Here is a 135772-nt window from a genome sequence, read left to right as displayed (position 1 = left end):
AGGCAATGAAACATCTTAATCCATTTTTTAGCCTACATTTATATGGTAGACATGCCTTAGGTATAAAATTATTATAATAAGGAATACAATTATGAACATAAGTTATGAACAAAGTTTAAATGTTTTCAGGACTACATCCTGGAGGGCTGAATGTCTCTCTCAAGGAGTTTCCTGCTTGTCCTTCATAATAAAAAACAAGAGTATGAAGTGGATGAACATAATAGCACTCAACGGGTATGTCCTATTTGTAGTTTAACTTGTTTATTGAATTCAAACAATAAGGACAATGGGGGATATTTATCAAAGTTGTCTATTTCCCACATCAATATAGACCAACCTACAGAGTGTTAGACCGGTCTATTGTGCGCTAAATTTATCAAAAGTTTATAAAGGTTCTTGATAAATTCTGCGCACGGACTTCGGGATCTATGCTTTAGACTGTATTTAAACCTGATTCAGTATGGTCTGACATTTTAGTGTACTTTCGGCTAATGTGACGTTTAGACTGCTCTAAAAATCCTCTAAAGCAAAAGTAAAAAAAAAAAAGTCACACATATTTAGACTGCGACTTTCTGTACAACAAATTTAGACAGGAAGAGGTCTAAATCATTTGATAAATCTCCCCAAATGTATTTTACCCGATGCAGGGAGGGAGCTGGCCTAAGCTGGTGAGTGCTATTATGTTCTACTTCTACATACTCTTGGTCTTGATCATATACTCCACTATCTACGTATGAATGAGCTCCACACTTTTATGCACACCCGGATCTCATTACCTGCTGAGATTGAACCTCTACCATGCAGTGCCTATCCATTCCTTCTATACAAATTGTATTTAAGATGAAAAAACTTTGCTTAATCTAAAGCCAAAATAGGCCCTAAAAGGAGTATTCTTGGCCTGCTAGACCTAAGCACCCCTCTGGTTTCTTTCGATCCACATAGCTGTTGCTCCAGAGTCTCTGGAGTAAGTGCTCGTGTGACATGAGTATGTTTTAAAGGGGTACTCCGGTGGAAAACTTTTTTTTTTTTTTTTAAATCAACTGGTGCCAGAAAGTTAGACAGATTTGTAAATTACTTCTATTAAAAAATCTTGAATTTCCTCTGTAGTATTCAGCAGCTAATAAGCACTGGAAGGATTAAGATTTTTTTATAGAAGGAATTTACAAATCTGTTTAACTTTCTGGCACCAGTTGATTTAAAAAAAAAAGAAAAAGATATCCCTTTAAGCGATATCACTCTTACAATGTTGAACTAGTCATTCAATGCAAGTCACATCACCCCAGCTCTAACTCCCTACTTTATAAATGCATCAACTTAACCTACAAACAGGGGTGTCACTGGCACTGGGCATCTCTGAGGCATGGGCGCCATGGTGGCTTAGTGGTTTGTGCTGTTGCTTTGCTGTTGGAGTTCGTTCCCTCAATCAACAAGTCCTTAATTGTAAGTGTGAGGTCACTTTTTTCCCTCCCACGCATCAGCCACTCCACCCACTGAAACACACCTGTGATTCTTTCCATGCAATAGACCAGTGTTTTCTGACTAGGGTGCCTCAAGCTGTTGCAAAACTACAAATCTTGCAGAATGATCTCCCAGCCACCCAGTGGTCGCTCCAACTATTGAAGCAAAGATAGGCTCCCTCTTAACACCTGACTAGTGATGTAATGTCTCGGGTCGCACTGCAACCTGGGAAAACCTGAGATTACAGTCATTTTGTACTCTGTTAAGCATTCGGGCAAAAAACACAGAAATATTGCAAGATCACCATGAAACACAGGTGCAGACACTATATTATGAACAACACTAACTTTAAATTCCCTGTACCATAGTCAAATAAAAAGAAAATTCCAGAAATACCCCTTTAAGTAGGGTGACTAAGCGGGCACCAAAGAAAAGTGAACAACTCTTGTCAGAGATGACGTCTCCTGGATCTAAATGTATTGAAATCACTTGTATAAGGTTTACAGTAAGTTTATACCCTGCAGAGCTCCAGTATGTGACCTCTATGGGCATTGTATAGAGATATTATTAATTATATTTCTCTCTCTCTCTTTCTCTCTCTCTCTCTCTCTCTATATATATATATATATGTATATATATATATATATATATATATATATATATTGTGAGACAGTGACAGGCAGAGTTATTGAGGGAATGTATATTTCTCCTAGGATGCTCTCCTATGCTGCTTTAGGCAGCTTGTGGACAGATACGTGTCACCGAAATGCCTGGGTTTCGGTGAAGGAAAACCGAAGTTATGTGTGTCAGTGATACTACGTTACTGGCACATTCTAGTTGTAGTATAGCGGATCCAACCCGCTTAATCCGGGTCGGTTTTTCCTGGAGTGACCAAGTGCCGGGTGGGAGGTCACTCCCACATACCAGGTGAGGCTGATTGCAGGCTCTATAAACCTGGGTCTGCAGGCCTGTGTGCGGCTGCTGGAATGCTAAGAACCATCATGTAAGTGGCCGTGTTCTACTGTTTTGTTTCACGTTCGGGGGGCACCTAGTGTGTCTCTAGTATAGTTAGGGTCGTACCTTGTTTAGTCAGAGCTCAGTCGAGCAGGTATTTATTTTGTATGTTTGGCCTGATGTTAAGGCGTATTATTGTGTTGACACTTAAAATAAACCCAGGCACAGACTGAACTTGGACTTTACCTACAGTGTTCCTGTCTCTACTTGTGAAGCCCAGGCTGCCAAGCGACATTTGATGCTGTCCCTCTTACATATGGTGTCGGATGCGGGCAAAGAGATTCTTAAAGAGACATACACGTTTAATGGACATTTGCAGCAAATGTTGCTAAGGACAACGGCCGCTTGAAAAAAGTGTTGAAAATCTATGTCCTGGATAAAAGCTGCAGCTGCGCAGCAATCAGAGACAGCCAGGATGGATGAACTTTTGAAACAGCTTATCCAAGCTAACAGTAACCTCCAGCTGATGACAGCAAACCAGCAGAAGGTACATGAGGAGGCCATGCGGGCCCAGGCGGAAACCAATGCCCTACTGATAGAGGCTAACCAGCTTGCATTAAGGGAGCAGCAGCACATTAACAAGCAACTCCAAGAGCAAGTCCTGGCTGTGGCGCAAAATGTGCAGAGGCCTCCAAGCTCGCTTCCCACCACTCGTGCTGCTGTACAGTCGTCCATGCAGAAAATTACGCTCACCGATGATGTTGAGGCTTATCTCATGGTCTTCGAAAGAGTGGCAGAGCGAGAGAAATTACCCGTGGCACAGTGGGCTGAGGTAGTGGCACCTTTCCTGACCGGTGAACCACAGAAAGCCTATTTTGACCTCGGCGAGCAAGATGCCCAGGACTACGCAAAATTAAAGGGTGAGATCCTGGCTCGTTTGGGGGTGAACACCAATGTCCGGGCCCGACGTGTGCATAATTGGACCTTCTTTGATCACCTACCAGCACGCTCCCAGATGTACGACCTAGTCCACCTGGTTAAAAAATGGCTACAGCCAGAGGAGTCTACGCCAGCACAGATAGTGGAAAAGGTGGTTTTGGACAAGTTTGTCCGCTCTTTGCCCCCGGAGATCCAGCGCTGGGTTGGACAAGGCGACCCCAAAGATGCCGAGCACCTTGTAAACCTCGTTGAGAGATATAAAGCAACCGAGGATTTACTCCAGACCACACCTCCTGGACGGTCCAACTCCGGGAACAGCAAATCGTCCGGAACCTCCGGTAAGACTGTTCCATGCATAAGGGGGTAGAAAAATGTCCCAAAGGGAGGTGGTTCACGTGGGGAGGGTACAGAGGAGAAAATGGGAACTAAGTGGACAGTACAGACCAGGCCAGAGTCACAAGGGGATCGGGGCCACATAATATGTTGGCGGTGTCGTGGACCTGGGCATATTGCAGCAAACTGTCCCCTTACCGTCGAGCCAATGGAGTGTGACTCAGCAAGGCGGAAGTCTTTGTTCGCACGGCCGGTTTGCTCGGCAGGGACTGTATTAGAAACTGAACAACAAATGTTTCATATCAAAATGAATGACCATCCTGTAGAGGCTCTACTGGACTCTGGGAGCTTGGTCACACTGGTGCATGCAAGCCTGGTAGACCCTACATCATTCACCGGACATGTTATAGGGGTTCTGTGCATCCATGGGGACACCAAGGCATACCTCACTGCCCTAGTAAATCTAGAGACTCCATGTGGACTCGCCTCTCATGAGGTGTGTGTTGTGAGGTCCCTAATGCACACAGTAATTCTGGAAAGAGATTTTCCCCTGTTTTGGGACTTGTGGCAAACCAAGGCTTCATGTACTATGAAAAATAATAATGTAGGTAATGCACGCCCTGTTGTTGATCCAGAACCTTTTGACCCCGATGCTATGGTTCAGACAGTAGGGGTAACTCAGGAAAATAGTGATAATTTTCCCCTAGCAGTTCTTGCAGGTGAAACTGAGGAACAGGAAGAGGTGGCTGCTATGCCTGAACTGGGGGTCTCACGGGATAATTTTGGGACTGCCCAGCTCAGAGATCCTACCTTAGTGAAAGCTAGGGAAAATGTTAAGGTTGTGAATGGAGAACCTCAATATCCCGGGGCTGATACAGTGTGTCCTCACATGGCAGTAAACCAGGAGTTATTGTATCAGGTTGACAAGGTCCGTGGGGAGATAATGGAACAGCTAGTAGTGCCACAGTCTTTTCGTAGAATGGTCTTAGACCTTTCCCAAAACCATGTGTTAGGAGGTCACTTAGGGACCGAAAAGACAAAGGAGCGCATCCTTCAAAGGTTTTTCTGGCCAGGTGTACATGTTGATGTAAAGCGGTATTGTGAGTCCTGCCCCAAGTGTCAGCTAACAGCTCCTATGCCCCATTACAGAAGTCCCCTGATACCATTGCCCATCATAGAGGTACCGTTTGAGAGGATCGCAATGGACCTCGTTGGCCCAATAGTGAAGTCTGCCAGGGGCCATCAGTATATATTGGTGGTGGTAGACTATGCCACGCGTTACCCTGAGGCCATACCTTTACGAAACACCTCCTCCAAGCTTATTGCCAAGAGCTGTTCCATATGTTTTCCCGTACTGGCATACCAAAAGAGATCCTTACTGATCAAGGGACCCCCTTTATGTCCAAGGTCACAAGGGAGTTATGTAAGTTGCTTAACATCAAACATTTATGTACATCAGTATATCACCCCCAAAACTGACGGTCTTGTGGAGAGATTTAATAAGACGCTAAAGAGTATGTTAAAAAAGGTGGTTGGGAAGGATGGGAAGGACTGGGACTGTCTTTTGCCTTATTTAATGTTTTCCATCCGCGAAGTTCCCCAGGCATCCACAGGTTTTTCTCCTTTTGAGCTAGTTTATGGTAGACGTCCACGGGGTCTCCTTGACATTGCCAAAGAAACCTGGGAGCAAGAGTCCACACCCCATAGGAGTGTGATCGAACACAGTTCTCAGATGCAAGATAGGATTTCTGCAGTAATGCCCATAGTCAGGGAGCACCTACAGCAAGCCCAGGAAGCTCAAAGCAGAGTGTATAATAGGTCAGCTAAAATAAGAAGCTTCAATCCAGGTGATCGGGTATTAGTTTTGGTACCTACTGTTGAAAGTAAATTCCTGGCCAAGTGGCAAGGGCCTTATGAAATCATTGAAAAGGTGGGAAATGTGAATTACAAGGTGTACCAACCAGATAAACGTAAGCCGGAACAGTTGTACCAAGTTAACTTAATTAAGCCGTGGAAGGACAGGGAGACCCTGACTGCAGTGGGCATACCCCATAGTAAGGCCCCAGATGTGTATGAGTCCCTGTCAAAGTCGCAGAAACAGGAGACCCTGGAGTTCATACAGAGAAATAATGATGTGTTCTCTGAATTGCCAGGGCGTACCAACGTCATAAAGCATGACATTTTGACTGAGCCAGGGGTAAAGGTCAATTTGAAACCTTACCGGGTCCCAGAAGCTCGTAGACTAGCTATATCAGAGGAAGTTAAGAAAATGTTGGACCTCGGACTGATTGAAGAGTCAAAGAGTGAATGGTCAAGTCCTATTGTGCTCATCCCAAAACCGGATGGCTCATTACGCTTCTGTAATGATTTCCGGAAGCTGAATGAGGCATCAAAGTTTGACGCATACCCAATGCTGAGGGTAGACAAACTAATTGAGAGACTCGGTCATGCCAGATATTTCTCTACCCTCGACCTGACTAAAGGCTACTGGCAGGTTCCCCTAACCGATAGGGCCAAAGAAAAGACAGCTTTTGCTATGCCAGATGGACTGTTCCAATATGTCTGCCTACCATTTGGTTTGCATGGGGCTCCTGCCACCTTTCAAAGGTTGATGGATATTATCCTCAAGCCCCATCGTCACTATGCATCAGCGTACCTAGATGACATCATTATCTTTAGTGAGGACTGGGATAGCCATCTAGCGAAGGTACAGGCTGTACTTAATTCTCTTAGAGAAGCAGGGCTGACAGTCAACCCTAGAAAATGTGCTTTAGGTCTGGAAGAACCCCGGTACCTGGGGTATATAAGAGGTAGGGGCATCATAAAGCCTCAGGTCAATAAAGTTGAGGCTATACAGGGCTGGCCACAACCCACGACAAAAAGACAGGTGAGGGCCTTTATAGGTATTGTGGGTTATTATCGTCGCTTCATCCCAAACTTTGCAAGTATAGCAGCACTTCTTACAGATTTGACAAAGAACAGTAAGTCTGTCATGGTCTCCTGGAATCCAGAGGCAGAAAGAGCATTCCAGGTGTTAAAATTAACCCTTTGTAAAGAGCCAGTCCTGATCACCCCTAACTTTAAAAAAGAGTTTATTGTACAGACAGATGCATCTGACGTGGGACTAGGTGCAGTACTTACCCAGGAGGTAGGTGGAGAAGAGCATCCAGTCACGTACTTAAGTAGGAAGCTTACACCTGCAGAGAGGAAATATAGTGTTGTTGAGCGGGAGTGTTTGGCCATCAAATGGGCCCTTGAGTCCCTCAAGTACTATTTACTGGGTCGTCACTTTAAGTTAATCACAGACCACTCTCCGCTAACTTGGATGTCTCAAGCCAAAGAAAGGAATGCCAAGGTCACGAGGTGGTTTTAGCTTTTCAGTGGAACACAGGGCAGGAAAACTACAGGGCAATGTCGATGCACTTTCAAGAGTTCACTGTTTGATGGCTAAAAATGTCCGATCCCACAGGCTCGAACAGAGGGGGAGGGTATGTGAGACAGTGACAGGCAGAGTTATTGAGGGAATGTATATTTCTCCTAGGATGCTCTCCTATGCTGCTTTAGGCAGCTTGTGGACAGATACGTGTCACCGAAATGCCTGGGTTTCGGTGAAGGAAAACCGAAGTTATGTGTGTCAGTGATACTATGTTACTGGCACATTCTAGTTGTAGTATAGCGGATCCAACCCGGGTCGATTTTTCCTGGAGTGACAAAGTGCCGGGTGGGAGGTCACTCCCACAAACCAGGTGAGGCTGATTGCAGGCTCTATAAACCTGGGTCTGCAGGCCTGTGTGCGGCTGCTGGAATGCTAAGAACCATCATGTAAGTGGCCATGTTCTACTGTTTTATTTCACGTTCGGGGGGCACCTAGTGTGTCTCTAGTATAGTTAGGGTTGTACCTTGTTTAGTCAGAGCTCAGTCGAGCAGGTATTTATTTTGTATGTTTGGCCTGATGTTAAGGCGTATTATTGTGTTGACACTTAAAATAAACCCAGGCACAGCCTGAACTTGGACTTTACCTACAGTGTTCCTGTCTCTACTTGTGAAGCCCAGGCTGCCAAGCGACATTTGATGCTGTCCCTCTTACAATATATGTATATAGCTATATATACAGTTTTTTACAGGTATGTGGATATTGTGTGGAGGAATTATTTGGCCCTTAAATAGTGCTATTATTTCATAAGTGCCTGACTATTTCCTTAAAGGGGTACTTTGGCCCTAATACATCTTATCCCCTATCCAAAGGATAGCGGATAAGAGGTATGATCGCCGGGGTCCCACCACTGGGGACCCCGCAATCTGTCATTCTGCACCCACCTTTTGTGAGCTCTCCGCAGCGCTGGAGGCTCCGAGTGTGAAGCATGACGACCACGGGGCTGGAGTATCGAGAGGTCACGACTCCGCCCCCATGTGACTCACACCCCGCCCCCTCAATGCAAGTCTATGGGAGGTGGCGTGACTCGGAGCGCTGCTAAGAGCTCACAAAGGTGGGTGCAGAATGATAAATTGCGGGGGTCCCCAGCAGCGGGAACCCCACGATCATACATCTTATCCCTTATTCTTTGGAGAGGAGATAAGAAGTATTAGGGCCGGAGTATCCCTAAAGGTCTTTGCTTTCATGCTGGCAATTATACAATCTTTCTATGCTTGCTGTGTAGGAATCAGGGGTGGGAATGGAAACTTCAGGTTCCCTACAATGCCGTGAAAAAGCATGCCACAGAAAATGACTTCTATAAGTCAGGTTAGGACATGCTGTGGTTTTAACTATGTAAAACTACAGCTCCCAGACCTAAGTAATGGTCAGGCTATGTTCACACGGGCAACAATGTCTGCATGGAAAATTCTACTGACAGCGGAGTGCTGGCAGAACATTTCGGCACTAGAACTGCTCAGAAATGCACCATCTCATAGATTATAGAGTGCACTTCCATGCAGACTCCACAGTAAAAATAGACATGTCTATTCTTCCTTCGAACACTGGAATTTGAATTTCCATGCCAGAAACACCTGGCACGGAAATTCTGTCATTTTAACAGTGCAGCAGAATCCCATTGAAATCAATGGTGGTAAATATGAGAGTAAAAATTTTCCAGGTTTTCGGCGCAATCCACCAAGGATGGGTCAGAGTTTCTTCAAAGGAATTTTATTTGCCAAAGAAACAATGCATTTCAGAGCTTTGGAGCTCCTTCATCAGGTAAACATGGCAGTATGACAGAACTGAGTGCACCACCCCGCTGAATAATATTTATCTGATCAATATCTTAGCTCTGAATTAGTAATAGAGGGTCGCTCATCTGCATTTACCGGTAGTAATCAGGTGGTGGGTGTTAAGGATTATTTAGTGTGGAAATCGATACAAAGAAAGTACCGCACTCACCGGTAAGTCCATGCAGGTTTTCTTTATTCCGTATAAAATTGAAGATGGGTGAACATGGCCATACCAGGCAGCTGGCTAAGATGCTGGAGGCATTCACAGGTGGGATCCTATGAAAAACCACCAAAACAACCCCCAAGGGTTGTCAGATTATAAATTACAAAAATACACTACCGCTGCGTAGGACTTTTTTTTAGAGCAAAATAACTGTAATGGTATTAACAAGTATCACTATAATGACATTAAGAGTGATCCCCCGAAAAAGTTATTTAACCATATGTGCAAAAAAGGATCATGCGAACGGCTCTACGTAATTATATTAGATAGCTCGGAGCGCTTCCCTTTTATATGACCGCTGCGACAGAATATTACATACGAGAGGCGATGTGATAGATCCTCACTACTTCCGAAAAATTTAACACCCAGGGTAGATGGTACATTACTATACATCCTTCTGTAGCAATCTCTTCTATAAAGACAACCCCGGAGTGGACAGAATGGGAGTGTAGGGGTACATGACAGGGGACATGTCTGGAGCGAGAGGGGTTAACAAGGGGTCAGTAAGAGGCCAGGAGGTCAGTCAAGGGGAGGAGTCTGGGGGGAAAGTTTTATATAGGGGGTAAGGGGAGTTAGGTTACCTGGGACCATAAACACTTTGGGCTTTGGATGCGGTTGATGGCCGCACCGAGGTGGAGTGGGCAGTCCTTTCCGGATGGTGCCATCAGGCGGGGGCAGGAAAGGGTTGCTGTTGGCAATTCAATAAGGGTTAGTGCCGTTTAGGGGACCGATGCCGTTTTAAGCACGAATGCTCCGGGTGCGGTGGTTCCCACCGTTTGTCCCGCTGCTTTAAAAAGGGGAAGGGCCGTGGATCAGAGATTGCCCACAAAGGGGGCAACGCCAGTGAAGGTGGCAAGGATGGTGCAATTCTTAGACCGGTATTCAAATAGGGGGTAGGCGGCGTTGCTGCGGGAGGGTTTTGAGTACGGTTTTAGGATCCTATGTTCTAATGTTGGCCCTGTGGGCAAGGTGCAGAATTTGAGGTCGGCGTTGCACAATCCAGATGTTGTGCGGGAGAAATTGCTGAAGGAGGTGGAACTGGGTCGTATTTCAGCTCATTCATCACCTCTCCCATCCGGCTGGGGGGTCGGTGAACGATGGGATTGACCCAGCCCTTTGTGCTATGTCGTATACAACCTTCGATGCGGCCTTGTTGTGGTTGCGCCTATATGGGCGAGGGGCCATGTTGGCAAAGACTGATATAGAGGATGCTTTCCGGCTCCTGCAGGTGCAACTGTATTGTTTTGTATTTTTGGGGTGTTGTTTGGCGGGGGAGTTTTTTGTTGATCGATGTTTGCCAATGGGGTGCTCTGTTTCTTGTGCGTTGTTTGAGTGTTTTAGCACCTTTTTGGAGTGGATGGTGTGCTCGGAGTCCCAGGTGGATGCAAGTACTGCATTACCTGGATGACTTCCTGTTCATTGGTCCTCGGGGGTCGGCAGTGTGTCTGGTGTTAGTGCAGCTGATGGAGAGAATAGCAGCCTGCTTTGGGGTGCCTCTGGCGCCCACCAAGACGGAGGGGCCTGCCACACAGTTGAAGTTTTTGGGCATCGATACGGAGGCAATGGAGTGTTGGCTTCCTGAGGTCAAGCTGCGGTAATTGCGGGAGGCAGTGGCTGCGGCGGCTAGGGCACAGAAGATACAACTTCGAGATCTGCAATCGTTGCTGGTGCGGCTTAACTTTGCCCGTCGGATCATGGTTTTTTGTCGTAGGCTGGCGAGGCATTATGTGCGGTTGACGGCTGAGCTTAGGGCCGATTTGGCAATGTGGTTGGAGTTTTTGGACACATATAATGGGAGATTGGTCATCATTGGAAGGCAGGTGTCCAACTGGGATTTGGAGTTGTTCCCGGACGCGTCAGGTAGTCGTGGTTTCGGTGCTTATCTGCAAGGGCAGTGGTGTGTGGGTTCGTGGCCAGAGTCCTGGAGGTCCTCCGGTTTTGTGAGGAATCTGGCACTCTTGGAATTCTTTCCCATTTTTGTGTCGGTGGAAATTTGGGGGGAGAGGCTGCGAGATCGTAAGGTGTGTTTCCGCTGTGACAACAAGGGGGTGGTGCAGGCGATTAACGCGCAAACGACGAATTCCCCGCCAGTGGTGCGTTTATTGCGGCAGTTGGTGTTGTGGGGTTTGTGCCAGTTCATTGCTGTGCATATTCCGGGGGTTTGGAATGAAATCGCTGACTCCCTTTCTCGTTTTCAGTGGGAACGGTTTCGGATGCTAGCGCCTAAGGCGGATGTCTGCGGGATCCCCTGACCGGAGGAACTGTGGAGAGAGGCCTTTGTGCTTGTCAAGCAGTCTGTCTTTGAAAGTACTTGGGCTGGCTGCGCTCGCTGCTGGAAGGAGGATTGGGAGGCTGCTGTCTTGTTTTTTGTTGGTAGATTGTTTGGAGATGGGGTGTCTGCATTGACGGTTGGCGGCATTGGCCTTTTGGTTCAAGGTTCAGAGGTTGCCCGACACCACAAAGTCTTTCCTGGTGAGGAGGCCGGACAGGGGATTTTGGAGGGGTTTGGTGGTGCGGGATTCCCAGAGGCCAGTCTCTTTTTCATTATTGGAGGAGCTGTGTAGAGTGTTGGGGACAGTGTGTGTTTCTAGTTTTGAGGCAGTGCTATTTCGCCTTGCCTTTTCCTTCATCTTTTTTTGGTGTCTGAGTTGGTGTCGCCTAGCAAGGTTTCAGTGGGCGGCTTGTTCGTTTCTAATGTGCATGAGGAGGGAGGGGGTCTGGAGTGTGTGGTACGCCGTTCTAAGATGAATCAGCTGGGCTGGGGGTTTGTGGTATGGTTGTTGCCGTGGGGTGGGGGGGAGGTCCTGTGTGTGTCCGGTGAGTTGTTTTCGGGCTTATATGTTGCTCCACCCTGTGGAGGACGGATCGTTGCTGGTGCATGTGCAAGGGGAGTTTATATCCAGGTTCCAGTTTATTTGGGTTTTTAGGAACGTTTTGAGGGTCTTGGGGAGGGCCCCTGGGGAATTTAGTTCCCATTCATTTAGGATAGGAGCGGCCACGGAAGCGTCTAGGTGGGGGTTGGCTTCTGATGTGATTTGCCGCCTAGGGCGTGGGGAATATGATCGGTTTAGGCTTTATGTACATCCTCACTTGTTGTGATTGTCTGTGAAAAGGGGGGTGGCTCGTGCCCTGGCTGTGATGTTGGTTTTTGTTTTTGTTTTACAGGTGTAGCTCCGTGCCTCGTGTTGATCCTGGGACATTCCTATGTTAGGAGGGGTGCTATGTGGGCTCTAGTGCTCCCAAATGGGAGGCAGTTGGGATTCTCATAGGATGTGGCTCAGGTACGATGGTTGGGAAAAGGGGGGCTGTTTTGGTGTTGCCATTTCTCCAGTCATACATTGCTCTGGATCGGGCTCCAGATGTGTTGGTGTTACATGTTGGGGGCAATGATCTCGGGAGCTGCACTGCTAGGTCCCTCATGAGGGAAGTGAAGCTGGACCTTCTCCGGATTTTGACTTCTTTCCCGGGGATTTTGATCATTTGGCCTTTTACCTCAGAAAGGTAAATTTTGCGCAAAATGCCTCTATATAGGGGTACCAAATATGATGAAGCAAGCTGCAAAGCCTCCAAGGTCCTCTAAGACCCTATAAAGCAGTATTCTTTACCTTATTGCTCAGCAGCTGTAACAAAACAAAGGTTTTCAGGGCATGATTGGAGTTGTAGTTTTGCAACAGATGGAGACCTGTGGGTTAGAGGATACCGCTTAATAAGGTGTATATATTGGCTTAATGGGTAGGTCCAGTATAGGCATCTTGTTTCAAAAGCAAAAAAAGTGGTGATAAACAAGGGACTAGAGGGTGCTGAAAAGGGGACTAGGGTAAGTATTGCATTTTTACACCAGCCCAAGGAAAATATAAAAAAAATTAACTATATAATATTGAAATATGCTGTTAATGTTGCTGCTGTAAAATGAATACAGGCTCCAGCCTTCTACCCTTAAAGGAGAACTGTCAGCTTTCTCAGCTGGCACTAACCAGCGGTACTGGCTGGTAGTGTGGGGACACTGATCAGTTTGATGCTTGCCGTGCCCGGATCTGCCCTTCGGGCGTAATCTTGTTTTCGGTATATGCTAATGAGGTGCTAACTGGCACTGGTCGGGCTAACTGGCACTCTGACATCAGTGCCGCCTGCCGCAGTGCCGCAGTGCCGCCCAGCTCATTAATATTCCTCCCTTCGCCTGTCCCTCTTCTTCCCGCTCTGTAATGAAGAGAGAGGGGAGGAATATTGATGAGCTGGGCAGGGCTGCGGCCAGCGGCACTGACGTCAGTGTGCCAGTAAGCCTGGCCGGTGCCAGTTAGCACCTCATTGGCATATACTGAAAATAGAAGATTACGGCCGGGCACAGTAAGCATCAAACTGATCAGCATCCCCCGCACTACCAGCCCGTACCACTGGTTAGTGTGGGGGGAGAAAGCTGACAGTTTTCTTTTAAACCTGGCTAGTTCAGTAGATTATTGGCTAGGTGGCAACTCTACTCCCAACCTTCCTTAAAGGTGCCCATACACTTTCAACTGACTTGAGCTGAACATTTGTTCAGCTGACAGCAATGGTTTACCTGCTCTCAAGGGAAAGAGAGGAGTAAGCCGCAGGGAGACTCCTCAGAGGGTAGTTTATCTGTATAAAGGGTTGTGCAATTTAAATCCAATATGCCCAATCATCTGACAGTGGAGATTTAGGAGGCCTCCAAACTCCATTGAACGTTTGGCTAATGTTTGGCTAATGTAAATGTAATGTAGTGTGAGAGAGATACTTAAATGACCTTGCTTAGTTATTATTTACCGGTACTTAGATGCTATGGAACTAAAATTCAATGAATGGTATAGTTCCCTGGAAATTTTGAAAACAATCTTCTTCTTTCCTATTTATTATGATTATTCTAGGAACTTTTATCTGACTTTTGCTGTAGAATTTGACTTGTGTAGGAGTTCTCTAAATTAACAATAATTTATGAGGTATTTCCGTAATCTAAAATGTTGTTGAGATGCCAGAATCTTGTTCCTATTTTGTTTCTTTGCTGTTCACAATAAGAGAAGGCTTTGTGGCCTAGGCTCAGCTAGCAGGTACTGTTCAAATCAGAGCAGTGGTAACCCTTCGAAAATGACACATTTCACACATTGGTAAAAGACATGTTTTTTTTATTTTTTTATTTATTTTTTAATAATTCCTGAATTAATATACTGTATTTTGATTGCAAGGTAGGAACAGATAGTCTGGCACTGCAGCTTCACACACCTGCGGATTTCCTAATGACCTGTCACAATGTAGCAGCATCCAGGTACATATAGAAACAGTGGTGGTGCACAGCTTGCGCAAGAGCAAGTGCAATGTCAAATCCAAACAAGAGAAAGTAACTCAAGCGCACTCACCACTTATGTTGCTTCTTCAATATTCTTTATTTCATGTCGCTTGGACAGGGTGCAGGGGGGGGGAGGTTGCGGAAGAGGTCCAACATGGCTATGGACCCGTCTCGCGCTACAAGTGCTTCATAAGGCCCTTCACTGACGTCATAGGTAGAAAGGTGTGCTTAAAAAAGGACCCCACCGGAAGGGTATCCCAGGTAACAGGTAAACATACATTCCTTTAAACATAGAAAACTGTTAAAAATGTCAACTTCTCAGGAAGTAAATGCATTACTTGCACAATAAGCACTCTACCTCCTGCAAGAATCATGGCATGCTATTCAAGGTATTATTGGGCCGCAATACAAAAGCAATAAATTATAGCAAAAGCCCGCCCATCTCATTCCGGTCATTAAGACCACATATCTAAATGCAACAGGCCCGCTAAGTTTTGATGACCGGAATGAGATGGGCGGGCTTTTGCTATAATTTATTGCTTTTGTATTGCGGCCCAATAATACCTTGAATAGCATGCCATGATTCTTGCAGGAGGTAGAGTGCTTATTGTACAAGTAAAGCATTTACTTCCTGAGAAGTTGACATTTTTAACAGTTTTCTATGTTTAAAGGAATGTATGTTTACCTGTTACCTGGGATACCCTTCCGGTGGGGTCCTTTTTAAGCACACCTTTCTACCTATGACGGCAGTGAAGGGCCTTATGAAGCGTTTGTAGCGCGAGACGGGTCCGTAGCCCTGTTGGACCTCTTCCGCAACCTCCCCCCCTGCACCTTGTCCAAGCGACATGAAATAAAGAATATTGAAGAAGCAACATAAGTGGTGAGTGCGCTTGAGTTACTTTCTCTTGTTTGGATACTGTATTCTGAAATGGTTTAGTAGGGGCTTTTTCTTAAAAATATGATGCACTCAAATGTCACAATAATTTCCCTTTGCTTTGTTAACAGGAATAAAAATAAATAAATTTCCTAGTACAATAGCTAACACGTTGCTTTCCCTAGCACATCGCTTCCCCTCAAGTTATAATATTAATGTGTTCCAGGACAAACAGGACCAGACTGGGACAGGAATTCAGTCCACGTATGGGAGAGTAGTATGTGGGCCCCGTGAATGTGAAATGTGTGTGTGCGCTTGTGAATGGTGGCTGAGAAGGTGTATATTACATTTATAAAATGCATGGTTTCCATCCAATGGCCACAGATTATATTACAGGTATGGAAAGGATAAAAACAGCTTGCAACACTAGCAGCATCTGCTTTCTATACTGCAAACCAGAAGGTAAAGAGATTACAATATGTGTCTCTCATGTTGCTCACAGGGGATCGCCATACTTGTTACCTCCCCAGCATGGGGAAATAGTGAAATATTGAGTAAAGGGGAAAAAATAAGGCCAGATGTGCCACCTTTGCTGAAATGTCACTTGTTTTGCTTGTCATTGGACTTTTGTGATCAGCATCACCCGTATTATCACCCAGTTCCAGCAGGTTAGTATGGGTCACCCAGTTTTCAATTTCTCTATAACTCCTGGTTTGACTTTTTAACTTTGTTTATTAACTCTGACCACCATCTGATTCTAGTACTGTGTCTGACTGCTCTCCTGGCTGAGACCACACGCTTTGTCCTAACTTCAAATCAGCTTGCTCCAATCTTCCAATCCATTTTCTATAGACTACTTCTGGGACTCCAACCCGTTGACCTCCCTGCAGTCCAAATCTCCTTTCAGGAATCAAGAGTGAAGAACAGGGGTCATTTAGCTTCTACACCCTTGTTTAGTCAGTGCCAGTCACATGATGTACATAGGGTCCATTTATCTGGTAGTTGACAGCTCTCCTTACCCAACAGTGTACATTGTTTTAGAAAATAATTTAACCCCTTAAGGATCGTTTTTTTTTTTCCGTTTTTGCATTTTCGTTTTTTGCTCCTTGCCCTTTAAAAAATCATAACTCTTTCAATTTTGCACCTAAAAATCCATATGATGGCTTATTTTTTGCGCCACCAATTCTACTTTGTAATGACGTCAGTCATTTTGCCCAAAAATCGACGGTGAAAGGGAAAAAAAATCATTGTGCGACAAAATTGAAAAAAACCCGCCATTTTGTAACTTTTGGGGGCTTCCGTTTCTACGTAGTACATTTTTCGGTAAAATTGACACCTTATCTTTATTCTGTAGGTCCATACAATTAAAATGATACCCTACTTATATAGGTTTGATTTTGTCTTACTTCTGGAAAAAATCTTAACTACATGCAGGAAAATTAATACGTTTAAAATTGTCATCTTCTGACCCCTATAACTTTTTTATTTTTCCGTGTATGGGGCGGTATGAGGGCTCATTTTTTTAACGGTACCATTTTTGCATTGATAGGACTTATTGATCGCTTTTTATTCATTTTTAAATTATATAAAAAGTTAACCAAAAATGCACTATTTTGGACTTTGGAATTTTTTTGCGTGCACGCCATTGACCGAGAGGTTTAATTAATGATATATTTTTATAATTCGGACATTTCCGCACGCGGTGATACCATATATGTTTATTTTTATTTACACTGTGTTTTTTTTTTATTGGAAAAGGGGGGTGATTCAAACTTTTAATAGGGAAGGGGTTAAATGATCTTTATTCACTTTTTTTTGCAGTGTTCTAGCTCCCATAGGGACCTATAACACTGCACACACTGATCTTCATCATTGATCACTGATTTCTCATAGGAAACCAGTGATCGACGATTCTGCCGCATGACTGCTCATGCCTGGATCTCAGGCACTGAGCAGTCATTCGGCGATCGGACAGCGAGGAGGCAGGTAAGGGCCCTCCCGCTGTCCTGTAAGCTGTTCGGGATGCCGCGGCTATCCCGAACAGCCCACTGAGTTAACCAGCAGCTTTCACTTTCGGTTTTAGGGTTAATAGGCACGGCGCCGCAATCGGCACTGCGCGCTATTAGCGGCGGGTCCCGGCTTCACTATGACGCCGGGCCCGCCGTGATATGATGCGGGGTTACCGTGTAACCCCGCGTTATATCAGGGGAGCAGGACCAAGGACGTACCAGTACGTCCTTGGTCCTTAAGGGGTTAAATATACCTCTTTAGCACCATGTAGTGCTAGAAGTAGGGTCCCAACCTATGTTGTATACTGTACCCACCACTGCAATAATGAAAAACATAATCAAAATAAATGAGTATGTTTAACAATAAAACTTTAGTTAAAACTAAAAGTTTTTTTCAAGACACATTCCTTTTAAAGGGAACGTGTCATCAGAAATTTACCCATTGTTCAAATTAAGTTTTGTTAAGATTTGATCAAATATTTTTAAATATTTTTAATATTTTAGTGTATATATTTTGACTGGCATCTTCAGCCTGGAAGGGCAGTACTTGTGTACCATGGTTGCCAGCGTCTGGAGTTCCATTCATGTGTGTCATGATTTACCTTGGAATTCTGTGACCGTCTATCAGGGTGTTGCTTCGCTAGTACCTATAGCATCTTTAATACTAGGATATATCATTCTGGTCGGTGACCAATATATGAAATCTTGGCTACATTCTACCAGGATATGGTTACGGTACATTTACTCAGGACATACTTTTTAGGGCACCATTGGCTATAATTTAGCATTTACATGAGCCGATCTGGGTGAAGTGCTTTGCATCATAAAACATCTTATCAAGTTCCTGAACTTAATCTATGTCTGAATTGCATAAATTGGATATGATGAGTAACATTGTGTATGATGCAGATAGTGTGGTCATACATAGCACAATATAGTACCATCTGTTATCTAATGCAACCATTTGTTATTTAATGTAACCGATTGTCTGCCTTTACCATTATGGTCAACGACTTAACGTGGGTCACGGACTAATTCTGACCGTATCTTTCCACCCTGACTGATTTTTTCCTCAATTGGGTTGACAGTTACTAATCCACTAACTATTATCTACTGTACTTGTATATCTGAATTATCTATTTTATATAGGAAATATTGGGGGATATTTATCAAAGTTGTCTATGTCCCGCATCAATATAGACCAAACTACAGAGGGTTAGTCTGGTCTATTGTGCACCTAATTTATCAAAAGGCGCACGGCTCTTGATAAATTGTGTGCACTGACTGCCAGATCTATACTTTAGACTGTATTTAAACCTGCTCCAACATGGTCTGACATTTCGGCGCACTTTCAGCCGATGCGACTTGTCGCTGAAAAGTTGCTTTTGATAAATTCAGCACCAATGCATTTTTCCATCTAAAATAGACTAGAATGCATCATGTTCTAAAAATCCTCTAGAGCACAAGTCGCAGAAAAGTTGCACATATTTAGACTGCGACTTTCTGTGCGACAAATTTAGATGGGAAAACCCAGTTTAAATCCTTTGATAAATCTCCCCCATTGAGTACTATACATTTAGTATTGCTTCTTAAAGTATCTTTATCATGTGACACCCCATGGTTTACTTTGTGGTGTCTTGTCTAATCCCTGATGAACCCTCCATATTAAAGGGCGAAACCAGGTGGTAAGAGAAGTTTTCCATTTTAACATTCCCTTTACCCATCCACACTGTCACGATTCGGCTGGCTGGAGGTGGATCCTCTGTGCCAGAGAGGGATTGGCGTGGACCGTGTTGGTGGACCGGTTCTAAGTTGCTACTGGTATTCACCAGAGCCCGCCGCAAAGCGGGATGGTCTTGCAGCGGCGGTAGCAACCAGGTCGTATCCACCAGCAACGGCTCAACCTCTCTGACTGCTGAAGATAGGCGCGGTACAAGGGAGTAGACAAGAGCAAGGTCGGACGTAGCAGAAGGTCAGGGCAGGCAGCAAGGATCGTAGTCAGGGGCAACGGCAGGAGGTCTGGAACACAGGCTAGGAACACACAAGGAAACGCTTTCACTGGCACAATGGCAACAAGATCCGGCGAGGGAGTGCAGGGGAAGTGAGGTATAAGTAGGGAGTGCACAGGTGAGAATACTGATTAGGCCTGCTGCGCCAATCAGTGGCGCAGCGGCCCTTTAAATGGCAGAGACCCGGCGCGCGCGCGCCCTAAGGAGCGGGGCCGCGCGCGCCAGGACAACACAGACGGGGAACGGGTCAGGTACGGGAGCCGAGATGCGCATCGCGAGCGGGCGCGCCCCGCATCGCGAATCACATCCCGGCTGGGAGTAATATCGCAGCGCACTCGGTCAGCAGGTCTGACCGGGGCGCTGCGAATGAGAGAACGCTGCGAGCGCTCCGGGGAGGAGCGGGGACCCGGAGCGCTCGGCGTAACACACACTTAGTAATAGGAAGGGCTGGCCCACTTATAGGTAGGGTCACTTATAGGTATTCACCTGTACCCCTTTCCCCTTCTTCCCATGGTAGTGTCTGTTTTTATATGATTTTGTCCAAACATTTGCATCTGGATTTGTACTATCTATTTTTATGTGATATTAAAGTAAAAGTTAAGTTTTACTACATCTTCTACCTCATTGGTGTATGTTTCTCATGTTAGGATTGATGAAATACTTTGTAAGATTTTTCTAGTCACATTTTTTATAATTTTCCATTTTACTGTCTATATTTAAAAATAAAACAGAAATCTTGCAGTCTCCATTCTGGCCACTAGGCCTTCAACTAAGCTGACACTTCCTGTTATGTAAAGATAATTTCCCAGCAGTGTCCCCCTTATCATCACAGACAGGATTACAGAGAAAAAAAAACAGAGGTACACACAACAGCTGTTGCTCACAGATGAGCTCCCCTGACCCCTAGAATGACCTCACCTCTGCAAAGGTCACTGAGAATGCCCAGACACCTTTCCCATTCATATCAATTAGACAGCTAGAGCCTGTTGTTGCCTATGCCCATGTGGTTTACCTGTAAATAATATTTCTAAATGTGTTAAAAACAGCTCAGACAATATGGCTTCCCCCATATTAATGTACAGAATCTAAAATAAAAAATGACAAATCAGAGACAGATTAGGAAAAAGAACAAGTTTCAGTATCTCGCTCAATTCAGTAAAAATAAATAAACAAATCAAGGTGGTTATACATTCCCTGTAAATTAATTTGAATTCATCCAGATAGGCGATCAATATCAGATGATAGACTATCTAGATGAAGCCATTGGCTGTCCAGACATTCTGTGAATTGTAGTTTTGCAACAGCTGGAGGCACACTGTTTTGAAAACACTAAAATGCAATGTTTCTAGGGGAAAATATCTTTGAAATACAACAACTAGTTTATGCATTTATCTCTCTATACAACATATTTCAGATTCATCATGGAGAGGAACAGTATCTTCCTGTAGACCTCCATGGGTGTCATACTCCTGCACCATGCAGCTTGTATGCACATGTAAGCACAGGCCGAAAACAGCAGAGCACTGTCCTGTGTCGCAATCTGCTTAGCTTTGTTTTGTATCTCCCTTAGAAATACCAGCTGAGTCACCTCCTAACACTCTGCCAACTGTAGTTACATAACAAATCACCCGCCAGTGACTGTGCTGCGGAGGAATCAGGCGTCTAACAATAAGCTAACATATCCAAGTTAAAGTTAAAATTAAACAAGCTCAAGACATATGATGACAGATTTCAGAGATGAGGAAGCTCCACAGTGACTGGCACTGACTGAAAAAACTGGTTATGTTAAAAAATATATTTTTTTAGTTTTTTTTTTTACAGGCTAGAGCACACAAAATTAATGTAGTTTACTAAGTTACTGCTTACAACTGGCTTTCGGCCCTAGTCCATGTTGCCCAGTAATTCTTATGGACCCAAAAACACATTTCGGGAGATTTACTATTACTATTGAAAATGCACCAGAATTTAAGCAAAAAACTGTCTTACATGTTGTGCACCAACTTTATTTTGTGCTTTATATGCTTTTTCAAAATGTTCTGTGTGGTTTCTATAAAGGAGAGTTGCCTTTGAAACAATAAAGCATCACTTTTGTTCTGTGATATAACAGGTATGCTTTAATAGATCTGGCACATTCTTAGACTGCATAGTCTAATTTTGCACTCTCTAAGAATAAGGCAGTTTAAGTAAGTCTGTACCATAATGTACAAAGAACGTCCTGTTCTCCTATTCTCCTGCACCAACAATAACACAGCCACTTTATCTGGGTATATATTTTAAAATGGCACCATCTCTGCCAGACCAGTGTCACCCTCATTTTTAGACAAGTCTCCTTCATCCATATGCTCTCCTTCTCCTAAGCAGGGCCAGCGTTAGGGCATGGCAAACCGTCCTCCAGAGGGCCCCCTGCTGTTGTTATAGTGTTTGTAGCTGGGGGAAGCAGTGTAGCCCTGCAGCCAGCAGCATCCAGGATTGAGCCTCGCTGCAGAGTTCATTTACATAGTGCCGGCGGTGAGAGGCTCCTTTAACATCCTCCCTCCTCCTTCCCCGTCTCCTCCTGATGCTGTTGCACAGTTTAGCTGCCTGTCGGCCGATTATGAGGAAAGTAGTCTGCAGGTCCCTAGATGCATGAATATCTAGCAGCTCCTGAAGTATTTAATGCACCCAGCCTTCAATAAAAGTAAGTAGATGTAAAGTGTAGATGTACATGTGTGATGTAAACAGTTCATCTGTTACATGTATTTGTGTGTAGTGTGCTGTATGTGTGTGTGTAATGCAAGTATGTATATACACATGTATGATATGTACATACATGTATGTATGTGTTGTATATGTAGATTTTTTAACCTCTTAAGGACGCAGGGCGTACCTGTACGCCCTGAGTCCACTCCCGTTCTATAATGCGGGGCCACAGCGCGCCGGCCTGACCCTTGACTGATCGCGGTGCCGCGTGCTATTAACCCTTTAGACGTGGCGTTCAAAGTTGATCGCCGCATCTAAAGTGAAAGTGAAGTAATGCCGGTTAGCTCAGGGGCTGTTTGAGACCGCCGCAATGAAATTGTGGCATCCTGAACAGCTGGAGCACACCAGGAGGATCCCTACCTGCCTCCTGTGTGTCCGATCGCCGAATGACTGCTCAGTGCATGAGATCCAGGCATGAGCAGTCAAGCGGCAGAATCATCGATCAATGGTTTCCTATGGGATAACAATGATCAATGTAAAAGATCAGTGTGTGCAGTGTTATAGCCCCCTATGGGAGCTATAACATTGCAAAAAAAAAAGTGAAAAAAAGTTAATATGATCATTCCCTAACAAAAGTTATAATCACCCCCCCCCCCCCCCTTCCCATAAAAAAAAACCCCAGTGTAAATAAAAATAAACATATGTGATATTGCTGTGTGCGGAAATGTCCGTATTATAAAAATATAATGTTAATAAACTGCACGTTCAATGGCATACATGCCAAAAATTCCAAAGTCAAAATGGCGTATTTTGCTAAGAGCTTAATGTAGCAGTTTCTTGACCTCTGAGATAGAAACATGCATTGGAAATAGAATCCCTGTACATAGGGCATGTTGCTAGAAAACATCCTCTAATCATGTGCTACTTGTATCTATTTCTCATTTTGGGTATACTTAGAGGTAAAGTTATTTCTCATGACAGCAGGTTGTCCCATGATCAGTGTACCCATCCAAAAGAATGCCAAGCATGTGAAAAACAATAGAATTGTGGTGAGATGACACCACAAACATTTGTGACTCAAAAACATCTTAACTTCTCATTTTTTTTAAGCTCAAGCTGGACAAGGTTACAAAAGGAACTGTTATAATTGTTAGCGGTTATTAGGAGTTCTTATATGTAGCAATAGAAGCGTTTTTTTTTATAGAATAGTCCTATGGATTGTTAAGAAGCAGTTATATGAAGCAACATTTATAAAAAAATAATAAAATTATGTTATTAAGGTTCCTGTATGTGTCTTGTCTGTTGTGTTTTGCAATAGTGCAAGCATATTGCTTTTCATCTTCAGTTTTGTGAGCCAACCTGACCTATTTCCTTCAGGAGATGTTTGGCTCATCACTAACCACTAACCAAAGACATGGACAAAGTAACAAAATACACATGCATTGTATATATGCCTAAATAACTAAAATCAAAAGAGAACTCCAGCAAAAGTTTACTTATCCCCTATGCAGCCTGGAATCGCCGATCCGGCGCGGCGAAGGCAGGTGAGCGTTCTAGCTGATCGGGACATCGCAATTTCACTGCGATGGTCCCGATAAGCCTGACTGAGCTGCCGAGAAGCTTTTACTTTAATTTTAGATGCGGCGATCAACTTTGAGCGCTGCGTCTAAAGGGTTAATAGCGCTCGGCACATTGATCGGTGCCTCACTGACAGACGCTGGCTCTGTCAGTGAGGAGCATGTGTAATCTACCGGTGTCGTCTACTGATGCTGTACTCAGTTCTTTTCAGCACTCCCATAGAAAGTAATGAAATGTGTGCTGTCTGTGTGCCGGATCCTGTCCCGGTAATCGCGGGGGGTCCCAATAGTCAGATTCCCCGCCATCAGCTACTTATCCCTTATCCTGTGGAGAAGCTCTCCTTTAATGTGGAATAGCATCATTACATGAGCCAGAATTTTGTGACACAACTAAAAAGTTATAAGAGTGAAATATTAGTTTTAGTTTAGATGTGGTAGACTAGTGTCGTGCAGATATAATGGTGGCCTCAAGCAATAGACATAATGTTATGGATAGTTGTGACCTAGGAAAAAAATTACCAATCAGAAGACTGAGAACATCCATGACAAAATCAGAATTTCACTTCATTGATGAAAAATATTCTGAAACATTTTGCTACATTCTAAAAAACCTGGAAAAAAACAAGAATATTAGGAGGCAAGTGTATGTATCTCTGGATCGAAAAATGGCAGCCAGTAGTGTGGATACAGAAGAAATAACTTTATTATTGTAAAGAATTAATAGGTACAGATATATATATATATATATATATATATATATATATATATATATATATATATATAATATTATGGTACAGATAATGAACATACAATAAGTGGACTTATTTCAATCCATTTTATTATATAAATGTAGTTATTAGTTACTTGCAAGTTTCAGAGAGGTTTATACAAGAAAATGGTAACAGATTCTAAACATACAAAAATCTTTATATTCTAGTGATCTGCTTAAAAAAATTGTCAAACTGTTTTTACATATACAAGAAGATTTAGTCAAATTTCACTTTTAAAAAAAGACTCTGAAGTGAGATCAAGAAAATATAATGTTAAAAAGAGAAGTGTAGAAGAATGTTTGTGTATTGTAGGAAACTTTCAGGAGAAAAGTTGTGTGTATTGCAGAAGATACACGACGCAGAACAATGTTAAAGTGAGTCTTATGAAAAGTTCTATGTATGAGCATGTATAACAGAACAAACAATGGACAATGAAACTACAGTATATTGTAAGGAAATACACATTGTAAATCATTGGCTAAAGCCGGCAAATACATATAAGAAAGATGTCAGCTGAGCCGTTCTCATGATCCAACCGGCCAGGTTCCCCACAGATCAGCTAGATATCGTCTATCGTGTGGATAGGTGATACCCTTGAATTTCATATTATATCTTGATAGAAATCAGAGCTAATTTTTTCTAATAGAGAGCACCAAATCCTCTGCATACACAATATAGAAATTCACCACCAGGAGAGCTTAGTAGCCTATACTTTTCTACTAGATTATTAAACTGTATACTGTAAACTTCTAAACTCTACCTATTGGTGCCAGGATTGAATTATATAATTACATATTTATGTAGTGGATAGTAGAACATTTATTTTTAAAGTTATTAGAAATAACTATCAATAACCAACAGATTAAATATTATTCATTTTACATGAATTCATATTATAAATTTATATTATCATCTTTACATTAGGATGTAGGAGATTGCATTGCATCTAAATGAGCTAAATAAAACTGTCATAAAAACTCCTATAATACATTATACATTATACCCCATTTGTTGCAGATGCATATGGAACTACTGGAGCAAGTCCCACTCTGTTGTAACCCCGATCAAACACAGCATAAAACTGGCCAATGAAGACATCTCCCAGAATCCAGAGCGGTCCTGAAGGGGGAGCAATGTCCATTCCTTGGAAGCCACTACTACAGTAGTCTTCTCCATTCTAGGGAACAAGCAGAGATTGCATATAAATGATCTGTAGTGAAACTACCCATCCACACCCCCTATCTAGATGTATGCATGAAGCGTTTTAGTGCCAATGGTCCAGCTACTATGCATATGTTTTCATCCCAAAATTATTTCATACGACACAAATGTGTATGGTTCTGTAAGTTTATCTGCAAAGGTATTAGTGTGCATTGCACCACATTGATTGCATTACAAAAAGTGTAAAGGGTTAAAATCTGTAGTTTTTTTTTGTATCAGATGAAAAGTGCCCTGGTCATGTTATCCTCCTAGCCAATGGTTGTGGAGGAAATCCCTTGTCCAGCCTCCTTTTCCTTGGATTTTTAAAGTAAGTTTAAGTAAAGTGTTAAAAGCTGTTTCACAGAATCCTACTGTCGAGAGGTCTGATTTTTGCACTTTGCACTATTGGAACAGTGGGGTTACAGGGAAACATAAGGTTAGCTACACCACCCTGCCATGTGACTTAACAGTTGAAGAACTAATACTCCCAGCTAGTCTGCAGTATAAAGCTCATACAACCCCATTGGTCACCACATACAAATAAAACCAATCATTAGTTAAGTACTAAAGTGCTCTTATTGAAGCTCACGTTACAAAAAACATCTTAGTAGAGTTGTGTTTCTAAAAACTTTCTGGTATGCTTAGAAAATTCTGCACAGGATGTGATCAGGGAAAAAACAACTATTCAACATTAGTAGTTCTGCGCAGATCACACTGAGAAGGAAATGTATGATGGTTATTGTGTTACACCCTACCCCATGTGCCAAGTATACACTGTTATACTAAGAAAGAACAGAATACAGTGCTATCAGGTATACCTGAACCCCTTGCCACAAATGGCCGTTCATTAACGTCCATTTGTGTCTCCCGAGGTAGGCAACCAGGACCCACGTCTAATGATGGACATCGCCGATCGGGCTCATGTCAGGCATTAACCCTTTAGATGCGGCGATCAAACTTGATTGCCGCATCTAAAACGAAAGTAAAAACTTCTGGTTAGCTCCGTCACTGCTGCTTCTTCAAGCCTGCTCATAGCCAGACGAAGTGATGAAGCAGCGGTGATGTCAGCGTGCTCCTATGCACCAAGCCTGACGCCTGAATAAGGAGGATAACGGAAGAACGGAGTCATGGATCAAGGATAGATTAAGAATCATTTTCATCACTGTCACCCACACAATCAGCCTGTACCAACAGGTTAGTGGGGGTGACACTAATGACAGATTCTCTTTAATGTATGATTGAATCAAACTTGTGAATTAATGTCTAGAATGTATATTATGTTGTGCTCTTTAATAATATAGATCTTGAATGAATGTATGTATAAATGTAAAATATGCCTAATAATAATATATGGAATATGTCAAATGACAAATGGTCAAAAAAAGATATAGCTTTCAGGTGACTATAATCAAAGTGCATCCTTAATTATTATGGATCAAAGAATAAGACTAGCTAAGAATAAGGGGGCATTTACTAAGATGTGTGTGATTTAGTTCATTTTTTCTTTCTTTTTTTTTCCGTGTTTTTCTTTAACTTTTTTCTTTAGTTAAATGATTGCAGGACATTTGATAAATTTTGTGGAGGATACACATTTTCTGAAATTTCACTCTTCACATACGCCAAAAAGCTACGCTAGGTCTGGGCTGGAGTAGAATTGCGACTTTTTGGTGGGTTTTGCGACTCTTTTGCGGAAGTCGCAGTTCATAATTTCATTACGTCTGCACAAGACTAACCATTAAAAAAAAAAGTGTAAATCGAAAAGGCGCAAAAAACAGCCTTAGGTGCAGCGATGCGCCTAAATAGAGACAAATCTATACACAGAAACAGCTCTAAAGACAATGATAAGTGCCCCCAAAGATTCTTTATCTATAATAAACAATGATGTGCTTTTAATGTTGTCACCTTTTGTCATTTGACATATTCCATGTGTTATTATTTGTATTAGGCATATTCTATACTTATATCTATTTATATACGGTTATTCATTCAAGATATCAATTATTACAGAGCACAACATAGTATACATTCTAGACATCAGAACTTACAAGATTGCAAGTCTGATTCTATCATTTTTGAATATTCCAGACAAACCTTTAACCCCTTGAGGAAGCCGGGTTTTTTCCATTTTTGCATTTTTTCCTCATCACCTTTTAAAAATCATAACACTTTCAATTTTTCACCTAAAATTCCATATTATGGCTTCTTTTTTGTGCCACAAATTCTACTTTGCAGTGACATTAGTAATTTTAACGAAATATCCACGGTGAAACGGAAATAAAATTCATTGTGCGACAAAATTGAAGAAAAAATGCCATTCTGTAACTTTTGGGGGCTTCCGTTTTTACACAGTGGATTTTTCGGTAAAAATGACATCTTATCTTTATTCTGTAGATCCATACGATTAAAATGATAAATTATGTATATATGTTTGATTTTGTATTACTTAAAAAAAATCATAACTACATCAGTAATCTGAAGTTTTTATCGGTACCATTTTTATATTGATTGGACTTTTTGATCACTTTTTATTCATTTTTTCATGATATAAAAGTGACCAAAAATACGCTATTTTGGAAGTTTTTTGGACTTTTTCTGCTCCATTGACTGTGCGGTTTTATTAACGACATATTTTTATACTTTGGACATTTCCGCACGTGGCGATACCACATATGTTTATTTTTATTTACACAGGTTTTTTTTTTTATGAAATTTTTTTTACACTTTTTTTTTTGCAGTATTATTTTTTTTTGCCGCATCTAGGGGGCCCCTGGTGGCTATTTCACTGCACAAACCGATCTCATACACAGATCATTACCGTGCATTGACACAGCAAAGATCAGTGTAATCAGCGGTCGATTGCTCAAGCCTGGAATCGCCGATCGGACGCGACGAAGGCAGGTGAGGGGACCTCCACTTGCGTTCTAGCTGATCGGGACATCGCAATTTCATTGCGATGGGCCCGATAAGCCTGACTGAGCTGCCGAGAAGCTTTTACTTTAATTTTAGATGCGGCGATCAACTTTGAATGCCGCGTCTAATGGGTTAATAGCGCTCGGCACAATGATCGGTGCCGCACGCTATTAGCCCAGGGTCCCGGCTGTCATTAGCCACCAGGACCGACCAGGTATGTCCCCATGTTTGACCCCATGTGTGACCCCATGTTTTATTATACCGGGACCGGGTGCAGGGCGTACAGGTGCGTCCTTAAGAGGTTAAAAGGTTTCCTGGCACTATAGACATTGACGGCATCTTGATATATCATATTTTTCCTAATAATACCAAGAATAGAAGTGTGAAGTTCCAGTGAAAAGGCCACTGTTCATGTGTGGTCAATCCTTACAGGGTCATTCAAATATCAGCCTATATCTATTACACTTGTCATGTGCAAACTTTCCGCCTACTTAACAAATATGAAGATTATTATTCATCTTGTGATTGACTTAATGGCTCCACATGACAGTGAGGATGTACCTCATTTTTCGGACTTCTGCTTTGGCAGCAGGAACTTTGCCAGATCTTATTTATAAATTAAATTTAACAAGCAAAGAGCCGTTATCATTCCAGATTATTGTGTAATCCATCCACACACAGTAACATATTTAGACAGTGTATACCATGCTGTATATAATCCTGTATAGTGGTTGTTAACACAATAGAACTAAAACATTATTTTTTTGCCTAAATACAGAGTTAGTAAATGATTCATTTTTGTTATCAAGAACAGAAAACAAGCCATTTCTGCAAACATCTACAGTGAGATTTGTCTCCATCTAGCTGTAGTCTTTGGTAATGCAGTTATAAAGCTAAAAGTCAGCATTTAAAGGGGTATTCCAGGAAAAAACTTTTTTTTTATATATCAACTGGTTCCAGAAAGTTAAACAGATTTGTAAATTACTTCTATTAAAAAATCTTAATCCTTTCAGTACTAATGAGCTTCTGAAGTTAAGGTTGTTCTTTTCTGTCTAAGTGCTCTCTGATGACACCTGTCTCGGGAAATGCCCAGTTTAGAAGCAAATTCCCATAGCAAACCTCTTCTAAACTGGGCGGTTCCCGAGACACGTGTCATCAGAGATTACTTAGACAGAAAAGAACAACCTAAACTTCAGAAGCTCATAAGTACTGAAAGGATTAAGATTTTTTAATAGAAGTAATTTACAAATCTGTTTAACTTTCTGGAGCCAGTTGATATATAGAAAAAAGTTTTTTCCTGGATAACCCCTTTAAATTCTTACTAAGTCCCCATTAAGCCTGAAGCATCTTAACAGGCCACAGGGAATCCTAGTGCTGCCATACAGACTCTGTTGTGTGCATAAAGCATAACTCCATTGTACTCATTCTCAACAAGTAGCACAGAAGTTATACATGGCTCCTGCGTGTGGCTCACTAGTTGTTGACTGCTGCAGATGGTACAGTGTGCTAGATTTCATAGCATTATGTAGCAAGGTTATAACTAAATTACTAGTTCATCTTTCTCACACTACATCCAGCAGGACAGAAAAAGAAAGCCATTGTATTATTATATTGAAAAAGTCATCTACCCTCTCTACCTTTCTGCCGACTCTTTCTTAAATTTCTTGGTATTATTTCATCATTATTTGGAAAGGGCTACATAGTGATTTTGGCCATGACAGGAGTCACACTACTTAAAATTGCCATGTCACTCTGCTTAGAGTGTGTTGCATGGGTTAAGGTAACTGTATGGGGTCCAGTTAGGACCCACAAGTTGGCACAACAGAAATACAACAGATTGGAAAAATCTATCTCAGATGGATGGTCATAGTCTTATCTCTGTTTAGCTGTTGGGATTTGTTATTTTTAGTTGAAAATGTTTAAATAACTTGTAAAGTCCTTTGTTAGTTCTTTTCTCCATAACTATTACTTAATATTTATACAACAGCAAAGGAAAATTGCTCAGCTCACGATCCACTTCGTAGCATATTATGGAGAATCTGGCTGGGTAGGAGCACCTGGAGCTCGGATGAATCCGGGCCGCTTCCCATAGATGAGAACCATGAGGACAAGAGGGATCCAGCTCACAGGAATGAAGAGGGTAACTAAAACGTAGCTTTTACTGGCTCATGTAAAAAACATCAAAAACAACCACAAAAAGGGAAAGGGACACACCTCTAACCATAAAAACAGTACGTCGATGTGTTTCGAGCTACTAAGAGCTCTCCAGTAGCTCAAAACACATCGGCGTACTGTTTTTATGGTTAAGGGTTTGTCTTTCCCCCCCCCTTTTTCCATTTTTGTGGTTGTTTTTGATGTTTTTAACATGAGCCAGTAAAAGCTACGTTTTAATTACCCTCTTCATTCCTGTGAGCTGCATCCCTCTTGTCCTCATGGTTACTTAATATTGTCTACATTGCCTTTTCAAAGTTTATGCAACTTTTTGCGCTCATAAACTAACTAGAATACATACGAAGGAATCCTAACATATCATCGCATACATGGAGCCCTGTTTCATAATGACCCATGCACATTTGTGCCTATTTTATAACCCGGACATATTGTTATATCCAGACAGTAAACATAGTTTCATAGTTTGTAAGGCTGAAAAAAGACGCCCATCCAGCTCAGCTTATTGCCCTATAGTGTTGATCCATAGAAAGACAAAAAATGAAGTAGAAGCCAATTTCCTTATTTTAAGAAGAAAATGTTGTTCTGATTCCAAATCTGTCAATCATAATAGATATCTGGATCAACAATTTAGGATCTACTGACTAGAATTTATAAAAAGATTTCTTCCCAGAAATGTATCTATGATTTTATTTGCCCTGGCAGCAGCTGCCTGACACCAGTTGCTACAGTTAAAGGGGGACTCCTTTGGGTAAGGGATAACATGTCTATGGGTGGAGTATTGTCACGATTCGGCAGGCTGGAGGTGGATCCTCTGTGCCAGAGAGGGATTGGCGTGGACCGTGCTAGTGGACCGGTCCTAAGCTGCTACTGGTTTTCACCAGAGCCCGCCGCAAAGCGGGATGGTCTTGCAGCGGCGGTAGCAACCAGGTCGTATCCACTAGCAACGGCTCAACCTCTCTGACTGCTGAAGATAGGCGCGGTACAAGGGAGTAGACAAGAGCAAGGTCGGACGTAGCAGAAGGTCGGGGCAGGCAGCAAGAATCGTAGTCAATATGGCAATAGCAGGAGGTCAAGTACACAGTATGGACAAACACAGTAAACGCTTTCTCTAGGCACTAAGGCAACAAGATCCGGCAGGGGAGTGCAGGGGCAGTGATCAGATATAGTCTGGGAGCAGGTGGAAGCCAATTAAGCTAATTGGGCCAGGCACCAATCATTGGTGCACTGGCCCTTTAAATCTCAGAGAGCTGGCGCGCGCGCACCCTAGAGAGCGGAGCCGCGCGCGCCAGCACATGACAGCAGGGGACCGGGACGGGTAAGTGACCTGGGATGCGATTCGCGAGCGGGCGCGTCCCGCTGTGCGAATCGCATCCCCGACGGCCATGACAGTGCAGCGCTCCCGGTCAGCGGGACCGACCGGGGCGCTGCAGAGAGAGAGGCGCCGTGAGCGCTCCGGGGAGGAGCGGGGACCCGGAGCGCTAGGCGTAACAAGTATCCCTTTAAATTTACTGTCAACAAACACTCCTAAGTCCTTTTCCCTGTCAACAGCAATAAAGGTTTCTATGACAGTAAGGCGGGATCTTGGAAAATATGAAAAAGAAATACAAAATTTTGTAAGTTCATTATACAAACAATAACCATATTTATTTAAATTCTTATCTTATTGTCCAAACTTCTTCATGGGTTTTAGAGATATTTTGTATAAACCTGGCCACAAACAGAACAAAACACAACGCTACAACCTTCCTTTTTTATTGGAGGGGTTGGACCTCTGCTGTACCACTAACACCATCAACACAGCTAAAAACAAAATAGAGAAATCTATTTATTGCTTAAAGGAGAACTCCATACTCCAGTGGCATTTTTTAATCCCTTTTGCCTGGGCTGCTGCAATAAAAATAATAATTAACTTTAACTTAACTTACTTTTCGCCATTCCCCTAGTGCCACTGATATTGTTGACCTATCCTCTGGCCCAGGTCCTCTTCCGGTTTTGGTGCCTGACACGAGACAGCAGGAAGGAGGCTGGGCCTGAGACTGTTACATGACTTACCGCTCATCCTATCACTGGCCGAGGAGGGACATCGCTGCGGCAGGCACTTAACTGAGCTGTAGTGTTATGTGGCGGGCACCAAAAGCAGGAAGAGGACCAGGCTAGAGGACAGGTCGACAATATCAGTGGCACCGAGAAGCGGCGAATAGTAAGTTAATGCTTATTTTGGCAGCCCAGCTATGAGGGATAAAAAAAATCACTTGAGTTCTCCCCTTTAAATACAGAGCCCTAAAAGGACTCCTGTAACTGCCCCTGGTTCAAATCTAATTAATATTTTGGAATATACCTTGCCCACTATGAAGAAGCACATAGTTTCAGCTGAAGTAATATACACATTTCAAACCATTACTGAGGAGGAGGTCCTCGATCACCTGCCCAGGCTGCTTTATGCCAGCAGCCTACAAGCATTACTGCTACCGGTGAATTCCGCCTGGTGGCAAAAGGTTCAGTAGAGTGCATCCAGCCAGCAACTGGCACTGGAGCAGTAAGAACGTAATAATAAAAAAAATAATAATTTGTGGTTAGCTAAGGCTACAGAGGGGCATTAATACTGGCTATAGGAGGAAACATTACTGGCTACAGGGGGACATTAATACTGGCTACAGGGGGGCATATTTCTGGCTTCAGAGGAGCACATTACTGGCTTCAAGGGGGACATTATTGGCTACAGAAGGACATAGAGTATTACTTTCTGCAGGGGGAATATAACTGGCTAGAGGTGGGAATCTTTCTAGCTAGAGGAGGCATTATTACTCAATACTGGAGAGCATTGTCATTTTCTTAAACAGGGAATATTACTGGCTGGAGAGAGCATTATTACTGAATGCAAGGTGTATTAGTGGCTTTAGGGGGCATATTACTGGGGAAGGGGCATTTTTCATGGCTACAGTAGCACTAATTCTGGCTAAAGGCAGCATTATTAAAGGGGTAGTCCAGTGGTGAAAAACTTATCCCCTATCCTAAGGATAGGGGATACGTTTGAGATCGCGGGGGGTCCGACCGCTGGGGCCCCCTGCGATCTCTCTGTACGGGGCCCCGGCTCTCCGCCGAGATAGCGGGTGTCGACCCCCGCACGAGGCGGCGGCTGACACGCCCCCTCAATACATCTCTATGGCAGAGCCGGAGATTGCCGAAGGCAGCGCTTCGGCTCTGCCATAGAGTTGTATTGAGGGGGCGTGTCGGCCGCCGCCTCGTGCGGAGGTCAACACGCCCCCTTCCCGCGGGCTGTCGGGGCTCCGTACAGGAGATCGCAGGGGGCCCCAGCGGTCGGACCCCCCGCGATCTGCAACTTATCCCCTATCCTTAGGATAGGGGATAAGTTGCTCACCACTGAATCACCACTGGACTACTCCTTTAATGGCTACTTCCTTGGGAGTAATTAGTTGAAATATTTTACCTCTATTACTAGGCATTATTTCCACTCACTATAATAGCTTTCTTTTGCATTCAATAGTCATGGCAAACTTTAAATCCAGACGGCAAGCAGTTTTGGGTGTGCTATCCAAAGATGATTGGAGGATACTTCCTTGAGGTCCCCACCCAGGTATTTCTTCACTATCCCGAATATAGAACACAGCTGGATGCAGATATCCCTGGCGGGGGGTTGTCCCAAATCCAACTTGCGTCATCGGCGCTTCACTGGGGTGTAGAAATAGTTCTCACAGACAGTTTACTATGAAAACTTTTTATTCAACAAAGTGTAGATTATACAAAGGCAATATCAGTTACACAGATAGCTGGGTGCTCAGGACAATGTGTTCCGAGAGGGGATTCCTCTCTTCGTCAGGTCCACTATCTTGTTGTGAAGTGAATGTCCCCTCCCCTCCACAGCCCAGCCAAGCGCTCAGTTGCTTAGCTTATAACAATGTTCAACAAACTTAGCCATAGACCACAATGGCCCATTAATACATATAGCCGTAAAATTTGTATTGATATAGGTACAACTGAGTGAAAATACAGTAAACCCCCCTAGGGGTCACAGGGGCTGATGTCACGGACCAGCCCCCAGAGACCTCACGAAAATTAAAGTTCCCTCCACTGTATAAATACATTCACTTCACAACACGATAGCGGGCCTGATGTAGAGAAGTATCCCCTCTCGAAATGCATTGTCCTGGGCACCCAGCTATCTGTGTAACTGATATTGCCTTTGTATAATCTATAAGGTGAATAAAAAAGTGAATAAAAAGTGAATAAAATGGTGAATAAAAAGTTTTCACAGTAAACTGTCTGCAAGAACTACTTCTACACCCCGGTAAAGCGCCGATACCGCAAGTCGGATTTGGGACCACCCCCTCCAGGGATTCCCCCAACCTGCATCCAGCTGCTTTCCTGACCGCTGCCAGTGGTACTGACGATCAGCGGCTCCCGGACCGTGCTGCAACCCACACAAAGCGATTCCCAGTGTTGTGCCTGCAAATTGCACAAATGGTTAAAGGAGTAGTCCAGTGGTGACCCAGTGGTGAACAACTTATCCCCTATCCTAAGGATAGGGGATAAGTTTGAGATCGCGGGGGGTCCGACCGCTGGGGCCCCCTGCGATCTCCTGTACGGAGCCCCGACAGCTCGCGGGAAGGGGGCGTGTCGACCTCCGCACGAGGCGGCGGCCGACACGCCCCCTCAATACAACTCTATGGCAGAGCCGAAGCGCTGCCTTCGGTAATCTCCGGCTCTGCCATAGAGAGGTATTGAGGGGGCGTGTCGGCCACCGCTTCGTGCGGAGGTCGACACCCGCTATCTGGCCGGAGAGCATGGCCCCCGTAAGAGAGATCGCAGGGGGCCCCAGCGGTCGGACCCCCCGCGATCTCAAACTTATCCCCTATCCCTAGGATAGGGGATAAGTTTTTCACCACTGGACTACCCCTTTAAGGTGAGCGGAATTTCTGCTAATCTTTTACACGTACCTACTTTGTAAAAAGTTAAACTGGAGCGCTGTTTCTGTCTTTTTTTCTCTACATCCCCCTTTCCAATTTGCACGGACTCTCGGAGGAGAGCACCGTACCCGCCCGCAATGGACCCAAAGAAGAGGGCTGCTAAGAATAGTGCCGACAAGCTACCATGGAGTATTTCACATCGCGACTTACCGATCGGGAGAAACTAATATCGGAACTAACCGGCACCACACATCAGACATAAGAGAACTCAGACACTGATGTAATTCCAAGACTAACTCTTGACACTGACTGTATGATTAATTTGTTCCAAAAACTTGAAAACCAGTTACTAGATGGTAACTTATTGATTGATTTTTTAAATATGTACCTTACTGAAAATGTTGCGCCTATAGGTTTGCGACTCATCAAGTCTACATTTAAAAAAAAAAACAAGGGAATGGGAGGAGCTCTTAACCAATTGTTCCAATCTCATGATACAACACATCAGTAAAAAAAAAGAACAGCCATACGTGATAATTTAAACCATGAAATACACATGGACAATCATGGAACTAAATTACTAAATTTCACATCCTGACTACCAGAAGCTTAGTAAAGGTAACAAAAATGCAAAATGAAACCATATAAAAAAAGCTTCAAAATTTAAACGTGACAGGAAAGACCTCATAGATGGCACATATAGAACATGGAATAAGAACAAACCTATATATACAAAAGAACCAACCATCAACACCATCACCAATACCCCCACATAAAACCAAAATAACCCACCACCTCTCATAAAAAACTATCACTCTCCATCTTACAAAATGAATCCCTAAAAAACCTGTACCTACATCAAGACCACCAATTCTCGACTCCATATACCAAGCCCAAACCACATTCCGAAGAGATTTCCCACCAACACTAGAAACCAGTACCCCCCATAACACCACCTCTCCCCCAGAACTCTGACTACTACCACCCACCACACTACTGCCCCGACAAATATATCTACTACGCCCGTCCAAAAAAAGCCGATTCAAACCTCAACCACCAAACAATCGCAGGTATACCACTCATCCTCAACACTCACCACCAGACAAGCAAAAATCAAAGACAACATGCAAACCATTGAAGTTCTCAAAAAACACATTCATAAATCCCCTGCTAGAAACCACAACTCTCACTCCCCCACACTACCACAATTAACAACATATCTATCTACGACGACACCACCCCCTCCAATGAACATTTGAAGCTCTGATCACACTAACCCCCTTGAAAAGCCCCACCATCAACTCAGTCAAAACCCATATCCCTATCACTATTGATAACTCCAAAATGGAAACCGCTATTTTGTGCCCTTCCTAAAACCCTGCAACACAATTCACACCAACCCACAAACACCAGAGCCTTTTTTTTTTTTTTTTAGAGAAAAGCCAGAAACCAACCACAAAGAAGAAAATAGAACAGTTATTTTCTACCAATCACACCCATGAAGAGAAAAAATACAGAAGAGGGAAAAGAGGAGGAAAACAAAAGGAAGGAAGAAAGAAAGAAGAACAGAACATCTGACACCAAGCAACAAAAACAGAAAAGACACCGGATGAAGATAAAGAAACACTGGTCAAAATATTCAACTTATCCACCCACCAATTCAACCCATACAAAATCTCACTCCTAAGGAAAGGACTCTTATTTTGCCCTACTAATAAACCAGATGACTTCAATTTATTCCTCGACTTACACCATTTGATCAGAAAACTCACACTACAAAGAGACATTTCCTTCTACCCAGCTAAACAACAACCGCCAACCCAACATATCAGATAACCAAACTACAATAAGGCAAACACCCTCAGATAAAAAACAAATCATCTTTCTACCCCACCCACAGCCAAGGCCACCTTATCAGAACATTCCACGACCTAGTAGCGCATGACCTAAAACACATACCTGCAACCACCAGAAACCAAGGAAATTGATTACTAACAAAATCGGAGAAGCAAGCCCTCAAAGAACTTGAAGATAACAGTGAAATAGTCATCAGACCAGACGATAAAGGGGAGGGCTTATCATACAAAACTACAAAGATTACCACAATGAAACTCTGAAAATCTACTACAGAAAACTCAATCGATCGCCAAAACTGCAAGAAACAATGAAAAAGATAACTGGACCTCGCACTTACTGAACACATCATCAATAAAAATGAAAATAAGTTTTTATATATAGAAAATTTGGCAACACTTGCCCAAAATCCACAAAAAACAAGAAACATACATTTACAAGACTTGGACTCATATCATAACATTGGCTCTGTACTTCAGTAGTACCTTTCTTTCATAACAATCTAGGATATAGTATGTGTAATCCTTAGCTTCATATAGTGAAATAATTCCTCAAACAGTTGTGTTATCTGTTTGCTCCCAAACACAAGAACTTAGTTGTTTGTTTTAATTTTATGTTATATTTATTGCTACATACTGTACTTAGGCCACATTCAGCATAGAAAGCACCTGTGTATCTATTTTTTCTTTTTTAGGTTGGACAATAATAAAGAATATACTCCTAATTTATTTGTTATCTAAAAGGGGATTTTCCAATTGTTTATAGACAGTGTTTTTTAAGAAGTGTCTTCTGTTTTGCTGATATACCGTAAGTTATACTATAGCCCAACGTATCAAATGTCTGAGGGGAGGAACTGTTTGGTTTCCCATAAGAACCAGCTCAGCTTTCATATCTTAACGCATTCTGATAAAATGAAAGCTGAACTGTGATTGGTTACTATGGGAAAACCCAGACATTGATAAATCTGGGCCATGTCTGTATAGGTCATCTCATATATTTCTTTAAAAGAGTAGGGTCACATGTAGTGTAGATGCAGCGTGTTTGGCTGTGTATTTGATGCTGCATATTTTAGTGCTAGCAAAGTCTGTGGGTGTTTATGATTACTTCCATAGACTTTGCTAGCACAGAAATACGCAACCTTAAATATGTAGTGTTTGTGTGACCCTAACAATAAAGTGTTTTGTTAATTACAAAAAGGAGGAGATGTCTCAATTAGCCCAGATTACAGTGTACAGCCATTTTTCATACTCTAGGGAGAACTCTACAGTTAATATATAGCTTGTATAGGTGGATGGTTACTTACATATATGGATATATGACAATAAACTGCACTGCTGTTATATATACACGTGGCACATCTTCCTCCTATCTATAGTCTAGTTTTATGCTGTATACATTTTAGACAGTATTAACTGAAATTTCTCCATCAAAAGTGTATGTTAAGTATCAAGTTAGGTATTTACCTAACAACCCAACCTTTTACTTGTGAATTTTATCTGCATATCGATAAAATCCATGTTTATCTGGGTTAGGCAAACTGCAAATGTTTGCTTGTAGTCAAGGATTACAATTTCAGTAAAACACTTTAAGTGCTAGGCATTGGCCTGTGTATAGTGCTAAACAGAGACACTTATTGGCACTCTGTGCGCCATTGCATGATGCAACATATGACCCAAATTATAAATTAATAGCATCTAAACAAACACGGCAAGTTTTTTCTTCTATGAAATCCCTCAGAAATAAGTTCTACATGGTTCCATTTAGGCTCTGTATGATGTCAAAGAGCAACCTTGAGGTTGTACATAATCCTATTTAGCAACAGTACCCCTGTCCCTGGCTGTCTGTTTGGTGGAATCCTCTGCACTCAGCTACTGCTAGCCTAGTTGTGGTCCATTGACTGGGGCACATACCGTGCTGGAGCCTGAGGAGGTAGGTGTCTACACAATGTAATGCTTCTGTTAGTTTTCTTGGACTTTTTCATTGAAGGACTGTCCTCAGGATAAGCTATCAATATCTGATTGGTGGGAATCTAACACCTGGCACCCTCACAGAAAAACTCTGTGCCAAAGCAGCAGTGCCTGCATACACAGTAAAGGAAGGATCCTGCTCCATACATTGTGTAGTGATTGTGCTGGGTTACTGCAGCTCAGCTACCGTTCACTTCACTCCACCAATCAGATATAGCATACTAAAATTGTATCCATCATAGACAATTCTTTGTTAAATGGGCACTGTCAGAATCAAAAACATTTTCTATGTTGTACATCTTGGCAAAACATTAACCTTTGTAATATACATCATCATACATTTTATAGAAATTATGTCTTAAAAAAAAATAAAAAAAATAACTAGGGGTCCCCATACCAACCAGAACATAATCCTGTGCAGCTGCAGCATTATCTTTGTCCAAGATGAAGCACAGACAGGGACAAAGTCCAGAAAGTGTGGGTGGGGCTACCACTTCTCTGTGCTCATTCCTGTCTTATTAGTATGCAGTATGAACACAGAGAGAAGGGGGTTACAGAGCAGCCTGCAGTACTTAGATGAAGAGACCCAGCACTGCACAGCAGACTCAGAGAGGAAGTAAATGCATGGTAAGTGAGGGCAGGCTCACTGCTTGCCTGGGATCCACCTCTTCCTGAGCAGTTGATTAATAAACACAGGAAGGGCGTGAGCCCAGAGGAGTGCTAGTCCCACCCTAATTTCCAGGACTTTGTCCCTGTCTGTGCTACAGCTGTGACAAGATGATGCTGCAGCCAGACAGGATATTGTTCTGCATGGTATGGGGACCCCTAGTGGCGTTTTTGTAAGCCATGATTTCTATAAAAAGGAGATAACTTATTTTTACATTTTTGTTTTTTTCATGAAGTATATTAGAAAGGTTAAACTCCTTTACTTCTATTTAAAATATCAATCCTTCCAGTACTTATCAGCTGTTGTATACTACAGAGGGAGTTGTGTAGTTCTATTAGTAATTTTTTCTTGTACTCTGGACAGTTCCTGATACGGACAGAGGTGTCAGCAGAGAGCATGTGGTCAGACTGAAAAGAACCTCTCAACTAACTCTGTAGTATTCAGCAGCTGATAAGGACCGGAAGGATTAAGATTTTTTTATAGAAATAATTTACAAATCTGTTTAACTTTTCTGGCACCAGATGAATTTAAAAAAATGTGTTTTCCAACGGTGTACCCCTTTAATCTTTGCCCAAGATGTACAGTACAACATAAAAAAGTTTTTGATTGTGACAGGGCCCATGTAAAGACATATTATCAAGCTGCTCATACAGAGTCTTACACTTATAAATAGAATGTAGTCCCACATGATAGAATGAATTCCTTAGTCATTGTATACATGCTTTCCTAAATAATTTATACTTTTAAAAAAATTAAAAAATAGTAACATTATCTAAAGTTTTTATTTATATTTAGAAGGGCTGTCAGCGACATAGGTGGTATGGACACATAATATTTCTGTTCAGATTTTATACTATTACTGACGTTTTAATAGGACTTTATCTGAGTGAACGTGGAAGGATAAAATATGCTGTGTCATGCCCATTACATAATGTAGGAATACAGGCCAGGTATAAATGCTACTTTAATAGTGTTTGTTAAGCAGCACACCTGGTTACATTGTCAGGGTACACAGAGACAGAATCAAGCGGATAAGACATATCACATCAATTCTTCTAGTGTTTAAAGCACTGCATTTGTATGGATTAAATAGGTGAACATGGACATGTTTGTTTTTCATTAGAATAGGCAGTAAATCATTAGGCGTTGATTCCTTTATTTTGCCTATGCTTTGTGATACTGTACACATGCTCAAATCTGCATGGTAGCCGTTTTTGTTCAGCAACAATCGGTCACAATCAGTTAGCAGCTTCATACAAATGTATAAAACACAATAAAAATGTAAAGCAAGTTATCTCAAATAGTTTTTGGCACAAATTGGACCATATTTGTTCCTCCAATATCTTTAGAAGTAAGTAGCTATGTATTATGTTTGTATCATTGCAATATTTTTACGTTTCACTCATGTTTTGTTTAATCCATGTATTTCGTCTAAAACCATTATTGTTTGGTTCTTGAATCCAGCCACTATTCTGCCTGACTCCCCTATAATCAACCACCAGGTATGGTGTTTTTGTGTTCATTTACACCACATTTTTAAGAGCAAGGCCATACAGATGCTCCTGATGCTTGTCAATGCAATGAGATAAAATCATTCTACACCTTCGCATTGAATACACTGTGATCTATCTGTAGCTGTACCTGTTTCCTAATTTATATTAAGAAAGATAAAGTCAAACGCCCAATAAACTGATTTTGATGAACTTACCGGAAGTGTATACTGTTGAGGTGATAGGTCGAAGTTAACACCATTGATTACAAAAGTTACAGTGGGCATGGTGCTCAGGCTACTGCAACTCACACCATACTGAAACAGAAAAAAATCGAAAGATATAGGTTACTAACTTTCTTGGGCATCAAACTATTTTTTAAGGGCGAACAGAGAAGAAAAGAGACTGCGATGGAAACGGCGCATTTCCAAGTGGCCCTAGTACCACTGATTCAAGTAAATGTGCGGACTATCCGCCCATATTTTCCAGAAGACATTTTGCACATTTTCGGTGTGAACATGGCCTTATGCTGCCCAAACCGCAGTGTGAAGAAGGTGCAGTAAATGTGGTCCCACAACAGTATGACTTCCAAACATTTTTAGAAAAATCATTGTTTAAAAAAGCTGCCTTGACTCAGGTAACTAGTCATTGGAGCAGTTCCCTGTGGCTGCTCTCAGGCCTATCCACCCTTAGTGAGGCATCTCTCTTTATCTGTGTATAGGGAGGGACGTATCACTTAGGGCCGGCGGGAAGAGGTCACCAGCAGGGACAGCCTCTTGTGACTACTTAGCTGGGTTCTGGGGGCTTTTCTAAACTATGAGTTAACTGAAATGCACAAGTCTTTCCGAAGAAATCATAGTGTTCTGGGACCTAGCTTCATGCACTTGTTTGATGCTGCCCATGGAAGCATAAAATAAGCAAGGCTGGGTTCACATATATCAGTCGTCCGGCACAGTTTCCCTCCGGCGTGCACCAGAGGGAAACTGATGCTAGAACTGATCCCATTCATTTGAATGGGACAGTTCACAATCATCCAGCGTCTTAATTTTGACGCCGGATGGTTGGACATGCCGGAAAGCACCGGACAGGGGAACGCAGCTTGCTGCGTTCCCTTGTCCATTGCCCAGAAACAATGGACACCGCATGCCATACAACTGATGACGAGTTGTCATCAGTTGTGGCATCAGTTGCGTCGAGATTTAGGCTGAGTTCACCTATGCCGGATGCCAGACATATGTGAACCCAGCCTAACAGGTTCCCTATAAGTTTCTAAAGTATTGTTTTAAATCCACAATATTTCTGTAAGTAAAGATATAATTTTTGGCTCTTACTTCTCCATCTGTTTCAGTAGCTCCAATGTACTGTTGCAACTGCTGAATATCAGCTGTTGGTCCTGTGAGCATAGAAGTCCCAGTATCTACAATGGCCTGGCATCCTTCACTGCAAAATGCCACTTCTCCGTCTACCAGAATGCTGAACACAAAACAATTGATGAAGTCAGTTCAGCTTCTTACCATAATAATAGTAATAAAGTGCACTGCATGTAATATTGGAAGTATATTACCACTAAACAACTAAATATATCTATTCAAATGTTTAAGGACCTTATTTATTTCACTTGAAAGAGCAAGACCTTCAAAGACTTACCTATCAACTTGGATTTGCCAGTATCCCTGTACAGTAACTGGTGCCCAGTTCAGCTGACCTGAGAAACGTAATGCATCATAGCCTCCAAGAACAAGTTCTCCACCTTCTGAAGAGTTAGGGTCCCTAAGAAATTAGATTTATAGACATTGGCCACAGAAAATATTCACAGCTTGTACATTTATATATTCAAGGGTTGTACGGTAAGACAAAGGTGTCTTCATGCTACCACCTATCACTGTCAGCCTGGAGTCCATGTTATTTAGGCCACTTGGTGTGGACTAGATATAAATGTTATAAGCTGTTACCTAAAAATTGTAAATGCATTGATGTCAAGAGTAGAGCTATGCAGTTTATACTGATATATATAAATATATATATATATATATATATATATATATATATTAGCCAGGATGTTCTCTCACCAGAGCTGCTAATGTTACCTGCTCATGTAGACACCAAACACAGGCTCTTCCACTAAATTCTGTGCAATCATATTATCAAACACCGGTGTGCAGCCATCCACAGCAAGGTTAGGGTATGCCAACCCCAATATTCCATCAAAATTTGCATCTTGGAAAGTGCTCCCAGGCTCAGACACACTTTCTGCAAAAATCTGATTCTGTACAATTATACCCTGAACCTGAGAGATAGAAGATGTAGATTAGAAATGGATGCACCAGGAAAATGGCCCTAAAGGCTATATACAGGCAGTATATCCAACCAGGGAAAAAAAACAACTATCAAACCACAAGCGATTTCATTTATTTACATATTTCATCCAAATCAGCATGTTGTTGTAGGAGCAAAGACAGATAACTTTGTAATGATGCCTGTTTAAATGGAAAAAAAAAAAGTATAATTATTTTCTAGTACGAGTATTATGGCTGATACTGTAGCCCGTTGCTATTTTATAAATTAGGGTTGAGCTGCAATACCCATAGACCAAAGATGGAGAAACTTTTTTGGCCAAGGGCCATTTGGATATTTATCATTTGTGGGCTATCCAGAATAATACTTTATCATGTTGTACAATTCTAAATGAGACAGTCCCACTAGATATTACCAGCGTACCTAAGTTGTGTGGTTTGCCCCAGAATGCAGCCTGGTCTCGTGCTAAGCAATGCATTACAGTGAATGTACGAGATCTCATGCTGTCTAGTGGGATCTCAATGTTATAATAACAAAGGCTGCCATAGACATAGGTGGCACTAATTTCTACAGAACAAGCTGACCATTTTTCTAATACTGGGTAGCCCTTATAAATGCCAAGAAAAGTTATGGAAGAGCTCAAAACTCTAGTTTTCTGTTGCAAAGTGTCTTATTTCACTTTTCAGCTGACATTATTTTATTTCAATGTCACATCTAGAGGTTATAAATACTTACAGTAACTTGATCAATTCCTAATAAGCCTGTTAAATTGCCTGTTCCATATTGGATGAAGAAAGGTTGACCATCTGTCTTATAGGTAGAAGACTTTGTGGGCTGGAACCTAGAGTGTGAAACTGTGGAAGTCGAAATGCTTACAGTTATAACTTGTTTTCATAACCAATGAATACACAATATTACATTACCTCCGGTCATTAAAAGAACTCTTTATGGTTCAACCGCATTATCTAATCTTATTTCCACACAGATATTTAGACTGGAGCTTACAGTGGGTTATCCCTGAATCTGCAAGTCTAGAAGCAGGACTTGAGACCATCCCTTGAGGTATGTGAGCTGTATGACATGTAGCTGACACAGCTCGCAAAATGAGGCCATTGGCTTCTCATGTTTTTCCAGCCCCATACCTCCCTGACGGAATAAGATGACAAGCTGTGCCACCTTCCAAAGTCTCTGTTGGTGACGTCACATGTAGCTGAAATGGCTGAGCTAGGCCCCAGGCAATCTTTTAAGGCAGACAAACTGTTTTGGAGGATGGGAATTGATGTGGTGTCTCAGACACCACATCACGTCAGGTTTAGTATGCGCAGAATGCTTGGTATCCAGGTGCACTCATATTGTAGATAATGTACATGCAAGCATTTTAAAATGCACACTTGTTAATCCGGTATAATGTTTGCAGTGTTTTCTGTAAGAAGCTCATGTGCTTTTGAGCATTTATGAAATGTTTAGTAAAATGCTTATACATTGTGCTTAATGCATAAAGCAGGTGTTCATGACATGTGTGCAGGGTACAGTGGTGTCTACTCACAGGGGACAGTTATCTAGGGGGTTCTACCTACAGTACCTACAGGAGACAACTATCTAGGGGGTTTACCTACAGTACCTACAGGGGACAACTATCTAGGGAGTTTACCTACAGGGTACAACTATCTGGGGGGGGGGTGGGATACCTATAGGAAACAACTATCTAGTGGGCTCTACCTAGAGGGGAAAACTGTCTGGGTGGGTATAGCTTCAAAGGGAAACTGCCTCCAGGGGGTCTACCTACAAGGAGCATCTACCTACATGAGGCAACTTCCTCCATGTGGTAACTATTTACGGGGAACAGCTATTTACCAGGGAAATTGACTATAGGGGCAGTTATCGACAGGGAAGACATACCTTCTTGGGGTATCTATGTAATGGACCTGTCTATCTACTGTAACAACCTAACTACCTAATGGGAGGGTCCTACCTCATGACCTCTGACATACTTATCTACCTACTCTACTGTGTGAGACACCAAGGGGGGAGGGGGAGATTACTGCTGTATGGGGCGCTATAGGGGCTGGAAAAGTATGGAGCCTAAAATACTTGTCCAGAAGGTTCTGCAGAATTGAGTTGTGGATGGAAAAAAATTGTCATAATGGTCTGGGCTGGATAGAGAAGAAAAAGATAAGTGAATGATCCTGATCAGAGAAGATATCACCTGTGAGTCACCAGATGTAACTGCACTATAATCACTTATATCATCTGTAGTGGTAATGATAGCAGTTGTTGTCACTTTATCCCCTGAGTAAAGGTGGTCTTCCAAAACTGTGACAGGCTGACAACAATATTGCTGTCAAAGAGGCAATTTAAAATAATACCCTATTCACAAAATAGTGGATAGTACATTCATCTAAAAACAATGAATGGAGTGTTGGCAATGAATGTGCGGTGTGTTATAAACAGCAGTGGAAGAACATTAAATATGTGAAGAAGGAGGCAGGGTGTGCTTGGGTATGGCTATAAATGTGGATAGGGGTGTATGAAATCTCACACTTTTTTCCCCACACACAAGCTTTTAGATGCCTCAGTATGTAGCAAACAGTGCTTCAGAATACAGCTTGTAATGGAAGAAGCCATGATCAGGGTTGCCAACATGAATTTTTCAAAGGATTATTTTTTAAAGGACAAATTGGAAAACCATAATAAATCATAAAAATGATCAGGTACACGTGTCTATAACTCAATATACTCATATAAAATCAATACTAGCATTTACTCTAAGCTGTGAAATATTGATTATTACAATTTATAGTTACAGACACAGAAAAAAAAAGTTCCCTATTTTTCTGGTATGCAAGTTTTGGATTTCTGATGTCTAACTCTATTCATGTGGCTGACTGCTCCTTATAATGTAATTCTGTGGTGGCTGTGCCGGGTAACTTTCCCAAATGTAGTATTCTTATATTTTAGGTACATAGGTAGTCATATATAATGTTAGGTTGACATCGCTATCATAGGATAATATTTATTCTTACGGCATGCTTGGCTTGTGCAGTATACAGATGGAACCCACAAGTTGGATGAGCCGGTATCAAAGATCACATTAAACACCTGAGGTGGTGATCCAATAGAGATCTGTCCAAAGTATTCCACCTGGAAAAAATACATTTACACTTTACATACTGTATATCTTGGGTTAAATTGAATAAAAATATCTTCAAAAATATATAGTTATCTCCTTCTACTACAGTGCAATATTAAAATTGCTCTACCTAGAAAGAGTAGCCATGACTAATATCTAGATACAATACAATGACGCCTTTAGTATTGCATGTAATTGTCACAATATACAGGTAAAGCACATACTGCACAAACAGCAACTGCATTTTCTGATCCATATACTAAGAGAAAGATCTAGAATACCTACATCAAAATAATTTAAAAGGGGCTCATTGGCAGTCTCAGGGGATGTACATGACTCCAGTAATTCAAGTCCCTGCCTTGTCCATACTTTAGAGAGACGTCCTTTTTCCTTGAGGGTTTTTTTCAATGACTTTTGTCTCTTCAGAGGTATTCTTTAATTGAGGATATATTTTTGTTAAAACATTTAAAAATTTTACATATAGTAATCACATTTATTATACAGTAGAGATAGCTGAAAAAGTGACAAAATTACACAAAAAAATGTATAATCTAATAACTAGTGCGCAACTAAAACATTCCAAGCCTCTATACACCAAACGCAGCAACAACCCAAATGACAGGACCATTCTTCTTAAAATGTATTTATTTTTACAAACATCTTCAACATTGTAGTAAATCAGAGTAATTGAAATCTTTACAGTCATTTCCAAAATGTAAACTATAAGAAAGGGACCCACCTGTTCTTAAAATTTGTGGGATTATCAGTTGCTGGACACACGTAAAATATTCAGTATGAAAGCTAATTCACATATAAACAGTATAAAACATCTTTATAGTTAAACCTCTGAGGCGACCACCCAAAATAACAAAAGGCTGTCTTCTGGGGGAGTGCATTCTTGTTTTCTGGATATCTGTAAAACCCTCACTTAACATCTGTAAAGGATAACTTACCGTATCACCCCTTGGACAACAGCCACGCACAGGAGAATTACAAGCAGCTTCTTCATCTTCTGCATATGCCACAGCTCAAACTACCTAAAGCTAGCACAAATCCCAATTTATATATTTTTCTAGAACCAAGCCCATACACTGTAGATAGCGTTGTTTGCTATGTAAAGTAAACAAATGACTGATTTCCGCAGTTCTCACAGAGTTAACAAGGTTAAAAGCATGTGCGGGAGTCAATCACACCACTCCCGGTGACATTGATATTTTTTCTTAACTGGACACCCTGGACATGATGGGAAGAGTACGTTTTTTTTTACAATTGTGCGGCAAGCACGGGGTTTGTTCTAATGGTTTGTAAAATTAAATAAGTTAAAACATTTGTAAAAAAAAATGTGTTATTTAATGTTTTCATAAAGGGGTTTGAACACCATAGACATGTATCCTCTATCTACATCTGATCATGAGAAGTCCGAACATTGGGGAAACCCCATGAGTAGAGATCTATTGGGACTGGCACATTCCACAATGTTAGTCGTCACAGTTCACAAATGATCACCCAGCAGATTGCAAATATTAAACACAGTGGGGGCAAATTTACTATTGCAAATACATCAACATTCTAGCGTCATTTGCTCCTTTACCTGTCTTACATGACTTGTGCCACATTTTTTTTTATCCTAGGGCCCTATTACATGGGGTGAATATTGGTTAAACAGGCCAATATCGTCCTGTGTAATTGGGCTAGTGATCAGTCATCAAAACAACAAAGCCTTGTTTATTGGGATTATGTGGCTAATAGCAGATTAAACCAAAAGGCTGCACATCCTAGTGATCTTTTGTACAGTCCTGGTTGCTCTATTACCAAGCTATTTACTAGGCTCAGTACACGAGTGGTGATCTATTCTGATTGGTGTTCATTTACTCAGGGGCTTGGGCCATGTAATTTCCAGAAATTTTGAAGCCATGGGAAAAAAAACAGTTTTTCCTGTTTTGTTTGGGAAAGAAATTAGATTTTTGGAAATAGTGAATAGTCTTACAAATTACAAATAATGTCAGTGCTGGATGTTCGTCTCATCATTTCACTAAGAGGAAGTTAAGAACAATGAACTTGTCAGTCAGAATCAGAAAATCGGCAAACATCTGTGATGGGGGAGAACATTATCCATGATGGGGGAGAACATTATCTCTGATGCGGGAGAACAATATCCTTGATAGAGTAGAACATTATCTGTGATGCGGGAGAACATTATCCATGATGGGGGAGAACATTATCTATGATGGGGGAGAACATTATCTCTGATGCGGGAGAACAATATCCTTGATAGGGTAGAACATTATCTGTGATGCAGAAGAACATTATCCGTGATAGGGGAGAACATTATCTGTGATAGAGGAGAACATTATCTATGATGGGGAGAACATAATCTGCGATGGAGGAGAACATTATCTATGATGGTGGAGAACATAATCTGTGATAGGGGAGAACATTATCTGTGATAGAGGAGAACATGGGATATGAGCCCCCCCCCCCCCACTTCCCTACAATACCTAAAGAGGTACTTCGGTGAAAAACTTTTTTTTTTTTAAATCAACTGGTGCCAGAAAGTTAAACAGATTTGTAAATTACTTCTATTAAAAAAATCGTAATCATTCCTGTACTTATTAGCTGTTGAATACTACAGCGGAAATTCTTTTCTTTTTGAAACACAGAACTGTCTGCTGACATCATGAGCACAGTGCTCTCTGCTGACATCTCTGTCCATGTTATGAACTGTCCAGAACAGCATATGTTTGCTATGGGGATTTCCTTTTACCCTGGACAGTTCCTAAAAATGGACAGAGATGTCAGCAGAGAGCACTGTGCTCATGATGTCACCAGACAGCTCTGTGTTTCAAACGGAAAAGAATTTCCACTGTAGTATTCAGCAGCTAATAAGTACAGGAAGGATTAAGATTTTTTAATAGAAGTCATTTACAAATCTGTTTAACTTTCTGGCACCAGTTGATTTAAAAAAAAAAAAAAAGTTTTTCACCTGAGTACCCCTTTAACTAAATAATAAATAAAGACAGAAGCGAATATTGGTACAAAAGGCCACGGATGTTTAATTGAGGGAATAAATTAATAATAAATTATTAAATAAAGAATAAATAAATTAACCATCAATAAAATCAATAAATATTAAAACTTCATGACTAAAATCTCACCATATCTCCACTGAACAAATTAACACCTGTGCACCCAGAGCAATCTGGGTGACACCCACTCATACACTTATCTGTCCACCTAAAAGTTGACCTCTCAAATGACCATGACGGGATAAGAAATGGTGGGGGCAGCTGTTTCTTCATAGCAGGTCACCGTGGACTGGTCCAGCACCTCCAGATGACCTGGTCTTTTATCACCTCTTCTTTTTCCCGCCAGTTCCATGGCAACCAATTAGCTTCTGGATCCACCCTGCCCAGCAACAGCCGGCCCTGTAACAACATCTCAACACCAACATAAGTACAGCCCTTTTTTAATCTTTAACTTCTTTATACTTCTATTTTACCTCATCACCTGCTTAAGAAGGGGGGGGGGGCTCATCCCATGTGGCCCCTCCGTTACCCTCCTGGACCCTTATACATTGTAAAAGAATATATTGCTTACGAGAAAATGTAAAAAATGGCTTTGGAAAAAAACATGTGTGTTCTCTTTTTTTCAGGCCTTCCCATCTCTACTGCTGACAAGACTGGGAAGAAGAGTCTAAGGAACCAATTTTTCATTTTTAACTTCCGCACAGAGGTATAGACTTTCTTTCCTAGTCAGACTTCCAAATTGAGGTAGCACCGATTATGTAGAAGCATAGTCAGAAATAAAGACAATTAATCACCAGGCAACCAGGCGACAGGGCAGAGGATGAGATGAGAATGTAGTCTGGAATGGAGAAGGATGCCAGAACCAGGAATAGAACAAAAATTACCAGTTCTACATCCAAATGGAAAGGCAGGAGCGTTGTGGCCTTAAAGGGGTACTCCGGTGGAAAATAATCTTGTTAAAATAAACTGATGCCAGAAAGTTAAGCAGATATGTAAATTATTTCTCTTTAAAAATTAATCTTTCCAGTACTTATCAGCTGCTGTATGCTGCAGAGGAAGTTGTATAGTTCTTTTCTCTCTGACTACAGTGCTCTCTGCTGACACCTCTGTCCATGTCAGGAACTGTCCAGAGCAGGATAGGTTTGCTATGGGGATTTCTTCCTACTCTAGATTGTTTCTGACATGTACAGAGGTGTCAGCAGAGAGCATTGTGGTGAGACAGAAAAGAACTATACAACTTTCTCTTCAGCATATGGAAGCTGGAAGTACTGGAAGGATTAAGATTTTTATAAAGAAGTAATTTACAAATCTGTTTAACTTTCTGGTACCAGTGTTTTCCTCGGAGTACCCCTTTAAACTCTTGGAGACACAGGTATGCCCTGGTCCCGCACCCCTTCTATGATGCAGGGTCACGGGCTGACCCCTAGTCATAGCGGGGTGATCCCAGCGGCTATCAACGGCCGGGACCCGTGTCTAATGCTGGACATTTCCGATCGCTGTGATGCCCGGCATTAACCCCTTAGATGTGGTAATCAAAGTTGATCGCCGAGTCTAAAGTGAAAGTAAACCATTCCTGGCAGCTCAGTTGGGCTGTTCGGGACTGCCGCGGTGAAATTGCGGCAACCTGAACAGCTGGGAGGACAAAGGAAGGATCCCTACCTTGCCTGGAGCAGCAGAGCGCCGATAACACTGATCAATGCTACTTTTTGTGCGGAAATGATTGATGTCATTACAAAGTAAAATTGGTGGTGCAAAATAAAAACAAGCCCTCAAATGGGTCTGTAGGTGGAAAATTGAAGGTGCTATGATTTCTAGAAGGTGAGGAGGAAAAAATGAAAGTGCAAAAATGAGAAAACCCATCGTCCTTAAGGTGTTAAGGACTGGGCCAATTTTCATTTTTGTGTTTTCATTTTTTCTTCCTCTCCTTTTAAAATCCATAACGCTTTTATTTTTTCACCTAAAGGCCCATATGAGGGCCTGTTTTTTGATCGATCATTCATATTTTATAATGACATCTTTAATTTTACCATAAAATGTACCGTGAAACCAAAAATGTTTTATTCGCTGGTGGATATTTATAAGAAAACTGCAATTTTGCTAATTTTGAGGGGTTTGGATTTTACGCAGTGTAGTTTATTGTAAAAATGCATCATTATTTATATTCTGTAGGTCAACATGATTAAAACCATACCCAATATATATTGTTTTTGTATTATTGTACTATTTTTATAAAATCCAAACTTTTTTTTAACAAAATGAATATGCATAAAATTGTCTAATTATTACTTAAATTTGTTTCCATATACAGGGATGTGTGAGGGCTTATATTTTTGTGCTGTAATCTGTAGTTTTTATTTGTACAATTTTGTTGTGATATAATTTTTTTTCTGGTATTATTTTTCTGGTATATTATTTTTCTGGTAATCTGAATTTTTGAAACATTATATTTAAATAGATTGGACATTTACGCATGCCGAATTTGTAATTTTTTGCGTAAAAAAAAAAAAGTAAAATGGAAAAATAAGCGGGATTTGATTTTTGTTAGAATATATGTTTATGGTTAACATAAAAATCTGATTTAAATAATAGGTAATATTCTGATAACACATTTCCTTTTAAACAGACTGTGTGAACTGGATGTAGTTTCCAAGTATGATACATGCCCTGGCAACACAATGCCAATGAGACCCATTGCCAGATCCAGCAGGGCTATGACAGAGTAAGGGGACAACACTGGAGCAGGGAGTAAGGTGTCCAGCTTGCTAGCAACGAAAAGAGGCCACCAGCAGTGAACCAGCCATTGAATCCCGGTGTTGTGATAACAATGAGCTTGGCTTTGTTGGTAACTTCACATCTTGTTTCTGACAGACCATTTAGTACAGGCTGGAACCAAGTTAGAAAAGAACCTTTATCCAATTTAAATTCACTGATGTTGAAACACTGACACCTTTCCAGAAGTGTCACACAGATTGTTCATCCAATGATTGACCTCAGAGGGCAGTGATTGGCTGATGCGTCATATGAACAACGTCAAGGGACGGAGCCTTGATGTCGCAATGCTCCGGCCCCGTGATCGACAATAATCAGACCCAGAGCGAACACGCTCCGGGGACTGATTATAACAGGGTGCGGCATGCAAGATCACGGGGGTCCCCAGCGGTGGGACCCCCGTGATCAGGCATCTTATCCCCTATCCTTTGGATAGGGGATAAGATGTCTAAGCGCCGGAGTAACCCTTAAACAAATCTAACGACTTTCATACCATCTATTAGATTTTTAGAGTCAAATACATTATTCAACTACAATTTGCCCTTTCAATAGCAGTAGAGACTTGATGGCTCAGGACCAGAGGGTTCACTGGTGTAGCTAGAATGTCCTTCAAAATAGATTACATGACTCTCAACTATCATGAAGATTTTATAGTACTAGCCTTCTATTGGACAGAGGGACCTTTTAGAGAAACATACATGGAAAGTTATCTGTTACAAAGGGAGCATTATTATCATTACTCATAACCCAAATGACTTATTACCCACAGGAATGGTTCACGATTCATAATGATCAGGAAAAAGAATAAATATTAAAGCTTTTCATTTGACTATTTTATTAACTTTTTACTATATAATTTTTATAAACTATTTACTATATACTTTTTTTTTTTTTTTTTTTTATCAAAAGAAGAAGATAGTTATTATATTCTACGTACAATATCATTACCAACATAGCTCTAAAATGTGAAATTGTTTTGGCTGTAGTACAGAGCCAGCTATCCAGGGCCGGCCTTAGGTGTTCAGGCGCCCTGTGCGAGCTAACCTTGTGGTGCAACCCCCCCCCCCCCCCCCCCCTTGCATAAACATACACATAGAGGAAAAAAAATCTTTGTGACAAATTTTTTTTTTAATATTTAATCAGTACCCTGCCCCCTTAATCAGTCCCATGTCCCCCTTCACCAGTCACCTGCCCCCTTAATCAGATGCAGTATAGTTCCCCACATTAGGTGCAGTATAGTTCCCCCACATTAAGTGCCGTATAGTTCCCCACATTAGGTGCAGTATAGTTGCCCCACATTAGGTGCAGTATAGTTCCCCCACATTAGGTGCAGTATAGTTCCCCCACATTAGGTGCAGTATAGTTCCCCACATTAGGTGCAGTATAGTTCCCCACATTAGGTGCAGTATAGCTCTCCACATTAGTTGCAGTATAGTTCCCCCACATTAGGTGCAGTATAGTTCCCCAACATTAGGTGCAGTATAGTTCCCCACATTAGGTGCAGTATAGTTCCCCCCCCCATTAGGTACAGTATAGTTCCCCCACATTAGGTGCAGTATAGTTCCCCCACATTAGGTGCAGTATAGTTCCCCACATTAGGTGCAGTATAGTTCCCCACATTAGGTGCAGTATAGTTCCCCCACATTAGGTGCAGTATAGTTCCCCACATTAGGTGCAGTATAGTTCCCCACATTAGGTGCAGTATAGCTCTCCACATTAGTTGCAGTATAGTTCCCCCACATTAGGTGCAGTATAGTTCCCCAACATTAGGTGCAGTATAGTTCCCCACATTAGGTGCAGTATAGTTCCCCCCCATTAGGTGCAGTATAGTTCCCCCACATTAGGTGCAGTATAGTTCCCCCACATTAGGTGCAGTATAGTTCCCCACATTAGGTGCAGTATAGTTCCCCACATTAGGTGCAGTATAGTTCCCCCACATTAGGTGCAGTATAGTTCCCCACATTAGGCGCAGTATAGTTCCCCCACATTAGGTGCAGTATAGTTCCCCCACATTAGGTGCCATATAGTTCCCCACATTAGGTGCAGTATAGTTCCCCCACATTAGGTGCAGTATAGTTCCCCACATTAGGTGCAGTATAGTTCCCCACATTAGGTGCAGTATAGTTCCCCATATTAGGTGCAGTATAGTTCCCCACATTAGGTGCAGTATAGTTCCCCACATTAGGTAGTAGCAGGTTCCCCACATTAGGTAGAAGCAGGCTCCCCACATTAGGTAGAAGCAGGTTCCCCACATTAGTTAGAAGCAGGTTCCCCACATTAGGTAGTCGCAGGTTCCCCACATTAGGTAGTAGCAGGTTCCCCACATTAGGTAGAAGCAGGTTCCCCACATTAGGTAGAAGCAGGTTCCCCACATTAGGTAGAAGCAGATTCCCCACATTAGGTAGTAGCAGGTTCCCCACATTAGGTAGAAGCAGGTTCCCCACATTAGGTAGAAGCAGGTTCCCCACATTAGGTAGAAGCAGATTCCCCACATTAGGTAGTAGCAGGTTCCCCACATTAGTTAGAAGCTTGAACAGCTTACATTGACGTGGTCTGAAATGGCAGGAGGTGCTCAATCCCAAGTGCAGTTGTGCATCTATGCTGGGGTGGAGCTCCTTCACTTGTGGCCCTTTTCTATGGGTGATCCCCAGCATAATGGGGGGTATTTATCAAAGGATTTATGTTTTTTTTTTAACAAAACTTTGGCGCAATACTTTGGCGCAGTGTCTTTTTGCACCAAAGTTTGGTGCATCTTCTCCACTGTCATTTTTACAACTTTCTCAAAATCACACGGTCCTGTGTGTGATTTTAACTTTAGACAGTAATTCATCATTTGCGCCAATCGATCTTTGGCGCAATTTTGGCACAAATCCCATTTTTTGGGCACAAATCCCCGCCAAGAAATTTTGCACATGGAAAACACACTTACCAATGTCAGAAAATGTAAAGGCGTCAAAATACATTAAATACATTTTTTTGTGCCTGCAGCGACGCCTCCAGGGCTGCTCAATACTATCTTGCGACATAGTTGTCTCTGAGGGACCTTCACCCTCCATTGAGCCAGCATTGGACATGGCCGCACAGGTTCAGGAAAGGTAAGCACTAAAGCAGTGGTCTCCAACCTGCGGACCTCCAGATGTTGCAAAACTACTACTCCCAGCATGCCCGGACAGCCAAAACTACCCAAGTTGAAAATAAAATCCATTTCACATGGTGGCTATAAACCCCACAAAAGAAAATAACTCATGTCGCTTGCTGATATACTGCAGGAGGGACTCCGAAATGGCTGCTCTACAGGGTAAAATACGCGTCCTCTGTGGTGGTAACTTCTGGGTAAAAGGCGCTGGGAACAGCTGATTTCAACACTTGAGCCAAAATTACTAACAACTTGCACCAAATGATAAATTTGGTGCATGTCCACGAAAACCAAAGTGAAAAAAAAAAGGGTAAAAAGAAACTGTCAACAGGCAAAATTGATAAATACCCCCCCAATGTGAATACAATGGAGGATGCCTGCAGACGGCCACAAGTACCACAATATAGGTTCACTACTCTGGTAGATGTAAACAATGGCATTAGCTAACCCTCAAAACTGTGGTACCTATATTGTGGTACTTGTGACCGTCTGCAGGCATCCTCCATTGTATGCACATTATGCTGGGGATCACAGACCACAAGTTCAGGACCTCCACCCCAGCTTAGGAGCACAACTGCACTTGGGGTTGAACACCTCTTACCATTTCAGACCACGTCAATGTATTTGTTTAATCCACTATCTTCACATTTCAATCATACAGAGCCATCAGTTCTGATGAGGATTGGGTTGCAGGGCAGATGTAGGGTTACCTTTTGTCACCTATCAGGAGAATATAAATGTGCCTGTTCCAAAAGATTTATTCAATGGAGTTGTTACATTAACTATTCAGAGTGGTGACAAGGTGATTTTGGTGATGTCACTGCTATTTTTTAGCCCCTGCTAATCCCCTACATGGTGGACAGCTGTTGATAAATCCCTACATTTCAGGGGACAGGACCAGAGTTGGGCTGTTTGCCAGTGGTATACACACAGGACTTCCCTTCCCTTGCTACTCACAGCACAGCACATACTTCTCTCTCCTACACCGTGACATAGAGCTGGTGAAAGTGCACTGAATTGAACAGGCTGGAACTGTGCTGGGGGGTGATTAACACAGTACAGTAATATAGATGGCATGGGAGAGGAAAATGGGGTACTGATACCTTAGTTTTACAAGGTCCTATGTATGTCGAAATTAAATAAACAGCAGCAGCACAGCAAGAAGAAGGTTACACAAAGCACAGACCTGCTGCAGAGAAGCCTATGGGAGGGGGAGATTATACTGCAGCAATGTGGACATACAGCAAATGCAGCAAGGTGGACATACAGTGCAGTAATATAGATGGCATGGGAGAGGAAAATGGGGTACTGATACCTTAGTTTTACAAGGTCCTATGTATGTCGAAATTAAACAAACAGCAGCAGCACAGCAAGGAGAAGGTTACACAAAGCACAGACCTGCTGCAGAGAAGCCTATGGGAGGGGGAGATTACACTGCAGCAATGTGGACATACAGCAGTAGGTACACTGCTATTAACGTGAGGGACAGTTGCCCTAAGCTTTATGGGTGATAAGAGATGAGAGGAAAGCCTTGCTTCATCTTTCAGGAACAGTGTGGATTATGTTCAGGACTGGCTCAGTTTACATGCACAAAGTCAAAGATAACTATGTCTCTTTTTCCCTGCACATAGTACATGCTAAGCTCTGCTACCACTTGCTGTAACTACAGACAGATTTCCCTTAAAAACAGGCAATGGCCACCAGATTACAGGGTGGAGAGAGACAAGTGAGTAAAATAAGCATAAAATTTAGAGCTGTTTTTGGTGGGTAAGGAGACATTTTGGTAAATTTAGTGATGTATAAATACTTAAAGGGGTATTCCAGGCTAAAAAAAAATGTTTTATATATCAACTGGCTCCAGAAAGTTAAACAGATTTGTAAATTACTTCTATTAAAAAATCTTAATCCTTCCAATAGTTATTAGCTTCTGAAGTTTTCTGTCTAACTGCTCAATGATGATGTCACATCCCAGGAGCTGTGCATGATGGGAAAATATCCCCATAGGAGCTGCACAGCTCCTGGGACGTGAGTCATCAGAGAGCAGTTAGACAGAAAACAACAACTCAACTTCAGAAGCTAATAACTATTGGAAGGATTAAGATTTTTTAATAGAAGTAATTTACAAATCTTTTTAACTTTCCGGAGCCAGTTGATATATAAAAAAGTTTTGGCCTGGATAACCCTTTTAGGAATCACATAGGTTATCACAAGGAGAGTAATGAGTTGGACTGCAATGATCAGAGGAGTAGCTATAGTGAATACAGATGAAGAGTAGAAGCAGCACCCAAGCCTCACATCTATGTAATATATTGATGGCTGTCATTGATTTTGCACTGGGGTACCAAGTTATGCCTCCATTACTAAACTAACTTTGATAAATCTCAATTTATAGAAAAAACTATGTTAAGTGACTCAACAGAAAACTAGGTAAGAAAGGAAGTACCCAGACATCGATAAGTGAATGACTAGCTCAATGTATAGTATAGAACAGTGTTAGTCATTGTAAACCACAAAATCCGTTGAGTACAAAATAAATAAGCATACACTGGTACATAACTGATAGGGAAATGAATGAAATGGTATATATATATGACATATTTCCTGTTTCCTGGGTGATCCACACCCTCCTGTAATGCCTCAAGTTACTCTATCAATGTGGTACATAAAAATTGGTGCTCTCTGCCATCCTATTTAAAAAAAAAATTAAAACTAGGTAGCAAAAGTATACCAGTTAATCCTTTACTGTGTGTTTATAACTCAAAGGGTTTGGTGGCCTTATTAAGTGTTGTACTTGTAAATGATCCATATTCAAGATACAGGTGTAGGACAAAACAACTAGAACACAATTTTTACATAGCAAAGTTAAAGGGGTACTCAGGTACAAACAATTTTTTTCTAATAAACTAGTGTCAGAAAGTTAAAAATATTTTTAAATGACTTCTATATAAAAATCTTAAACCTTACAGTACTTATCAGCTGCTGTATGCTCAACAGGAAGTTGTATAGTTCTTTTCTGTCTGACCACAGTGCTCTCTGCTGCCACATCTGTCCATGTCAGGAATTGTCCATAGTGGGAGAGGTTCGCTAGGCGATTTTCTCCTTCTCTGGACAGTTCTTGACACGGACAGAGGTGTCAGCAAAGAGCACTGTGGTCAGGCAGAGAAGAACTATACAACTTCCTGTGGAGCATACAGCAGCTGATAAGTACTGGAAGGATTAAGATTTTTAAATCGAAGTAATGTACAAATCTGGATAACCTTTTGGCAACAGTTGATTTAAAAAAAAAATTTCCACTGGTGCACCCCTTTAACCCCTTAAGGACTCAGCCCATTTTGGCCTTAAGGACTCAGACAATTACATTTTTACGCTTTCATTTTTTCCTCCTCGCCTTCTAAAAATCATAACTCTTTTATATTTTCATCCACAGACTAGTATGAGGGCTTGTTTTTTGCGCGACCAGTTGTCCTTTGTAATGACATCACTCATTATATCATAAAATGTATGGCGCAACCAAAAAACACTATTTTTGTGGGGAAATTAAAAAGAAAAACGCAATTTTGCTAATTTTGGAAGGTTTCGTTTTCACGCCGTACAATTTACGGTAAAAATGATGCGTGTTCTTTATTCTGAGGGTCAATACGATTAAAATGATACCCATTATTACATACTTTTATATTATTGTTGTGCTTAAAAAAAATCACAAACTTTTTAACCAAATTAGTACGTTTATAATCCCTTTATTTTGATAACCTATAACTTTTTTATTTTTCCGTATAAGTGGCGGTGTGAGGGCTCATTTTTTGCGCCATGATCTGTACTTTTTTGTGATACCACATTTGCATATAAAAACCTTTTAATACATTTTTTATAATTTTTTAAAATAAAATGTATTAAAAAAGTATCAATTTTGGACTTTTTTTTTTTTTTACGTTCACGCCGTTCACCGTACGGAATCATTAACATTTTATTTTAATAGTTCGGACATTTACGCACGCGGCAATACCAAATATGTCTATAAAATTTATTTTTTACGCTTTTTGGGGGTAAAATAGGAAAAAACGGACGTTTTACTTTTTTATTGGGGGAGGGGATTTTTCACTTTTTTTTAACTTTAACTTTTACATTTTTTTTACACTTGAATATTCCCCATAGGGGACTATTCATAGCAATACCATGATTGCTAATACTGATCTGTTCCACGCTACGCCACTGACTACAGTGTTATCTCAGGAAGTGTCCCAATGCTTCAGTTTTCTGCTGTTTATTTGTTAGGATTGCTACCAAAGATTGTTCCAACCATTGCTCTTCTGCATCTGAAGAAGAAAGGAATTTATTTGTCTTCAACCCTGTTTTTGGCACCTCTGTCTGCACCACAACATCTGGGCATCCCAACTTTCTCACATTTCCTGACATTTACATTTGGGAGTGACTTGTGGGAACCAAGACCATCACCAATAGTGTGCCCCCTCAGGCAACTTGATCAGCCAATTGAACATGGGATAGTCCCACCTGACCTAGATCGGCTGTTGCACTACAATGCTCAGCTAACCCATAGGTTTCGTTCTCTTAAAGGGCTATTCCAGGAAAAAACTTTTTTCTTCATATCAACTGGCTCCAGAAAGTTAAACAAATTCGTAAATTATCAAAAAAAAATTGGGTATTGTGCAGCTCAAAATTTTTATTAGTCGAAGCTAAATGGAAGAGTACTTACACATAAAGAAGTACAAACAGTGAATAACTATAAAAAAGGGAAGATACCATAAGTCTCTAGACTAAAACCATAAAATGGTACATGATGAATATCATGTACCATTTGATGGTATTAGTCTAGAGGCTTATGGTATCTTCCCTTTTTTATAGAAATTTGTAAATTACTTCTATTGAAAAATCTTAATCCTTTCAATAATTATCAGCTGTTGAAGTTGAGTTGTTGTTTTCTGTCTAGCAACAGTGCTCTCTGCTGACATCTCTGCTTGTCTCCGGAACTGCACAGAGTAGAAGAGGTTTGCTATGGGGATTTGCTTCTAAACTGGGCGGTTCCCGAGACACATGTCATCAGAGAGCACTTAGACAAAAAAGAACAACTCAACTTCAGAAGCTCATAAGTACTGAAAGGATGAAGATTTTTCAATAGAAGTAATTTACAAATCTGTTTAACTTTCCAGAGCCAGTTGATATGTAAAAAAAAGTTTTTTCCTGGATAACCCCTTGAAGTGGCATTGCCCCTTCATCTGTATTCCCACCCTACACTTGTTTTCAGAAAGGGTAATAGTTTGTAGGTTCATTTAACCATTTAAAACACTGATCCTTTAGTTATCAAAAACAAATATTGAAAAGACAAGAGAAATTGAGTAACAACCAGGATCTGTAACCTTACTGAGCACACACTGAGGTAAGGCTGTGTCAACTAGAGCAGAAATGTTTATTATAACATAACTCTCAGTGCAAGAGTAAACACATTAAATACTTTGTAATATCAACTATGTTCAATAGTTAAATAAGATGTTTTAAAATAGGCCCCTAATACAATAAAGACTTTAACATCAATAGTATTACTGCTCAGTAGATTAGTAAAAGATTTCTTAAAGGAGTATAACAGGTTTAGAACTATTTTCATTTTGTATAGCTTTTCATTATACAAGTAATAACCTTTATTCAATGAAGCCATAATGGTCCTTTAACCCCTTTAAGGAATTTCCTATTTGCTTTTTAGTTTTTTCCTTTTTGCATTCTAATAGCCCTAATGCTTTCAATTTTCCACCTATTTCCACCTATGAGGCTTGATTTTTGCACCACCAATTGTACTTTGTACTGACATCACTCATGTTACCACACAATCCATGGCTGAACAAAATAGTAAATATATGTAAGAGGCAAAAATGAAAAAGAAATGCCATTTTTGGTGTTTCCGCTTCCACATAGTGCACATTTTGGTAAAAATGACGCAATGTCTTTATTCTGTAGGACCATGCAATTACAATGATACCCAATTTATATAGATTTGTTTTTATTTTACTTTTTTGTAAAAATATTAGTAAAAGTGTCCTCTTCTGACCCCTAGAACACTTTATTTTCCATATTTGGCTTCACAAGGGGTCATCTTTTGTACAGTGATCTTTAGTTTTTATCGGCACTATTTTTGTTTTCATGGGACTGATTGCTTTTTTATTATTTTTTTTCTGCTATATGACCAAAAGTCTGCAATTCTGGTCTTTTTTCCATTTACGCCATTGACCATGTCGTTTTATTAACATTAACATTCTAACAGATCAAACACACAGGCCATTCCCACTTATGTTCATTTTTATTAAATTTTTTTATGGAAAAATATAGAAAGGGGGGCATTAAAGGTTTATTAGGGGAGGGGCTTATTTAACAATTAACATTTTTTTTTAATGTTTTCACAATTTTTTTATTCCCTATAGTGGACTATTACATGCAATCTTTTAATTGCCTACAGTGAACAATGCTGTGCCATAGCACAGCATTGATCAGTGTTATTGGCGCTCCACTTGTACAGGCTGCTGAGGCTGCCTGCACATTTGAAGCGCCAATCGAATGAGATGTAAGTGACCTCTGCCCCACCTCTAAACTGTTTGGGACACTGAGATTTTGCCACCATGGTCCTGATCAGCTACCCTGAGCTACTGGCAATGTAATTGTGGCACTTTGAGATGCTGTGATCAAGTTTGGGTCAATATAGGACATCATCCTGATCAATGAAGTACGGCTGCCATCCATTGGAAACGCACATAGCTCATGTGAACACTTCATAAACTGGGAGTGGGTCTTGTGTCCTCTGGGGGTTTAATAGGTTAACAAAACGCAAGCACATCCTAAAAGAAAACTGATTGGGTTTAACATGTTAGGACATATTAATTAATGTGCACAGATAGGTATGTAAGCATTTATTTTCTTTGCAGCAATGGTCTGGATTTTCTATAGAGCTTTAACATAGTCCTTACTTGTATCAGCCCATCATCACTGTAAGAGTCACCGCAGTCAACTGGAACTCAGGAGGTAGTAGATCCGCAATACCACGGTGGTCTGGTCTGGAGCAGGAGATGTAGTGGATCCGCTGGACCTGTGTGGCAGATGATGTGGGCCAAGCCATGGAGCGGAGTCTAAAGGTGCCTCTGGTTTTAACCAGAGCCTGCCGCAAAGAGGGATGGACTTGGTGCGGCAGGCGGCACCCAGATCGCTACCCCTGGCATGACTCGACCACACAGGTGGCTGAGGTTAAGCATGGCACAGAAGGAAATAGACTGGACGTAGTCAGGCAAGCAAGAGGTCCGAAAAGAGTTAGCAGCAGCCATGACCACCCTCTCTCATGCCCTTTATTTCACTTTGCTGCCAGAAAGTTATACAAATTTTTAAGTTACTTCTATTTAGAAATCTTAATCCTTTTAGTACTTAGAAAAATAGAATGTGTCGGCAGATAAGAACCATTTGGCCCATCTAGTCTGCCCAATAATCTGAACACTATGAATAGTCCCTGGTCCTATCTTATATGAACGATAGCCTTATGCTTATCCCATGCAGGCTTAAACTCCTTCACTGTATTTGTAGCTACCACTTCTGCAGGAAGGCTATTCCATGCATCCACTATTCTCTCAGTAAAATAGTACTTATCAGCTGCTGTATACTACAGAGGAAGTTGTATAGTTCTTTTCAGTCTGACCACAGTGCTCTCTACTGACACCTCTGTCCTTGTCAGGAACTGTTTAGAGCATGAGCAAATCCCCATAGCAAACCTCTTTTGCTCTGGACAGTTCCTAACACGGACAGAGATGGCAGCAGAGAGCACTGTGGTCAGACTGGAAAGAACCACACAACTTCTCCTGGAGCATAAAGCTGCTGATAAGTATTGGAAGGCTTAAGATTTAGAAATAATTCTCCGTAGTACCCCTTTTACTAGTTGTAGTGTGTGAATAATATTTAGGGGCCAAAGAATACTTACACACGGCAAGCTCACTTCAGCATTGATCTGCACATAAACAAAATGTCACATTTGTTTAACAAACACAAATTTGTGCAAAAGACATTCGGAAACCCCTGATAAATTCCCCCCATATATTTTTTCCCCCCATATATTTTTCAGGTAAATAACTTGTACTATATATCCATACAACTCTATAACACCTTACTTTATCACATGGGCATTAAAACTAACCCCCATCCCTTAAACAATTCCCTTCAATTGCACCAAGGGTTCACATGACTGTCCAAAAAAGGCTTTTACCAACGTGAAACATGTTCCAACTGTAAAATACCCAGTATATAAGGAGAACTAACAACTGTAAACCAGGACTTCTGAACATATTTATAACACCAAGAAAGGGAACCATACACATCTTTAAATTTCACAGAACATCATAAACATTACCCATCAGGCAAACCTGAGGGCAATCACCAATCTATAAGCAAAAATTTCATTATTTAATGTATGATGAATAGTTTCCATCTTCAGTCTTTCTGTGTTTCCCTTCTGGTATGAATACCAGAAGAATATTTCATAATATTTTATTCTTTCCTTTATACTTTATTCATGTATCCTTTTAATTAGCCTATTGTTGTCTATACAATGTTCCTGTCTTTTATATTAGCCCCTAGTCTATAACATTTTACTTTTATTCCCATCATATTATATTTTCATTCCAGTTGGATACCGGTATTATAAGATCACTCCGTCCTATTTCCCACCTCTTGAAAAACCTATTTAACCCCTTCATGACCCAGCCCATTTTCACCTTCAGGACCTGTGCCTTTTTTTGAAAATTTGACCACTGTCACTTTAAACATTAATAACTCTGGAATGCTTTTACTTATCATTCTGATTCCGAGATTGTTTTTTCGTGACATATTCTACTTTATGTTATTGGTAAAATTTCACTGATATCTGCATCCTTTCTTGGTAAAAAATCTAAAAATTTCATGAAAATTTAGAAAATTTAGCATTTTTCTAACTTTGAAAGTCTCTGCTTGAAAGGAAAATGGATATTCCAAATAAATTACATATTGATTCACATATACAATATGTCTACTTTATGTTTGCATAAAAAAATTGACAAGTTTTTGGAAGACACCAGAGGGCTTCAAAGTTCCGCAGTAATTTTCCAATTTTTCTCATGATTTTCAAAATCATACTTTTTCAGGGCCCAGTTCAGGTTGGAAGTGGATTTTAAAGGGTCTTCATATTAGAAATACCCCATAAATGACCCCATTATAAAAACTGCACCCCCCAAAGTATTCAAAATGACATTCAGTAAGTGTTTTAACCCTTTAGGTATTTCACAGGAATAGCAGCAAAGTGAAGGAGAAAATTCTAAATCTTCATTTTTTACACTCACATGTTCTTGTAGACCCAATTTTTGAATTTTTACAAGGAGTAAAAGGAGAGAAATCACCCTAAAATTTGTAACCCGATTTCTCTCGAGTAAGGAAATACCTCATATGCGTATGTAAATTGTTCGGCGGGCGCAGTAGAGGGCTCAGAAGGGAAGGAGCGACAATGGGATTTTGGAGAGTGAGTTTTTCTGAAAGGGTTTTTGGGGGGCATGTCCCATTTAGGAAGCCCCTATGGTGCCAGAACAGTGGACCCCCCCCACATGTGACCCCACTTTGGAAACTACACCCCTCATGGAATTTAATAAGGGGTGCAGTGAGCATTTACACCCCACTGGCGTTTGACAGATATTTGAAACAGTGGACTGTGCAAATGAAAAATTTTATTTTTCATTTTCACAGACCACTGTTCCAAAAATCTGTCATACGCCAGCGGGGTGTAAATTCTCACTGCACCCCTTATTACATTCCGTGAGGGGTGTAGTTTCCAAAATGGGGTCACATATGGATATTTATTGTTTTGCCTTTGTCAGAACTGCTGTAACAATCAGCCACCCCTGTGCAAATCGCCTCAAATGTACATGGTGCACTCTCCCTTCTGGACCTTGTTGTGCGCCCCCAGAGCACTTTGCGCCCACAAATGGGGTATCTCCGTACTCAGGAGAAATTGCATTACAAATTTAGAGGGTCTTTTTTCCCTTTTACCTCTTGTGAAAATGAAAAGTATAGGGCAACACCAGCATGTCAGTGTAAAAAATGTATTTTTTTACACTAACATGCTGGTGTAGACCCCAACTTCACCTTTTCATAAGGGGTTAAAGAAGAAAAAGCCCCCCAAAATTTGTAAGACAATTTCTCCCGAGTATGGCGATACCCCATATGTGTCTCAAAACTGTTGCCCTGAAATACGACAGGGCTCCAAAGTGAGAGAGCGCCATGCGCATTTGAGGCCTAAATTAGCTCGGGCATATGCAAGAGCCGTCCCTCAGCACTGCGATACTACAACTACTCCCATCATGGGACAGATCCTGTGCCATGATGGTAGTAGTTGTAGTACTGCAGTGCTGAGGGCTGGCTCCTGCATCCTCCAGCTTCTGACACTTTCTAAGTGTCCTTGCTAGTATTCTTACGTTTTTTGCAAACAAAGCGCAATTGCGCAAGAAAAAAACGCCCACAATTTTTTTTGTGCAATTGATACATACCAGTCCACTGGATAAACCAGTGCACCAAACAGGTGACAACTTTGGAAAAGCATCCCCCCCCCAAAAAAAAAACGCAGCACAAATGCAAAAAAAGTGCAATTGCACATAATTTGTACACATGAAAACTGATGTAAAGGCAATGATACATGTCCCCCAATGACGCTAAGCACACAGCAAAGACAACACAAGAGTGGCTTAGGGACACCTCTGTGAAGGTCCTTAAAGGGGTTCTCCGGTGCTTAGACATCTTATCCCCTATCCAAAGGATAAGGGATAAGATGCCTGATCGCGGGAGTCCGGCCGCTGGGGACACCCGTGATCTTGCACGCGACACCCCGTTTGTAATCAGTCCCCGGAGCGTGTTTGCTCCGGGACTGATTACCAGCGACTACATGGTGTGCGGCGTGTGACGTCCCGCCCCCGTGTGATGTCACGCTCCGCCCCTCAATGCAAGCCTATGGGAGGGGGCGTGACAGATATCACAAGCCGCCCGCACTGTAGTCGCCGGTAATCAGTCCTGGAGCGAACACGCTCCGGGGACTGATTACAAATAGGGTGCCGCGTGCAAGATCACGGGGGTCCCCAGCGTCGGGACTCCCACGATCAGGCATCTTATCCCCTATCCTTTGGATAGGGGATAAGATGTCTAAGCACCGGAGTACCCCTTTAAGTGATCCCACCAGAGCCCTGGCTTGAGTTCAATCGAACATCTCTGGGGGGACCTGAAAATGGCCGTCCACTGACTGTCCCTATCACACCTGATAGAGCTTGAGAAAATGTACAGAGAAGAAAATCCCCAAACCTTGTGGCATCATACTGAAGAACACTGGAGGTTGCCAAGAGTGCGTCAACTACCGTCCTTTTTTTTTTTTTTTTTTTTTTTTTGAGGGGGGGGGGGGGGGGGAGTAGCAATAAGGCTCCCTACCTTTGTCAATACAAGCATGCATACACTTTCCATTTTAAACTTTCCATTCTACAAGGTGAACACTAGATGTCATCATAAAAGTCAAATTCCCAAATACTTTGAATTCCACACTGTCTGCAGCCTGTTGCTTATGTGGATGAATTTGCTTATTTTTATTAATTATAATCAGTAATTAGCTTCGGGTTACACTCTTATTACTGATGAGAATTAGTGTAGCTACTATTTCCTCCTCGCTAGTTCACAGTGAAGCTTATGGTTGAAACTGACTACAAAGATGCAAAGATAGGGAAAAGTGCACTTCAAGCACAAACATAGGAAACACAGAACCCTAAACTGTTTCCAATATGCTACTAAAGAGTGGTTTTAAGACAACATAACATAGAAACATAAAAACACTTTCATTTTTTATTAAAAATATTTTAAAAAGTTTATCATACAAAATGAAGCACAAATATACAAATATAACTCCTGAGTGGTTATGTGGCCAGTTTGAAAAAAAAAACAAAAACAAAAAAACTATGAAAATAGAGGTGCAGATCATGGGGATAGAAACTAATAAGTTCAGGATACCAAGAACAATGAGGGTGATTTATCAAAACATTTGTAGAGGAAGAGTGGTGCAGTTGCCCATGGAAACCAAGCAGATTGCTTCTTTCACTTTTAAAGAGGACTGTAAAAATGTCTGATTGGTTGCCATGGGCAACTGCACCTCTTCATATGCACAGGTTTTGATAAATCTCCCCCTGAGACTATCAACCTTCAGTAGTCAACAAAGATAATTAGCACAAAACTACAGAGATATTAGTCATTTGGATACCCACCAGCTAAATGCAATATAATATATAAACATTTTAATTTATTACATAATACAATATAGAGTAAAAAATACTAGTAAATATCATATAACATAAATACAATTCAAAGAACCCTTGCAGAACCAGATATGCAGTGTGAACAGCCTGAAAGCATGAAACAAAATAGAGATACAGGTTTTGATAAATCTCCCTCTATGGTTGCACTAACATGGGACAAACCTGCTGTGGTTTTTCCATCTGAATTTTGCAGGTAGAAAATTTGCAGCATGTACCAGTACCAGCAAAGTGGATGACATTGAAATGGATCTCATCCAGATGCTGCAGAATATTTTTTTACTGGTGGGTGTCAGCTGCCACCTGTTACCCAAGCAAGTAATATTCCAGTTACCTTCAGTATTAGGTCATTGTAGACTAAAAACATAATGGAAAAGTAGAATAGTGAGCACAGCTAGGGAGTTGACTGAAGACACCATGTGATATAGCAGCAGAATATTGAGTGCAGCTTTGGAGGTGACCAGAAGATACTATGTGATGTAACAGCAGAATAGTAAGTACAGCTTTGGAAGTGATAGAGGATAAGACGTGATGTAACAGCAAAATAGTGACTACAGCTTTGGAAAGAAAGTGGGGATATCAGCTGGAAAATTAACAGAGGTTTGAAAGAGAGAGAACAGTGCGCTTCTCCACAGCATGCTCCAGCCCCACCCTTGAAGACACGCTGATGCTGAAGAGAGGTGAAGGCCCGTTGTGAGAGACGATGTGCTGTACAGGAGGTAAGAAACATGACACCGAACAGAAGATTGAAGTCGATCCCCCCCACAATCAGACAGTTATATCCTATGCTTTGGATAGGGAATAGGAGAGTTAGGACGGGGCCGTCTCAAAGAATAACGTTATGGGCCTGTAGACTATGAAAAGGGGAAAAATATTCTCCTTTAGGAGGAGCACCGCTTCCGGTGTATGGAGATTCAAAAAAGGCCTAGTCTACAGGCCTCTCAACAGCCAAGCCAGAAAACCCTGCTCTGTACTGAAGAGAGGCAATCACCCTGAAACAGATGCCTCTTCTTCCCTTATGGGGAGAATTCTGGCTTGGCATAAAATCCCAATCAGTTTCTGAGACTCCATAACGGGAGCTAGGGATTTTTAGGGAATGCTACCTGTGAAGGAGGTGTGATGAGCTGCTTTGCTCATTCCTTTTCCCAGAAAGCCCATGGAGTGCTAATGGCCTTTTTTGAATCTCAAGCTTATCCCCTTTTCATATATAATATTTTACACACACATATATATATATATATATATATATATATATATATATATATATTTGTGATCTCAAACTACTCCTTGCACGATGATACCCTCTGGTGGAATGAAGTTCACTCCGAGTTTACCAGATCTCAATGTGGCCAACTATGTATGGAAAGCACTGGAAAAAGTACTGGAAAAGGTGCACGCACAAACAGCAAATGGCATCGCCTCTGTTTGAGACACATCTGCGGCCTACAAAGAGAGGAGAATTGACTTCCACACCCATGCAGCATGCAGTGCAGGCGCAGATGACATCACTCATCTGCGCTTGCGCTGTGGAGGAAGGAAGACACGGGCCCCTGTTGTGCTCTAGAGGAGAAGATTTTTCCATAGGACATCATGCGAGCATCATTTTTTTTCAACCTGAGAATGGGGTGGGGGGGGGGGCAGGAACTCTGCTGCCTACACCTGCTGTTGGAGGGGGGGTGATAGGGGTAAAATCTCTGCTGCCTACACCTACTGGGGGGAGTGGGAAAAACTCTGCTGCCTAGGCCTACTTTGGGAGGACCCTGCTGCCTAAACCTACTGTGGGGGGATCCTGCTGCCTACACCTACTGTGGGGGAATCCTGCTGCCTGCACCAACTGTGGGGGGGACCCTGCTGCCTACACCCACTGTTGGGGGACCCTGCTGCCTACACCTACTGTGGGGGAACTCTGCTGCCTACACCTACTGTCGGGGGACCCTGCTGCCTACACCTACTGTGGGGGAACTCTGCTGCCTACACCTACTGTGGGGGAACTCTGCGGCCTACACCTACTGTAGAGAAACTCTGCTGCCTACACCTACTGCCGTGGAACTTTGCTCCCTACACCTACTGTGGGGGAACGCTGCTGCCTACACCTACTGTGGAGGAACTCTGCTGCCTATGCCTACAGGGGGAACTCTGCTGCCTATGCCTACTGTGGGGGGGGGAAACTCTGCAGCCTACACCTACTGTGGGGGAAATCTGCTGCCTACATCTAATGGGGGGACTCTGCTGCCTACACCTACTGTGGGGGAACTCTGCTGCCTACACCTGCTGTGAGGGAACTCTGCTGCCTACACCCACTGTGGGGGAACTCTGCTGCATAAATTTACTGTGGGGGAACTCTGCTGCCTACACCTAATGTGAAGGACTATCTACTATGTTCCTGCCTAGCTAATATGGGGACAAACTACCAAACTAATAGGAGGGCTACCTATATATGGGGTTTTCATACAGGGGGCAGCTATCTGGGGGATTTACCTACAGGGGGCATGAATTCCTACCTGGAAGACATTAACTACCTGGGGGCATGATCTACTTGGAGCCACTACCTCCTGGGGACATTACCCACCTGTAACTTCCATAAGCAACACCTTATTTTCTGTATGCTAACACAAAATAATCTGATAGTGCTCCTCCCGAGACTAGACTCTGGATCCGCCACTGGGGGGAGGGGGGTGTTGGCTATCTACTTGACTAACTACCTGGCTACCTAACTTTATACCTGGATGCCTAACTTCTTACCTACATAGCTGGTTATCTAACTACCTACGTACCTGGCTGCCTAACTACCTACCTACATATCTTGCCACCTACCTACATAGTTGTCTACCTAACTATGTACATACCTGGCCTTCATACATGACTGCCTAATTACCTAGGTAGCAACCTAACTACCTGGCTAGTCACCTACCTACATATCTGGTTTCCTGATCTACCTACCTATTTACCTGTGTGCAAGTGAATGTGATGTTTCAATAGCATCACGCCATCTTTCTCAAGCATGCTTGAGAAAGATGGCGTGATGCTATCGAAACATTGTATTCACTTGCACATGGGCAAAATAAAGGCACTGTTTGCTTGCATCTTGGTGTGCTGCTGGACCCTTTCTGTGGCTGTGGATCTATCGTCTAGTCTGCGAGTGGGACTGGCTTATGGTCTGCTTGTACCTGACTACTTACAATACTGCTTTATAATCAAGGTCGTGCTGCTTCAATTATGTTTTGATACTTACCTAGCTACCTACCTGCCCTTTTACTGTGCAGGACACCAAGAAGGGCATTATTACAGTTTGTGGGCCTGTAGATAAGAAGATTGTGTAGAGGAGGGGACGGCACTGGAAAAATGCAGAATCTAACATGTTTGTCTTGCAGATGTGAAGAGATCGACATGGCGGTCTGATCCGGACGGAGAAGAAAAAGAAAGAGGATGCCGCTGATCAGAAAATATGTAATTGTGAGTCCCTTGATGTAACTGTAATCATTTCTATGGTGTACAGATCCTGTGTACAGCTGATATTTATACTGCCATATGGTCCTGTATATAATCATTTATATTGTATACATATCCTGTATAGTGTACTAGTCTGTGTATAGTGTTTTTATTCAGTACAATATGGCGGTATTATCCAGTTATTGGGTGGTGGTATATATTGTATACTGGTATATGTATATGGTCATGGAAATTTATTTTACCTACCTTAAAGTGTTTCTTATATATAAAATTTAGTTTATTTTGTGTGTAGGAGTGCAGGAGGGATTTGGGTGGAATAGGGGCAGAAGTGTGACCAGCGGCGGAGCATCGCAGGGGGCCTTTGCTTTTTCTGGTCCGGGGCCCCTGAGTGTTGTCAGTCAACCCCTGATTGAGGCTGTACTTCGCAATGTACAGGGCATACAGAACTTATTATGGCAAGATACCACAGAGGCACCAGAGCTGTAATTCTGCCATAACAGCTACTACAGGGACCAGGGCTTAGAGAGACAGGGCTTTACAGGCCACCCTGGTTATTTTGTGAAGTAGAAAGTCATTGGCTCCCTGCCCTACTGTGTATTATCATAGGCCACAGGCTTGTTTATGCCGGCAGCCTATGAAGTAATGAAGTTACATTGAGGATGTCAGAGGTGTTATGTGGGTGGCATGGTGCAATTAAACCATGGCACTCTCAGCTTAGACCTTTGATGTCCTACAAAGGGCAAAAGTAATGGGGCAAATGGGGCAAAATGGGGCAAAATTACTGAGTGGGGGATGGGGGGGGGGTGAAGCAAAATTTCTAAATAGAACAGTATTACTGAATTAAGGGTAGAAGGGAAACTATTACTGGTTAGGTGCTTAAAAGGTGGCATTAGTATTGGGGGTGCAGAGGGTGGGGGACACCAAAAACATCAGGATATGTTCTCCCTATTCGATCACTGTCATTCTTCTCTTGGGATGTTTGCCCTTTGCTTTGCCTCATCTTTGAGAGAAGCAGAACCCTGTTTGTGGTATTACAGTAGTAATGTAATTTCCTTTACTTCTGATAGCATCTTATGGCTTACGTTCCATCTGAAAATATCTCTCATACAAGCAGAAATAAGTAAAAGGAAACCAGATGGATTAACAAACATATTATGTTGAGCTGAAGTGTCGCAAGGAGGAGGTAGTCACTGGAACGCGCAGTAAAACGTCTGGGTGAGTTGTACAATTATCATCAGTGAAAGGCTTATAGTTTAGATACATTCACAGAATATTTATACTAAATATTATTCAAAAGGACAATTCATCATAATAACAGATGTCTTGTGTCTATTGGCTGTTTCTGTTTATATTTGATTCAAAATTAGGAATGTTGTATTTAATTGTGAAATTCATCTTTAAAACACAGCACTGAGGATAATAGATGAGCGAGCGTCTGTGAGAGAGTCCTGAATTGCTTTCAGATAGGCAGAAATCTTTTGAAAGTTGCATGTAGTGCTAAACTTCCCCTTAAATCTGGCAAAACAGAGAGTCTAAAACATATCCCGAAATCGCTGGCAATGTCCTGACATACTCCATAACAGGGAGGAGACGAACAGTAGGGGTTTGCAGTTAGTAGGAGACTGCAGCAGTTTCGCACGTATCAGCGCTTCCTTGGGTAAGTACTGAATAAAAAAAAGATTTTACCATGGATAGTGACTGCCAATATTTCATTTCTTTTGGAACACTGCCATATTGAGAATCTACATCTAGCAGAACACCACTGTATGGGATGAATTATATTTCATTGCTCTATAGTAAAAAAAAAGGTATATACCTGAGTTGAGCCGCTGAGTTGTTGCAGGTGTGGCTGTGCCGGACACTTGTCCCTCCTATGGTGGATATCCCTAAATCACTCAACACGCAAGGGACAAAGTATGTAAACTGACCAAATAATTTAAATCTAAGAACTGAACCATAGATAAATAAATAAATATAGAAAACAATACTGCAGCACTCAAGCGAAAAGTGAAAAATGGTGAAGTTTATTCCATCCAACAAGATGCAACTTTTTCGGTCGCCCAGTGTGGCCATTTTCACACATGGAAATGCTTGAAAATGGCCGCACTGGGCGACCGAAACGTTGCATCTTGTTTGATGGAAAAAACTTCACCATTTTTCACTTTTCATTTGGAGTGCTGCAGTATTGTCTTCTATACAGCTCCTAGTGCCTGTGACCTGCTCGTAGGACTGCCTGCACCCGCTCACCTCTTCATTGGGAGTGCTGCTCAACATTGCTTGGATATCTCAATAGGTAAATAGATAGATATTTTACTCTCTTCACAAAATACATGTGTTGTCTTTTCATTTATAAACAAATGAATTACAGAAAGGACCTTCAGATATTTATTTAACCTGTTAAGGATGCAGGGCATACCTGTACACCCTGGTCCCGTTGTCGCGGTTTGAAGCATGTTCACGAACTGAGCACGCTTCATACCCGGTGGGTCCCGACTGCTATCAGCAGCCAGGACCCGCCTGACATCACTGAATGGACCAATGCCTGGCATTAACCTTTTAGATGCTGTGATCAAAGTTGATTGCGACATCTGTAATGTAAAAAAAAAATATAAAGATCCCAGTGAAATCGCATGTTATAGCCCTCTATGGGAGTTTAAAAAAAAGTTAAAAGTGTAAAAACTTAATAAAAGTTTGAATCACCCCCACATTTCCCATTTTTTAAAATAAAATTATGTAATCAAAAATAGATAATAATGTTTATAATCATAAACATATGTGCTGCCGCTGTGTGCATAAATATCCAAACTATGAAAATGTAAGGTTAGTTAAACCGCACGGTCAATGGCATACACATAAAAAAAAAGACTTGCGTCCGTAATATGAACCAAAAAATTTGCATGTTACAAGCTTGGTTTAAACCAGCCTTAGGTTTACACATTAGAAAATGGACTAACTTATTTTATACGTGCAGTTTCATCTGTAGTCATGTTTTTATGATTTTGAGCGTAAATATTCGTAGCATAAAATGCATTGGAAACCTTCTGATCAGCCTTATATTGATTTCCCAAAAGCAGTATTTATTTATACAACTAAGATCCATATTTATACAAACTGATGCCATTAATGCAACCAAAATTAATGAAAACTGAAATATTTTATGCTGAAAAGAGAGGTTTCCTTTTTTTTTTTTTTTTATGTTCAGGCAAATTAATACAGATGAAAATATAAAGCATACAAGTTGGCTATGAGGAAAAGCTTAGACAGAAGGGAAGTAGATAGGAATAATCTGATGAGAATATTATAATTTGGGGTTCACAGACAAGAGAAAGGGGGATGTTTGTTTAAAAAGGTCTGTTCCTCATTCGCATTGTCAAACCTTGTGCTCTTGGTAATCCCTGACTTACTAGGGGAGAGCAACCTATATTAGAAATAAATAGTGTAAATATAGGGTTCTGATTGGTATTGGGTACAAAATATACAAAGCAGGAGAAAAGTAAGGAAACACTATACATGGCACATAGGTGTTTCAAGTCCAAAAAATTACATTTGTTATATTAAAAAATAGCATTTACAAATATACACAAAGAAAATCCTTTAAAAATTCAACTCACTCTATTTCAAAACCAGAGAGCGACATGAACTTTTCTTGACAGCACTAGTCCTGTATATATAAATGGTAACCCCACTTGAATTCTAGGTAGGGTACATTACACAGGTCGTATAGTGGTGAGAAATATCAAAACTGATACAGAATGCAAGGATGAGCGCCAAGCTGGAACTCCACTCATTACCTTGCCTCAAGGCGATAAAACCAATTTAGAAAATTAAATTGGTATTCCAGGGAAAAAAAAGTTTTTTTTATATATATCAATTGTCTCCAGAAAGTTAAACAGATTTGTAAATTATTTCTATTAAAAAATATTAATCCTTCCAATAATTATCAGCTGCTGAAGTTGAGTTGTTTTTTTTCTGTCTGGCAATAGTGCTCTCTGCTGACATCTCTGCTTGTCTCGGGAACTGCACAGAGTAGAAGAGGTTTGCTATGGGGATTTGCTTCTACTGTGGACAGTTCCCGAGTCATGTGTCATCAGAGAGCACTTACACAGAAAAGAACAACTCAACTTCAGCAGCTCATAAGTACTGAAAGGATTAAGATTTTTTAATAGAAGTAATTTACAAATCTGTTTAACTTTCTGGAGTCAGTTGACTCTCCGTGCTAATCTAGCATTGGTGTGAACTGGTCTTCCACTGACTCATTCTCACTGCGGAATTTCTGCAGCGGAAAATTCAGCTTCAGAAATTCACAAGCCGAAGGAATCAACATATAATTATTTTTTCTGCAATATTATGTGCTGACTGTATTACCATCATTAGGGACCGTGCAGGTCTACACAGTCCTAGCAGCAAATGATTTTGGCGCCCACCGCTCAGTCCAAATCGGAATATATTTAGGCAGAGATTCTGCAGTGTGACCATACCATAATAGTTATTTTGTATTTTGCAAGTGAGTAATTAAAAACATTGATATACTCTGGTTACAGGTTCTGGCTCATTGTATAATATTATTAATACAAATTGTAAACCACTTGTAAATCAAATTTATGAAAAAATCACAAATTCGGATTTTCTAGAAATATCTAATAATCTGAATATCTGATAATTGAGCTTAAAAGTTCTGTTAATTTACAGGAACTAAGTTAGTTAATATATGTGTATTATATTATATATTTAATTTCTAAAATATAATTTGTATAAAGTATAACTTGATATGTTAAATGTAGAAATTTTTTTACTTCGGGGTTTCTTAGTTTTGATCATTTGGAGACTGGACTGTTCTAAAAAATGTGTAGTAAATACGGGCAGATGTATTTATAAGATGCAATGAGCATGTGACTGAGGTTTTTTATCTATGTACATTTTACAGTAAAATAGTAAAAAAAAATAAATGAAAAGTCCAAATGTCTTTTCATGTTAAAACAAAATTGAGAATTAGTAAAAAATATTTAAATATTTGCGATACATTTTCACCAAAACCTAAAAATGATTCATAAAGTGGCCCACCAAAATTTGAATAAATGTAACTTTTAGTTGTACCATGTACCACATAAAAATTATAGAAAAATTACTAAGGACTTTATGACCTTTTTATGCACCTTTTTAAACCTTGTGAAATAAGTGTTATGAATTTTATCTGCCGCTGCTGAATACTACAGAGGAAATTATTTTCTTTTCGGAACACAGTGCTCTCTGCTGACATCACGAGCACAGTGCTCTCTGCTGACATCTCTGTCCATTTTAGGAACTGTCCATAGCAGCATATGTTTGCTATGGGGATTTTCTCCTACTCTGGACAGTTCTTAAAATGGACAGAGATGTCAGCAGAGAGCACTGTGCTCGTGATGTCAGCAGAGAGCACTGTGTTCCAAAAAGAAAATAATTTCCTCTGTAGTATTTAGCAGCTAATAAGTACTGGAAGGATTAAAACATTTTAATAGAAGTAATTTACAAATCTGTTTAACTTTCTGGCACCAGTTGATTTAAATAAAAAAAAGTTTTCCACCGGAGTACCCCTTTAAGAAGCCTATGGGAAATGCTAGAAACCACCACAATTTTTAGAGTATACAGCATTTTGAAAAGAGTACCAAAGGTACAGAAAACTAATACAAACAAATACATATTTAAAAAAAAAAAAAGAAAAAAACACTGCAAACATTTTTGTCCCGAAAAATACTATTTGCAAAAAAATTATTTTAAACCCAGTTTTAGAATTTTTACAAGGGGTAAAAGGAGAAAAAGCCCCCAAAATGTGTAGCCCAATTTCTCTCGAGTAAGGAAATACCTCATATGTGAATGTAAAGTGCTCTGTGGGTGCCCTAGAGAGCTCAGAAGGGAAGGACAATGGAATTTTGGAGAATGAGTTTTTCTGAAATAGTCTTTGGGGGGCATGTCACATTTAGGTAGCCCCTATGTTGCCAGAAAAGCAAAAAAAAAAAACAAAAAAAAAACATGGCTTACTGTTTTGGAAACTACACCACTCAATGAACATAACAAGGGGTACAGTGAGCCTTAACACCCCACAGGTGTTTGACAACTTTTCGTTAAAATTGGATGTGAAAATGCATTTTTTTTCACTAAAATGCTGTTTTTTCCCCAAATTTTTACAAGGGGTAATAGGAGAAAATGCTACCCAAAATTTGTAACCCCATCTCTTCTGAGTATGGAAATACCCTATGTGTGGACGTCAAGTGCTCTGCTGGCGCACCACAATGCTCAGAAGAGCAGGAGTCACATTTGGCTTTTGGAAAGCAAATTTTGCTGAAATCGTTTTTGGGGGGAATGTCACATTTAGGAAGCCCCTATGGTGCCAGAACAGCAAATAAAAAAAAGCCCTACATGGCATACTATTTTGGAAACTGCACCCCAGAATTCAATAAGGGGTGCAGTGAGCATTTACACCCCACTGGCGTTTGACATATCTTTGGAACAGTGGGCTGTGCAAATGAAAAATAAAAATTTTCATTTGTTTCAAAAATCTGTCAGACACCTGTGGGGTGTAAATGCTCACTGTACCCCTTAATACATTACGTGAGGGGTATAGTTTCCAAAATAGAGTCACATGTGGGGGGTCCATTGTTCTGGCACTATGGGGGCTTTGTAAATACACATGGCCTGTAAATTCTCTCTCCAAAAGCCCAATAGAGCTCCTTCTCTTCTGAGCATTGTAGTTCACCCGCAGAGCACATTACATCCACATTTGGGGCATTTCCCTACTCAGAAGAAATGGGGCCACACATCTTGGGGGGGGTCTTTTTTCCTATTTTTCACTTGTGAAAATGAAAAATGTAAGGTAACACCAGCATTTTAGTGAAAATTTTATTTATTTTGTTCACATGAATTTAACGAAAATTTGTCAAACACCTTTGTGGGGTGTTAAGGCTCACTATACCCCTTTTTACGTTCCATGAGGGATGTAGTTTCCAAAATGGGGTCACATGTGGGTATTTATTGTTTTTCGTTTATGTCAGAACCGCTGTAAAATCAGCCACCCCGGTGCAAATCACCTATTTAGACCTCAAATGTACATGGTGCGCTCTCACTCCTGAGCCCTGTTGTGCGCCATAGAGCACTTTGCATCCACATATGGGGTATTTCCTTACTCATGAGACCTTGCATTACAAATTTTTTTTCCTTTCACGGTTTCTTTTTTTCCTTTCACCGTTTCTGAAAATTAAAAGTATGGGGCAACACCATCATGTTAGTGTAAAAAAAAAAAAATTGTTTTACAGTAACATGCTGCTGTAGACCCCAACTTTACCTTTTCATAAGGGGTAAAAGGAGAAAAAGCCCCCCAAAATTTGTAACGCAAAGTTTGTAACGCAATACCCCCTAAACTGATGCCTTGAAATACGACAGGGCTCCAAAGTGAGAGAGCGCCATGCGCATTTGAAGCCTAATTTGGGGATTTGCTTGCACCACTAAAATACGGCAGTGTTTCCCAAACCGGGTGTCTCCAGCTGTTGCAAAACTCCCAGCATGCCTTGACAGTCAGTGGCTGTCTGGCAATACTGTGAGTTGTTGTTTTTCAGCAGGAGGAAACAGTGACGTACAAGACGTGTAAGGGGTATGTGTATATGTAGTGTTTTACTTTTTTACTTTTTATTTTTGTGTAGTGTAGTGTTTTTTTGGGTTCATTCACACGGGCGGGGGTTTACAGGGAGTTTCTTGCTGGGAGTTTGAGCTGCGGCAGAACATTTTCCACATCTCAAACTTGCAGCAGAAAACTCGCTGTAAACCCCCGTCCGTGTGAATGTACCCTGTACATTCACATGGGGTGGGGCAAACCTCCAGCTGTTGCAAAACTATTACTCCCAGTATGCCCTTTGGCTGTCCGTGCATGCTGGGAGTTGTAGTTATCCAACAGCTGGAGGCACATTGGTTGCAAAACACTGAGAGTTTGTTACCTAAGTGTTTAGCAACCAGTGTGCCTCCAGCTGTTGCAAAACTACCACTCTCAGCATGCACTTACACCAAAAGGGCATGCTGGGACTTGTAGTTATGCAACAGCTTGAGGCACACTACTGCAACTCCCAGCATGCTCTTTGGTAGTTTGTGCATGCTGAGGGTTGTAGTTATGCAATTGCTGGAGGCACACTTTTTCATAGAACTACAACCCCCAGCATGCACAAACTACCAAAGGGCATGCTTGGAGTTGTAGTAGTGCCTTCTGCTGTTGCATAACAACAACTCCCAGCATGCCCAGCATGGCCAGCCTTACCTCCTGCCGCTGCCTCCGCTCCGGGGGCCCCGATCCCGCCACCGATGCCGGGGATCAGGGGCCCCCACTCCAGGTACTCACTCCCATCTCCAGAATAGGGGCAGAGCGAGCGGGTGCCGTTAGGGACATCCCCACAGCAGGAGTCCTGATTAGTTGGCAGTCACCGGCCGACGAACCAGGATTGTTATAGGGTGATAGGTGCCGTGTCGGACAGCACCCATCACCCTTTTTTTCCTGGTCACCGGGGACCCGATTGACCCGGAATCGCCTCAAATCACCGATCTGAATTGATCGGTAATTTGCGGCAATCGCCGACATGGGGGATCTCAGGACCCCCCAGGGGTTTGCACGGGGTGCCTGCTGAATGATTTCAGCAGGCATCCCGGTCCGGTCCCTGCCCTGCGAGCGTCGGGGACCGGAATTCCCATGGGCGTACAGGTACCCGTGCTCCTTAAATGGGCACTATCAGATATAAAAACATTTGATATGTTGTAAAGCATGCAAAACCAATAAGTTTTGCAATTGCTTTCATAAAGAAAAAAAATCAGTATTTCATACTGAAAAAGCCAGTCAAAAAACTGCCTCCCTGCCTCCTGGGATACCTACCAGCCTGGTCATCACCTACGTCATGGACCCACTTCATAATTGACAGGTCTGCAGATCTAAAGCTGCTGTGATCGGCCCCCTCACTGTCTGTGTTTACTTCACAGTCTCCTCGTGTGAGGAGAAGGGGGAGGGGTGGGAGTATACTGCAGCCTGTGAGCAGAAGATAAAAGAAGCTGGTGACTGAAGATGGGGACTGAATTGAGGATTTTTTGTTTCAAAACTAAGTGTCCCTGCATGTATATATGTGTGTTGATATATACGTATTTGTGTAAATCTGTGTTGTCTAGGTAATGTGCATGTCTATGAATAAATGAAGTCAATGTGTGTGTGTGTGTGTGTGTGTGTGTGGATCTAATACAGGGGGACTACATTCATATGCCTCCAGCTGTTCCTAAACTACAAATCCCAGCATGCATGCACAGACAAATTATGTGTGGGCATGCTGGGAGTTGTAGTTTTGCAACAATAGGAGGAACACAGCCTGCAGCAACATAGCTGTAAATCTTAGTTTTACCAATCATATGCCTCCAGCTGTTTCGAAACTATAACTCAAAGGATGTGTGGGCATGCTGGGAGCTGTAATTTTGCAACAGCTGTAAGCACATAGTGTGTGTGTACAGCATAAAACCAGAAAGGAATGTGTTACAGATGCTCACTCCCCAGAACAGTGGAGAGAAGAGTGAGGGAGGAGGAGGGGGGGGGAGTGGTTTTTACGCTTAAAAAAAAAATGTAAATAAGAAGAGAGGGGAATTTTATTTTTTTATTGGGGGACTGGCTTATTCACTTTTATTAAAACTTTTTAAAATATGTTATTCACTACTATTTTTACTACAACCTCCACTATGCAGTGCAACAATGCACTATAACTCCCAGTATGCAAAGGGACAAAGCACTACAACTCCCAGTATGTAGAGATACAATGCATTACAAGCCTTTTTGTCTTCTTTGCTGGAGGTTATGAGCTTGTAATGCATTGTATCTCTACCTACTGGTGGTTGTAGTGCTGTGTGTCCCTTTCCATATTAGATTTACATACTTGGGGTTGTAGTGCATTATCCCTTTGCATGTTAGAATCTATAGTACAGACTCCAATATGCAAAGTGGCAAAGTACTACAACCCCCAGTATGTAAAGGTACAAAGTACTACAATTGTTGTAGTGCTTTGTACCTTTGTATACTGGAGGTCACACACAAATGAAACACAGTTACCAGGACAGACAGTAACTGCAGCTGATGAAGACTCCTCACTTCATTCACATAGTCATCCATGGTAATCCTGTTGATGGGGTCATGTGACTAGCAGATGTGGTAACCCACAGGTGTATGGTGGGACCACGGGTGTAGCAGTGTGAGTGGTAGGATCAGATGGTTTTAACCCCGGGGCAAGATGTTGTTAACCCCTAGTGTTCATGACGCCAGTTTGGTTTTAGGGTTCCGGAACACCACACGCCTGGTTCCTCCGCTATCCCAGTTGCTAGTAGGGAAATGAGAGTCCACAACCAGTTATGATCAAACAGAGGCTTTACTGAGTATAAGACAGATGGAATTATCTTCACAGCTAAGGCCAGATTTCCCAGAGAGGTGGCCAGGACCCAGGAGGACCTTGCAGCTTGCTGGACCAATATACTAGTAATTAACTTGACTCTAGATTGGACTTGACTTGACTATATGCAGGACTTGACTAGTTTCAGTGACAGCAGACATAAACTTGAGACTTACTGGAATGACTGTAGCTTTTGGGGTCTTCCAGTTGCTTGCACTGAGATCTCTGGTGGTTGCTGTGCTCAGTAAGGTAGCATAAGAGTTAAGAGAGTGAACTGTAATGGCCGCCCCTTTATATAATGGGGGGGCTGGACTAAAGCCCATTGGTCAAGCTGCAGGTCATAGGTTAAGCTGGTGCTTTCTGGGAGAATATGTGACAACAAATTATGTGACTGCATGACATAACATGTGACAGACTTACACGGGTCCTTTGTATTACCTATACATAAGGATACTGTCTAGACATTAAATTGATATACACAACATTCTGGAAACAACAGGGGGAGACCTTGCAGGGGAGCCGCCAGGTAACTGAGGGTCTCAACCTGACAGGACCCAAGGGTAGTACAGGACCATGTCCTGTACTGGGACATTACACAGACATGCGTGGCCTGTCCATTTGCTACCCTGGCAGCCCCTGCGCTATACCCTGCTGGTGAGTGAGCCGTCTTTGTGGGACCCCCTCCCACAAAGACGGAGGAGGGGCGGTGTTGCACTGCTGCTACTTAGGCAGAGCAGTGTGGAGTGTGAGCGCACTCCGGCAGGTGGGGGTGGGGGTATGGGGAGGGGATGTTTGGGTAGATAGATGATGCGCTGTCGGGACTTTGGCAGCGCAATAGAGTGGGCGGAAACTTCATGGAGAGAAGGGAAGTAGCGCAGCGGGAATCATGACGTACAGGCGCGTTCTTGTGCGCTAAATCCCCTGTGTCATTTAGGCCACGCCCCCCAAAATTTTCGGCACTAAAAAGGCATCAGCCAAAAATGCAGAAAGGAGCATTTTCGGGTGATAATTTTTGGTGGACAAAATTCTGGTGAATCCCTAGAATATATCACATTTACAAGAAAAAAAACCTGATGTTAACTGCCCTCTGTCATCTGTATTAAAATAGAGTGACCATGTGAATACTACCATGTAAATTTTCCCCAGGAAAATGTTGGCTGTTCTTTACATATGGCAGGGCTTTATTTGTACTAGGCCTGTACTGCACACAGTGAACAAACAATTAACCTGCTTACCTAGATGGGGATTTCTATTACATATTTGGCCATGTCTGCTGTAATGAGCAATCACATTTTAAATGGGTTCTCCACTGCCTTAACCTACAGTTAGTTAGTACTGTGGCTATATGTTATTATGGCTTTTTTTTCCGGTTGCTCACGGTACTGTATGTGGTGTTTTTCTTACCTTGGTTCCAGACCCACAAGCTGGTTTCTTCATTTGCTTCCTGCCGAAGGCTGTCTGGGCATGCTGGGAGTTGTAGTTTTGCAACAGCTGGAGGCACCCTGGTTGGGAAACACTGCAATAGCAAACCTTCGGGAGCTGCCCAGCGCTCAGGGACTCCCCTCTGGCAAGGTTAGGGTTAACAATCCCCCAGCGCGTCAGGCCCGAGGCTGACATCACAATGGCACATGCGCAGATGACCCTCCTGAGCGAGGACGAACTGCGCATGCGCCCATCACGGGATCCGATTCGCCGAAAGCAGCCCAATCCGTATTTAACTTAGAAGAAGCTGAAAGTAAGGAGATGCGCGCTGATGACACCAGAGGATTCAGTCGCGTGGGAGGCGGGCACGTACGGAGCGAGGGTCAGGCCGGCCTCCCACACACTACCCTCCACGGTGACGTGCCGATGGCAAGATGGCGGCGGAAGAAGAAAAAAAAAATTGGTCTAGGCAAGGCAGGAAGCAAATGAAGAAACCAGCTTCAGGGTCTGGAAAAAAGGTAAGTAAAACACCACATACAGTACCGTGAGCAACCGGAAAAAAAGCTATAATAACATATAGCCACAGTACTAACTAACTGCCACAAGTAGGTTAAGGCAGTGGAGAACCCCTTTAATCTAAATGTAAGTCTAAATGCATGCTAGACCCTTTTTCTCCAGAGTAATAAGCCAAATCGGGTTAAATAGGGTTATTAATAGTAATGAAATACCACTAATTCTGTACATAAAAAAAATAAAATTCTATATTGTGTTATCTCATTAAATAATACAATACTCTAAGCTCCCTAAAATAAATATTTCAATCACTGGGCCTCCTGAAATAAATAATAATAAAATAGTTCTTTGTGAAAAAAATAATACAATGTACTGTATTTTTTATCTCAAAAATACTAAACACAATGCTCCTCCTGCTCCTCCTGAACTCAAAAATACACTGCTCAAAAAAATAAAGGGAACACTAAGATAACACATCCTAGATCTGAATGAATGAACTAATCGTATGAAATACTTTCGTCTTTACATAGTTGAATCCCGACCTCCTATCTAGATCTCATATCCCGACCCGTAAAATGTGTACCAGGTATTGAAATATCTCCAGCCGTACGGAAGTTATGTGGGAACATACATTTCCCATTGATTTGTATGGGACTTTAAACAAAAACCCCGATCCTCAAAAATGGGGGTAGTTAAGGGATAAATTAACTATCCTATATTTTAAGTGGACATATAAGTAACATGTGACCAAGTATTATTGAAATATCTCCAGCGGTTTGGAAGTTATGCATTAACATATATTTCCCATTGTATGGGACTTTAAACATAAACCCTGCCCCTGGCAAATGGGGGTGAGTAAGGGTTAAATCACCTATCCTATGTTTGTTGTTGACATATAAGTAAGATGTGTGCCAAGTTTCATGTTAATATCTTTAGCCGTTTGGCCGTGATCCTGGAACATACATACAAGCGCTGCGGAATCTGTAGGCGCTATATAAATAAATTATTATTATTATTATTATTATACACACGTTGAGTTATATATATATATATATATATAGACTAGCTGAGTACCCAGAGTTGCCATGTTTTTCCTTCCTAATCCTTTTTGGGGAGGAAAATAAACAAAGGAGGAAGCTTTTGACTTCATATGCAGTCCTCATATATGGTTGTCATATAATGACCTCCTATCCCGACCTCCTATCTCGACTTCCTGTCCCGACCTCCTTTACCGTCCTCCTATCCCGACCTCCTATCCCGACCTCCTATCCCGACCTCCTGTCCCGTCCTGCTATCCCGTCCTCGACCTCCTATCCCGTCCTTCTATCTCGACCTCCTTTCCCGACCTCCTATCCTGTCCTCCAATCTCGAGCTCCTATCCCGACCTCCTATCCTGACCTCCTATCCCGACCTCCTATCCCGACCTCCTATCTCGACCTCCTATCTCGACCTCCTATCCCGTCCTCCTATCCCGTCCTCCTATCCCGACCTCCTTACCCGTCCTCATATCTAGACCTCCTATCTTGACCTCCTATCCCGTCCTCCTATCTCGGCCTCCTATCCCAACTTCCTATCCAGACCTCCTATCCCGTCCTCATATCCCGTCCTCCTATCTTGTCCTCCTATCCCGACCTCCTATCCTGACATCCTATCCCGACCTCCAATCTCGATCTCCTATCCCGTCCTCCTATCCCGACCTCCTATCCCGACCCGTAATATGTGTACCAGGTATTGAAATATCTCCAGCCGTACGGAAGTTATGTGGGAACATACATTTCCCATTGATTTGCATGGGACTTTAAACAAAAACCCCGACCCTCAAAAATTGGGGTAGTTAAAGGTTAAATTAACTATCCTATATTTTAAGTGGACATATAAGTAACATGTGACCGAGTATTATTGAAATATCTCCAGCCGTTTGGAAGTTATGCATTAACATACATTTCCCATTGACTTGTATGGGACCTTAAACATAAACCTCGCCCCTGGCAAATGGAGGTGAGTAAGGGTTAAATCACCTATCCTATGTTTGTTGTTGACATATAAGTAACATGTGTGCCAAGTTTCATGTTAATATCTTTAGCCGTTTGGACGTGATGCTGGAACATACATACATACAAACACACACGTTGAGTTTTCTATATATAGACTAGCTGAGTACCCAGCATTGCCCTTCCTAATCCTTTTTGGGGAGGAAAATAAACAAAGGAGGAAGCTTTTGACTTCATATGCAGTCCTCATATATTGTTGTCATATCCCGACCCCACATCCCGACCTCCTATCCCGACCTCCTATCTTGACCTCCTGTCCCGACCTCCTATACCGTCCTCCTATCCCGTCGTCCTATCCCGACCTCCTATCCCGACCTCCTATCCCGTCCTGCTATCCCATCCTCGAGCTCCTATCCCGTCCTCCTATCTCGACTTCCTATCCCGACCTCCTATCCCGTCCTCCAATCTCGAGCTCCTATGCCGACCTCCTATCCTGACCTCCTATCCCGTCCTCCTATCTTGACCTCCTATCTCAACCTCCTATCCCATCCTCCTATCCCGACCTCCTATCCCGACCTCCTTTCCCGTCCTCCTATCCCGACCTCCTTTCCCGTCCTCATATCTCGACCTCCTATCTTGACCTCCTATCCCGTCCTCCTATCTCGACCTCCTATCCCGTCCTCATATCCCGTCCTCCTATCTTGTCCTCCTATTCCGACCTCCTATCCTGACATCCTATCCTGACCTCCAATCTCGACCTCCTATCCCGTCCTCCTATCCCGACCTCCTATCCTGACCTCCTTTCCCGTCCTCATATCTCGACCTCCTATCTTGACCTCCTATCCCGTCCTCCTATCTCGACCTCCTATCCCAACCTCCTATCCAGACCTCCTATCCCATCCTCGTATCCCATCCTCCAATCCCGACCTCCTATCCCGACATCCGATCCCGACCTCCTACCCCGACCTCATATCTCGTCCTCATATCCCGTCCTCCTATCCCGACCTCCCATCCTGTCCTCATATCCTGACTCGTAATATGTGTACCAGGTAATTAAATAGCTCCAGCCTAACGGAAATAAGATGGGAACATACATTTCCCATTGATTTGCATGGGACTTTAAAAAAAAAACCCTGACCCTCACAAAAGGGGGTAGTTAAGGGTTAAATTAACTTTCCTATATTTTTAATTGGACATATAAGTAACATGTGACCAAGTATTATCAAAATATCTCCAGCCGTTTGGAAGTTATGCAGTAACATATATTTCCCATTGACTTGCATGGGACTTTAAACATAAGCCCCGCCCCTGGCAAATGGGGGGTGAGTAAGGGTTAAATGTCCTATCCTATGTTTGTTGTTGACACATAAGTAACATGTGTGCCAAGATTCATTTTAATATCTTTAGCTGTTTGAGAGTTTTTGTGGTACATACATACTTATATACATATATACACACATACATACATACATACATACGTATATACATACATACATACACACACATACATATATACATACTTACATACATACATATATACATACATACATACATATATACATACATACATACACACATACATATATACATATATACATACATACATACATATATACACACATACATACATACATATATACATACATACATAAATACATATATACATACATACATACATATATACATACATACATACACACACACATACATACATATATACATACATATATACATACATACACACATATATACATACATACATACATAAATACATACATACATACATATATACATACATACATACATACATACACACACACATACATACATATATACATACATACATACACACATATATACATACATACACATATATATACATACATACATACATATATACATACATACATACATACATACATAAACTCACTCGTTGAGTTTTATATATATAGAGATTGGACATGGGTCACTTTATACTGTAGTAAATTTAAAACGTTTTTACTTATCATAGCCATTGTGAGATTGTTTGCTTGCCATATATTGCATTTCAGGACAGTGGGAAAATTCAGGCACAAAATTTCTTTGTAAACCCTTAACCCCTTAAGGACTCAGCCCATTTTGGCCTTAAGGACTCAGACAATTAAATTTTTACGTTTTCATTTTTTCCTCCTTGCCTTCTAAAAATCATAACTCTTTTATATTTTCATCCACAGACTAGTATGAGGGCTTGTTTTTTGTGCGACCAGTTGTCCTTTGTAATGACATCACTCATTATATCATAAAATGTATGGCGCAACCAAAAAACACTATTTTTGTGGGGAAATTAAAACGAAAAACGCAATTTTGCCAATTTTGGAAGGTTTCGTTTTCACACCGTACAATTTATGGTAACAATGATGTGTGTTCTTTATTCTGAGGGTCAATATGATTAAAATGATACCCATTATTACATACTTTCCTATTATTGTTGCGCTTAAAAAAAATCACAAACTTTTTAACCAAATTAGTACGTTTATAATCCCTTTATTTTGATGACCTCTAACTTTTTTATTTTTCCGTATAAGCGGCGGTATGGGGGCTCATTTTTTGCGCCATGATCTGTACTTTTTTTGATACCACATTTGCATATAAAAAACTTTTAATACATTTTTTATCATTTTTTTTAAAATAAAATGTATTAAAAAAGTAGCAATTTTGGACTTTTCTTTTTTTGTTCACGCCATTCACCGTACGGGATCATTAACATTTTATTTTAATAGTTCGGACATTTACGCACGCGGCGATACCAAATATGTCTATAAAATAAATTTTTTACGCTTTTTGGGGGTAAAATAGGAAAAAACGGACGTTTAACTTTTTTATTGGGGAAGGGGATTTTTCACTTTTTTTTTTACTTTTACTTTAACTTTTTTTTACACTTGAATAGTCCCCATAGGGGACTATTCATAGCAATACCATGATTGCTAATACTGATCTGTTCTATGTATAGGACATAGAACAGATCAGTATTATCGGTCATCTCCTGCTCTGGTCTGCTCGATCTCAGACCAGAGCAGGAGATGTCGGGAGCCGAACGGAGGAAGGTGAGGGGCCCTCCGTGAGGCGTTCTTAATGATCGGATCCCCGCAGCAGCGCTGCGGGCGATCCGATCATTCATTCAAATCGCGCACTTCCGCAGATGCCGGGATCTGTATTGATCCCGGCACCTGAGGGGTTAATGGCGGACGCCCGCGAGATCACGGGCGTCGGCCATTGCCGGCGGGTCCCTGGCTGCGATCAGCAGCCGGGATCAGCCGTGCATGACACGGGCATCGCTCCGATGCCCGCGGTTATGCACAGGACGTAAATGTATGTCCTGGTGCGTTAAGTACCACCGCACCAGGACGTACATTTACGTCCTGCGTCCTTAAGGGGTTAAGGACCAGGGGTTTTTCTGTTTTTGCATTTTCGTTTCTTCCTCCTTACCTTTAAAAAATCATACCTCTTTCAATTTTGCACCTAAAAATCCATATGATGGCTTATTTTTTGCGCCCCCAATTCTACTTTGTTATGACCTCAGCCATTTTACCAAAAAATCTACGGTGAAACGGAAAAAAAAATCATTGTGAGACCAAATTGAAAAAAAAAACGCTATTTTGAAAATTTGGGGGCTTCCGTTTTTTTACAGAACATTATTCGGTAAAAATGACACCTTATCATTATTCTGTAGGTCCATACGATTAAAATGATACCCTACTTATATAGGTTTGATTTTGTCGTACTTCTGGAAAAAATCATAACTACATGCAGGAAAATTAATACGTTTAAAATTGTCATCTTCTGACCCCTATAACTTTTCCGCGTACGGGCCGGTATGAGGGCTCATTTTTTGCGCCTTGATATGAAGTTTTTAGCATTTTTTTATTGATCGGACTTATTGATCGCTTTTTATTCATTTTTTCCATGATATAAAAAGTGACCAAAAATGCCCTATTTTGGAATTTGGAATTTTTTTGCGCGTACGCCATTGACCGCGCGGTTTAATTAATGATATATTTTTATAATTCGGACATTTCCGCACACGGTGATACCACATATGTTTATTTTTATTTACACAGTTTTTTTTTTTATGGGAAAAGGGGGTTGATTCAAACTTTTATTCAGTGGCACACTGAATTAATGATGCCACTGTGCACCCATAATTAATTATGCCGCTGTGCCCCCAGAATTAATTATGCCGCTGTGCACCCATAATTAATTATGCCGCTGTGCCCCCAGAATTAATTATGCCGCTGTGCACCCATAATTAATTATGCTGCTGTGCCTCCAGAATTAATTATGCCGCTGTGCACCCATAATTAATTATGCTGCTGTGCCTCCAGAATTAATGATGCCACTGTGCCCCCAGAATTAATGATGCCGATGTTTTCCCAGAATTAATGATGCTGCTGTGCCCCCAGAATGAATGATGCCGCTGTGTACGCAGAATGAATGATGACACTGTGCACCCATAATTAATTATGCTGCTGTGCCCCCAGAATTAATGATGCCGCTGTGTACCCAGAATTAATGATGCCACTGTACACACTGAATTAATGATGCCACTGTGCACCGATAATTAATTATGCTGCTGTGCCCCCAGAATTAATGATGCCGCTGTGCCCCCAGAATTAATGATGCCGCTGTGTACCCAGAATTACTGATGCCACTGTGCACACTGAATTAATTATGCCACTGTGCACCCATAATTAATTATGCTGCTGTGCCCCCAGAATTAATGATGCCACTGTGCCTCCAGAATTAATGATGCCGCTTGTGCCCCCGGAATTAATGATGCTGCTGTGTACCCAGAATTAATGATGCCGCTTTTCTCCCATAATTAATTATGCCGCTGTGCCTCCAGAATTAATTATGCCACTGTGCCCCCAAAATTAATGATGCCCCTGTGTCCCCAGAATTAATGATGCTGCTGTGCCCCCAGAATTAATGATGCCGCTGTGTCCCCAGAATTAATGATGCCACTGTGGCCCCAGAATTAATGATGCCGCTTTTCTCCCATAATTAATTATGCCGCGTTGGCTCCAGAATTAATGATGCCACTGTGCCCCCAGAATTAATGATGCCACTATGTTCCCAGAATTAATTATGCCACTGTGCCCCAAGAATTAATGATGCCACTATGTTCCCAGAATTAATTATGCCATTGTGCACCCATAATTAATTATGCCGCTGTGCCCCCAGAATTAATTTTGCCACTATGCTCCCAGAATTAATTATGCCACTGTGCCCCCAGAATTAATTATGCTGCTGTGTCCCCAGAATTAATGATGCCACTGTATCCCCATAATTACTGATGCCGCTGTGTCCCCAGAATTAATGTTGCCACTGTATCCCCATAATTACTGATGCCGCTGTGCCCCCAGAATTAATTATGCCACTGTGCACCCATAATTAATTATGCTGCTGTGCCTCCAGAATTAATTATGCCGATGTGCCCCCAGAATTAATGATGCCGCTTTGCACACAGAATTAATGATGTCGCTGTGCCCCCAGAATGAATTATGCCGCTGTGTCCCCAGAATTAATAATGCCGCTGTGCCCCCAGAATTAATGATGCCGCTGTGTACCCAGAATTAATGATGCCACTGTGCACACTGAATTAATGATGCCACTGTGCCCCAGAATTAATGATGCCGCTTGTGTCCCCAGAATTAATGATGCCACTGTGCCCCCAGAATTAATGATGCCACTGTGCCCCCAGAATTAATGATGCCGCTTGTGCCCCCAGAATTAATGATGCTGCTGTGTCCCCAGAATTAATGATGCCGCTTTTCTCCCCTAATTAATTATGCCGCTGTGCCTCCAGAATTAATTATGCCACTGTGCCCCCAGAATTAATGATGCCGCTGTGTCCCCAGAATTAATGATGCAGCTGTGCCCCCAGAATTAATGCTGCTGCTGTGTCCCCAGAATTAATGATGCCGCTTTTCTCCCAGAATTAATGATGCCGCTTTTCTCCCATAATTAATTATGCCGCTGTGCTTCCAGAATTAATTATGCCACTGTGCCCCCAGAATTAATGATGCCGTTGTGTTCCCAGAATTAATGATGCCGCTGTGTTCCCAGAATTAATGATGCCGCTGTGCCACCAGAATTAATTATGCCGCTGTGTCCCCAGAATTAATGATGCCGCTGTGCCCCCAGAATTAATTATGCCACTGTGCACCCATAATTATTTATGCTGCTGTGCCCCCAGAATTAATTATGCCACTGTGCACCCATAATTATTTATGCTGCTGAGTACCCAGAATTAATGATGCCACTGTGCACCCATAATTATTTATGCTGCTGTGCCCCCAGAATTAATGATGACACTGTGCCCCCAGAATTAATGATGCCGCTTGTGCCCCCAGAATTAATGATGCTGCTGTGTCCCCAGAATTAATGATGCCGCTTTTCTCCCATAACTAATTATGCCGCTTTGCCTCCAGAATTAATTATGCCACTGTGCCCCCAGAATTAATGATGCCGCTGTGTCCCCAGAATTAATGATGCTGCTGTGCCCCCAGAATTAATGATGCCGCTGTGTCCCCCGAATTAATGATGCCACTGTGCCCCCAGAATTAATTATGCCGCTGTGTTCCCAGAATTAGTTATGCCGCTGTGGCTCCAGAATTAATTGTGCCACTGTGCCCCCAGAATTAATGATGCCACTATGTTCCCAGAATTAATTATGCCACTGTGCCCCCAGAATTAATGATGCCACTGTATCCCCATAATTAATGATGCCGCTGTGTCCCCAGAATTAATTATGCCGCTTGTGCCTCCAGAATTAATGATGCTGCTGTGTCCCCAGAATTAATGATGCCACTGTGTCCCCAGAATTAATTATGCCACTATGTTCCCAGAATTAATTATGCCACTGTAAATCTAATATTTCACCTTCAAAGACTTATTACTGATTGGTGCACTAAGTATTATCTACTACAACTGGTAGTGAAGTTGTATCTATTGCAAAATCATTTTTGCATTGCGATTTTCACATGCACGAATATATTTTAACACTATAAGGGTGCATTCCCACAGGGCGTATTTCGCTGCGTATTTGCTGCGTATTTGGTGCTGCGTATTTTCCTACCGATTGACTTCAACAGAGAAAATAAAATATGCAGCAGCAAATATGCAGCAAATACACCGTGTGAGAATGTACCCTTAAGAGGTTAACCTACCATGCATGTGAAGTGTAATGAAATTCACTGGTGTAATGCGAAAATACTTACACTGATGAGGAGTTTTTCCTCCTTCATGGAAAAGTTGCTGTCAACCATTTTGATGCTGCTTGCTGTAAACTTCGCTGCCAGAGATCTCGCGATATTTCGCATGTCATGCGATATTGCACATGCAAATTTTATTGCGAATGCAAATTTTATGGCCCATAGAAAAAAAGGCTGTGAATATTGCGAATATGCGAATTTTGCGAATATATGATGAATATTCAACCATATACTCGCGAAATATCGCAAATTCGAATATGGCCTATGCCGCTCATCACTAATGTGTATATGTATAGTTTTTTTTATATATGTGATATGCAGTGGTGCATCTGTCACTATCTGTTACTAGGCCTACCTAAGGCCCAACCCCAGTGCAGCAAATATCGCAGCGGTGGCTATATCTCATAGCGCTAACATTTGATATCTGTGGTAACGGGGTGTGATGAGGGCAGATGTTGTTACCCTAAGGGCAGATAGCATTAACCACTTATATTGGGGACACCAGGGTGTGGTTTATAGTCGATTCCACCCGAAGGTATACCGCTAGATCCTGGGCTAGGTACAGGGGCAATAATGACTCCGATAATGGTAGCTTTACTGAGGGTAGACAGATGGTAAAGTCTATACAGCTCAGCCAGGGCCCACACAGGTGACCAGTGACTCAGAGACCTTATGGGCTTGCTGGGACTTGCAGTAGGACTGGACAATTTAATGCAGGCCAAGCTGACTTGACAGTTGCTGACAGGGACTGACTTGACTGTGGACATTCCATTTTATTTCCTGCCGTTTTGGGCCGGTTGTCGGCAGGGCCTCATTCAGAAAACAACCGCACCCTGGCATCACGACAAATCAAGGGTTAATACCACCAGAACCTGTAACATCATTGCCTCACCCAGTCACCACATATATATATATATATATATATATATATATATATATATATATCCTTGGCAGGGCTGGTGAAAGGATTTTTGCCACCCTAGGCAAAAGCTAATTTTGCCACCCCCTTGACTCCGCCCATTGGCCGGCCCTTTGACACCCCCCACTTACAACTGGGATGACGCACTTTAACAAACCTCCTCCTCATGGATTAGCTTACTACTGGGGTGACACTGTAACAAACCCCCTCCTCATGCTGCTGGCTGAGCGAGTTGTTCGGATGCTGGTTGTCTAACTTTCTTGCGGCAAGCAGAGCGGCGCCCCCATCAAGAGGGCGCTTTGGGCGGCTGCCTATTTTGCTTATAGGCAGAGCTGGCCCTGATTCCTGGGTTTTGCCTGTCCATGACTTTTTCCAGGCACTGGAAGAAGAAGAAAGAGAATATGGGAATTACCTTACAGCTTACCCAATAGTTTTCAGTCACATACATTCACATTCATAACCTGCCTTCTAAATTGCATGCCGAGGTTGGGACAAGATATGTGGTAGGAGAAACTACATGCCCACACAGAACTACTGATAATAACATAAGAGGAAATGCTGATAAAAAAGCATTGGTAAACTTAGTAGAGTTAATGGGGGAGATTTATCAAAACCTGTGCAGAGGAAGAGTGGTGCAGTTGCCCATAGCAACCAATCAGATTGCTTCTTTCATTTTCCACAGTCCTCTTTAGAGGCCTGTGGAAAATGAAAGAAGCAATCTGATTGGTTGCTATGGGCAACTGCACCACTCTAAAGAGGCACTGTAGAAAATGAAAGAAGCAATCTGATTAGTTGCTATGGGCAACTACACCACTCTTCCTCTGCACAGGTTTTGATAAATCTCCCCAAATATCTTTGTGGGAATCCGGTTGTAGTGTTGCTTTTTTTTTTTTTTCACGTCATGAGAAGTTTTCCTTCCATTTCCCAAAACCAGAGTCCTGTGAGTAAAGTCTACATATTGCATCACAGTAAGGCTGGGTTCACATCACGTTTTTGCCATACTGTTTTCAATCCGTTTTTCTAAAGAAAACCATATGGCAAAAAAAATGGATGGAACAGTATGGAAAAAAGTAAACCGTATGCGTTTTTAAACAGTATACTGTTTTTAAAAGTGCGTACAGTTCCGTCAGTTTTTATAGAAAAAAAAAACCATACGTTTTTGAAAATGTTGTCATTTTGGCTTTATCGGCTTATCGGCAAGATAATTGCTGATACCGATAATGCCCAAAATCGTGATTATCGGCCGATAATATCGGCCATACCGATAATCGGTCGATCCCTAGTAATGACTAATTGTTTCATTACTATATTGTTGAAGTTGCTGGTTAAATAAAGGATTATTATGGGTAAAATGCCATGCTGGGACTTGTTGTTCTGCACCAGGTCTTTTAAGGATAATAAATTTGCATCTTTATATGAAGTATTCTCAGATCAGATATATTATGCTAAATGCCTCTTCTTCAGTAGAAAATGAACTGTGGTCTTTCCCAGTCCAGGTTTATTTTCATGTGTATTGTCTTTTAAATAAATCGACTGTATATAGAATAGACTGTTGCTTGGTATGGTACACTGTGGAATAGACTATTTATAGGGGTACTCCAGCAATAAAACATCTTCTCCCCTATCCAAAGGGCTCCCCCCACTCGGATTTAAAGTGTACCCCAGAAAAAAAAGTTATATGTTACTCAGTACCTCATCCTGATCATATACATATAACTTTTATGTGTCTAGCTTCTGTATTTCTTTTAAAATTAGCTTATATTACTTCACACTGAATTTCCATCTTCTCTCAGACAGGGGGCGTGTCCCTCTCTTGCCCTCACTGTACATAACTAAACTTCCTCCTTCACTGTGTGTCACTGAGCTGTCAGCCAATCACTGCACTCTGCTCTGTAACCCTTTCCCCTCTGGTTTTATGCTGCACTTGTTACACAGAGAGGAAGAATGATTACTGGAGTTTGCCTGCTGTTCTCCTTATACACTATGTAGTAGAGCCCTGTGCGGGACTTGTTTTTCAATCCTGCTCCAGCCCGCTCCCAATGATTTTTTGTCCAATCCCGTCCGCTAACATAGGAATGTACAGATTCTAGGGTGCAATCCTCTCCTAATGTAGCACACACACTGCTATACATGGGGGGGTATGTGCAGAGCATTGCACTCTAGTGTATGTACAGATGTGAATAGCAGTGACTGCAGACTCAGAGGCCCTAGGTCACTGACCGATGCAATGCTCTGCACATACCCCCACCCGTATAGGTATGTACACTACACACACTGCTATACACATGGTGGGTATGTGCAGACTGTAGAGCATTGCACCCTAGGCTTGGGTCTATAGAAGTCCCTAGGGTAAAATGCTCTGCACATGCCCCCACCTGTATAGGAATGTGTGGTGTCCCGGTACCGTATTCTATCCGGTACCTGCGTGTGTGGGTCCCCTTAGCCAGAGTCCCTAGGACGTTGGGGTCCCCATTGTCTAGTTCACCCCTGGTCACCTCTCATCCAGATAGTTATTGCACTAATAGCTTATTTAGGAAGCATGTAAATATGATATCAATGTCTATAAATAGTTAATTACCTCTCTATAGCGTAGCAGGACCTGCGGGTCACGTGGTTAGGTGAACTCTATGGTATTTCTGCTTGAGGACCTTTGGAGGACCTTGTGACGTAGTCAATCCCATCACTCTGTGTAACAGTGAGTGACAGATGTTCGGAACAATCAGATTCACCCTGCCCCTGCCCATATAAGGGAGCGGCAGCTATTGTTCTCCCTCTTGTTCCCGGGCTGTCAAACGAGCAGGATCTGCGCAGCTGTCTATCGCAGTGAGTTAGGCCTGAGCCTTGCGGCAATGGCTGATATATCTAGGATCGCGAGTGTATCAATCCCTAAGCACTCTGCAGGATCACCGGACCTTATCTATCCCCTAAATCCGGACGGATCTGCAATAATTACCCAAAATTCAGATACTTTAATTTCATTCAAGGTCCGCAACAATTGTCAGTCATTGAGATATATAGAGACTGTTTGCCTGAGACTGTTATTGTTCATTGGATGTACCGCAAGCATCTAAGTAAAGTTCTTCAAGTTAAAGTTCAACTACTTTGTGGATCTTCAGACATTTAATTACATGCACCTATCGTTACTGGGAAGGGCGGCGATAGGCCGGAGAATTACCTCAGCATACTAGCCCTCAGCCTGGCGTCACGAACCATAGGGTTAACATTAACCCCTCATTTACCAAAACAATACCCCCACTACCAACACCCCCCCAAGGGCTACCACAAATGTACAGACACACACATTGCCATACACATGGTGGGTATGTGCAGACTGCAGAGCATTGCACCCTATGGTATGTAGAAGCCGCCAGGGTTCAATGCTCTGCGGTGCACTTACCCCCATGTGAATAGCAGTGCAGACAGACACACTGTGTGTGTGTGTGAATTGTGAATAACATTGGTGGCAGCTCTGACCTACCAGGCCGGCAGGAGAAGATGGAGTACAGAGTAAGCGATCCTCCAAGGCAGGCTGAGCGCACCACAAAATGGCGGTGTGGTGGCAGCAGGGGGAGGAGACAGGACTGGGAGGAGCACTGTGAGACAGTCACTGAGTCGGACTTATATTGAGACTTCCATGGTGGTGCGGGATTTTGTGGGATTTGCACCTGACTGTCCGCTCCCGCCAGCAGCAGCCTTCTGACCGCCCGCACGTTTTGGGTTGGGCCCTGCGGGACTCCAATCCCAATGCAGGCCTCTACTATGTAGTAAAGCTAAATGAAAAGCAATATGGCTGTCAACATGTATGTTATCCAGCTTTCCCATGCTTACTACTGGGGTGACACTGTAAGAAACCCCCTCTTCATGTAATCTCCTTAATACTGGGTTGACACAATGTAGCAAACCTCCTAATCATGTAATCTCCTTAATACTGGGGTGACACACTGTAACAAACCTCCTCCTCATGTAAACTCCTTAATACTGGGGTGACACACTGTAACAAACCTCCTCCTCATGTAATCTCCTTAATACTGGGGTGACACACTGTAACAAATCTCCTCCTCATGTAATCTTACTACTTTGGTGACACACTGTAACAAACCTCCTCCTCAAGTAATCTTCTTACTACTGGGGTGACACACTGTAACAAACCTTCTCCACATGTAATCTCCTTACTACTGGGCTGGCACAGTAACAAAACTCCTCCTCATGACATCTTTTTACTACTGAGATGCACATTGTAACAAACCCCCATCCCCTTGCCATCTCCTTGCTACTGAGCTGGCACACTGTAACAACCCATTTCCTACTGGGGCACATGCTGCTGTATGAAGTAGAACATGCTGTCACACTTGCGCCTTCTTCTCCCCTATGCTATGGACAGAGCTCTGCATTGAATCATTCTCTTTCTCTCACTCGAGCTGCAGAGGGGACGTGAGGGGGTGTGGCCTCCTCTCAGCCAATCACAGCAGCTCACACACTGCCTGCTCTCTGTGTTCGGAGATTCGGAAAGCCCCCGCTTTCACTTCCTTTATTCCGAATGAGACGCTGCTGTTGCCACAGTCGGAAAGACCGTAGTAACAGGTGTGGGACGTTTTATGAGGACCTCTAATGACCACTTTTATAGGAGCTGTTTTCTAAGGGAAACTGTGGAAAAGAATAATGAAATAGTATTAGAGATAAATTTATTTTCTATGGCTCGATTGTTTTAAAAAAATATTGTTTCGGTGATATTGGCCATTTAAGAGAATGGTGATGTGTGGAGTCAGAGGCGTAGCTTGTACCTTCTGGGCCCCAATGCAAATCTGCAACAGGGCCCAAAATGCTATTTATAATACTGGCCTCTTATGGGGAAGATGTGCTTTGGGGCCCCCTTAGGCACCAAGGCCCTGGTGCGACTGCTACCTCTATGTACCTCAATGCCCCTGTGTACAGTGTATACATTGCCAATAACCAGAGTCGCATGCAGGATTTTTTTCAAAGGGGGTGGGGCAAAGAAACATAAAATAATACCTCTGCAACAGGGCGACATATTACCACCACAGTGACTAAACAATACCATCATAATGGTTTGGGCAAAAAACACTATTGTATACCCACAGATTTGTGTTATTGTGCCAGCCACTGCATAAAAGTGATACCAGTGGATAATTCTTCATCTTTCTGGGATGGATATAGTCACACCAGCAACCAGGAGGTGTACAATGTGGGAAGCTGCCTGTATACAGGTATTACTGGTGCCAAGTCACGAAGCGGGTTACTACAGCGACTCTTTATTTACAGTTCTAAATTATTTTTAACTCCTTTTTGCACCCAATGGAAATATATTTTCTAGCAGAATCTATAAAATTGACACAAATATTCTATACCGACGACAGACATCCGAGATGTAACCCTGGTGCCAAGAAGTGTAACAGGAGTACTCACCATTGTGTGTCTGGCCTGCAGGGTGCTGTGACATACAGAAGAAGAGCAGCAGTAATAAGACCTGAAGAGACAGATAAGGAGTGCCCCTCTAGTCCCCTAAGGCTCTGTCGCCCATTATGTCTTCTCTTCCCCAACCCTCCCATGAAGAACCTTCCCTGTATTGCGGCATCTCACCTGTGAGCCCAAAAACTACTCAATCACCTACCTCCCAGAGATTCCCTGTCCTTCCCTCTCAATGGACCCCTCCTCCTGATCCTACCCTAATAGGTGCTCTTTCTGCACCCCCTCTGTGTTTCCCCTCACCTGCAGTCAGGTGCCCGCGCTCCACTTTCTCTGGTGCAGCTCCGGAGCCGCTGCCCTCTCTCTCCAGAACTTCTTTTTTCCTCATCCTTTACAAGAATGAGTGTCAACAAGTGACAATAATGAGTCAGTTGGTATGCCACTAGAAAACATAAAAATCTTAATCCTTCTAGTACTTATCAGCTGCTGTATGCTCCACAGGAAATTTTTTTCTTTTAGAATTTCCTTTCTGTCTGACCACAGGGCTCTCTGCTGACGCCTCTGTCTGTGTCAGGAACTGTCCAGAGCAGGATAGGTTTGCTATGGGGATTTGCTCCGACTCTGGACAGTTCCTGAAATGGACAGAGGTGTCAGCAGAGAGCACAGTGTTCAGACAGAAAGGAAATTCAAAACAAAAAAAGAACATCCTCTGGAGCATACAGCAGCTGATAAGTACTGGAAGGATTAAGATTTTTAAATAGAAGTAATTTTCATGTCTGTTTAACTTTTTGGCACCAGTTGATAACAAATTTTTTTCCAGCAGAGTACCCCTTTAAGGGGGGGGGGAGGCTAGATAGGCGGCTGCTAGGCCTTAGGCGACCGTCTTACTCGTCCAATGGTAAAGCCGCTTCTGTGTCTATGGTCTCTATATAAGTTTAAGTGTTTCTTACATAGCAGGGATAAATCCATATTTTTTTGTATGCCAACACAGTAGTACAGGAGCTTTTGGGGGGGGGGGGGGGGCACAAGGTGTACTTTTCATTTAACTGTTTAATATATTGTGAAATTTATTTAATATATTGTGAAACAAGCATATTACATTTGTGGTGAAATGGAAAAAAAGCCACGATTATGCCTTCAAGCAGGAAGAAGCCGAGAGGTCTGGGGATTGGAAGCTGGCAGGACTGCAGTTTAGAAAGCCAGACCAACGTATGGCATGTGATTGATGGTGTGATCTTCCTAAGGGTGATATTCTGCAGCGAGATGTTTATGTTTATTATGGTTATAAGAAAAAAGTTAGAAAAAAAGGAAATTGAAAAACCATTTAAAGGGGTATTCAGGAAAAAACTTTTTTTTATATATATATATATCAACTTGCTCCAGAAAGTTAAACAGATTTGTAAATTACTTCTATAAAAAAAATCTTAATCCTTTCATTACTTATCAGCTGCTGAAATTGAGTTGTCCTTTTCTGTCTAAGTGCTCTCTGATGACACATGTCTCGGGAACTGTCCAGAGTAGAAGCAAATCCCCATAGCAAACCTCTTCTACTCTGTGCAGTTCCCGAGACAAGTAGAGATGTCAGCAGAGAGCACTGTTGCCAGACAGAAAAGAACAACTCAACTTCAGCAGCTGATAATTATTGGAAGGATTAAGATTTTTTTAATAGAAGTAATTTACAAATCTGTTTATCTTTCTGGAGCCAGTTGATATAAATAAAAAAAGGTTTTTCCTGGAATACCCCTTTAAGGATCTAAACTCCAAGCTGAATCTGTTTTCTGTTGTTTTCGGTCATTGTGTTCTGTTTGCATAATAATCAATATTAGGAAGTAAATACTAATGCAGGTAATAATAATCCTAATGTTCTTGCTCCATTGTACTTATGACTAAGAATAGAACAGAATCATTAAAGGAGATCTCCAGTATTGAAAAACATATCTCCTATCCTCAGGATCCTTTAAAGGGGTTTCACATAATGACAAAATATCCCCAATCCACAGGATATGAGATAAGTGCCTGATTGTTGGAGTCTGACAAATTGATCCTGGACCCAAACGGATCAAGTTGTAATTGTGAGAAACCCTTTAAATGACAAAATGCTGCATACATCATTGAAACCATAAGCGTGCTAATGTGTTTAGATAAGCGTTTGTTATTTTCGTCCTATTGTATGTTTATGTTTATTGTATTTAACACTAAGTATCTGATACTAAAATGTGGCATCTGAAATACTGTTATTAATTTTCAGCTATTATTATTTATTATTGACAGTGCCTGAAGTCAGCGGAGATGACAGACTCTGATACAGGGATATGGTAGGAGCTATTTTACATCCTCCTTAAAACACTGAAGAATATCAATATATAAGAAAAAAACTGATTACCATAGACTTGAGTCAAGACCAATTTTACATTTCATAATGCATTGTGTGTGGTATCTTTTGTTGGTGGGTTACCATACCCAGTACTTTATAAGTGATATAGTGTTTGGTGTCTAAGGCTATGTTCACTCGTCCAGAATGTCCACGTGGAAAATCACCATGTAGACATTCGAGACTGCGGGCGCCGGCATAACATGCTGGTGCTAGGACCGCCGGGAGTGCGCCATCTCATGGACGGCTATGCATTCAGTGCGGATTCTGCAGAAAGAATGGACAGGTTTATTCTTTCTGCGGACACAGAAATCAGAATTTCCGTGCCAAAAACATCTGGCGCAGAAATACTGCACAGCGTAGCAAAATCCCATTGAATACAATGGGACTCTGCTGCTCCAGAATCTCTGGCGCATTTCAAATGCGGAATTCCGCGCGGAAATTCCTGATGTGTGAACATAACCTTAGAAGATGTATATGCCACTACACAGTACAATCTTTATACTACCATACAGTACTTAAAGGAGTACTCTGGTGGAATTTTATTTTATTTTTTTAAATCAACTGGTGCCAGAAAGTTAAACAGATTTGTAAATTACTTATATTAAAAAATCTTAATCCTTCCAGTACTTATTAGCTGCTGAATACTACATAAGAAATTATTTTCTTCATGGAACACAGTTCTCTCTGCTGACATCTCATGTCCATTTTATGTCCATTTTATGTCCATTTTAAGAACTGTCCAGAGTAGGAGAAAATCCCCAAAGCAAACATATGCTGCTCTGGTCAGTTCCTAAAATGGACAGAGATGTCAGCAGAGAGCACTGTGCTTGTGATTCAGCAGAGAGCACTGTGTTCCAAAAAGAAAATAATTTCCTCTGTAGTATTCAACAGCTAATAAGTACTGGAAGGATTAAGATTTTTTAATAGAAGTAATTTACAAATTTGTTTAACTTTCTGGCACCAGTTGATTAAAAAAAAAAAAAAAAGTTTTCCTCCGGAGTATCCCTTTAAATGGGTACTGTCAATATAAAAGACTTTTAACATGTTGTAAAGACACAATAGTTTTGATTGGTCAAGGTCGTCTGGAGTGTTCAGATCGCAACCAATAGTTAGAAATAGCTGGGAGAAGAGCATGCTAAGCGAGACAAACTTACAATGTAAGGCTATGGGATTGTCTTGGTTGAGGTCTGAATACTCAGATCCCAACTGATGAAAACTTTTGACATGTCTAGGACATGTCAAAAGATTTTTATAGCGACAGGTATACTTTAAAGTTGTTTCCTAGAACTTTAGTATAGAGAGTGTTTCTAACTAGTAATCATCAACACCAAGAAATGTTGAGTATTACAGAGGTTATTCAGGATTAGAAAAACATAGTTGTTTCTGCGGACACGGAAATCAGAATTTCCGTGCCAGAAACATCTAGCGCAGAAATACTGCCAAGTACTCTGCCCCTAGACATCTTATCCCCTATCCAAAGTACACGCATGATTAAGGAGGTTTGTGGCATCCAAAACATTGCACAGGAGAGTGGAGAACTTGAGGCACAGCGTTCCTTCATATGGATCTATGTAACTGTATCTGAAAGAAGAAACAGTTAGAAATGGAATTCCTCCAGTAATTCAGGTGATAGAAATGTTTGTATTGGGTAGGATCACACACAGCTCATCTGCAGCGTATTTGATGTTGCGGATGCGCTGCCAGCAGTCATAGAGTGACTGCAGAGTGAGCTCTCTGTAGCTCTCTGTGTCGTCTCATTGCGATTTCCCGCCAGCAGTCATGAGCCGACAAACAGAGTTACTCGGCCACAGCTGTCCTATCCTTGGACCATGCAGGTTAACGGTGCCCTGGCATCAGGAAAATATGCGAACATACTGCACAAAGTACCCATAATTGGACACCACATATATCTTCCCCTTGTTTGCATGAATTTCCCACAGTATGCTGATGTTTTAGATAGGAAAATGTGCATGTGAACCCCATTGGGGACAGGGACTAATGTGAATGAGATGAGAATAAAGGGACTAATGTGAATGAATGAGAATAAAATCTCAATGGGATATCTTTAACAGGAATTAGTTAGGATATAGTGAGTAGTGATGCAGCAATTGGGGTCACAGAGGTTGCAATTGTGACTGGGCAACTTAGACTGAGGGTGCCCAGATGCCCCCTCAGCACACTGAGACACAGCACTAAAAGCAGGGCAGCACATCAGAAAGCAAGGGAAGGAGATGATGCTCTGTAGTCTGAAGAATTTGTGAGCTGTTGCTGACCATCCATTATAGGCAGAAAGCGACAGTTGGCAGCTCAAGATTATATTGCACTGCACAGCGGGGGCACATCACTGGTAGAACCTGGCACAGTAAATGAGGGATGGAGGGCCATGAGCATTTATCTAAGCTGCTGATGGAAATTTGTAGACATTATTGAAACAATCATGGCTATATAAAGACTCGGTGCCTTGGTGGAACACATTGTGTTGGTTGTTTTTTTGTGTGTACAGTTAGGTCATGTTCACACTACGAAAATTCAGCAAGGAGTTTGCCAAATTTTAACATTAGATCCGCGGTGTTCACTATGCTCCAGAATCGGAACAGGTTGCCATGGACATAAGTGTTGTCCCCCTGAAAAATGTTCAGTCTTATGGTGGAATCCAATTCCTTGTCAGAAGTTCCCTTAAGTGTGAACTAAACAACATAAACCTGTTAAAATCAATGGGAGTGTGCAGGAAACTCCACACAGAATCTACTTGGGCCATGCTCACCTGACAGAATTTCCACGACGGATTACGCATTGGAATTCAGCACAGAGATTCCGCAGCAGCAGAGTCCCCTTGAATTCAACTAGATTCTGCTGCACTATGCACATGGTAGAATTTCCGTTCCAGATGTTTCCGGCATGGAAATTCCTTTTTCTGTGTCTACAGAAAGAATCAACACGTTCATGCAGTTTGCGGAATGTCCACATGGAGATTTTCCGTGCGGACATTCCGTAGTGTGAACATCGCTTTAGTGTGTACATACTTACTTATACTGAACATACTTACTTACACAGAATCAACACATTCCAATTCCCACATACCACACCCCCATCCTTCAATATACTCTAATCTAAATGATTAAATCCAGATGTATAAACATGATAATAAAGCAAGTTAAAGTAGTATTCTAATTATTAATCATGAAAAGTTCCTTACATTTTAAAGGGCTTTTCCCATTTTAGACTTTAATGGCATATCCATTTTATTACATACAGGGACCAGATCCGGCTGGGAGATGGGGAAACTGGGCGCTTCTGTATCCCAACCGGACCCGGACCCCATCTTATTCATTTGAATGACCGACCGGAGTCACATAGGTTGGCTCATTTTTGCCCCGTTTCTGGCTTTGTGACCAGACCTAAAACCGTGGTATACTACTACAAAAATGTGCTGACCGGAGTCACTATCTGACTCAAATGAATGAGATGGGGTCCGGGTCTGGCTGGGATACGGAAGCACCTGGTTTTCCCATCTTCCAGCCGGATCCGGTCCCCGTATGTAATAAACGTGGTGTGAATGCACCCTAATACAGTGTACTGCTTTTATTACTTGTTGGCTTTAGAAACAGTATAGCATAGTGAACATTGTTGTTTCCATTACTCCCTTTCACTTCTACTGGAGGTTATGGAAACAACAGAACACAGCAAGGTCGGCTGTATCTATAATCTCTGCCAAGGTCGGCTGTATCTATATATCACGCCCCCTCCCGTAGGCTTGCATTGAGGGGCGGAGCGTGACGTCACACGCCGCCGGCCCGGTGGTCACCCATAGTCCCCAGTCAGGCATCTTATCCCCTAACCTTTGGATAGGGAATAAGATGTGTAAGCACCGGAGAACCCCTTTAAGCTAACAGAATGGGGTCTGGTCCAAGGGGTGAGACCCACATCTATCAAACTTAAATAGCATATATTCTAAGATGGTAATAATCCTTTTTTTTTTTTCCAGGAAGGATTGGAATGGCGCCATCCTCTTTTGTGTGAATATAACCTGTCTCATTGTCGCATATGTGACATTAAAGAGAAGAATAGGTAAAATGGCAGAACGTTTATTCATTTTAAGGGTAGGGTCACATATGCCGTAGTTTGCTGTATATTTTGCTGCAAATTTACCTTTTCATTAAACTCAATGGGTAGCAAAATCAGCTGCAGAAAAAACGCAGCAAAATACTGCATGTCTGACCCTACCCTTAACCCCTTAAAGGGGTATTCCAGGCCAAAACTTTTTTTATATATCAAATGGCTCCGGAAAGTTAAACAGATTTGTAAATTACTTCTATTAAAAAATCTTTATCCTTCCAATAGTTATTAGCTTCTGAAGTTGAGTTGTTGCTTTCTGTCTAACTGCTCTCTGATGACTGACGTCTCGGGAGCTTTGCAGTTCCTATGGGGATATTCTCCCATCATGCACAGCTCCCGGGACGTGACATCATCATTGAGCAGTTAGACAGAAAACTTCAGAAGCTAATAACTATTGGAAGGATTAAGATTTTTTTAATAGAAGTAATTTACAAATCTGTTTAAGTTTCCGGAGCCAGTTGATATAGATATATATATATATATATATATATATATATATATATATAAAGGTTTTGCCTGGAATACCCCTTTAAGCAATGCTAGAAACAAAAATTGACAAAGCACCTCATAGAGTAGTATTGCTGATAAAATCGAGCAAGAAATAGTACAGGGTTTATTGCAGCAATCTGCTCACCTGATTTGGTTGTGTATCAGACACAACTGCTATTAGCGCGTTTGTTGATAGTTGCGGTGCTGCCTCACGGTATCGGCCTAGGGGTCCCTCAGCCGAGATAACATCAGTAGATTTGGATAAAAGTAAAAATCCGGGTTGTGGTGCAAACCAGCAGAAGAGGTGTCTTGTGAATAGTAATAACTTCTTTATTATGCCAGGATACAACGCGTTTCAAGGCTACAGTGCTTCTTCTTCAGGTACATAGGCTTATATGACTGTGTTACATATAGACAGGTATTTATACCTGGAGTTTGTGGCACCAACCGTTTAAGAGATGTCCACTGGGCGTGTATAGCATAGAAAGAAAAAATCCATACACACAGAGACTTCCCCCGTTCCATTCACGTCCCCCACACATCGCGGACCCCCATTATACAAGTCGCAGACTGAATCAGTCATCATTAGTGCCGACAGCGAAGAGAAGCCGCGCGATGCGCACTGACACTGTGTGCGCAAGTACAGCACTAGGAATTTCTGATCGTGGAGTGAGAGTGACTCTGTCTAGGACCTTTATCTATAATCAAACATATATAGATCTTTCTTTTATGTATTTTAAGCATTTATCCACTAGATATTAGTATTTTTTTTTCTATTCTACACACGCCCAGTGAGCATCTCTTAAACACTTGGTGCCACAAACCTGTCTATATGTAATATTCACAAGACTTCACAACAGAGATTGAAGTGCTGGCACTGCTCTCCCTCTATATATTCTCCCTTAAACAGTCTGTGTGCGTACTCTAGCAGCGTATCTTCATGCGGTGGTGCTCATGTACTGCGATAGTGATAGGATGAATGCAAATCCAAATAATCAAGAAGAAAGTACAGGCAACTCACCACGTTGTAGTAACTTCGTGTTTATTACTGGGACATGCAGGTAAAGCGGCTCCACGCCACACCGGGATGCCGAACACTAGTGCGTTAACCGCGGTTAACGCACTAGTGTTCGGCATCCCGGTGTGGCGTGGAGCCGCTTTACCTGCATGTCCCAGTAATAAACACGAAGTTACTACAACGTGGTGAGTTGCCTGTACTTTCTTCTTGATTATCTGTCTATATGTAACACTGTCATATAAGCCTATGTACCTGACAAAGAGGCACTGTAGCTTTGAAACGCGTTGTATCCTGGCATAATAAAAAAGTTATTACTATTCACAAGACTCCTCTTCTGCTGGTTTGTGCCACAACCCAGATTTCTACTTTTATCCAAATCTACTGAACCCCTTAAGAATGCCACCCGTTTTTACCTTAAAGGGGTACTCCGCTGCTCAGCGCTTGGAAATAACTGTTCCGAATGCTGAAACCGGGAGCTTGTGACATCATAACCCTGCCCACTCATGATGTCACACCCTGCCCCCTCAATGCAAGTCTATGGGAGGGGGCGTGATGGCTGTCCCTCCCCCTCCCATAGACTTGCATTGAGGGGGCCGGGCGTGACATCATGAGGGGGCAGGGCTATTATGTCACAAGCTCCTGGCGCCGGCCCCAGCGTTCAGAACAGTTTTTTCCAAATGCTGAGCAGCGGAGTACCCCTTTAATGACCAAGCCCAATTTTTCAAATCTGGCATGTGTCTCTTTAAGTGGTAATAACTTTGACGATTGCTTTTTTCGTGTCATATTGCACTTCATATTAGTAGTAAATCTTCGTTGATTCATGAAGCATTTTTTGTGAAAAACTCCACAATATTGTGAAAAATGTGAAAATTTCTGGCGTTTATTTTAATTAAATATTTATTTTTTTTTGCATACACTGTAAGGTAAAAATTATTTTATTTTTATTCTTTGGGTCGGTGCGATCATGGCGATACTCAATATATATAGGTTTTTTATGTTCTTTTTCCTTTTCTCAAAAAAAAATTTTTTTTCCTTGTTTTTGTGTTGCCTTGTTCTGAAAGCCATAACTTTTTTTTTCTTCATCCAACTGCATTGTGTGAGAGCTTATTTTTTTACTGGACGATCTGTACCAAAATTATTGTTTTTTGCATTTTTTATTTTTTTTACTGCATTCACCGTGCAGGATAAATACCATTATCGTTTTATTGTACAAGTCATTATGGATGTGGCAATACCTATTATGTATAGGCTTGTGGTTTTTTTTCTGGGGGGGGGGGGAACGGGGTGATAATATAGGGTTTTATTGGGAAAGGGCCATTTATTATTTTTTTTACTCTTTATTAGTTTATTGAAAAAACCTTTATTTTTAAATTTTACACTTTTTACATTTTACACTTTGCTGTAGTACATCTGTACTGCAGCCCAGTATAACTTGCAGTATCACACTGACATGCAGTCTGTGCGGTCTAGTCTATGGCTGGATCTCACAGGCTGCCGTACTAGGCAGACAGCCATCAGCTGGCCTCCTGCTGCCATGGCAACCAACAGGATCCCACGATCGCCTCTCCCTGTTAACCCCATAGATTCCGTGATCAGGACTGATCACTGCATCTATGGGGTTAATGCTGCCTTAACCCCATAGATTCCGTGATCAGGACTGATCACTGCATCTATGGGGTTAATGCTGCCTTAACCCCTGCACATGGCGCCGGCCGACATCCCATAGAGATACATGGAGGGCGCGTGCCGGGTGCAGCTTCCTGCAGAGGTTGGAATGGCCGCTTCCGGCAGACTGACGGGACCCCGTTCAGGAGATCACGGGGGTCCCAGCGGTCGGACCCCCCATGATCTATAACTTATCCCCTATCAATTTTTTGCTGCACTGCTCCGTTTGTAGTGCTACAGAAGTCACAGTGTAGTTTTAGCCTAAAAAAAGATGTGTAACTTCTTGTCTCACATTTCCACGAATCTAAATGTGTTGACTTGATTGTCCACTCTAGTTATTGATCTGCAGCAATCTCCATCCAGAGCAGGCGCTGGCAAAACAAGCTGGTGCTAGGACTGCTCAGGAATGCACTGTCTCCATAGATGGCAATGCATTTCCACAGAAAGAATGAACATGGAGGAGTCTGGGGTCCGGAAGTTCTGCTTCGAAATGTCGATCTACAAAGTGTGAATTTTACAGCAGACTCCTATTGAAAATAATGACTGGTGTGCAGTATTTTCCACAGCAAAGCTCCGGAGGGGAGTTCTTACATAGTTACATAGTTAGTACGGTTGAAAAAAGACATACGTCCATCAAGTTCAACCAGTGAATTGAAGGGTAGGAGTGTGGCGCGCTATTGGGGAAGGGATGGGATTTTATATTTCTTCATAAGCATTAATGTTATTTTGCTTATAAAATACGTAGTGTGAATGGCACTGACATAACCCAACAAAACTAATTAAAGAAATCCATTCAGCACAAATCTCTTTTTATTTCAACTTCATTAAAGATTGCAATATCACAATAAATGTAATATATAAATAGGGTTAATACATCGGCACTGCAACACGGCACATCCCTGGTGTATTCACCAGCGCGTAAATAGCAACAACAGATTCAGGTAGTGCTCAGCTTGATAATAGGAGTCTGTTCACATATAGCACAAAACAAAAGATGCAGTACAGCAATACTCCTTGACATACAGTACTATACAGTATATTTCACAGAAAAGTGTTAGATCCATTTTTCTCTTTTAACCCCAATGCACCTGTAGCATCACAATGTATGAAACGCACCCTATATTGATGGCCACCCATGTTCACACAGGCCACCTTTATCATAAGATGACACACTGGGCAGTAACCACACTTAAAATTGTCCTCGGTACCACATGAGAACCATGCAGCAAAACCCGTGCTGTGGAAAAGTTGACCATTCGCCCATAGGCCTCTGAAAAATAAAGGAAGCAATCTGATTTGTTGCTATGGGCAACTGTTCCATTTATCCTCTGCACAGGTTTTGATATATTACCACCAACCCGCCCCCCCCCCATCCACAGTTTTTTATGTTCTCTTCACATGCGGTTTTGCTGCATAGTTCTCAGCAGTGCAGCACAGTACTTTCCCTGAACCGCAACGTGTGAGTCCAGCCTACAGCTTATGTCCCAGAGATGATATAAGTCATTAAGGATTGATGTTCTGGCGATTGAGCCTTGAATAATGGAATAACTAAGCTTCTCATTCATATCTAAAGATGCTCATGTTTGCCAGAAGTGTACCAAAGAACATGAACTGATCCAATCCATAGGTAACCCCATCAGAGGGTCATCTTCAGGCATAACTCAGGCAGAGGGTAAGTCATGATCACTTTTGTCACTATATTCTTTTCTTATTGTACAACTGTCTGATACAAGAGATAGGTGCAAACCTCGCACTGAGGTACTACTGTATATACCGAGAGAATGTAAGCTGGATCATCAGCTGGGAAGAAGTGTTGCAGAATCACTAGGCCTTGTGGTGCACCGCAGTCTTATGGTTCTGTCTCAGGAATTTGTAAGACTCCCCCACACTCCTCAGGTAAGCACCAGTAATGAGGGGGCTGCAAAGATGTTGTGGTTGTGTTGATGGATTTCCCAGGACACAGTCTGGATGGGCAGTATCTAGTGGCTTATATAGGTTGTGGTGCCCTTGGTATTTTAGTGCAGTAAAGCCAAACAGTGGAAGTCAAGGAGTTGAATGCAAAAGTTAATTTACTGAACAATCAAACGCTCTCCATAACACGGAGACACAATCACTTGATAAGGCAGTGGAGGATTAACCTTCGATGGCATGAGCCTGGCACTCATCTTTGTGATCTCTCTTCCCAGAGGGGTAGTATTCACACTGGTTGGCTCCCATTGGTAATTCACAAAAAGATGATGATGTACGTACTGCTATTTACACTGTGGTGTGTGGGTCTCGTCCTGGGCCAAAGCCCTTGCAGGTAGCAGATGAGCTATGAGGTCCATGTGCAACTTCCCCTTACAGGTTGACTGAAGCTGGTTCATCACAGGACTTGTTTCTGAAATGCTTCACAGGAACTAGGTTGGTTCCCAACAGTTGCTAAAAGGGGCACGCCACAACTTTAAAACTGTCCGACCCCTGGGATCACCAGTGATCTCCAGAATGGGGCCCCACCTCTCCTTGTGCATGGAGTGGGGCCATAGACAATACCTACATGCCGCTCCATGCACTGGGAGAGACGGGCCAAGTTCTGAAGATCAATGGGGTCCGAACACCTGAAAAAAGGGAATACGTTTTAAAGTAGTGGAGTTCGTCTTGCTCTAATCGAACATAAAGGGGTACTCCACTGGAAAAAAACTTTTTTGAAATCAACTGGTGCAAGAAAGTTAAACAGATTTGTAAATTACTTCTATTTAAAAATCTTAACCCTTCAAGTACTTATTAGCTGCTGTATTCTCCACAGGAAGTTCTGTCTGACCATAGCGCTCTCTGCTACCCCCTCTGTCCATGTCAGGAACTGTCCAGAGTGCAAGGAAATCCCCATAGCAAACCTATCCTTCTCGGACAGTTCTAAAATGGACAGAGGTGTCAGCAGAGAGTGTCAAAGCTGACCGCCACTTCTAAAGTGAAAGGGACCCGGGCTGTTCGGGACCGCCGCGGTGAAATCGCGGCGTCCCGAACAGCTGACTGGACACCGGGAGGGCCCTTACCTGCCTCCTCGGTGTCCGATCGACGAATGACTGCTCCGTGCCTGAGATCCAGGCAGGAGCAGTCAAGCACCGATAACACTGATCACAGGCTTGTTAATACACGCCAGTGATCTGTGCAAGAGATCAGTGTGTGCAGTGTTATAGGTCCCTATGGGACCTATAACACTGCAAAAAAAAGTTAAATAAAAAAGTTAATAAAGGTCATTTAACCCCTTCCCTAATAAAAGTTTGAATCACCTCCCTTTTCCCATAAAAAAAATAAAACAGTGTAAAAAAAAATAAAATAAACATATGTGGTATCGCCGCGTGCGTAAATGTCCGAACTATAAAAATATGTCATTAATTAAACTGCACGGTCAATGGCGTACGCGCAAAAAAATTCCAAAGTCAAAAAAAGCGTATTTTGGTCACTTTTTATACCATTAAAAAATGAATAAAAAGTGATCAAAAAGTCCGATCAAAACAAATATCATACCGATAAAAACATCAGATCACGGCGCAAAAAATGATTCCTCATACCGCTCTGTACGTGGAAAAATAAAAAAGTTATAGGGGTCAGAATATGACATTTTTAAACATATACATTTTCCTGCATGTAGTTATGATTTTTTCCAGAAGTACGACAAAATCAAACCTATATAATTAGGGTATCATTTTAACCGTATGGACCTACAGAATAATGATAAGGTGTAATTTTTACCGAAATATGCACTGCGTAGAAACGGAAGCCCCCAAAAGTTACAAAATGGCGTTTTTTCTTCGATTTTGTCGCACAATGAGTTTTTTTTCGCCGTGAATTTTTGGGTAAAATTACTAATGTCACTGCAAAGTAGAATTGGTGACGCAAAAAATAAGCCATAATATGGATTTTTAGGTGGCAAATTGAAAGGGTTATGATTTTTAAAAGGTAAGGAGGAAAAACGAAAGTGCAAAAACTGAAAAACCCTGAGTCCTTAAGGGGTTAACTTTCTGGCACCAGTTGATTTAAAAAAAAAAATTCCAGGGGAGTACCCCTTTAACTTTAGTCTTAATTAACCTCCAGCAAAGCTGTGTGGTAGTGTAAACTAGATAGCTGGCTGTTACCTGATAACACCAGTAGATGGCAGTAAAGAATGATTTAAGCTAGATGAAGTATGTGTAAATGAGGAATAACCCTTCGTTATCTGACAGAAACTGGGTACAATAAAACAGTTATAAAAAGGCACATGGAAAACTGCAAAAACAACATTTGTTAGAATGTAATATACCTTTAAGGCCACAATGACATGATGAATTTACAATACAGTTTAGTATCATTTTTATTCCCGCTAAACGGGAAACAAAAAAACTGACAAAACCGTATGCAAAATTGTATATTATAAAAACTGCATACAGTTTTTATAATAGTGAAAAAGCCATTCCACAGCCGCCCACAGACTTCTGGAGCTGGGGGTATTACTACCACATCATGGCACAGGCTCTGTCTCATGATGTTATTAGTAGTTCCCCCGGCTGTAGGAGTCTGTAGACAGCTGTGGTTACTCTGCAGTAGCACTAGTACTTCTACTACCATCATGGAACAAAGCCTGTTCCATGCTGGGGGTAGTAGTACAGGGGCTGAGGGACAGATCGCAGCTGGTCTCACTCCAGAGACCCACTGCGATAATAACTTATAAACCAGGATAGTGGGTGACATGCTCTGCTTTCCAGCCAGCAGGTGATGCAAAGAATCGAATATCTCTGAGCTGTTACTTCATATTTCTTGCTGGGAGCCCTGATTGGCTAGCACCAACTGACCAATCAGGGCTCTCGGCAGAGAATATGAAATTACAGTTATGTTATTTCATTTTACTGGGAGCTGGCTGGCCAGGGAACGACGTGTAATGCCTCTCGCCTTCCTGGCAGGAGCCATCCCTCCTACTACTGGAGGAGTCTCTCTCTCTCTTACATTGAACACAGAAGCAACTGAATAATATGAAAAGGAAAAACAAATAGCAAAAAAACACAGAAATAATATAAATCAAAAATATAAACATCACATACATATAAGGGCCCACAAAACAACTTAAAAAATAACCAAGCCAATAATGTAGAAAAGATTATCCCAGAAGCCACAGGCTGTCCATGCATGTTGGGAGTTGTAGTTTTGCAGCATCTGGAGGCACCCTGCTTGGGAAACACTGCTGTAGAGACTAAGAGATAATATGTAGTTAACCTGAGCATGTGTGACCGTCTCAGTGGATGCCCTAAGGGTATGATCACACTGGGCAATTCCTGCGTAATTCCCACATAATTACACGATTGGAATTATGCGAGCGAAATTACCCACATTGAATATTAACATCAGGGTGAATGGGTCGTCCGTTAGACGCGTTCACACTGAAGAATTTGAAATTGGTCAGCGCAAGGAAAGAACATGTTCATTCTTTGCGCAGAAGTCCGCGAGCCTGGCATTGGCGTCAATGGTGATACCACTTAAGTATTTTGGCGGAGGCCGACAGATGGAATCTCCGCTTGTGGAATTTTGCAAGCAGAGATTTCATTTACATTACACAATGTGAACATACCCTAGGACTGTTGTAACCTAGGGCAAAACAAAGAAGGCACATGGGGTTTCAGTATATATCCTATATCTCAGAACCTTTTCAGACACAGAATCAGAAAATGTTGCAGAATCTGGTAATATCTTTTTTATTGGACGAACATTATTTTGTAGTGACAAGCTTTCAGGAGCCCTCCCTTTATCAAGTCAAGGACATTATTAGAAATGCTTGGATATTTAATATATGTCCAATTTCATATAATGCATCAGTTTAGACCTGTAGTAAAACACTTAAAAAAAAAAAAAAAGCATAGGGAGAAAGATACAATTAAAGAAAAACCAACAATCCAATAATGAACAGGGACAGTTTTAGACTAAATGTGGCCCTGGGCAAAAAAAGAATACTTTGGCCCCCAGATTGTGTGGCCTAGGATCACCATGTTGCGCGCCCTGAATTGTGATGCATCTTAGCTAATGTGAGTAAATAAGATGACAAACTTAATAATTCCATCCAGAATGAATTTGTAGCTGCAGTAATTTGGGGGTCACAACGTGATCCCATTTAGTGCAAATCAGCTCAGCTCTCCCCCCAAGAATGCAGTGCATGTGTGGTGGCCCAGTACAGAAGGTGCCCTTCTGTACCCCTGCCAGTCCTATCGGGCAGATTCAGTCAATGTCCCCTGGCCCGCACTCCTCAGAACTCTCCACCATATCAAGTTATGTATAGGTTAATGCAGTGTTGTATAATGCATTAATGTGTTATTGTGCCTTGAAATCTCCGTTACTAAGGACCTTTGTTGTCAAGGGGAGGATTGCAAGGTGAACCGGTGGCTTGTCAGTGACCAATGGGATCTCTCTAAACAGCCCCCTTATATAGTGAGGTCAGGGTTCAGCTAGTGATTTCTAGTCCAGTGAATGCTGAGGTACAGCTTGAGTGAGGACCTGAGGAGTCTGTATGATCCAGAAGAAGGCCTGAGGCCTAATCCAGCCAGCACGCTTCTACTTAACCCCTGCGACTGTAATGAAAGTCAAATCTGCAAAGTAGGACCTAAACCAGTGGGAATTCTAGTCAAGTCCAGTCCAAGCAAAGTCAGTCCAATTCAAGTCTGTTAATAAGTGTGGCTGCATCAGTCAAGTAAACAGCAACCATAAGTCCCAGCAAGCCGATAAGCTTCCTGAAGTTCACCCTGCACCTCCCCAGAACTGAACTGAACTGTATAGACTGTAACAACTTGTCTGCCTCAGTAAAAAGCTGTTGTTCCATAACCTTGCATCGGAGTGATTATTTGCCCTGCGCCTGGCCTAGGAATCGTCTCAGGTGGTGAATTAGGTAAATCACGTCCTGGTGTCACGAAAACTAAGGGTTAATACCATCTGCCCTAAGGGTTAATAACATCTGCCCTTCCAACACCCTCACCACACGGACAGCTGTGAAGCAACAGCAACCTGTAAGGACAGAGAAATCCAGTGCAAATTTGTTCTTGCTCTTTAGATGGTTTCTTAAACTCTTAAAATGGCATCATAAAATGTATGGTCACAGGAAGCCATACATTCTATATTTTATAGGGTTTAATAAACCACCTAAAGAACAAGAACTGATTTGCGCTGGGTTTCTCTGCATGTGACCACATTTACTTTCATTAGCTGAGATTCAGCACAATTCAAGGAGAACAACATGGCGATCTTTGACTGTACGACCCATTTTTGTCATGTAGACCTAACCTAATACTGTCACCTAATTCTTTATATAGTAATAGTCACCGCACACAGATAAACAGTGATCTTCATAATGCTGCCTATCTATCAGTAATAGTGCCCACATATACTATAAGGCTATATTTACACAACGGAATGTCCGCAGATAGAACCTCTGTGCGGACATTCCGCAAACTGCGGGGCAGCGGCATAATATGCCGGCGTTAGGACCACACAGGAATGCGCCATCTCATAGATGGCAATGCATTCTGTGTGGACTCCGCACAAAGAATGAACATGTCACGGAAAATGCAATTTCTGTGCCATTGAATTTAACAGGACTTTGCTGCAGTGGAATCTCCGTGCCGAATTCCAATGCAGAACCCGGCACGGAAATTCCGACGTGTGATCTTCTCAGTGCGGCCTATCGGTAAAAGTGCCCACATATAGTAAAACCGTGATCTTCTTAGTGCTGCCTATAAGTAATAGCACCCACATATACTATAACAGTGATCTTCTCAGTGCTGCCTATAAGTAATAGCACCCACATATACTATAACAGGGATCTTCTCAGTGTTGCCTATTAGTAACGGTGCACACGTATACTATAACAGGGATCTTCTCAGTGCTGCCTGTCAGTAATAGCGCACATGTTGAGAAATCCAGTGCTTCCTGTCATTCATAGCGCCCACATATAGTATAACAGTGATCTTCTCAGTGCTGTCTGTCAGTAAAAGTGGCCACATATACTACAACAGTGATCTTCTCAGTGCTGCCTGTCAGTAATAGCGCCCACATATACTATAACAGTGATCTTCTCAGTAGTGCCTGTCAGTAATAGCACCCACATATACTATAACAGTGATCTTCTCAGTGTTGCCTGTCAGTAATAGCGCCCACATATACTATAACAGTGATCTTCTCAGTGTTGCCTGTCAGTAATAGCACCCACATATACTATAACAGTGATCTTCTCAGTGCTGCCTGTCAGTAATAGTGCCCACATATACTATAACAGTGATCTTCTCAGTGCTGCCTGTCAGTAATAGAGCCCACATATACTATAACAGTGATATCCTCGGTCTCCGTGCTGCCTATCAGTAATAGTGCCCACATATACTATAACAGTGATCTTCTCAGTGCTGCCTGTCAGTAATAGCGCCCACATATACTATATCAGTGATCTCCTCAGTCCCCATGCTGCCTGTCAGTAATAGCACCCAACCTATACTATCACAGTGATCTCCTCAGTGCTGCCTGTCAGTAATAGCGCCCACATATACTATAACAGTGATCTTCCCAGTGCTGCCTGTCAGTAATAGCGCTCATTTTCTTCTTCACACAGTAATAGTTTTCCTCTTAATTCCCCACACTGTAATGATGCCCCCTTTGTGCCTCATACTGTATAATATTGTCAACCTTCATGCTCCTTATTGTACTACAGATCACTGCGCAAGAAAAATTAGCCCTTATGCAACCCTGTATATGGAAAAATGATAGGGGTCAGAATAGGGCAATTTTAACCTCTTGGGGACACATGGCGTACCTGTACGTCCTGGTCCTACTCCCGTGATATAACACGAGGTCACACGGTCGGTCATTTCAGGTCGGTCCCGCGTCTAATGGTCGACGACACCCGGGGCTAATAGCGCGCGTCACCGATCGCATTGACGCGCACTATTAACCCTTTAGATGCGGCTTTCAAAGTCGATCGCAAAGAAAAAAAAATGTAAATAAAAATAAATATAAACATATGTGGTATCGCCGCGTGTTTAAATGTCCAAACTATAAAAATATATTGTTAATTAAACCGCATGGTCAATGGTGTACGCGCAAAAGAAATTCCAAAGTCCAAAATAGCGTGTTTTTGGTCACTTTTCATACCATAAAAAAAGCAATAAGAAGCGATCAAAAAGTCCGATCAAAACAAAAATGGTACCGGAAAAAACTTCAGATCACGGCGCAAAAAATTAGCCACATATGTTTACATTTATTCTTATTTACATGGTTTTTTTCTTCACACTCAAAAAAGCATAAAAAAAAACAATAAACATATTTGGTATCGCTGCGTGCGTAAAAGTCTGAACTATCAAAATATATTTTTAATTATCCCGTACAATGAACGGCGTAAATGTAAATAATGTAAAAAAAAATATAAAATTTATAAAAAGTAAAACCTAAGCAAAAGTAGTACCGATAAAAACTATAGATCACAGCGCAAAAAATTAGCCCTCATACCGCCTGTATAAGGAAAATTGAAAAAGTTATAGGTGGTCAAAATAGAGCAATTTCAAACATACTAATTTTGTTAAAATTGTTTCAAATGTTTTTTAAGTAGGCACGAGCGCTCACGTGACCAGGGCTTATTAATATTTAAATCCAGCCGACGGGCCCGCCTCAAAGCGCATGGGTCTCCTGTTCACCCGCACTATAACCCAGTGTATCGGGTTATAGTGTGGGTGAACAGGTGACTGTTTTCCTTTAAAGGGGTGCTCCAGGGAAGTTAAGAAAAATTTAAATGCCCCAAAGCCACCACAATACCTGTTCTGTGTCCCTTGTAGTTATCCATGTGATTTTGCCAGCTCGTATGGCCTCTATTGACTCCTGAATATACTTTTTCCTTGCTTGCAGCCCAGACTACAACTCCCAAAAGTCAGTGCAGCTCTTTGTAATGGCTGCCAGCCAATTGCTTTTACTATCTGTGTGCATGCTGTGTTGTTGTAAACACAGTCAGCAGCACACACTGTACATGTCTTTTCTTTCAAACTATCCTTCCCCCCAGCAATAAATCATGTATGCTCTGAATGACAGCAGTCATTGATTAGATCTACAGCAGGCAACGAGCAGCATTATGTGCTGAGTTGTGACTGAGAATCTTCACAAGAGACACTGGCAAGATCCTCACACAGGGAGGGGGAGGGGGAGGTGAGGTGTGGCTGTGAAGCCAGACAGAAAACATACTGGGTTTGTCTTTCAGGAGGGTGGGGGTCTATTCTCAGTGAGGGCTTTACACAAAGACAAGGTGGATCTGATAATGACGCCTGTCTCTCACTTCCTGTATGTAAGTGACAGCTGAAAGAGGGAAACTCCTCTATATAGCTAATGAATGATATTTAGACAAATAAATAGGTTGATGAGAGGGGAAGGAAGCTCTATGGTTTTAGTTACCTGGAGTACCTAATCCATTACACACAGGAGTGAATGCAAGAAGAGATGTTTTTATATTACCTAATTCATTATGATCCACTGATCTTGTTTTGGCTTCAAAACTGCATAGTAAAACTGTAACCAAACTTACTGTGTAAGAGCACCCCAAAGGTGTTGTCCTCCAGTGATGCTATAAGTCATTGTGGATTGAACTTTAATGGTTGTGTTGACTTAGTTTAATAATGGGTTAACTAAGCGTCTCTTTCATAGCTAAAGATGCTCATTGTCAGAAGTATATCAATCAACATGAACTGAATCAATCGATATGTAACTCCATAAGAAAATCATCTTTAGCCGTTACTCCAATAACTCAAGCAGAGGGTGAGTAATGATCCCCTTTGTCACCACATTGTTTTCTTATAGAACTGTCTTTTATAGAGTATATTGTGAAGCAGAAGATGTGCGCTTGTAAGGGGTTCATGCTCCACTGAAATGTCACAGACAGCTTGTTTTGGTGGCATACACGTTTGAATGGTCAAGCCATGGGTGTTTCGAAAGTGGACATGGTAGAGGATAGCCTCCTTAAGATCCATAATGTCATAATTGATTTGAGCAATAGTCAGTCATATTGGGCACAGTCTGACCTCTTGGAGGATTTGTGGTATGGTGTAGTGTCTTCAATACTTTTCTCACACTACGGTATGACATGCTTGATGGTCACTTTATTCAGTTTTCAGAACAGTTTCATAACACTTGTCTGTCCCTTGCCTCACTGGCCCCTATGGCTTGTTCATGTCTTGCCTGACAGTCCCCCCCCCCCCCCCAAACAAATTCAACATACTAGAAAAAATGTTTTCCGGTTCGTCCACAGATCCTCTCCAAGCGCCATGATCGCTTACAAAAGTCTCCTAGAGGGACCTAAAAAGTGTAAAAACAACCACACACATATGTATATATATAATATATAATAAGCATATTTTGTGTCACCGTTGTTTTAATGGACTGTGACGCTTTACATCCAGATCCATTGTTTGTCTGCTTTTTTCCCAGAAGACAGTGAGACTGACAGTTCTGAAACATCAGACTATTCTGATACTGAAGAAAAACAGGACACCTCAAAGTTACAGGTATTATGCATGAAAACTGCTATTTAACCCCTTAAGGACACATGACGTTCTCATACGTCTCCATTTCCGAGTCCTTAAGGACACATGACGTATGAGAACGTCATGTGTTTTACCGGCCCCCCGCAACCATCTGGAGCGGAGCCGGTCCCCGATGCCTGCTGAAATCGTTCAGCAGGCATCGGGGCATATCGCCCAGGGGGGTCATTATGACCCCCCATGTCGGCGATGGCCGCAGATCGCTGGACAATTCAGTCCAGCGATCTGCGGCGGATTCCGGGTCAATCGGGTCTCCAGTGACCCGGTGACCCGGAATTATTGGCTTATCGGGGCCGTCAGAGATGGCCCCGAACAGCCAGAGGCAGCAGGGGTGAGGTGGCACTGGTGCCACCTCACGATCGCCCTGATTCGTCGGCCGGATTACCGGCCGACCAATCAGGGCGCCTGCTGCGGGTGTCACTCCCGCAACCCGCTCCGCCCCTCTTCCGGAGGACGTGAGCGGGTGCGGGAAGACGACCCCGGGTGCTGGGGACCCCGATCCCCGGCGTCCATGTTGGGATCGGGGCCCCAGGAGCAGCGGCGGCGGCGGAGACGACGAGGGACTGACCTGGTGCAGCGAGGATCGTTGGAGGTGAGTGACAGCCTCCTGCTGTTGCTTAGCAACAGCTCCCAGCATGCAAAAAGGGCATGCTGGGAGCTGTAGTTATGCAACAGCAGGAGGCAGACCACCACAACTCCCAGCATGCCCTTATGGGCATGCTGGGACTTGTAGTTTTGCAACAGCTGGAGGCACATTCTTTCTATGGAAAAGTGCACCTTCAGCTGTTGTGTAACTACAACTCCCAGCTTGCACAATCAGCTAAAGTGCATGCTGGGAGTTGTAGTGGTGCATCTGGTGGTTGCATAACTACAACTCCCAGCATGCCCGTTGGCTGTCGGTGACTGCTGAGAGTTGTAGTTTTGCAACAGCTGAAGGCACACTGAGTTAAGTAGCAAACCAGTGTGTCTCCAGCTGTTGCATAACTACAATCCCCAGCATCCCCAGCCAAAGTAGTATGCCTCCAGCTGTTGCATAACTACAACACCCAGCATGCCCTTCCGCTGTCCGTACATGCTGGGGGTTGTAGCTTTTGCAACAGCTGAAGGCACACTGGTTGCAAAACACTGAGTTTGTTACCAAACTCGGTGTTTCACAACCAGTGTGCATCCAGCTGTTGCAAAACTACAACTCTCAGCATGCACTGATAGACCGTACATGCTGGGAGTTGTAGTTTTGCAACAGCTGGATGTTCCCCCCCCCCCCCCCCCCCCCAATGTGAATGTACAGGGTACACTCACATGGGCGGAGGATTACAGTAAGTATCCGGCTGCAAGTTTGAGGTGCGGCAAAATTTCTGCCGCAGCTCAAACTGCCAGCGAGAAACGACTGTGAACCCCCCGCCCGTGCGACTGTACCCTAAAAACACTACACTACACCAACACACAATAAAATAAAAAGTAAAAAACACCACATATACACATACCCCTACACAGCCCCCCTCCCCTCCCCAATAAAAATGAAAAACGTCTGGTACGCCACTGTTTCCAAAACGGAGCCTCCAGCGGTTGCAAAACTACAACTCCCAGCATGCACTGATAGACCGTACATGCTGGGAGTTGTAGTTTTGCAACAGCTGGATGTCCCCCCCCAATGTGAACGTACAGGGTACACTCACATGGGCGGAGGATTACAGTAAGTATCCGGCTGCAAGTTTGAGCTGCGTCAAATTTTCTGCCGTAGCTCAAACTGCCAGCGAGAAACTACTGTGAACCCCCGCCCGTGTGACTGTACCCTAAAAACACTACACTACACTAACACACAATAAAATAAAAAGTAAAAAACACTACATATACACATACCCCTACACAGCCCCCCTCCCCTCCCCAATAAAAATGAAAAACGTCTGGTACGCCACTGTTTCCAAAACGGAGCCTCCAGCTGTTGCAAAACAACTACTCCCAGTATTGCCAGATAGCCGTTGACTGTCCAGGCATGCTGGGAGTTTTACAACAGCTGGAGGCACCCTGTTTGGGAATCACTGGCGTAGAATTCCCCTATGTCCACCCCTATGCAATCCCTAATTTAGGCCTCAAATGCGTATGGCGCTCTCACTTTGGAGCGCTGTCGTATTTCAAGGCAACAGTTTAGGGCCACATATGGGGTATCGCCGTACTCGGGAGAAATTGGGCTTCAAATTTTGGGGGGTATTTTCTGCTATTACCCTTTTAAAAAATGTAAAATTTTTGGGAAAACAAGCATTTTAGGTAAAAAAAATATATATTTTTTTACATATGCAAAAGTCGTGAAACACCTGTAGGGTATTAAGGTTCAAATTACCCCTTGTTACGTTCCCCGAGGGGTCTAGTTTCCAAAATGGTATGCCATGTGTTTTTTTTTTGCTGTCCTGGCACCATAGGGGCTTCCTAAATGCGGCATGCCCCCAGAGCAAAATTCGCTTTCAAAAAGCCAAATGTGACTCCTTCTTTTCTGAGACCTGTAGTGCGCCAGCAGAGCACTTTTCACACCCATATGGGGTGTTTTCTGAATCGGGAGAAATTGGGCTTCAAATTTTGGGGGTTATTTTCTGCTATAACCCTTTTTAAAATTGTAAAAATTTTGGGAAACCAAGCATTTTAGGTAAAAAAAATATATATTTTATTACATATGCAAAAGTCGTGAAACACCTGTAGGGTATTAAGGTTCACATTACCCCTTGTTACGTTCCCCGAGGGGTCTAGTTTCCAAAATGGTATGTCATGTGTTTTTTTTTTTGCTGTTCTGTCACCATAGGGGCTTCCTAAATGCGGCATGCCCCCAGAGCAAAATTTGCTTTCAAAAAGCCAAATGTTACTCCTTCTCTTCTGAGACCTGTAGTGCGCCAGCAGAGCACTTTTCACCCCCATATGGGGTGTTTTCTGAATCGGGAGAAATTGGGCTTCAAATTTTGGGGGGTATTTTCTGCTATTACCCTTTTTAAAAATGTAAAATTTTTGGGAAACCAAGCATTTTAGGTAAAAAAAAAATATATTTTTTTTACATATGCAAAAGTCGTGAATCACCTGTAGGATATTAAGGTTCACTTTACCCCTTGTTACGTTCCCTGAGGGGTCTAGTTTCCAAAATGGTATGCCATGTGTTTTTTTTTTGCTGTCCTGGCACCATAGGGGCTTCCTAAATGCGGCATGCCCCCCAAAAACCATTTGTCGCTCCTTCCCTTCTGAGCCCTCTACTGCGCCCGCCGAACAATTAACATAGACATATGAGGTATGTGCTTACTCGAGAGAAATTGGGTTTCAAATACAAGTAAAAATTTTCTCCTTTTTACCCCTTATAAAAATTCAAAAATTGGGTCTACAAGAACATGCGAGTGTAAAAAATGAAGATTTTGAATTTTCTCCTTCACTTTGCTGCTATTCCTGTGAAACACCTAAAGGGTTAATACACTTACTGAATGTTTTTTTGAATACTTTAGGGGGTTTAGTTTTTATAATGGGGTCTTTTATGGGGTATTTCTAATATGAAGACCCTTCAAATCCACTTCAAAACTGAACTGGTCCCTGAAAAATAGTGAGTTTGAAAATTTTGTGAAAAATTTCAAAATTGCTACTGAACTTTGAAGCCCTATGGTGTCTTCCAAAAATAAAAACTCATAAATTTTATGATGCAAACATAAAGTAGACATATTGTATATGTTAACCCAAAAAAAATATATTTTGAATATCCATTTTCCTTACAAGCAGAGAGCTTCAAAGTTAGAAAAATGCAAAATTTTCATTTTTTTCATCAAATTTTGGGATTTTTCACCAAGAAAGGATGCAAGTTACCATAAAATTTTACCACTAAGTTAAAGTAGAATATGTCACGAAAAAACAATCTCGGAATCAGAATGATAACTAAAAGCATTCCAGAGTTATTAATGTTTAAAGTGACAGTGGTCAGAATTGCAAAAAACGCTCCGGTCCTTAAGGTATAAAATGGCCTGGTCCTTAAGGGGTTAAAGGGGTTTACTCAACACAGCCCTTGATGGCATATCACAGAGATATGCTACCAATGTTTGATTGGCATGGAAAGGAAAGCACTATGCCTCTTTGCTACTAGATTTCCCGGGCAGTCACGGGGACAACTATTATAATTAAAGCTTTCTAATCATCTGCCAAAAAAAAGAATGAAATCTACTAGGAGCCTAAGTAGCATGGCACTTTCCTTCTTTCTAGTAACAGGTATAACGATATTTGGTGCACGGTCAATCAGAGATTGGTGTTATATTCTAGCAATATGTCATCAATATCTGTATAGGGATCAGGGCTTCTCTACAAGGAACTCCCAAATTGCTACCCTCAGAATAGTCTCTAATAACAACAGCTGACATTTTCCAAACATGATACAGAAGGAGAAGACTATAAGAAGAGTCATACAAGCTGCGGCACACTTCATTGAACACATCCCTTCACCAGTGTTCCTTGTCTGTGCTATTCTGTTACCTGACCAAACCTCTGCTTGTAACTTGACTTTTCTCGCTGAATTTGCAATGTGCTGCCCTATAGGTTTGACCATTTCTATCTAGACTCTGGCTCTGTGTTTCTGTTTGTGTACTTTGTTGTTCTCCTTGTTCCGGCTTAACCCCTTGTTTGCCATATTTGTACTGTTTTGCCTGTTTGTTACTGACCTGGACTGTCTGATATTTCTAACATCCATGTACTTAGTCCAACGCAGATACGGTTGGCCAGTTGGAGACCACTGTTTAGGGTGGATAGCCAAAGTAGGTAGCACAGTGGTTGTGGGCGAGTTCTAGGTCTGCACTAATCCCTACCCCAGACCTGACACCTGTTCTAGTTAGTCAAAGCCTTCACTTTTCCATAGTCCCTGTGCTTAAGCTAGCTCCAGTCATTTTAAGGCTAGTATTTTTACTAAATACAGGTAATATGTACTCTCAGTTGCTGATCCCAATCCTAATTTTCAGTGTTCTGTAAGGATATATTTTATTTACATTACTTAATGTAATTGCAAGAAAGGATAACTTGTGCAAGAACCTTTCTGTCTTTCACTAATCTATTTTGGGCCTTCAATCAGGTCAGTGTCAGCCAGTCAGCCAAGTCAGGGGGATTTTTCTGGATGCCCCTTTCTAAATGTCGTGTTACAGATTACTGCCAAAAGAATGAGTAAAGTGGACATTACGCCACAACTAATCCACACATGAAAATCCTCGTCCAGTAGTTTCAGCTATTTGGACTTGAGGATTTGAAAGCTAGAAAACCTTAAATCCCTGCAGATATATCTGCAGAGAACATTGTCATGTGCATGTGCTAGAACACTTTTTGTTTCCTAAAATTCAGCTAAGCTGCTCTAAAAGGGTTATTTCAAGGGACAGTGATGAAATCTACATTTCACTGACTCCTTAGTTATCCTATCTAAAGCTGTATTGAAATAACTGTATATCTCTGGCATTGCGCAAAGGGGTTCAGTAAAGTTCACAAGTTGTTTCTTGGACTCCTAGCTTTAGAAGTGTTATTTTCGTGCTTTGCATGCGGTAACAACTTTGTTTGGAAAAAGGTTGTGGGGATCACTGAGAAACATCAGGTTAGCACCACTGTCACTGCTACGTGACAAATCCAACAGGGACTACTACACCCACCATAACCCTCATCATCATCCCTAATACACACCACATGCATAATGGGCTCTATGCATTATGTAAGACTGATAGTCCGTCACACTAAATCTAGTTGGGACAAGGAGGTGGTCTTCTAAAGAGGTAGTCTTTTGGAGAGGTTTCTTTGTATATCATGGCTCTTGTATAAAGTAGACTTGTGGCCTTCAATGCCCAATGTACCAGTGTTACGCCGAGGTCCCTGCTCCTCTCCGGAGCGCTCGCAGCGTTCTCCTGCCTGCAGCACCCCGGTCAGACCCGCTGACCGGGAGCGCTGCATTGTCTCTGCCGGCGGTAGTGTTGAGCGGCATAGGCCATATTCGAATTCGCGAATATTCGCGAATATATGGACGAATATTCGTCATATATTTGCGAATATTCGCATATTCGTAATATTCTCGTTTTATTTTCGCATATACGAAAATATGTGAAAATTCGCGTATGCGAAAATAACATATTCGAAAATTAGCATATACTAAAGTAGCATAAGCAAACATTCGCATATGAGAAAATTAGCATATGCTAATTTTCGTATATGCGAAAATTCGCACACCAGTCTCACACAGTAGTATTAGAGCCTTCTTACACCACACAAGCTGGAAGCAGAGAGGGATGATCACTGTGATGTGTACTGTGATAAAAAAAAACAAAAAAAACAAACAAATATTCGTAATTACGAATATATAGTGCTATATTCGCGAATATTCGCGAATTCGCGAATATGGGATATTCGCGAATAAAATTCGTATTGCGAATATTCGCGAGCAACACTAGCCGGCGGGGATGCGATCCGCGTAGCGGGACGTGCCTGCCCGCGGGTCGCCTCCCAATCCACTCACCTGTCCCGTTCCCCGGCTGTCACGTCCCGGCGCGCGCGGCCCCGCTCTATAGGGCGCGCGCGTGCTCGCTCTCTGAAATTTAAAGGGCCAGTGCACCACTAATTGGTGCTTGGCCCAATCAATTGTAATCACTTCCCATTCCTATAAAAACCCACTTCCCCTTCCTGTCCTCGCCGGATCTTGTTGCCTTAGTGCCCTGAGAAAGCGTTTTGTGTATCCCAAGCCTGTGTATCCAGACCCTTGCCGTTGCCCCTGACTACGACCCTTTGCTGCCTGCCCTGACCTTCTGCTACGTCCGACCTTGCTCTTGCCTTGTCCCTGTGTACCGCGCCTGTCTCAGCTGTCAGTGGGGTTGAGTTGCTATCGGGTGGAACGACCTGGGGGTTACCTGCCGCTGCAAGTCCATCCCTTAGATTCCATTCCCCTGGTACGGCCCACGCCATCACCTCACTGACACAGAGGATGCACCTCCGGTGTCCTCGCTGCATACCAGTCCGGATCCTGACAACCAGCGCCAAGGACAATTAGAAAAGAAAAACAATCAGGATATATTAGTGCCCTGTTTAATAATCGTATATACAGTACATAAGTTGTATTAAGTACTCTTTATTAAATACCATAGACAACTGTTATGTATCAATGATAATCACCCTTTCCAAAGAAATATGTAGAGCTAAATTTGAAAAATGTATGTGGTTCGTAAATAATGTAATACTTAGAGTGGTAGAAGTTGGAAGTAATTTGCAATTATGTCTGACAGGACCTTATTGGAGTCTAGTATAGTAAGAGACCTCCAGAAAACTTCCAGCGTTGTACACTAACATCAATTTGCTGTAATTCTTTCAGACTATAACCTATACAACAGTCCATTTCAACAACAAAAAGCAAGTTACTGATTATGAGAACATTGTGGAAACTCCTGACTATGTAAATGTTGACCTCGATGGTACTACTGGGAAGAACAAGAAGTTGAAGAAGAAAGTTCAATCAGTAGATTACACAACTGTTGTCCCTATGTCAGTTCCCTTTAAAAGACCATCTCATCCACAAGACTCATCTCCATCACGAAAGCTGCTGTAAATAAATTGACCTCCCCCACCTTCTCAAAATGTTAGCAAAGCAACCATTTTCCTCAGCCTGTTTTTCAATCCAAACTTTTATAATCATCAGTTTATATTGCATATTATCCTACAACTGTTCCTTTTAGCTCCCCATGACAATTTCTATATTGTATTTTATTATATCGTGTGCTATGTCAGTATGGCCATAGACGTCCATTACATTTTATATATTTATAAAACTAATACCCTTCCATGTTTGTGTCCAAAGAGAATTGCCCACCTTTTTGTTTGTGTATATACAGTGGGTCCAAACCTAGTATATTTGTCTACTGGCAGTTGAAGTGGTATAATAGATGACTAAGGGAATGTTTAAATGTACATAATCTGCTGCGAGTTTTGAGTTGCAGATTTTATAATGGATTTACCACCATAAAATCTGCAGCAGATTATATAAATGTAAATGTACCCTATTGGTGACACCCTTATACTTGATGCACAGAGCAGTTCTGTGTGCACAGGGACATATGGCTGAATATTTTCTGTATTACACTCCACATGAAACACAATTTGGTGTAGAAAGAATTAGGTTGTGTTCGCACATAGTTTTCAGTCTCCTCTTTTTATCTGTTTTTTTGCTGGTGTCTTTTGCTTAAACAACAGTTATCTTTTTCTAAAATAATAGCAATTAAATAGTAGTACAATGTGTACATTACCAGCTGTTTTCCATTGTGTTCCATTAAACTCAAAACCTGGGAAAAAGACAACTGTTTTTTATCTGTCTTTGTACCATTAAAATTGGAAAATAAAAGGCAGGATAACAAAAACATAACCTTAATGTGAATTAGGAGTCCTGGGGGACATTTCCCTTGCCAATGCAGCTCAGTTTAGTGCAGCGTTTGATGGGTTAATCCTAATATATACAAGGATGGAACTAAATTTCCCTTATTTATGGAACCAGTTCCAGTTTTTCCTAAAAACACTTATCAAAACTGCGTAAAACTGGCTTAGGTATTAGGCATTTGCACAAGAGGACCGTAATAACTGAGATTTAGTGAATGTGGGGAAAAAGTATAGAAATAAATTTGCAATGGCATGTGAGCAATATTTAGTAAGTAAAAACATAAATACTAATAAACTAATGAATATATTAGTGTTCCAAGAGGTTCACAATACAAAAGTGCAATAGTAACAGAATAACCCATACTAAACAGAATAAAGATATAGGAATGTCAAACACATGACATATGTATTACCTGGAAGTATACATTTACACAAACAATAGAACTTATGGGGGGTATTTATCATGCCTTTTACTCCGGTTTTTCGGCGGTTCTTTGGCACATATTTCTTGCGTCTTTGTGTTTTTGCGACTTTGCTTGCGACAATCGTGGTCCGTAAAAAATCCTGTTGAACCGTAATGTAGCGCAGCATAGCTACTTTGGCTGCAGTGGACACAAATTTATTAACTGCGACAATGCTGGTTTGGTGCAACATGATTCACTTTTCCCGCAAATTAGTCGCATCTAGCCGCCATGAAATTACATGTCCAGAAAATCGGCTAAATCTGCCCTCTCCACATAACCCTTAGTTATCTTAAACTGGCAACCCGTAAACCTCTCTAGGTACCCCATTTTCGCATGACTTTTGGGAAATGTGTAATAAGGACGTTAGGGAAGAACGGTTAAAAGCCCAATTGGTGAGTGACATCACCAAAATGACATGTTTCAAACCAACAAGCTTCATTAACAAACTAATACCTACTGAAACTCACAATTAAAAGCAGCAGAGAAAGTAGTTTTGAAGCACGGGAGTTCTGGCGGTCATTCCAGACTGGAAAACGCGGTCTAATGTGGTTTTCGGAACTTGCGCCAAAGTTATTAACGGACGTGCAACAATTGATAAATTTGGCGCACGTCCGTGAAAAACAACGCGAAAAAAAGAAAGGTAAAAATTGACAAGGCACAGCAACTATTGATAAATACCCCCCATAATGTGTGTTTAAAGTGACCCTTCCAGTTCAGTATCAGAGAAGTGCTGATTCCACCACTGTATCTTCATACGCCGGGTACAGATCTCTAATGCTGTGGCATGTGCCCTGCATCTGCAGAGAATGAGTCCGGATCTGAGTCAGGAGGGTGTCCCGGCGGCTGGAGGCACTTCCTGTGCTATTCTGCCTACGCGCATGAAGAAATGGGATTCTTGGACATAGTTGGGGACTACTGTAGAACATATAGATCCATGGATTACTACAGCTGCTCAGGCAGGGCAGCAGCATTGTAATGGTAAATGCAAAGTCGGAAGAGTCTAAAATAAGAAACATGGAAAAGAAGAAAAGAAATGTCAAAATATAATAAAACTAACTTTAGTTTATATATGTTATACTGATATTGCCGGCTTGGTTAAAACACTCTGGGACAGAATTATCAATGCACACTTTTCAGTATTCCTTGTAATTGCATTGAAAAATGTTATTAATGCTGAATGTCACGTAACATTGCCTGTTTCAGACCAGCGTAATATGGCCATTTTTTTGTGCTATTATGGCTTGATCAGTCTGGATGACCCAAACTGAAAGATCCATGGCTGGGCTTGGACTAGGGGCTGTAATACGGACACAAAAACTTGGCAGTATTATGCTTGTTTAAACCATCCAATGCTATATGAAAAACAAGGCTCATTGTTACAATAGAATTCCATCCAATTATTAATCCAATGCTCATTAAGGTTTGGCCTATTCTAGTGTATTTTATCTATTTTCTAATGAGTAGTTTAGTTTATGCTTTGAAATATGAAGCAATATGTTATATAACAATGATCTCTTACCGTATATACTCGAGTATAAGACGAGTTTTTCAGCACGATTTTTTGTGCTGAAAACGCCCCCCTCGGCTTATACTCGAGTGAACTCTCCACCTGTCAATCCCTTCATCAGTTATCTTCAACCTGTGGACCTCCAGATGTTACAAAACTACAACTCCCAGCATGCCCGGACAGCCATCGGCTGGGAGTTGTAGTTTTGAAACATCTGGAGGTCCGCAGGTTAAAGACCACTGCAGCCTTCGTCATCATCCAGACCCCCCTTTAGTTTTCTACTCATCTCCCCTCGGTGGGAAGGAAGGGTGAGCTGGTCCAGGCCATCTATGCTACAGGGACCGTCCGGTGGGGACGGTTAGTCCTTCCGGGCTGTCCATCTGACCTTCCGGGCTTCATCTTCTCCGCTCCGGGCCGGCCCAGGACTAGTGACGTTGCCTTGACGACGATGCACAGGGACGTCCGTGATGTCCCTGTGCATGAACGTCCCTGTGCATCATCGTCAAGGCAACGTCACTAGTCCGGGGCTGGCCCGGAGCGGAGAAGAGCGCCTTCCGGTGAAAATGGACAGCCCGGAATGACTAACCGTCCCCACCGGATGGTCCCTGCAGCATAGATGGCCCAGACCAGCTCACTCTTCCTTCCCACCGAGGGGAGGTGAGTAGAAAACTAAAGGGGGGTCTGGATGATGACGAAGGCCGCAGTGGTCTTCAACCTGCGGACCTCCAGATGTTTCAAAACTACAACTCCCAGCATGCCAAATGGCTGTCCGGGCATGCTGGGAGTTGTAGTTTTGCATCATCTGGAGGACCGCCGGTTGAAGACCACTGATGAAGGGATTGACAGGCGGTGATGATGAAAGGGGGGGATGATGACGAGGGGGATGATGACAGGGTGATGATGATGGGGTGATGATGACGGGGGTGAAAATGACAGGGTGATCATGGCAGGGGTGATGATGATGGGAGTGATGATGACAGGGTGATGATGACGGGGGTGTTAATGACGGGGGTCTGGATGATGACAGGGGGGGATGATGTATTTCCCACCCTAGGCTTATAGTGGAGTCAATAACTTTTCCCGGGTTTTTGGGGTGAAATTAGGGGCCTCGGCTTATATTCGGGTCGGCTTATACTTGAGTATATACAGTATATATGTTGTAATTACATAACAATATAATAAATAAAACATACAAATACAATTATCATCTAGCTAAAAGTGATGGGATATTACTAGGATGGCAGACTAAATTCCTGGGATTGAAGGGGCTTTAATGCTGCTTTCCCTATAAAGATTTTCCTTGCACAGTACTCCCAGACCCTGCTATAAATCCTTGAAGAGCTAGTGGCCAGCAATGCAGCAAAAACTTTTAGGTGCCACGTTTGTAAATAATAAAAAAAAAAAAGACCACAAAGACAAGCTGAGGATTTACTCACGTTATATAATACTATATATTACCCGAATGTGTAATGTCTTATTTTCTATGGACCTAAATGTGAGGGTATCCATTTAGAAGATGATGTCTAGCAAAAAAGAAATAACCTATAAAACATGTTTCTTTAATTAACCCATGATTAAACGATATAAACAAATTTACATGAATCAGAACCCAGCATATGAATAAGAATAAGCTACGAATAAGAGTTAATCGAAACATGTCAGAGACAGTGGGTTCTGCACCACATAGATTTTTTTTTAGATATTTAAAGGAAATCTGTCATCAGAATCACCCGCACTAAACCTGTTACACAGGCTTGTAGTGCGGGTGATCCTGATTAAAATGCTTCTTACCTGGTTAAAAATGGTTCAGCTGTTCTTCAGATATCTATATCTTTAGTTTTCTGTTATTCCCTGGCTTGGGGCTCAGTGGGAGGTCTTATCATCTCGGACTCGGCTATACGTCATTCTAGCTGGGCGTAGCGGCCGCCCGGCTCATGAATATTCATGAACTTATCCTCGTAGTCTAACTCCTTTTTCTAGGTCTGGTGGGGAGGGCCGCGCATGCGCCGCATTCCGTACACCCGGAAGTGGCGTTCTTCCCCCGGCTTCACTCGAGCTGCGGCCCAATACAAGTAAGAAGACGGACTGCATGAGTGAAAAGCCGCGGGGAGAATGCCGCTTCCGGGTGTACGGAATGCGGCGCATGCACGGCCCTCCCCACCAAACCTAGAAAAAGGAGTTAGACTACGAGGATAAGTTCATGAATATTCATGAGCCGGGCGGCCGCTACGCCCAGCTAGAATTACGTATAGCCGAGTCCAAAATGATAAGACCTCCCACTGAGTCCCAAGCCCGGGAATAACAGAAAACTAAAGATATAGATATCCGAAGAACAGCTGAACCATTTTTAACCAGGTAAGAAGCGTTTTAATCAGGATCACCCGCACTACAAGCCTGTGTAACAGGTTTAGTGCGGGTGATTCTGATGACAGATTTCCTTTAATCCATGAATTAGTAAAGAAGCGTGTTTATGGATTATTCCTGTTTGTTGAATATTATCTTCTACTTGGATATCATTAAAGTGTGGTCACTCATTCCCGACGTATTCATGCAGCCAGGAAAGCATCCATGGAGAAGTGAGCAACATTTTAAATGTGAGGGTAGTGCCATAGAGTAGAGTGAATCAAACCCACCCTGTATTTGTCTACCATAGAAACCAAACATTGGGAACTCAATATAGCTGCTGGGACTAGTAAACAAGATTAGAGTAGTAATCTAGATCAGATATACTGTCTATATACTGAGCTATACTGTCTGGACGCTCTTCCTTCTGTTTGTCAACCAAGAAGGTGTCATCGTCATCTGGGCACAGGTGCAGAAAAAACTTCAACCACTAAGGCGATGTTCACATCTGCATCAGAGACTCGTGTCACAGATTCCATTTAAATAACAGGACAAAGTCAGCACTATTTTTTTGTCTGGTTTAATCCAGCAAAATGACTGACCTAAGCCAGAAGCCTGCGCGCTAAGTCAGTGGGATCTGTTGGGTTTTGTTGGTGACTTGGTGTCCTTCATGTAGTGGATCCCCAGTTCCAATGTTTTTAATTCTTCCGCTCCTAGATGGAGCAGATTAATGTAAAAGCAGATCATTTATGAACCTAGCCTTAGCTAGCTACACTGAATAAATTACAGATTGGATACAACTTCTGTACAGCAACAATGAATAAACACAATAGTAACCTAATTGTTCCTTTAACAACAGAAATGAAGTGATAGGGGGAGAATTATCAAAACCTGTCCAGAGGAAAAGTTGCCTATAGCAACCAATCAGATCACTTTTTTCATTTTTGAAAAGGCCTCTGAAAAATAAAAGAAGCGATCTGATTGGTTGCTATTGGCAACTCAGCATCTTTTCCTATGGATAGTTTTTAATAAATCTCCCCCATAGTCCATAAATGAAGCTGGTTAGGGTATATTATTCTCAAGCAAAAAACATCATATCATGGCAATGGTAACTAAGTTATCTTACCAACATCTGGCGCATTTTCATCCCACACTGACCACATTTGAACACTGAAAAATGGTGTCCAGCATATAATGTATGAAAGGACAATAACAAAAGTCATTTTCACTGTTCTTATTTTGGCTCTTGAGATTGTCCGAATGCTGCTGACTCTAGATGGCATCACTTGTCCATTGCTTTCCCTTTGTCTTGCTCCATAAGTCTGCATTTTCCCTTTGAGGTTCTTGCATATTTCACAACAGATCAAGCTGTAGCAGACCACCAAAATACCTACTGGCACAACAAATATGGATATAGTGATCCAAGTAATATAGGCTTTAGCCCCCCATGAGTAGCGAAAGTCTGCCCAGCAGTCTATAACCCCTGAATCTTGTTCAATTTCCTTAAGTGAGAATATAAAGATTTGAGGGAGACTGAAGAGACAGCTGATGATCCATGTGATCCCTATCATGATATAAGCATGTCTAGTTGGTTGTTGTAATGTTTTAAGTGGATGGCAAACTGCGATATATCGGTCTACAGTCATCATCATGAGCATGTAAGTGGACACAAACATACTCATCGCTTGGGTATACTTCACTACCCTACAAAGGAAATCAGATCCTATGAACCGAAACGTAATGTCCCAAATCATTTGGGGAAGGATCTGAAAAAAGGCCACCGCGAGGTCAGTGTACGCAAGGTGCACAATGAAGAGATGCATTCGGGTCATCTTCTTTCCTCTTCTGTAGATGGCAAGAAGCATACCAACGTTTCCCAATGTTGTAATTGTTAAGACCGTACCAAGAACAGCTACCTCAGCCTTAGCCAGATCTTCATCTCTAAAGTCGGTAGAGTTGGAATGAATGGACGGTTTTACAGTTGTATCTACAGGGTATGGGCTTGCATCCATGTTACTACACCTTTTGAGAGTTTAAAATATTCCACTTTTTTTACTTTCTTACATGGATATGATATATATAAACTCTCTGGAGCACTAAAAGCAAAGTATTTGCAGTAGTAAGGTAGACATCTAGGAAAATCCTGAATTTTACTTAGAGTCCTCTTAATCTTGCATTATATCCGAATTGATATCTAGAGTCCAGAGTTCAAATCCAAGGAATTTCGTTTTTTTCTTTTGTTA

General features: G+C 41.9%; 3 protein-coding genes across 10 annotated transcripts; 1 reads left to right on the top strand and 2 right to left on the bottom strand.

Annotated features, from left to right (window-relative positions):
• Positions 1-24471: 24471 nt before the first annotated feature.
• On the bottom strand, positions 24472-47948 carry CTSE (cathepsin E). Its single transcript, XM_056560161.1, has 9 exons — positions 47893-47948; positions 47225-47372; positions 46833-46950; positions 44545-44663; positions 43602-43801; positions 43162-43284; positions 42846-42987; positions 41733-41831; positions 24472-25506 (listed from the first exon to the last, which is right to left on the bottom strand). Exons 1-9 carry the CDS (start codon positions 47946-47948, stop codon positions 25327-25329), a joined length of 1185 nt encoding a protein of 394 aa, XP_056416136.1. The 3' UTR covers positions 24472-25326.
• Positions 47949-50373: 2425 nt separating this feature from the next.
• Positions 50374-129124, top strand: LOC130357941 (uncharacterized). 8 transcript variants are annotated; one of them, XM_056560709.1, is made up of 8 exons: positions 71598-71664; positions 72729-72876; positions 101879-101922; positions 105967-106049; positions 110843-110941; positions 119935-120045; positions 120715-120791; positions 128161-129124. In XM_056560709.1, exons 3-8 carry the CDS (start codon positions 101897-101899, stop codon positions 128392-128394), a joined length of 630 nt encoding a protein of 209 aa, XP_056416684.1. In that variant the 5' UTR covers positions 71598-71664; positions 72729-72876; positions 101879-101896; the 3' UTR covers positions 128395-129124. The 8 variants fall into 8 exon arrangements, with proteins under 8 accessions (XP_056416685.1, XP_056416684.1, XP_056416686.1 ...); XM_056560710.1 differs by lacking the exons at positions 71598-71664; positions 72729-72876 and adding an exon at positions 50374-50392; XM_056560711.1 differs by lacking the exons at positions 71598-71664; positions 72729-72876 and adding an exon at positions 80752-80786.
• A 1249-nt stretch (positions 129125-130373) lies between these two features.
• On the bottom strand, positions 130374-135541 carry AVPR1B (arginine vasopressin receptor 1B). The gene is made up of 2 exons (XM_056560160.1): positions 134656-135541; positions 130374-130679 (listed from the first exon to the last, which is right to left on the bottom strand). Exons 1-2 carry the CDS (start codon positions 135539-135541, stop codon positions 130399-130401), a joined length of 1167 nt encoding a protein of 388 aa, XP_056416135.1. The 3' UTR covers positions 130374-130398.
• Between the last annotated feature and the right edge of the window lie 231 nt (positions 135542-135772).

This window comes from Hyla sarda, chromosome 2 (genome assembly GCF_029499605.1).
Source record: "Hyla sarda isolate aHylSar1 chromosome 2, aHylSar1.hap1, whole genome shotgun sequence".
NCBI classification, from domain to species: Eukaryota; Metazoa; Chordata; class Amphibia; order Anura; family Hylidae; genus Hyla; species Hyla sarda.
This window is presented reverse-complemented; position numbering and strand designations above follow the sequence as displayed.

Coding starts and splice junctions, on each gene's coding strand:
- LOC130357941 (XM_056560705.1), top strand. CDS start 95,085: ATGAGAAGTTTTCCTTCCATTTCCCAAAACCAGAGTCCT. Junction 101,923..105,966: donor GACTCTGATACAGGGATATG/GTAGGAGCTATT, acceptor TTTTTTTTCCAG/GAAGGATTGGAATGGCGCCA. Junction 120,046..120,714: donor TCCAATAACTCAAGCAGAGG/GTGAGTAATGAT, acceptor CTTTTTTCCCAG/AAGACAGTGAGACTGACAGT.
- CTSE (XM_056560161.1), bottom strand. CDS start 47,948: ATGAAGAAGCTGCTTGTAATTCTCCTGTGCGTGGCTGTTGTCCAAGGG. Junction 47,373..47,892: donor GTTGTCCAAGGGGTGATACG/GTAAGTTATCCT, acceptor CCTCAATTAAAG/AATACCTCTGAAGAGACAAA. Junction 41,832..42,845: donor CTACTGAAACAGATGGAGAA/GTAAGAGCCAAA, acceptor TTTCTGTTTCAG/TATGGTGTGAGTTGCAGTAG.
- AVPR1B (XM_056560160.1), bottom strand. CDS start 135,541: ATGGATGCAAGCCCATACCCTGTAGATACAACTGTAAAACCGTCCATT. Junction 130,680..134,655: donor TGAAAATGCGCCAGATGTTG/GTAAGATAACTT, acceptor TTCTTATTTTAG/ACTCTTCCGACTTTGCATTT.